Below are 144,179 nucleotides of genomic sequence, written 5' to 3' on the forward strand. Positions count from 1 at the left end.
TCTTCCTGAAAATTTCTGGATAGCAAGTCCTCTTAACGTCGGACACACACAGAATTTACCTGAAGTTCTTAAATATTTTATACAATCATATCCTGAAAAATACTGAACGTTAATAATATAATTTATCAAGTCACTATAGCTTTATACTGAATTTATGCGGAGGAATTACACTGTGTATTTGTTCACGGCTGTCAGTGCATTCGCACTGAGCGCTCGATCAGCTGTAGGTACGTGTGACGTAGGAAGTAATTGTTTGCGGTCAACAACTGCCTTGTGCGCCGCGCAGACTTGACTGTTGCTTTGAGTATGTGCCGCCGCCGGAACACGGCGCGGTATCCTTGTATTCTCTGCGTGTTTACATGTAACTGTTAGTCTCTCAAAAGTATGTCATTCCACAAAAATTTTAACGTTCGATATATGATGTACTCCCTTAGAGCGCCGAGATTTAAGAGTTTCTACTTCGACAGTGTTATCATGAATAATTTTGCGAACTCTATATGGACCGTTATAAAGCAGAAAAAATTTGCGACACAAGCCTTTTCCTTTGTGAGACAAACGGTGAGACTTAATTAACACCTTTTGACAAACTGACAAGATCTTTAAACGACTAGGACGTTTAGCTGATTTCTCTCTTCCAGCAGCCGTAGATGCAATATTTTGTAGAGCCAGATTCACAACTTCAGAATGCCGCAGTTTCCATGTAGGCGGAAAAGGAACGATTTCAGAAATGCGATTTGTCAGTGCTTTATTTTTTTAATATCAATATAGGCGGTAAAGAAGTTGAATCATTAGGGAGTTCATTCAGAATGTTTTGAAAAATATGAAGATACTGATCCCAAGTTCTCTGATTCTGATGACAATAAAGTCGACACAATTTATTCATTTCCTTCATCCATCTCTCTGAAGCGTTAGATTGAGGGTGAAAAAGTGAAATGAAAATTGGTTTAATCTTACGACGCCTTAGAGTACGAAGCCAAATTTTAGAACGAAACTGTGATCCATTATCTGATATAACTTTATCAACATGACCCACTTCTTTAAGAAAATGTTTGATGAAAGCATTAGATACTGAACGAGCTGTTGCTTTGCGTAAAGGTGTAAAACACACATATTTTGATGTCAATTCCACTGCTACCAAAATATACGCAAAACCATTAGTAGAACGAACCACTGGACCGAACAAATCGACTGCAGCCATGTCCTTTAATTTCGCTGGAATGATAGGAAACAACGGTGCTCTGTGAGAAATAGTTGGCGGCTTAGCCTTTTGACATAATTTGCATTTGGCAAGAACAGATCGAATACGTTTTTCCATATTACTGAAGTAGCAATTTTCTCGTAATTTATGAAAGCGTTTTCTGGGACCAAAGTGTGCATAACTGAAATGTGTGTACCAAATCAGTTTATTAACCCACTCTTCAGGAATGCAAACTAACCAAACAGAGTTGTCGACCGATTTTCGTTTAAAAAGAATATCTTTGCGAACTAAATAATACTGTCTAATCGCTACGCTTTCCTTTCTCCTCCACATCTCCTTATGTCCTTCCAGATTGGATACTTGTTTTGCTCCTTAGCGACGTCCTGGAGCGAAGACGAAATAAAATTCTCAAATGCAACACCTTGAATATACATCAAACAATAATTGTTTTCTTTGCAGTCCTCCTCAGCACTTTGTTTCAAACCCATCGGTGCACGTGATAAAGCATCAGCAATAATATTTGAAGAACCCTGTATGTAAGCAATACTAACGTCAAATTCCTGTAGATACAACGCCCATCGTGACAATCTTACATGAGTTAATTTTGTTGACATAAGAAATTCCAGAGCTCGATGATCGGTGTAAACCTCAGTATGTCTGCCATACAAAAATATGCGAAATTTTGTGAAAGCCCATACAACAGCCAAGGCTTAAAGTTCCATAATCGAATAATTCTTTTCTGATTTAGAGAGAACACGACTTCAGCATAATTACGAATAGCGTCTAGCTTCTCTGGATCAGGAAGAATACCTTCTGTAGAAATAATATGACCAAGAAATTTCACCTGAGAACGACCAAATTCAGATTTTTCCAAGTTCACTGTAATGCCAACTCTTGCAAAAATACGTAAAAATGAATCCAAAATTTTGTTATGCTCACTCCAAGAACGTTTAGCAATAAGAATATCGTCAACATATGAAGTAATAATGTCACGAAGATAAACAGGTAAAATTTCGTTTAAACTATGAATAAATGCTGTTGAAGGTACAGTAAGTCCAAACGGTAATTTCCGAAATCACTTTTGAGTAAAATAGTCATATACGGTTATTCTTTACCGACTCTCTAGATAGATGGATAGTTGAAGAGTTGTTTTAATAGATACAAAGAATAGTAAAAGAGGAGGCAGCAGTGCAGAAAACTAAAAGGGAAATAGCACCACTACAGCTCGGGGCCCTGTGCACGCTACGGCACATATTCACTTAGTGTAGCGAATCCCCTGAGGACTTTAATAGCCGCACATAATTTCTGGTTTGTGACTTAGTAGCCAATTTGGTGGCAGTGCGTACATAAATTGATCTAACCATGAACATGGATGTATGTCATTCCTAGAATTGCGAAAGATCTTAAATTTCCGAACAGTTAAGAAGTGTTCATAGTCAAAGTTTTCTCCTCGTGGCGACAAAGACCTACCGCGTCTGTCCCTGTCCCAGTGTCGATTATTGTCAAGTTCGCGCACCTGGCGCTCTCTTGTTGCTTCTCGTAAATGAAATAAATTACTTTCTTCAAACCCCTCTGCTATCTGTGATTCTAAATTTCTTCTGCTGTCTTTTCCTACAATTTCGCTTTCAATTTGTTTGACTTGCTTTTGTAATGCCTCAAATTCCCTTTTAACGACCTATTTGTTCTTTCTGTTTATTTACGTCTTCCGTAAGTGTTGCGACTCGGGTTTCAGTATTGACACATTTAGTAGTTAACTGTTCATACTGTTGCGTTAGGTTATTTATTCTGTCATTTGTACGGATTCCTCGATTCTCTCAAATATTTCTTCCTTGTCGTGTGCACGTTGTAAATTTAACTCTGAAAATTTTTGTACTATCACGCGATCTCTTTCTTCCTGTTCTCTGTCCTGTTCCTCTTGTCTAATTTCTATTGAAATTAAACTATTATTGTGAGCATTCAAAATCGGTTGTACTTCTTCTCTAATTTCTTTCTTTGATTCATCTTTCGTATTTTTGAAACATGTCCCTATTCGTGAGTCTAATCGTGTTGTCAAAGTTTCCATCTTCGTTTTAATTCTTCCTATTTCTGTTTTAAATTCAGATCGTATCTGTGATCCCACTGTTTTTAATTCAGATCCCAATTTCATATTGCACTCATCAACTGCTCCATATCTTCTGTCGTTAATCTCGTATTCTGAAAATTTTTTGATTGTGAAAAATTTTGAACTGTTTCCGGACTATTTTCCCGACTTATTAAATTGTTTTCCACTTCATTATTCATCATCCTGTTCTCCTGTGTTGGCGAGTTCGCCATGTCAACAATTTCGTTATTCTGACTATTCATCATTTTTGCCTTTTTCGTCTATCGCGTAATCATTTACAAAATATACAAAACTCGTCCCTATACGAAAATTACACACAATGACACTTTATCACCAACAATATCATTCACACGAAATGCTTCCCTCAAACACGATTAACCAACAATTGAAATCTTCATAATTGCACAAAATTGTCAAACCAGTATACAAGACAACAAAAATTAAATTCTGCAAAAAAATACTATTAGAAGAATGACAATTACCAATTATACACATGCAATATAGACTACAATTACTAAACTACAAATTACTACAACAATCCTACTGTCTGCTATTTTTACAATCAGAAGAATTCCAAAGGACGATCCGAAGCAGTGGTCGCCACGTGCATGGGGGCATAATTATATAATGAATGCAAATACTTTTAAATTTTCAGTCGCTGTCTGTCCAATTACGAAGTCTCGTAAACGGTTGGCCCTGACTAGTATTTGTACGCAATCTGACTGCATAGGACAACAACAAAGAATGAAACGAAATTTCCGTTAACACAATTAATTAATTAAGTCCCCAGCAACTATAAAACCTAGGAAACAACAAAACACAAGTGTAGCTGTTCTGTGTGTGGAAGTGTGATTCAACGTACACATCTGGCACGGTTCTTCCTCAATAAGACCAGATATTTTAAACACCATTTATAATGAAGTAATTAAAAAAACCTGAAATACTATAATTGCACATAGAAACCAGAAATACAGTCTAATACAAGAACATGAGCCAGATGCTTTGTTGACTGAACCTGTGACCAAGAGGCATTATTGTTTAAGACATTGAAATAATAAAAAAAAGGAATTTTTTACCTTCATATATATTGACGAAAAGCACACTCTGATCATTACAGCATCCCCAATCCAACAATATCTGGTGTCTAGCCCATCAAAACAATATGAAAACATCTGAACAAGCACTCTCAATGGGAACTTCTCAACAACGACTCACCACTGCTACATCTCAACAAGCGCTCTCCACCACGGCTTCTCGATAAGCACTGCCAGTGGAGGCGGCTGAATAATACTCTTTGGCGCAATCTCTGGCGCTGTGGCTCAGTGTAGCCACCTTTCAGTGCCATTAACGGTACATGCACTGGTAAGAAAAATGTACAAGTGGAACGAAGACGAATAGGCAATATTTTTAAAAGACATAATACGATGTTAATCAGAATAGGGAATCATCCTAGCTATGATCTGGCCTGAAAATGAGGAAATCCGCTAGCGTAAGCGACTTTGATAGAAGGCAAATTTTTATGGACTGGCACCTGGGAATGAGCATTTAGGAAATGATGAACCTCGTCGACTCCTCATGTGATACTGTCCTGGGCACCTATAGCAAGTAGATGAAGGATGGTGAAAACACTAATAGGCTACAAGGTGTTGGCTATAGATACCTGACCACAGAACATGGATGCCAGAAACCTGCATTTTCTGTAAACCAAAATAGCTGACGATCTATGTCAGAGATGACTACAGAATAGGGTGCCAGTAATGTGACAACTATTTCGAAGTGAACTATTGTTGAACATGGGGCTCCACAGCAGACCCAATACTACTAGTTGGGTGGCCATAGGACCAGCGAGACTGGGCCATGCATCAATGGAAACAGAAGAGAGAAGATATTGTGTGAATTCATGGAAATATTAATGAAATGAATTATATGACCAGTGAATGTCTCCAGATGGTTATGTTGTAGTTGGTGTGATTGCCTTGGGACAAACTTCATTTAATTCATGTTTTCATCTTCCTTTTGTAGATACTGATAAGTTAACTATGTTGTTACCACATTCCACTTCCGCTGACAGCTCTTATCACACTGGATGTATTATTGACAAGCTTTTGGTAACATGGCGCAAGACATGCAGCTCTCAGGGGCGTCAAGTAACTGAGCACACAGTTTCCATTTTACACAGATACACTAGATTATTAAGGAAATTTGCCAATACTGAATTTTCCAAGAGCTCGCCATTGTAACAACATGTAGCTCAAAAGTATGAAAATATGTCAAAATCGTTCACAAAATGAGGAGAAAAGCAAAGAAACAACGCATGGATAAGTTTTTCCTTGATATCAGCATGACTGTGAATCAACCAACAGAAAAGGAAGACTCAAAAATCAACGTTATCATCTTTGATAATGATAGCAGCTGAAGAAATGAATTAAAACTTGTGTAACGGCCAGGACTTGAACCTGGGTTTTCTGTTTACTAGGCACATGAGGTATACAGTACACCAATGTAGCAGTGTAGATAACACACTTCTACCCACACCTTCAGCCCATTCAATGGGCTGAATGTGTCAACTGAAGTCTGGGTTAGGGATGGTGTTGGACTAGGGTATACCATGCAGCTGTGTTAGCGATACTGCATCGTCGATATAATGGTTAGCACATCTGCCTAGTTAACAGGAAACCCAGATTCAAGTGCAGCTGTGGCACAAATTTTAATTTATTTCTTCAACTTCTATCACTGTTAAAGATAAAGTTGAGGCTCATATGTCTCAAGGAAAATTTAATTCCATCAGATCATCATTATTATATCCACATGTAAGTATCAACTTTGTCCTGCAACAAATGTGCATTTTGCTAACGCTAAACAGATAAGCTGCTACTATGTTGGATGTAGTTAATCAGTTTAAATTAAATTTCTTATATACCAAAGAGTTCCCTGTGGTAAAATTAAGGTGGTTGGGAGTCCATTCTGGTAACCTTAATTAAAGAGCACTATAACTTCATAAGTTTCCTAGATCATATATTTGGCATTTCATACAGTGTATGTGAGACTGTGGATAAGGGTTCAGAACAGTTCGTGAATATGAGGTCAGACTTAATGCCCACACTGGGAGTTTCATTTCCAGTCACTGAATCACATTTCTTCATATCAGAAATACACTAACAACAATGAATTTACGAGTAGAAACGAGATTTAATTTAACTGATGTAAAAGAGAGAAAATGTATGACTTCCTGTCATCATCTATCAAAATCGGATTGTCAGTAAAGTGCATTGATAAATTAACTAATCCTAGCCATATTCTGATGTGCCTGTTGTAAGTTATTCAGGTTTATCTTAATGTTAGTTTGTCTGCACAGCTCCGAGGTGCAACTGCTCCAGTCTAAATACTGAACCAGTGACATCTTTAGATATTTTGACGTTTATGTGGGTCTTATACATTCCAAATCCTAGACTTGATGTTAGAATACTTACTTGGTAAGTAATTAATTCTCAAAGTTATGTGAGGGTATTAACCAGAGGAACAAAAGAAACCACAGATTGGTGAGCTCAAGAGATACTGGCAGGATATCAAAGTGAGCCAATCAACGAGATACAGACATTGAAAGTGAGACAAATTTTTGACATGTTGTCCCTGAGGACTCAATTCGAAATTTAAAAAAAATACTTGTTGTGGAAATGGGATCCAATACTTTTTAAAAACGTAGATCTGACCACAGTTTTATGGTTCCTCTTATGAAGACTTGCATGTGTGCTTCAATGACCTAATCTTATATGATAATATGGAATATACAATCTAAGGAGATTACAGTAGAAAAACGAAAGCAGAAACGTAACATTAACTGTTGAATGGAGGAAATGCGTAGATTAAATGCCAAATCCTGGCAACAATAAGTGGATGTTATGGTAATTAGTACAGGAAGGTGACAGAATTTTAACCAAAAGAGGGAAGTGTGAAACTTAGTAATACATGGTTCCTAGTTGTGAAGAGGTACTTTATACATAACCAGTCATCCTCGACAGTATTGACAACTGACAATTGTCAAATTGCATTTGAAATTTAGGAAAAAGTGATTTGTCACCTATGTAGTGAGGTGTGTGTGTGTCAAATATTAGACCCAATTAGTAATGAGCTACACTATGAATTGGACACACATCCAAGCTACAATCCCTCCTGAAGGTGTCATCCTCTGATGAGAACGAAACAGTAGCTTATTCAGTTACCATTCCATAATAGCCAAAGAATGTTAATAAGTCAAAAAGAGATCACAGCACGTAATTTAAGTGGTTGTAGTTATCGTTTGGCCATTTTACTAAATGGTAATGTTGTAGCAAGTAATAGACTATCCCACAAAAAATGAATTCATATGCTGATAACCTCATAATTACTGATTAACATCAACATAGTGATAACAAAAATATTTAAGCTTAATTTCCAATCATAAATGCTATTGTTCAAATATTTCAAAAATGGCTCTGAGCACTATGAGACTTAACATCTGTGGTGATCAGTCCCTTAGAACTTAGAACTACTTAAACCTAACTAACCTAAGGACATCACACACATTCATGCCCGAAGCAGGATTCGAACCTGCGACTGTAGCGGTCACGCGGTTCCAGACCGAAGCGCCTAGAACTGCACAGCCACACCGGCTGGCAAATATTTAAAATGAATGCAGATATTTAATAACAAAGAGATGTGATGGCACAGATGTCCTCAATAGTTCTGAATGAAGAAACTGAGAAAAAATTGTGAACTGTGAATTCAGTTGGAACCCAGTGTTATTTCTGCAAACACAAGTATTCCACACCATTAAAAGTCAAAGAACGCTCAGTAATTAATTCATGAATGGTATTATTATTTCTACTCTTTTATCTTCCTAAATAGAAATAATAATACCCTTAAACATAAGAATCAGACATAGATACCATTAAAACCAATGGCAATATCCAGAGATAAGGCAGGAATATTCTAGCTTAGTATAGCTGTGAGTACATGTTGTATGATGCCCATTTATTTGCCAATTAGTAATACATGGGAAAGTGTTTCTGTTTGGTTAGTTCAGAAATGCAAACTGAACTCACAGAATATTTTTGGTCGTGAAAGCTGATTCTCTGTTATCTGAAGAAATACGAATTGTAAACATGAGTAAGAAACGGTCAAAATGTCAGACTCAGATTCTTGTGAACACTCTTGAGTCGAGTGGCCCTTGTGACAAACATCAAGGGCTTTGTTGAAAACAAGAGAATTGATATTGTCACATTTAGAGAAAAGATTAATGAAATAAATTTGAAAGCAATATGTAGCACAACACTCAAGCTAGAACTCAGTCAGATAAGCAATGAAATAATGTTGTTCTGCCAGTAAGATACATGTTATGTGTCAGAACAAAAAATAGTAAAAAGAGTGCCAATTTTCAATGCACAAACTTTTGCATGCAAATTGTGGGAAGAACTGAGGCGCAAACATGTCACACTTAAAAAGAAACAAGATAATATTATGTCTAGCAAAGATAATAGATGCTAGAAAGTGTTGGCGGTTTGTACATGAAACATAAATCTTATGTAATGTACATTACAGTATGTGGAAGACATTTCAGGATGAACTAAAATACAGGCAAAGGAATTTATGTGATTCATAACATTAGAATTCCAGTTATTATTATAATTTTAGATAATTAAGCTGCAACTTTGAACTAGTAATTAATTTGTGTGAAGTATTACTTAAAAGCTATAAAATAGCAATTTAACATTCCAGAGAATCCTTTACAGTTTGAATTACCAACTCTTTAAGGTGTATTTTGCTTAGAGACATGTTCACACATGTAACTAAAGAGACATCGTTTTTCATGACATATTGCAGTTGCACCTAAGATACATGTGTGAGCATGTGTTTCGGTTGCATCATTGCAGTCGTGTCACTTTCTGCCATATTGATAGTACTAAGCGACACTGTTACCCTTCCACCACCTGTGAAAAGCACTGCACTACTGCTCAATGGTAGTAACATTTGGAAATACCAACATTCTGTCCTAGTTTTGTGGAATAATTGTTGCTGTGGTTGGTTCGATTCAAATGTTTTCATTTTCTCACTGAAAATATGTCGAAACTGTGGTCAAGTTTTCCAGAACTAATATGTGTGCTTGTGTGTGTGTGTGTGTGTGTGTGTGTGTGTGTGTGTGTGTGTGTGTGTGTGTGTGTGTGTGTTTTTGTCCTCCCATTCATACATAATACCTATAAAAATGATTATTCTGCAATCTGGAAAGATTTTTAAATGAATAATATATATATATATATATATATATATATATATATATATAGAACTAAAAATCAAGCCTTATGAAGAATTTGGATTGAGAGGCCAAGCACTATAGAAATTGTTAATTGTATGTGGTAAATAGTTCCTGAGACATGATGTGAGAGTTGCAAAAGCAGAAGTTAGAAGTATTCAAGAAGCCTACATTAACAAAGGTAATGATAGTTTTAAATCTTGGATGTGAGATGCACCTGCAGATGAGAATTCTTGGGTTATTTTTGCTCAAAGTGCAAAGCTTAAAATATCCAAAAAGAAACAAACAAAAGTACTTAGTTATAGGAAGATGCAGGTTTATTCTATATCAAGACGGTACTAAGACCAGCCAAACATTGAGAAACACGTATTCAGGAATACATGTAAATGAAAAATTCAACAGATTCATTACTATCTTCAAACTAAAATTTCAGGGGACGTTTCCTAAAATAGTAATTCCATTATTAAATCAGCTGGAAGAAACTGGTTAACAAAAGATATCAGAAAATCCTTCAAAACTCAAGTATCTCAGCTCTGTTAAAAATAATGAGGGTGACTCAGCCTTCTAAGAGTATTTCTCAGATACAGGACTCACAGGAAATTGCTGCAAGATACACAAAGAATCAAAGATGATAAGTGCATACGGAATTAAACAAAAAAAAAAAACAAAGAAATGTGGAATACAGTTAAACAAGAAACTTGTAGCATGAAACCAAAACATATAAATATATCCAAATAAAGAGGTTTAACATATAACCTGAAGGTCATGAGCAACCTTGCAAAGAATTACTTCAATAACATAGAAAGAGAACTAAGAAAAGCGTCTAAAACTACACCACACTGCTACAAATAACAATGTGTCAAACACAATGCTGCTATTATGCATCAGTAAAGAAGAAGTCAGTTGGATTGTTAACAAATTTAAGAGTAAAATGTCCACAAATCTGCAAGAGGTTAAATTGTGTCAGCTAAAAGAATATAAGAGCAGCATAAAGCAAGAAGAAGTTCTTCAGACCCACAAAAAATATGAAACAGAAAGTATATAGACTTACTTACCAGTTTCAGTACTGCCTTCTTTTTCAAAAAGAATTGAAACTGTTATGAGAATCAGCCATTTGTATTCTTTAAATAAGTGCCAACTTCTGTGTAAAGAGCAGTTTGGTTTTAGGGTTGGGAAGGTAAATTCTATTATTATTTATGGCATGGTGTTCTGCGATGAAAATGCTCAGGATATGCAGAAGTGTTCAAACTGCAAAGACATGGCATCAGAATAATGACCGAAAGTCACCAAAGAACCCACTGCATTGAATTATAAAACAAGTGGAGTATTTTGACAATTCCAAGTGGATACACATTTCGGATTACAATTCTGACACGGTAAAAGATTGAGTAATATGTAGAAAAGAGTTCCAAGCACGATCACCAAACCAGATTCAGTGGTTGCTTGTACCCAGATAAATATATTAAATTTAAGACTCTGACCACTATGTTTTGAGGTGCCTTGATTTGCATTGTACATTATGAGAGATACTGTGGCTGCACTCCACTCAAGCACCTTGGCTGAAGCATCTAGCTGAGACCATAGTGGATTTCGTCAAGCTCGAATTTTGTGTTTTTTTATATTATAATTACATAATAACTTACTATAAACTTAGTTCCACAACACTAGTACACTGAGGATCTCTCGAAAAGGTACAATATACTGATATTAAATGTCAGATAATGAATTACTGACATTTAAAGGTTTCAGGAGACGTATGATACAGGACATAGTTATGAATTCTAGGACATTAAAGTGGTGTAGTGGTTAACATCCTCAATTGTGGATGAGGAGGTTAAATTATTCTGATAGTTTTGGTGTGTCTTCTATCGCCTACAAAAAGTTTGTAATTCATCTTCACAGTTATGAGAACTTCTGAGACTTGTTGTCAGTAATATAAAAATTAAGTATGAAACATGGAAATGCAGGTGAATATTCAAAATATGTGTATTATCTGATAAAAAGAAACTACCACTCATCATCAGTAAAAAAAAAACATAAAAAAGAGTGACTCATGTGAGAAGGAATTAATTGGTGACTTTTTTCACTGTCACCTGCCTATAAAATTCAACATAAAATTTACAAGCTAGTTACAAACAAGAGCATCTTCAAATTAAGCACCTATGCAGACAAAATATATTCTGGTACCAGTGCAGGCATATTTCTGCTTGTGTTTCAGTTAATTTCAAGATTACTTTCCTGGCAGTGAAGTGTAATTTTTTGCAGAAATTAGAGCATAATTAGGTTGGGTTGTTTAGGAAAAGAGACCAAACTGAGGTCATCGGTCTCATCAGATTAGGGAAGGACGGGGAAGGAAGTCAGCCATGCCCTTTCAAAGGAACCATCCCGGCATTTGCCTGGAGCGATTTAGGGAAATCATGGAAAACCTAAATCAGGATGGCCGGACGCCGGACTGAACCGTCGTCCTCCCGAATGCGAGTCCAGTGTACTAACCACTGCGCCACCTCGCTCCGTTAGAGCATAATTCACGAAACTAGCTCACTTCTGCAGCATTCGTGTAACTTTTTAAGTACTTCTCGTACTGTACACCATTATGTAAATAAAGAATATAAAGTGAGCAGGATGTCACTTTCAAAGAAAGAAAATACAGCCATAGTTTCCAAATTTGTAATGCATGAACCAGCTGAACATAAAAGAGCGTCTGCTTCAATTCGTCTGCTGGAATCGCTGCTGCAGTCACGATTATACCTTGACAACAAAGATCTCTATCGTTACCTTCCTGAAAGCCAAAGCTCTTCGAAAGGAACGCAGCCACACTACCTTCCATGACGCATATATAAATAAAGGCTCATCTATGTTTTGCTAATGAATCAAGCATTATAATGAAATATCAAAAGATCTCAAAGACATAAAAAATTATGAAAATTTACAACCAGCTTTAAGGCATATTTATTAAAAAATAGTTTTACTCAGTCAAATGGTCTGTGGAATACAAAATTGTTATTACAAATAAGCAATCTGATTGACCAATGGCAGAGCATTCAAGAGGATTAAAACTATATGTAAGCAACATGATGTATATCTTATTTGTAAATTGCAACATTTAATGAAAATCTAGGGTGTATTATCAGAGGAATCTTGTGTTAAAAGATTACTGTGGTGTCAATCTGTAAACCTGTTTTTCATTATTTTTATCTTGTGTTCATTGGCTATAAATATTGTACTGGTACATATAATGGTTACATCCATATAAGGAAATTTGTCTATGAAGTGTACTGTCCCTCTACTGTAAAATATTTATCTCTTTTTGCTTTTTAAAATAAATCTTTACATGTTATATAGATGGATGTACTTGAGGGAAAAGTATAAGCTAGAGCAAAAAATGGAAAAAAATTAATTTTTGTTATTTTTGCCTAGATAAGTAAAATTCTTTTGCAGTTATTCACACATAAACAGCGTTTATCCTTCATTAGTCATAACATGTATTAAAAATAATAATCAGATTTCACATGTAATGTTCTTCACATTGATGTGTTTAACATTTTATATTATTTAATATGTCTATCCACATGGCGACGCTATAGAATCAATGAATAAATAAATCAACAGATAAAATATACACAAGCCTTGGTTTGCCATAGTAGACATCAATTTCGTCTTCATGTATAATTTCTTTTGCAAGTGTCTTCGTTGTTGTCAAAGGTAGCTCTTAATGCCACTGCAGCAAGCCATGGCCTGTGTCGCTATTGTGTGTGTGTGTGTGTGTGTGTGTGTGTGTGTGTGTGTGTGTGTGTGTGTGTTTGTGTGCAAACATGGTTTTAAAGTGTTGTTGAAGCCTCATGTTATTTCTCAGTTGATGCTGTACTGCATAAATTTTTATATCAGTGTTATGTTGATCCAATAAACAAAAGAACTACATGGAAATGGTATGAGTCATGTTTCACATAGTTAAAAAAATTAAAAATTGAGTTATTGTAACCATATACGTGAACAGTAACTAAATGTGGTAATAACTGCAAATTGTGACGTATCATGTATACCAAACAAAATAAGCTAATAATTACAAAAGATATTTCACATTATAAATTATAATTCCACATTATAAACTACAAAATCACTAAAACAAGTACAGTATTAAACTGAGTATAAATAAATTCAGTGATGAGGTAGCCTATAGTATTCAATATCAAATATTACATGCATGTGTGTCATTCCTAAATTAAAATGGAGAAATGTTAACGTAAAGAAATACATCAAGAGAGTAAAAAGACTTTAATGTAGAATAACGTTGTTGCAAATAGTGACGTGTGGAAAAAGCAGCACACGGCGCCACACCCGCGTCAAATGTCATGCCACTTGCTTGGGCGACGCTTTAGTTGCATGCGGTAATCCGCGGCGGCTGTGGCAAGACACAAGTGTAAAAGAAGATCTTTGATCTATCTAGGTTCTTGCGGCGGAATCATGTCTTTGGATTTGTATACATAAAAAAGATGCGTCTGCTGAGTTTACCTAGATGTTTTATGTAAATGGCGTGCTTTGTGTAGTGTGGCGGGAGAGTGTCATATTGTCCTAATGAATTTAGTACATCTACATACATCAACATCACATTCCGCCCCCAGTTTCTAAGAACACCAGATTTATTGAAAAGAGAAAAAAATGTCTCTGTCAGTTAAAGAATTGTCATCTTTACTAAGGTAGCATAATTATACATAACGGGCTATAATTTTACCATATCGTGAATTATCTAGTAAGTTTTGTTTCCTTTGACAGCATTCTTAGCGAGGATAATGTTGATAACCAGACACTGGAAACACTATCTGCCCAAATGCATCAGTGCTTTTCTAAACAGGACTTCTACAAGGGTATGTTACGTTACTCCAGCGGTTACACCTGACGACTGTATTTATATCATCAATAGATAGAATTTGTTCATTATATTTATTCACTTGTCTCCGTTTATTTTACAGTACTTTACTGAGGATATTTAATTAGATATTGTATCTGTGGTCAATAGAATATCAAGATCTTCAATTTTTTAATCTTTTGGAAAATATATATGTACATTTATTGGCGTTTAGTTTAAGCGTATAATAGGCATTTCGGCGTGCGTTTCGACAATACATGTAATTTTTAACAAATTGAACATGAATATTTATCCTCTTAATATCTGAACATTAATTAACCAGTGTCAGAGGCGTTTACCATGGATATCTTTTTTATATACCTACATTTTGTTGATAGATATCAGTTGGAATATTTTCAATTAACCCTGGAAGTAGAATCAGTTATAGAATTTTATCTTTTCATTTATAGTGGGATGTGCAATTATATTGCTACTGCAGCAAGCAGATCTTTTACCCAAACCGACACAGCGAATGGCTGCTATTTGTCTTCTACATGAACTGTATAGAGGAGAAGGGATGTCAACCAATCCTTTTGCTGCAGTGTTTGTGCACTTGTTGGTAAGCATGACATTTTTCTTTTGAATTTCTTGTACTGCTAGTATTAACTTGCCTTGCTATACCCAACACTCTTGATTATTAACTTCTCATGGCTGGGATTCACAGTCATACAATATTTCTTAAGACATCATAGTCGCCGTTGACTGTATGAAATATTTACTATTACAGTTGCAACTTCTGCCTCAGGGCCACTTTCAAGTAACACTGCAAAAGTTACATTCTTTCAGAATATGAGACTATCTGACATTAGTACATGTCGTCGTCAAAATGCAGTCTTTTGACTGCGAGGGTCCAACAAGATCCGATGACTACGACACAATGTTACCATCGTTCTAATGATCTATCACAAATAAAAACTCAGGTGCACTGACAACATGTGGAGCTAAGTCTGTAGGCGTGAAAATACATGCTCAGTGCACCTGAGCTTTTACTTGTGATAGATTATTAGAATGATGGTAACACTGACAATACGGCACATATTTAACAGCATTTTAAGATGTAATAAGTGTCGTACTCATCGGATCTTGTGGGACTCTCACAGTCAGAAGGCTGTATTTTGTCGACGACATGTACTCATGTCAGATAGTCTTATATTCCGACAGAATGTAACTTTTGCAGTGTTACTTGAAAATGGCCCTAAGGCCGAAGTTGCTATCGTAATAATAAATATTTCATATAGTCAACCACGGCTATGATGTCTTTTAAAAAACTCTTAATTATATTTTCTGTGTATTAAAATGATTCTGGCGTCACGCTGTGTGACTGTATACCTTGGATTTGGTGATGCTCTCTGTTTCCATGGTTTTAGTTAGAAATGGCAGCATTACAAAAGCATCCGATTCCACCCATCTGCTTTGACCCATGACATCGTCACTATGGCAGAAATGCTACTTTCAGCTTATACAAAATAGCGTCACTACATAAAAATGCCAGTGAACACCGACACAAGTAAAATGACATAGTAACGTCTCACTCAAAAAATAAAATGAAACTAACAGGACAACCATGGAAAGTTGGGTGTTGAGGGTGGGGACAAGCTAAATATATAACAATAAAAAAACACTGCACCATCTCAAAACAATATCAAAAAAAATTTGAATTGCAGGTATTGAATTACACTAGTAAAACTACAGGAATTGGACATTTCCCGTGATTTATATAGCTCAACCACAGATAACGATGTCGAAAACCAACACCTGCTACCCCAGAAAGGGGAACTTGACATTTACATTGATCTAGATAGAGCTATTGATACCAAAAAACAAACAGCTACAACTCCGAAAAGTGGAACCAAAATCAGCAACTCAGAAACCCAAATACCCCATATCACTACATCAATTAAAACAAAACCAGCCTACCATAAATATATGACACACAAAACACAAGAATTACCAAAAATGTGCAGAAACTATATGACAGACATCATGTCATCATCCATCTCAAAACATAGTGATACACTCATGAACTTTACTATCGTATCCGTAATTAACAAGAAAAGCAATAACAAAATTAAGCTTTTTTCTGCATAACAAACTAATCAGATCTAACAAAAATGCCATACACATAAACAATGAATAAAACAAAAACAAAAAAGAACTCTAATAACTGACTAAAAACAGTTCCACAAACCACCATTGTCGCACCAACTATCTAAACTCAAAACCATGTTAGCACGATAACAACAATAACTCAAATGAACCCAGTACCACACCTTAAACTCAGCATGTCTACATCCTCCATCAGAGGGCACATCAAATATAACACATCTGCACTCTCTGTTGATACATTTGTTCTTTTGCTGTTCATTTCCATGTATGTACTTTATTTTTGTTGGTATGTGTGTGCATTAGTATAACAAAATATTTCAAGTGTGCTACCTCCAACCATGATTGCTTTGCTTAATCACTTTACTGAATACTGAAGCTAAAAACAATAGATTATGGCCCCAGGCTACCCAGACCGCCTAGTAAATGCAGTTTGTTAAAAATTTACAAAACAGAAAATAACTAAGATAAGCAATCTGTTTGAAGACGTAATTATGGCATTAAATTCATTACTGCTCATAGAAAACGTGTCAGGAAGAGAGAACTACAATAAGAGACAATTTGCAATGAAAATGTATCTTCAACATAGAAAAGCCATGGGAATGTACCTTGGGTGAAACAACAGATAAGTTGGAAGTGAGCAATGGTAGAGCCAAAATAATAATTGCATTTGATTCAGCAATTTACGTGCACCTGCAGAACACAACCACTGTCGAAGACACCTGGAACGGATTAAAACAGGTAGTGTATATGAAGACTGAGGACTTTACAGGAAAATTGGTTTGTTGACTACACTCCTCACAAATTGACTGGAGAACTGTACACGAGAATAAATATTCAAAATAATTTCCATTTGTAATAAATTAAATACTTTGAATTTTGAAGGGAAACATGAGTGTGTAGGGTGCATTTTATTGTCAGGATTATTGGATGACTACAAACCAATGATTATGAGCTGAGAGACTACCAGTAATTGGAAACTCTATTAAAACTAAATTATTGTACCCCTCAGGGGCTCAGCATTCATTTGCTGAGTACGGGCTTGGTGACCCCGGGGTTCCTGAGCTTGGGACTGGTAAGCCCCACCATTCCTCTGTCACCATAAGCCCTGGCATACTTCAACGACCACCGTGCAGTGCAGCGGTGGAATGTTGTGTTTCAGAGAACGGGGTTCTTGACTTCACCGCCTGGACTGCGAGGAAGGTACCCACCTCTATAAAAAAAAACCTCAACCTCAAGGTGTGCTACGTGCTGATGAGGTGAATGGCTGTTGAGGTGAAACATTCTTTAGCGAGCAACCTCTGGGGCACCTGCCGCACACCAGTTGAATCAGGCATGCAGGGCTCTGCTTGGGTCGACGGTAGTTTCCCTAGCGTCTTGTGGGATTCTTATGGAACGGTCTCATGAAACTCCAATCCTGACAGGATGGGTGTACCATTAGGCAACACCTACACCCACTCCTCAAAGAGAGCTCGGTTGGTCAGTCCTCTCGAAAAGAAGTCTCTGAGTAATAGTAACAGGGCATTAGTGTGCCATAACACTTTTATTGTAATCAGGCGAAAAGGGGGAAGCTTTGAGAAGATATCCCCTTTCTATATTAACAAGGCATTGGAAGGTGTTGGTGGGTCTCTGAAAAGTGTCAAACGACTATGTAATGGAACGCTTTTGGTGGAAACTGCTAATTCCACCCAAATATCTAAGCTGCTGGGATGTAAGGCCTTAGGTGACTACCCAATTGAGGCTGAATTGCATAACACCCTTAACTATAGTAAGGGCGTGGTTACCTGCTCCGATATAATGGAGATGGACCCCGTGGAGTTGCGTGAAGAGTGGAAGAATGTGGGTGTCAAAGAGGTGCAGAATTGTACGTATGAGGAGAGTCAGTGGCAAATTGGAAAAATTGGCAATGTTTATTCTAACGTTTAGTACTCTCAAATTACTGGAATATATCCTTGCCGGCTATATCTGCCTTAAGGTTCGCCCGTTTGTTCCTAACCCCATGCGCTGCTAAAAATGTCAAAGGTTTGGCCATACCAGTATGGGATGGAATGGGAAGGCTACATGTGGCGATTGTGGAGGCTCCGCTCACAAGTCAGGGACTTCTTGTACACTTCCGCCGAAATGTGTTAACTGCTCTGGGGATCACCCAGTGTGGAGCAGAAATTGTAAGGTTTACAACGAGGAAAAGAAAATTCAAGAGTTGAAAGTACAGAGACGCATACCCTATGGTGAAGCTAAAAAGGCTTACAAAGCCGTGCAACCATTGGGTTTTGCAACTTCTTTTGCATCAGCCCTTAAAACACCAATAGCTAAGTGTGATGCCTTCACACAAACTCAGGCCACAGATTCAAGTACGATCACATGCACTTGTCCTGTACCTGTGGGGGGAAATGCTCCACTTGCAACTGATGTCGCTCGGAAGCCGTCAGCAGTAGACCTACCACCTAAGCCACATACTACTCCCCAACTTCAGAAGCCACCTAAGCCATCCCAGCAACCCAGGCAGCCTCCTCCTGTTGTCAGTAAAGAAAAACGTTTGTCCACAAGTAGTTCTAAGTCCAAGAAAGCGGTAGGTAAGCCTTCGGATCGACGAGCGCTCTCCCTTTCTAATGGCGACTATGCTCTTGAAGATATGGACTTCCAATCAGAAGAACTAGAGAACACGGAACCAGCTAACGTTCCCCCTGACCTCCTCGGTAAATCACCGCCTATGAGGAAGAAAGGAAAGAACCATCATCGCTAACCAATGGCTTCCGTAGGGACTTCTGTGTTGCAGTGGAATTTGAATGGATATCACTCGCATTTGGAAGAATTGCAGCTGCTGGTCCAGGATAAACCATTCTGCATCTGCTTACAAGAAACGCATTTTAAAGTCACAGACACACCTACATTACGGGGCTACCACATATACGGGAAAGACGATACTACAGTAGGCAGGGCTAAAGGTGGAGTGGCTATTTTTCTTGATGACAGATACCACTCCTCTGCTGTCCCCCTTGCCAAGACCATCCAAGCAATTGCTGTGAAAGTATTCTCACCGTTTACTATCACAGTGTGTTCTTTTGTACCTACCCCCCCCCCCCCCCCCCCCCGGACACTTTGGATGCAGACGCACTGGCAGATTTCTTCCAGGCACTCCCTTGCCCATTCCTTCTTGTGGTAGACTTCAATGCCCACAACGTGCTGTGGGGCTCAGCTACTACTTGCTCCAGGTAGGCTGATCGAGCGACTCGTCCATTATGAGGATATCTGCCTTTTGAATGCGGATCAAATGACTCACTTTTTCACAGCTACAGGGTCGTTTTCAGCTATTGATCTTTTTTGTTCCTCAGCTATTGCAGATTCAGTTCAGTGGGAAGGGGCTCCGCATGTACATTCTAGTGACTACTTCCCAGTGTGGATTCATCTGCCGCCTAGGACAGTGACCAGCAGGAAACCACAGCTGGATGATACAAAGGGCAAATTGGTTACAGTACAGTCGACAGGCTATTTTTGAATGAAAGGATTGTGCACAAGAATCGGTGGCCCATATCGCTCATGAGATCCAAAGGGCTGCCGCAGAGCCCGTCCCCAGGTCTAGTAACCACCTCGGACGATGGCCTGTACCATGGTGGAATGACGACTGTCGATTGGCAATCGGGGCCAGATGGACAGCTCTTCGGAACTTCAAACGATGTCCAACTACAGACAGTCTTCATGTCTGTGAGAGCACGTGCAAGGCGAGTGATCAAAGAACGGAAGAGGGCTTCCTGGAGGGAATTCACAACTTCTATTAACCGGTCCACTTCCGTGGCGCACGTTTGGGAATCAATAAGACGGATTTCAGGCAAGGTTAGTCCCCATCCCCTTACGGCCTTGTCAAATAATGGGGTCTTGGGGGGCACGCCGGAAGAGATGACTCACGTTTTCGCTGAACACTTCTTTACTCTTACTAAGTCTTCCAGACAAGCTCCTGCTGTTCAGGTATTCCATCGGACTGCAGAAATGAGGAAGCTCAATTTTTTTCTCACGTAATGAAGAAGTCTACAACCTTCCATTCTCCATGTGGGAACTGGAATCAGCTTTATCTGCAGCCAAAGACACTGCTCCAGGACCTGATGTGATCCATTATACCATGCATCGTCATCTGTGCCCTGAAGCAAAAGGTCAGCTCCTCTCTTGTTTCAATCAGACTTGGTTTGATGACTTGGAAGGAGGCAATCTTAATTCCATTCTGGAAACCAGGTAAGGACCAGAGCGCCCCTAACAGTTATTGGAGTCGCCCTTACTAGTTGTATGGGTAAGACTCTTGAATGCATGGTCAACTGCCGCCTTGTCTGGGTGCTCAAATCCTGAGGTTACCTGAGCCGCTCCCAGTGCGGTTTCAGGCACTACCCTTCCACTCTTGACAACTTAATTCTGCTGGAGACGGCAATACAGACAGGAGTCCTTCTTATGCCGAAACCATTTAGTTTGTGTGTTTTTTGACCTCGCAAAAGCATATGACACTACTTGGAGGTACAACATCTCTCTCCAACTTCACGAATGGGAACTACCTGGACGCCTGCCACTTCTGATCCAATCCTTTCTCGAGGGCAGGCGTTTTCATTATCGCATTGGAGATGTCATAGCTAATTGCTATGTTCAGGAGAATGGTGTGCCCCAGGGCAGTGTCCTCAGTGTTACATTATTTGCCATCGCTATCAATGTCATTTCCTCTGCAGTCAGGAGCCCTGTCAAGTGCTCTTTGTTTGTGGATGACTTTGCAATCTTCTACTCTTCCTCTGATCTTATGATGATGACGAGGCAGATACAACTGACCATTAGGATGCAGGGAACGGCCCAGACAACTGGTTTTCGGGTCTCACCTGAGAAGACTGTGTGTGTCAATTTTAATCGTGCTTGTCGGCGTTTTAACCAACCAGCTTACAATGGGGGACTGTATTTTACTTTCTCCAGAGACAGTGCCCTTTTTGGGTTTATTATTTGACTCAAAATTAACATGGCTTCGACACCTAAAAGACCTACGAACAAATGCCTTCCGGTTGTTGAAAGTTTTAAAATACCGTGGTGGAAAAACATGGGGAGCTGACAGGTCCCGCCTCCTACAGTTTTATAGGGCATTTGTTCGATCACACTTAGACTATAGCAGCATGGTCTATGGATCGGCCCGTCCTTCCTATCTGCAGATGTTAGATGCTGTCCATCGTGCGGGCATTCAGATATCGAATGGAGCCTTTTGGACCAGCCCAGTCCAGAGTCTGTGTGCAGAGGCTGGTGAACCACCACTCTGGATTCGGCGCTGGTGCTGAAGATCTCTGTGTCACCCCAGTTGTTGGCATTTAGTTCAGTGATCCAACCCGCCTTCGAACAACTGTTCAGGAATCGGCCCCAAGCGACCCAGCCATTTGGTATACATGCTACGGCCCGCCTCAAGGATCGGGATCTCTCGGGCATGAAAATTCACACCCAGGGATGGAACCCACTGCCGCCTTGGTGTCTTCGGAGGCCCAAAGTGATTTTAAGCTTGACGCAGTACCTGAAAAATTGTACTCCAGATATGGTTTTTACAACTTTGTTTTCATCTATTTTAAGTATGTACCGTAGTTTTATCGTTATTTATACAGATGGATCCCAGCAGGGGAATGCTCTCAGTTGTTCTGTGGTTTTCCCTGAAAGGGTTTTTAAAGTGCGTCTTCCAGAACAATTTACAAATTTTGATGCGGAGTTATATGGCATTCTAATGGCACTGGAGAGGGTTCACAGACAGCACCGTACGAGTTTTCTTGTCTGTTCTGACTCTCTTAGTGCACTGAAAGCGCTTCACCAAATGTATCCGGTAGACCCGCTGTTTCAGCTCATCCATGACTGCTTCCAGCAGCTCTAACGCCGTGACAAGAAGGTGATCTTTTGCTGGGTACCTGGCCATGTTGGGATACAGAGTAACGACATGGATGATAAAGCTGCCAAGGAAGCATGTTGGGATGGTGCTGTCCATCAATGTCCCATCCCATTGCACGCCATTATCTCATTTTCTGACAGATGCATCATGCGTCAGTGGGAGACTGAATGGTTGCAGGTGTCGGACAACAAACTGTGGTCACTCAAACCGACCACAAAAGCTTGGCGAACTTCGTGTCAGCCTCGCCGCTGGAAGGAGGTTTTGCTTACCAGACTGCACATCGGGCATACCCCTTCCACACATACCTTCCTCCTCCAGGGGGGAGGATCCACCTTTCTGTGAAGTTTGTGGTGTGCCGCTTTCAGTTTAGTGTATTGTGGCTACGTGTGTCCTGTATACTGATAATAGGGCAGCCCTTGATCTCGCCGGAGATCTGCCCACTGTCCTTGCAGATACCGATACCAGTGTTAACAGAGTGCTGAAATTTTGTTAACTATCAGACCTCATCTCTAAACTGGTGGGGAAGGGCAGCAGACTTTAGTAAATTATAAACTGCTGTGCGTGTGGGGACAGCCTTCGTCCCCACCCATGAGATTTCATGTTGATTTTTCGTCAAGGCAGTAATGAGCATGATGTCTCCAGTGCCCCCTCAACCCAACTCATCATCATCAGCACTAAATTAATGTAAGAAGTGATGTACGAAAAAAATTGCCACTCTATTCTTTGTGACACAGCCCTTAAAATGAACAAGAAGGATAACAAAAACTTTGTGCATGATTGCTCCAAGCGGCTGACATGCTATAATTGCAATACGGATGGTCATATTGCAAGAAACTGTTGCAGCAAAACCAAGGGAAGTAACAGTCTATTGAAAGGGACATCAGAGTGCAAGACATTCTTCACGACAGCAGGTAAAGCCACAAGTGATGACCAGAATATTGACTGGTGCTTCAGCATATGTCTGAACTCCCATGTGAGAGGAATTCATGTGGATCAATGCTAACTTTACAAGTCATAGTGGCAAATAATGAGAATTTAACTATTGAAAGAAATGGTGACACACACACACACACACACACACACACACACACACACACTGATGTGGTAGGAAAAAAAGAAAGTAACATTTGTTACTAACAGTGTGATGAGGAGACTCAGTATAACTGTCAGGAATTTGAAGAATTGCATTTTTGTCGTCAGCTGTGCAAATTTATTATTTATTTTCTACCAGTTTCAGTCATTGTGACAATTTTCACAGGAAGAAAAAAAAAATCTGTATATTAGATGAATGTGCAGTTCAGCTTTTGTTTGTATAAAGTGAAAACTAACAGTCACAAAATGTTTACAGGACCATATTCAGTAGGCCATAGTTTAAATATCTGCTGGGAATTGTCTTCACTATGATTAAACAGAACTATCATTAAGGTGATAACACAAGGACTGTGAAGATGGTCGCTACAATGGAAAACAATAGAAAATAAATAATTATGTACAGATGATGGGAACCTACAATTCTTCAAAGTAATGTATGTTCTTTATGCGCTATAGTTGATTACGAATATACTTTTTGTACATAAGATAGTGGGAAAGAGACATTCCATCACCTTTGATAAATGAGGTTGTCACAATTATGATAAGCAAAAGACTCTATTTGTGACTGCGATGCTTGATAATGGCATGCTGAATTGGAACAACCAGGATAATTGTTTAGTTAAAGCCAAACCTGAATTAAGTGACACAATGTTGGGCATTGGAGATTAGGTTATTTAAGCCCCGACAGAATGGAAGCTTTGCAGTAAGTGTGACCAGTGGCATTAATTGTGGGGGAGCTATTGATTCTGTACATGTTAGGTGCTTGGAAAGTAAAAAGACAAAATTACTTTTCCAACATTGTCAGTCAGAGCAAATGGTATCCTTCAAATAATACATTCTGACTTCAGGTTACCTTCCATTAGGATTGTGGGTGCACTCGGTGACATCTGATTTATAAATTATAGAGCACAGCAATCAGTCATCCTTTTTTGCAGGTTTTATTTGGCATAGCCAGATTTCGGCTAGTGCCTAGCCATTATCACTGCGCTACTTTATGGTCTCAGTGCACGTAGTTCCCTGTTGTTCAGGCGTCAGTCACAGTTCTTTGAATACTACTTTGAATATTCAAAGGACTGTGACTGACACCCAAATAACAAGGAACTTACATGAATTGAGACTGTAAAGTAGTGCATTCATAATAGCTAGGTACTAGCCGAAATCTGGATTTGCCAAATAAAACCTGCAAAAAAGGACACTGACTGCTGTGCTCTATAATTTATAAAACATTCTGACTTGTGCAGATTGATGCACACAAGATCAGTTGGAGGTGCTAGATATTTCTTGGCACTGTTATATGATTATCTAAGGAAGATCTTTTTGTACACACTGACGAAATCAAGTACCAGAAACGATTGGAAATTTCAAGAAGCTAGTGGACGATGAAAACATTAGTATGATTAGTGCCTTGTACACAGACAATGGGAAGGAGTAACAGAAAAGTATAACAGGACATTGGTAGAAAAAGGCAAATGCTTATTATTATGGGAAGGAGTAACAGAAAAGTATAACAGGACATCGGTAGAAAAAGGCAGATGCTTATTATTTGATGCTGGCTTGCCAAAAGCATGCTGGGGGAAGGGAGGACGGGGCTGTATCTACAGATATTTACTTCATTAATAGATCAGCTTCAAAATCTTTAAAAGACATGAAACCAGAAAAAGCATTCACCGGAAAAAAATCAAATATTCAGCATTTAAGAATATTTGGCGCAAGACCTTTCATCTACCTATTTAAGCAAGCAGGCATAAATGGGATAAGAACAACATAGAATGCATACATGTAGGATATTGTGAACAGAGTGAGGCATAACAGTTATTCCAACCCAAACAGTTAGTAAAGATGAGAGATTTAATATTTAAAGAAAATACTGTTCAGAAGAATGATGATATAATAGTGTGTACAAAGTATCAGGAGCCAGACATTATTTCCAAAATTAATCAAGATGAATCGGAAATAGTTCATCCTAAGCCTATTACTGATGAGAATAAGACGTATATTACCCAATCAAAGGAGCTCAGAAGACTCAAATGCAAATAAAAATTCTGCATCCTCACAGCTAAGTCAAACACTCGGAAGAGAGTCAAAAATTCCAAAACCAATAAGGATTAATGATTATGTGACCTATATAATATTGTGTATTTAAACCGGGAACCTAGAAACGACGGAGAGCCTTTGTCCCGGTGTAGCCCCCAGTGGTTCACAACCCCACAACAGGCCACAGCAGTCCACACAGAACCCAAGAACCCAAGGTTATTGTGTGGTTTGGCCCCCAGTGGTGACACAGAACCCAAGGTTATTGTGTGGTTTGGCCCCCAGTGGTGATATGTCATCATATTTGTTAATGATGGTTATCATTCCTCACCTCTCTTCCTACACGTCCCAGTTGGGCAGAATTTATTCAAATGACAAATAATGAATAAGGATAACAATTATTATTCATGTCAACAACAAATAAAAATATTTATTTGATCATTCATTTTTGTAAGTAAAACTATTTGTCAACTGTGAATAAAAGGGGTTACAAATAATAGATGAATACGAATGCCAAAGACATTGATTGCTCTTTGTCACTTATAAAACACATGTACTATCTGTTGCTTTGTTTTCAGAACAACATTTTTTTACAGATATCTTCAGAAAGTTTATTTGATTTTGGGAGATTTTCCATTATAGCATATTTAAAAAATATATGTTTTATGCATAGAGATTAGCAGTGTGTTTTCTCTTGAAAATTGTTATTGTTTCAGGGTAATGAATAAGACTTTTAAGGGGGGGGGGGGGGGAGAGAGAGAGAGAGAGAGAGAGAGAGAGAGAGAGAGAGAGAGAGAGAGTGAGTGTTAGCAGGGGGGGGGGGGGGGGCTGTTAGGAAATCATCAAATCCTCTCTAATTTTTGGCAAATAGCTTCCTTGTGGTTCCATATCAGCTTCGTCCTGCATATCCCATTCCAGATTAAAAAATAAGTCTCCTTATTGTATCACAGTTTGAAGTGAAACTAGTCCTCCATTGTCTTTAGAATTTCTTTGTCAGTTATAAATCTGTATATAACTGTAAGCCTCCCTTCATTATGAACAGCAATACAGGCTAACTGTTGGGTTTTTAAATGGTGTCGATGCCCGCTGCAATAGTAACTGTTGCAATAGTTGAATGATTACCATTTGGTGTAGAAAGGCAAAAAAAGTTTTCAAAACATCTGTTGACAATTCCTCAGTGGTAAATTGCCAGCATGCTGCAATATTATAAGCTCTTTCATGTGTTCAAACTCATTGTCTCTTACAAAATTTTTCAATCCCAAAGTTCTGTGTAACTGCAAAGACATGTCATATCAAAAAATATTCCATTTTGTAATGCAAAGCTAACTCAAAGTTGATCCTAGAAGACATTATTTATAATGGCTTTGAATGTCTAGCATCATTCCACAAAGAATTATATTTTTGTGTGAACTTGTGATTCACTTCAGCTAATGCCATTTAAGAGACTTCAATATCTTTTCATGTTGGTACCAACCACAGAGTCCTTGCTATGTTCACTAATTTTCTAGCAGTACAAACATGAACTGCATTCTCATCTTTGTGTAATTATGCGGAGTGCTTAGGGGGAGACAAAGAAGGAGGTGCCGGCAAGTGCAGAGTCAGCTGAATTGGATCGTGTTGGTGGTTTAACTGCTAAAGCCATATGCCTATGAGTTACATTTCTCACTCCATAAAGCTTTGCTGAACTGAAGACTGGTCTGAGCACTGCAGTGCGTTGGTTTATTGGAAGTTGTATGCCTTTGCCTTCCTCTGACATTTGAACCAACTTATGAGCCCATTGTAGAGGACCTGTAGTTTAATGTGTACTCAGAAATATGGTGCAGTGACTTCTCCTCTTCATCCCATTGTTAGAGGTGAAAGGAACAATGGGTGACAGAAAAAATCCTAGAACCAGTTGGGGTCCGAACCTCAGACCTTTGGCTGTGTAGTCTGGAACTAACCCACTTCTTTTCTTTTTTAATTAACTCACTGAAGCACCAAAGTACATTCATTATTAAAATTTGTATCAGACAGAAACTGTGCTGAGGCAAAGGAACAAACATGGATTATATGGACACTGTTCTCTTTGAGTACTAACCAAAGAAAAGGCTGTGGTATATTTCATTGTAAAGTTCCAAATGATAAATAACAAATAATTATTTTTATTTGCAGGGAGGAACAATCCCTTTATCTGCAAATATTTTCTTTTTGTGTTATCTAATTATTCGAATAATGCACAGTATCTTACATTTCATTGCTGCGATACTGCATGTGCTGTAAAAATATGTTGATACATTTCCAGTATCTGCCATCTAGTGATGTACTAGGTACCCACACTCTCGACAACCTTGTCATACAGACCTTCCAACCAATTTTCCTTTGTAGAAACTTTATTGCACACAATGTACTTTGGGATTTTGCCATCATGTTTCCTCAGGACTAAGGTGTTGGTAACCTTATAGAAAGAGAAATATGTTTTCTGAACATGGAGCAGGGCATGCACTTCATCAGTGCTATTGGGTTGTTACACAACATGAATTTCTCCACATGCTCTCGAGCCCTTACCAACACTGCTTGCTGGGATATCGTACAAGATTTGCATTCTACTGACTGCTTCCTGGTCTGGTTGTACCTTGTAGATTGAGCAGTGCCTGAAAGGAAGGCACAAAAAACCTTTCAATCAGCTAAGTGCCAAAGTAAAGAAAGCAAAAAGAGATAGTGGCAGGAATTCCTTAGCTCTAGAAATTGTTCTATGATGTCATCGTTAGTATGGGAGACCATCAAGGGGAATTCTGGCTGAGATTGAAAGTGTCTGTTTACTGGTGTAATCAGCAGTATGCTCAGGAGATGTAGTCCAGGCAGTGGTAAACCATTTTACAGAATTGATCATTACCACTAGTGTGTGAATCCAGGCTTTTATCATCTTTTTTATTATGAGGAGCATTTGGAACATTCTTTCTAACAATAAGGAACTTGGCAACTACCTCTTCTCAATGTAGAAGTTGGATTCAGCATTGTCCGTGGCACAAGACATACCATCTGTGTACAAGATGGTGCATTATTAGGTGTTGCAGCGTCTTAAAAGAAATGCAGGAGGAGATCCTTTCATGTCATGTTCAACCACATGTGGCAAATCTGACATAGTATTGCCTTCATAGGATCTTTGAGAAAGAGCTTGGAGCATTTGGTGAACAGTTGTCATGTCTGGGTTCTCAGGGCCAAGTAACTACTTAATCTCTCCCGTAGTGGATTCTGGAATTGTCATGCAACCATTGATAACTGTCCCCACTGAAGGCAACTGTACATCTTGTGCTAGATGAGCAACATCTCAAAGGAGTCTTCTTTTGACCATGAGAAAGCTTACACTTACAACATTCTCACACAGTTACATCAGTGGTGTTTCTGGAGATGAGTGCTCATCTTTTTACAGCCTTTCCAGTTACAGCACTATTTCAGATATCAATTTGGGAAAGTCCTATCAGACTAGCTTGAGTAGGAGAAATATTTTCCCTAAGGCGGTATGTTATCACCCTGTTTGCTGTTCCTGTTAACAGGCACAAACTGGGTGGGGTTCCTGCGCCTCTTATATAAAACTGTCTTGGTTCCTGCATCTAAGAGAATTAAAAACAAGAGCTATCAAAGCTTTTGATACTGGGAAGCATTTGAATGGGAAGAACTGGGGTGCAGTCAGATCTTGCTTGTTGCAATTGTATAAGAGCTTTTTGTGTTCTCAGTTATATTATGGTTGCATGGTCTATTGGTCAGCATGACCAATGTACCTGAAAACCCTGGTCTTCATAAAGTGGGCAGTCATTATCCAATTGCTCAAGGTATATGGCTAAACAAGCATTGAAGGTCCAGTCATTTTTGTTAACAGTGGCTAACATCCATGCAAATGTGGAACAGATATACAAAAATTGCCCACGAGAACAAAACCATCCAGTACACAAGCCAAACAGCACTTGACAGGTCTAAGTGAGTCTCTGACAAACATACAGGGGCATGTTTGGAGCAAAACACTGTTCTGATTGTTGATGAAGCCCAGCATAATTTTAGGTCATAGGATTGCAACAAATTGATCTATCAAGATTTGTGTTTATGAACCAATTTTTTGCCATTTTTGAATGAGCACCTTGATTTTAACCTAGTATACCCTGATGGGCACAAACAGGAGGATGCTACAGGTTATTCTAGTGTTTCTCCTGACCATGTTCTCAAAATCTCATGTCTACCCAGTAAGTTCAATGTATTTAATGTTGAACTCTATGCGATTCTGGAAGCTGCGGATCAGATGTGATATGATAAGAGGCTGAAATTCCTGATCTGCTCCAATTCACTTGGTCCTCTGCAGACTGCCCAGCAAATGTTCCCAGCAGATAAGACAGTCCATGATATCCAGGACACCCTTCTCGAATTGTAAAGACAGGGTAAGAATGGTTCATTGTGGTGGGCACCAGAACATGGGTGAATGAACAGCATAAGGCTCATTCTCCATCTCTTGGGCAAGGACACCTTCCTGGGTGTGTTTTCCACCATGCCCTATGCAGTGTCGCTATCTGTCTAGACAATGACCATGAACTTCTTTGCAACTGATATCCAGCATGGTAGCCAGTCCGTTTGTGATGGGGCCGCCATGTACCCTGTTGGTTGTAGCCCCCTGACCTCACAGGGATCGCTCTGCTGATGCATGCGCCGTTAACTCCCCACGTATGCCAAGGGGTAGATGCCCATCGCCCTGGGGCATCGGTACTCCCAGCAATGGCCATCCTGCCAGATGACCTTTGCTGCAGCTGGGTGGCACCCATTGGGAGGGCCCCTGGTTGGAGTGGGTGGCATCAGGGCACATGACACGCAATGAAGAATAGTCCATCATCTCTTGCTGGTGGTGAACCACCAGCAATCTCTATGTGTTCACGAGCTCAATTCAACGCACAGAAGTATGATCCCCAATCGTTTCCTCCCTACCCCCACCATGGGAGGAATGTCAGGCTAAGGATGGCAGTGGATCTTTATTCACCCTGATACTTCGTATGTTGAGAGCTGATGGAGAATTTTTCTTGACGATGACACCTCAGTTTTTTGTTGAACATTTAGATGACAAGTTTAGGGAGGTGGAGGGATTGTCTGAAATGAGATCTGGGTCAGTCTTGACAAAACAGCATCCTCTGCCCAGTCACGGACTTGACTCGCTTGTAACAAGTTGGGGATGTTTCTGTAACCATCATGCCCCATAAGAGCATAAATGTGGTCCAGGGTATCATATTTCACAGGGACCTTATTTTGCAGTCTGATGATGAGCTGCGCGCCAATTTAGAGTGGCAAGGTGTACATTTTGTCAGGCATGTCCACCGGGGTCCGAGGGATAATAAGGTTGACACTGGTGCCTTCATCTTGGCCTTCGAGGGTAATACATTGCCCGAGAAGATCAAGGTGATGGTCTACTGCTGTGATGTAAAGCCCTGTATCCCTCCCTTGATATGGTGCTTTAAGTGCTGGAAGTTCGGCCATATGTCTTCCCACTGTACTTCCAGTGTCACATGTCGAAATTGCGGACACTCATCACATCCCAATACTCCATGTGCCCCACCTCCCATCTGTGTCAACTGCGGAGAGCACTGTTCGCCTTGCTCGCCAGACTGCAGGATTCTCCAGAAAGAAAGGAAAATCATGGAGTTCAAGGCCCTGGACTGACTTACCTACACTTGAGGCTAAGAGAAAATTTGACCACCTACTTCCTGTACATATGACATCGTCTTATGCCGCCGCTACAACAGTTGTGGAACCATCAGCTCTGCCAACCCCAGTCACCTCTCACAGCAGGAAGACTACATCTGCCCCTTTGATGGTGGGGGCATTTCCCTCCCTGTTGCTCCCGCACCACCTACTTCGGGAGCAACAAACCCCCCCCCCCCCCCTCCCACAACCATCGGGGATGCCCATCCCCACTTCTAAGCCGGTGAAGCGTAAGTCTTCATTGGCTTCTCTCTCTAAGAAGGGTCCCCGGGTTACTCCCTTCCCAGGTTTCTGCTAGTGGAAAAAAAGACACCCACCAGTGGCTGAAGAGCTCAAAAGCAGCTGTTCGTAGGGCATCGCGATCATCCTCAGTCCCAGAGACTGAGCGAGTGAAGTCCTCCCAATGAGGGTAACCCAAGGAGCAGCAAGAGAAATCCAGAAAGAAGACCCCTAAGACCAAGGAAATTGCGGTGGCACCCACCCCACCACTACCCACAAGCTCTGCGTCTGAGGATGGGCTGGAGATTCTGGCATCCCTCGGATACAATGGATATAGACTACTCAGGCAATAAGTAGGTGGCAGCAGGTGACCCTGAGATGTGAACTGCCTGTTGAATGTTCCATGCCTTCTCAGTCTCATGATGATGTCATCCTCCAGTGGAATTGCAGTTTTTTCCACCATCTGGCTGAACTACGGCAACTGTTAAGCTTTACACCTGCTATCTGCATTGCCCTCCAGGAAACCTGGTTCCCGGCAGTGTGGACCCCTGCCCTCCACAGCTATAAGGGATATTACAGGAACCGTGGTGACTATAATCAAGTGTCAGGTGGAGTTTGTGTTTATGTCCTAAACTCAGTCTGTAGTGAACCTGTGCCCCTTCAAACCCCTCTTGAATCTGTGGCAGTCAGAATAAGGACGACACAGGAAATAACTGTCTGCAGTGTATATCTTCCTCCAGATGGTGCAGTACCCCTTAATGTATTAGCCGCATTGATTCATCAACTCCCTAAACCTTTACTTTTGGGAGATTTTAACGCCCATAACTCCTTGTGGCGTGGCACTGTGCTTACTGGCTGAGGCAGATATGTCAAAACTTTACTGTCTCAGTTCAACCTTTACCTCTTAAATACTGGGGTAGCCTCACATTTCAGTGTGGCTCGTGGTAGTTACTCGGCCATTGATTTATCAGTTTGCAGCCCAGAACTTTCCCATCTATCCACTGGAGAGCACATGACGACCTGTGTGGTAGTGACCACTTCCCCCATCCTCCTGTCACTGCCCCAGTGTCAGGTCCGTGGATGTCTGCCCAGATGGGCTTTAAACAAGGCGGTCTGGGAAACTTTCACCTCTGCTGTCACTGTTGAATCTCCCCCACACGGTGACATCGATGTGATGGTTGAGTGGGTGACTACAACAATTGTTTCTGCAGCAGAAAGTGCGATCCCATGCTCTTTAGGGTGCCCAAGGCGTAAGGCAGTCCCTTGGTGGTCGCCGGAACTCATTGAAGCAATTAAGGAGCGTCAGTGGCATAAGTAGCACCCTTCCCTGGAGAAGAGCATTGCTCTAGTTTGGATCTTCTCTATCTCCTCTGCCAGTTCTATCTGGTAAGAATTGCATACTAGCGAGCCATATTAAAGTATTGGCCGACCGATGGTTTTGTAAGCTACCTCCTTTGTTGATGGACTAAATTTCCTGAGGCTTCTTGCAATGAACCTCAGTCTGGCATATGCCTTTCTTGCGATTAGTTTTATATGGTCATTCCACTTTAAACCACTCTCTATGCATACTCCTAGATGTTTTATGGAAGAGACTGCTTCCATTGGTTGATCTGCAATCGTGTAATCATAAAGTAATGGGTCTTTCTTTCTATGTATACAGAATGTATTACATTTGTTTATGTTGAGGCTAAATTACCTCTCCCTGCACCAAGCACTGAACCTTGGCAGGTCTTGTGGTGAACCCGAAGTCTTCCACTGTGAAGACTGCACTTTGGTTTCAGGATCATATCCATATACCCATGATTCGTGACCTGTAATTACCATATTTAACAAATGTGGGTCATTTTTAGTTTGATTAATCAGTTCTTGGCACACTTCAAGTCAGTATTGTCTCTGGTCACTTGACAAAACTTTTGGAATGAATTTTGTGGACACTAGATGCATGCTCAGATCGTCAGTTAAAATTGACAGAACAGCATAGAAACTTAAATTAAGTTCATTAGCCATCTCCCTAATTGTAAGTCTACGATCAGAGCACACTAAGTCACGAAATTTCACATTTTCATTCGTTTTTGAAGTGGAAGGTTGGCTGGACCGTGGTACATCTTCAAGTAATTCGCGGCCATTTTTAAATCTATTGAACCAGACAAAAGCATTTGACTGGCTCATACAGTAATCTCCAAAAGCTGTTTTTAATAGTTCGTAAGCCTCAGAAGCTGATTTCCTGGTTTTAAAACAAAATTTTACACAATCTCGTTGTTCCGTTTCTCGCCCATTTTCACGCAGACAGAATCCGGCAACAAACCCTAAAAGACCCGCACACAGCCAGCTGCCACAACTAACTGAATAAAGGAAATGCAGTTTCCTGTCAGAGAACATTCACTCCACACCCTCCATGTTCATGCTAGTAAGCAGTAGCGGATCCATTCTTAAAACTTTCCAGTCACACCTCATATATGCATAGCGCTGCCACCTGTTGGAACTCCATGACACTATAGGAACTGAAGCAGGAATGATGTCCCACAACCTTCAACTGAAATTGTCCGAGAAAAAAAGTGTTGCGTTACTTATTGAACGCTCCTCATACATATATTCCACTGAGAGGGAAGACAGTCAATGCCTTCATGGAAAAATGTTTACAGAAGCCTCTAAAACTGTGATTGAACCCAGACATCACCTCTTCATCCAAAGCAAATAAATGGTCATGAATGTATTTCTTCAAGGCTCCAAAAATATGAAAATCTCACTGGGAGGGACTGGGACTGTACAGAGTAGGTGTAGTGCTTGCTAGCAAAATATCTGCAGCACAGTCAAACAACTTTGGCAATGTGTGTGTGTATGGGGGGGGGGGGGGGGTATTTTATTGTCATGTTCTTTTGATTATACTACAGAGATTTTGCTAGGAATTCCTTACACATGCTCCATACAGTCGTGATATTTCCCCATGTGATATCCATATTTTCGGAGCCTTGAAGAAAGACATTAGTAGTCACTGACATTGATTTGATTCAAATGAAGAGTTGCTCATCTGGGTAAAATCCCAGTTCCATAGGCAACCAAAAACATTTTCCATGGAGGCATTGACCTTGGGTAAATGTATTAACAATTGTGGCAATTACTTTAACATAATAAACAGTTTACTTACTTTCTCTCCATGTGTCTTTATTTTCATTTGACTGCCTCTTATACATTTTGCAGCTCTGGAAAAAGAAGAAAATAGTCAGCTTGTGGTTCCATCTTACCAGTATGCTTCAGTAACAAAAAGGAAAAACAAACCACTTTCTCAGTATTTGATACAAACATAGATAGAAGTGTTTATGACAGCATGTACTGCAAATGGTGAAATATTCTGAATTAGTTACTGTGGGTAGTGCGGTGACAAGGCTTGTCGGCAAGTGTATGTAAATTGATGATCAGATATATATAAATTGTTGATCCAGATATTGATTTAATTGTGAATGTGAGGACAGATCCATACTCATCAAATATGAGAGGCTCTAACAAACAGACATGCTCATAAGAAAGTAAGATATCTTGCTAAGCTTTAGAACAAAGTCCTCCTTGAGAGTGATCTCCGTGCCTTCCTGCCTCACTCGCCCACATTGGGCTCATTGGGACTGGATTGCTGAGAGACAACAACAGATGTGTGTAGCTTCTCCTATTTGGTGAATAGTGCTCAAGCTTCAGTTGCGTAGTTATACATATTTCTGAATTTTTCTTCTAGAAAGTCCTTGCACACATGGAACTGTTTACATGGCATAGTCAGTGTCTTTCTTTTTCCCTAGCATCCCCCAGATGAAGTCAGCAAACTCACAACTAGGAAACTTGAATATGCTGGACAGTTACCACGACTTCTTCAAGTAGAGAAGAACTTCTTGATGCATCTGATCACGAATCCCACAAAAGAGGTTAGTAAGAAATGTGCTTCTGCCATGAGAGAAATTTACATAACTGCAAGTCTCACTAAATGTCTTTTTTGCTTACAGGTATTGAAAAAGACTCCAAACCAAATATTAAACAGTGATCTGGCAAATACACATCCTAATGTAGATATCACTGGCATTCAGCTGGCACTTGCTGAGCGGCAGTCTGAGTTGCCTCTTACTTGTAGAAGTGGGATTCCTGTAATTCTCCCTGATGGTGATAATAGGTCAGAGCCAAGAATGGGCCTGATGAGGTAAACAGCTGTTTTTCTTCATGTGAGGAGTACATACTTCAGTGTAGGAGACAGATCTATGTTGTGCTAGTGAAGTACACAGGAAAAAAACTAAAATTTCATAAATATTACACTAATAATTTGATCACAAATGGAGAGACTGAAAGCAGTTGAAACTTGGTTACAATTGTCAGATGAGGGACAAAATGAGAGGTACTAGGAAAAGACAGATTAATGATATCTGAAGATATTGAACAGTAATGTATTTAGCTGTGGAGGGGCAGTAGATAGGGTAAACTGTAGAAGTGAAAGTGTGGTACACATTTTGTGCACAGAAAGAAAAATGATGACTGTCATAAATTACAGATAAATGAGGTGATAATCAAAATAGGGGGAGAGGGGGGGGTAAGGTATTTTAGCAATTTTTATAGAGATGAAGATATGTCAGAATACTGTGTAAAATTATTGGAGGAGCTATGTCATATTTGTAAATCTATGCACAGTTTGTTTATCTGAAAAGTTTTCTTTATTTATGAAATCACTTATGGATCCATTGGTCATGCCTCCTATTCTTTCCCTTTGTTTGTTTGTTTGTTTGTGTGTGTGTGTGTGTGTGTGTGTGTGTGTGTGTGTGTGTGTGTGTGTGTGTGTGTGTGTGTGTGTGTGTGTGTGTGTGTATCCTTTTAAAGAGCACGGCCAATTTCCTTCCCCACCCAAACTTGAACTCCATCTCTAATGATCTCATTGTCAACAAGACATTAAATCCTAATCTTCCTTCCTTCTTCCCTTCACACACAGCACTGTCAAATATGGAACTTGAATATGGCGTTGAAGCAAGTCCCAGAACTGAGCAAACATCAATCTTTCAGTAACATGGCTTCACCTAGCATTTATTCAAATTTCCATTTGGAGCAAGCACCTACCAATGCTAGATGAATGCAGTACTGCCGTACGTTAATTGAATACACCTGTTAACTTTTCCTAAGAATAGCTAGAATTTTGATAAGAGTTGAAGAGATTCTTCAAAGAGAAAGTCAGTTGCTTATCTGATGCAGTTATCTTGACATATAGTCAAAATACAATGTTGTGGTTGATGTTAATGGGCAGGGTAATTCAGTAGAGACCTGTGACCAACTACACTGCCTGACATTTGTTAAGAACAATGGTATTGCATTGTGCTTTTTTAAAAGGGAGTATTGGAACATAAAAATGACCATTAGAATATCTAGACAATATGACAATTTTGTATACAGTCTATGAACTCTTGCTGGAGCACTGATTGGGGAGGGGGGAGATACAGTGAAGAAAGTTCCATTCTCTACAAAGAGTGCTGTAGGCAGAGATTCAAGGTTCACACTGAAGTTAAAAGTCTGACCAAAGTGCAGTTCATTCCATTCACATTATGCCTTCACTCTCCAGTGTGTTATTAACATGGGAAATGCTGTGGGGGCAATAGTTGTTACTTATGAAAATTATGTCAGAGCTTGTTGCACAGCATAAATGATTGACATGTGCCTTTAATATAGTAGGAAAATGCCATTCCCCTGTGAATGCTATAAGCTATGATGATCTCACAATGATCATGATGCTTTTCATGTTCTAAAGTATTGTCATCTTCCAAATTTGCCATGGTAAGATGTTAGACATTTTAGCTATACCAATAAGTAAGGGAAGGAAGAAATTTTACTGACTAACATTTTCTCAACTTCAAGCTCATTAACCATTGCGCACTATCACAAACTAGGCAAATAGAAGATTGCCATTGGCCATCACAGCAGCTACATGAAGTGATTTAGAGAAAACAGTATACTGCCTAGTGGTTAAAAATGCTTTTTACATTAAACTGCCATTGACATGAGAACCCTTAGCATGATTCTCTCCCAGTTGCCCCAGTCATGATGTTCAGTACACCATGCTTTCTAATCTGGAAAAGCAGTGGCGACAGAAAGTCAGTAGATTCCACCCAGTGACTGAAGTGGTTTCCAGGTAACAGTGGGTTCCTGAGACACAAGAAAGTCTACACCAATTTGTACAGGGACAGTAAACCCATTTCCATGCAGTTAGACTCTCTCTTCCATCCCAGTACACTTTGACAGAAATAATTTTCTCTGAAAATAGCTCTCTTAAGCTGAGAATACACTTTTTTTTTGTCATTTCGTTGCAAATTTCAGCCATTTAAAGTTAATCACTTTATCTTCAGTGACCATTATGACTTTCATAATGCCTTGTAGTCATCATCAAACAGAATTAACTGATGGCAACATTATGAAAAGGATAAATTGCTTCTCACCATATAAAGGAGGCTTTGAGTCACAGACAGGCCTGACAAAAAGACTGTTGTATGATTGAGCTTTTGACCAAAAGGTGTTCTTCTAAAGTAGAAAACACACACACACACACACACACACACACACACACACACACACACACACACAAAAAATCAGAATTCATACATACATTACCACTGTCGTGCTGAGGTGGCCAGAGTTAGTGTATTGTGTGTGTGTGTGTGTGTGTGTGTGTGTGTGTGTGTGTGTGTGTAGAAAAATGTGCTTGGGGGGAAGGGGGGGGGGGGGGGGCGGGACCAAGCCGGAGTCTTGCATGTGGGGTGGGTGGCAAATACCTGTGGCAGGACTGACTACTCAAAAGTCTAAATGAGTGGAAGTCAGGATGCCAAAGATGGGTCACTTAATTTGAGAAAGTTATTCTGGGGCCCCTCTCCTGGGAATGTACTACAATTGTATCCCTAACCAGTGAGTCGACACATGACTCTTTGCACTTAGCATTGGAACACAGAAAATGTCAATCCCAGGTAAGTTACTGTAGTGGAAGTGACCACTCCCAGTAGGACTGTCTGTTTCATTTATGATAATTAAAAGTGTATGCCCCCTTGGGTGCCACTTGAACTTGAGACTCAAAATATTCCAACAAGCACATTTTCACATGTTCATAGATTAAGCCATATAGTTCTACTTCTGGATTTAACTGCTGCAAGAAGCAACAGACATTAATTAGCCCCTGCATAAGCCAACAGAGAAGCAGCTTGCTGGGTATCCCCTGAGTGTCCAGGGACAATGAAATGCTGTTCTACATGGGCAGTGTGGATGGCCTATGGTTCTGCTTTCCTGATGAATGCTGGGAACGGCAGTAGCGACACCCTTTTCCGTGGAGTTGATGCAAGACAATCAATTGGAAACCTCAGGTGATATTGTTGAGGCCAACATTGATCCCTGCACCTGTTCCATGTTTTGCAAAAGCAATAGTGCTTGGATAATCACGTTTTAGTGGCTGTGAACATACTAAAACAGAAATCTAATGTAAGCAAACCAGTTACGTGGGAAAAAACATAGAAGTGCTAGTACATGGGGTGCAGCATTTGAGTTCAGCTGAAGTGGTCCGCAGAAGAACTTACACTCGGGAAGACAACAAACAATAGGTTTACTAATATTAACATAAATCCACTCTTCTCCATCCTGGAGCATTAATGAACCAGAATACAAAATAGCGTAGCAGTCAAAGTAACTGCCTCAGTTTAACACTTTTGTAGAATTAACATAGGCTAGACAATTCGCCTAGAGCATCTAGTTCACTAAATAGCTGATGAAGTCTATGTCTTAAGGACAATGAGGTGAGATGATCTCTGAACACAATCACACTAACATTCCAAGGTACCAAAACCTTGGACGCCGAGTGTTGAGAGGCCAAGTCTCAGCTTGGAGAAGACGAAGATTGCTGGTGGCTCCAGCTGCTTGATATGACATATGTGATGGCTTAAGTGCTGGCTGGCAGATGAATTCATCACAGATTGTTTTGGCCACGTGATATGAGGAAACAAATGTCCCCGTGTTAGCTGCACCTCTTAGGGATGATGCTGCTTTTAAGTGCCAGCAGTGTGAATGCCCTGAGTCACAGTGGCAGTGTCCTAAATTGTCCTCAATAACATGCCTGGTGTTGTTTTTCTTATAATAAGGATATGGTTGTTTGGGCTTGTTCTTGTCCCTGTGCTCTCATATTTAGGCAACCTTTGGCATTGTATTGTTATCTTGGTGCGTTTTTTGTCTAGATATAGCAGCCACCCCTCCCCCTCCCCATCCCCACTTATTACCCACCCTCAAGGAGAGATAGCAACACATATAGGCGTCATTGCTACTGATGTCAGAAGATTGTGGCAAACCCAGTCTACTGCTGTCAACATCTGGAACAGGGGCATTGGCTGCTAAAGACAAGTCAGCTGGGAGACGGAGTCTGTGATTCTTGAGGCTGCTGGACCCTGAAGATGTTGCCACCAGTGGTGGTGGCTGCCATTCCTGGGTGCTGGATGTACCAGATCGTGAACAAAAATAATGTAGAAATCTTGGGTGCATTGGATTGAGGCAGTTGTGGCTCTTGCTTTGATCTGTCAGTTGGATCTTGGCCTTGGCTCTGCCAAGCAGGCAGGTGACATGAGTGAGCAGCCAGTGTTGGTGGCCCTTTTAGAACACCACTGCACATATGTCATCCTGAGGAGAATAGCAATGGTTGGGAGGCTATCAGGGTGGGGGTGAATGATTGGAGGGATGAACAATGAAGAACTGTGGTTGTTGCAGTCCTGTCCTGTGGTGTGGAGCAATAGCAAGCAGGAAATGAGGTAAGCTTGTCATCGAGACCATGATGTTGGTGCCACTTTGATTTTAAAAGTGTGGACAAACCTTTCCGGCAGGCAGTTGGAAGTGAGACAAAACCGTGTTGTATGGGCCAGTTGGGTGCTGTTTTCTTCACAAAAGCAGCAAAATCCTGCTGATGTGAATTGTGTCCCATTGTCCGAAACTGTGGTTTCTGGTAGAATGTCAACGGAAAAAGTGCATACTAAGGCTCGTATGGTTTTTGCCGATGAAATTGATTGCTTATGATAAACATAGGGAAATTTGACCAGGATCAACCTAGAGGAACCCAGGCAAAATACAGATGAAACTGGGACCAAGGGGTGTTGCTTTAGGCCATGGGAAAGATTGATGTGCTGGGGGTGCCTACTTGCTCTGGCATGCCTGGCAAGCCACAATAAACCATGAAACATTGTTGAGCCAGTCTTCCCATGATGACACTCCCCCAATGATCCTGATGGAGCAGCGTCAGTATCCAATGTAGGGGAGCTCTTGGTATGATGACCCTGGTGTGACCATTGTCCCCATGCAACAGGACGACACCACTGAGAATTCATAATTCATGCCAATGGTGCCAGTATGCCTGAATCTTGGTGTGTTGGATGATTTTGCAATCCTCTGGCCACCCATGTTTCTTGAACTCGATTATGTCACTGAGGATGGGATCCTCTGGTGTCTGTGAGGTTATGGTTTGGGGTTTATAAGCAAACGTGTGATGGCAGCCTGTGACTCAGAGTTCATATGGAAGCAGACCTTCCCCTGGGAGATGGGATAATGTGTCTGTGTATGCTTGCTACGTTGTTGAGTGGCAATGGATATTGTAGCAGTATCCAGAGACGAACAATGCCCAACAATGCAGGCACTGTGAGATGTTGGTAAGTACATCTCTGTGAGAGTTAAAGAATGTCAGAAGTGGCTTATGATCTGTTAAAAGATGAAAATGCTGTCCATACACAATCACGAAAATTTTTGAGAGCCAAGATGGTGATGACCAAAGCCTCTTTCTCTAATTGAGTGTAATTGTGTTGTGAAGGTGTCAGAGCTTTTGAGGCAAATGCAATCGGCATTCCACCCCATTGATTTTGTGGGAAATAATGTCCCCAAGGCCATAGTCCAACACATCTGCTATGACAGTTGGTAACTTCCTGGGGTCTTAACCATAAGTCATGAGGCACGTTTGCTTGAGGAGTGCCTGCTTAGTCTTGAAAAGCCTTATCGTGAGTGCTAATGCCACTTAAGATTTTTGCAAAGCAGCTGATGGAATAGTTTGGCAATCATCACTGAATGGGGATTTTCAGTAGTAGTTCAGCTGGCACAACACTGTTTTTAGTTGTCAGGTATCCCTTGAAACTGTCACCGAGCGAAGTGGCGCAGTGGTTAGACACTGGACTCGCATTCGGGAGGACGACGGTTCAATCCCGCGTCCGGCCATCCTGATTTAGGTTTTCCGTGATTTCCCTAAATCGCTCCAGGCAAATGCCGGGATGGTTCTTTTCAAAGGGCACAGCCAACTTCTTTCCCCATCCTTCCCTAATACGATGAGACCGATGACCTCGCTGTCTGGTCTCTTTCCCCAAAACAACCCAACCCAACCTTGAAACTGTCAGATTTTGTATTTTTGTACATTGTGTGTATCCCTAAAGCACCGAAAAATGCCCTACATATTCAGCTTATGGTAAAAAATAGCGTTTGTCTTTGTTACACTTCGAGTTGGTTGTTGGAGAACACTGAATAAGGCTTCTGAATTTTCTGTAAGGTTCTTCATGTTTCTACCAGTGAGTCGGATATTGTCAAGATAATCAGCTGTATTCAGAACTCCTTGCATCAAGCGTTCCAAGTGTTGTTGAAATATTGTCGGCATGCTGACGATGCCAGAGGGTAGGTGTTTGTAATGGAAAAGACCAGATTGGGCATTAATGACTGAGATGCGCTTGGAAGTGTCTTCCAAAGACCAGGCATAACACCAATGACTGATAAGGTACAACAGTGATACTAATTTCACCAGTGTCTGTTCAGTTGTGTAAATCAGTGCTAATTTGTTGCTCCGTGCTACTGTCGTGATTGGTTGCTGTTTTTTGTATACTGTTTACCTATCATAAGTGCACCCTTAATTATCAGTTTTAAATCTTCAAAATTTCAAGTGGTAAACAAGTGGTTGTACTACTCTCATGAGCACTGTCCACATCCACTAACACTAGTATACAACTTTTGATGGTTTTAGGGCTGTGTGTGTAGAACCCCCATTTATTTTGCACATAGCTTTCTTATGGTGGAACTTGCTTAACTCATAGTTTGTGTGTTTATTCATTCCCATACTCTTGTTTGCTAACTTACAGATTTTTAAAAATCTGAAAAAATTACTTTTTGTCTGGTACATATTTTGTGCGTTCAGTAATGGTTTAACAGTCAAAACTGTCAGCAACACAAGTAAAAGAAGCAGAGTGTTTCACATTTACCTGTATGTTATGTCAGTACACTGCTTATATTTTTTTTCTCTTTGAGTCTTCTTGTTGCTTCTTTTGCTATCCATTGGCCAGTGTCAACAGGAAATACTGCTGACTGTTTTCATTACTCCTATTTATTTGATGTGACATCTGTAGCTAATATTGGTGTGTAATCTTTGATATTTTCTTCTTAAGCACTTATTCATTTCTCTCATTCTCCATGACCCATTTCTGCTCTTTCTGTATCCAGTGAAGTATTGTACACTCCTGGAAATGGAAAAAAGAACACATTGACACCGGTGTGTCAGACCCACCATACTTGCTCCGGACACTGCGAGAGGGCTGTACAAGCAATGATCACACGCACGGCACAGCGGACACACCAGGAACCGCGGTGTTGGCCGTCGAATGGCGCTAGCTGCGCAGCATTTGTGCACCGCCGCCGTCAGTGTCAGCCAGTTTGCCGTGGCATACGGAGCTCCATCGCAGTCTTTAACACTGGTAACATGCCGCGACAGCGTGGACGTGAACCGTATGTGCAGTTGACGGACTTTGAGCGAGGGCGTATAGTGGGCATGCGGGAGGCCGGGTGGACGTACCGCCGAATTGCTCAACACGTGGGGCGTGAGGTCTCCACAGTACATCGATGTTGTCGCCAGTGGTCGGCGGAAGGTGCACGTGCCCGTCGACCTGGGACCGGACCGCAGCGACTCACGGATGCACGCCAAGACCGTAGGAACCTACGCAGTGCCGTAGGGGACCGCACCGCCACTTCCCAGCAAATTAGGGACACTGTTGCTCCTGGGGTATCGGCGAGGACCATTCGCAACCGTCTCCATGAAGCTGGGCTACGGTCCCGCACACCGTTAGGCCGTCTTCCGCTCACGCCCCAACATCGTGCAGCCCGCCTCCAGTGGTGTCGCGACAGGCGTGAATGGAGGGACGAATGGAGACGTGTCGTCTTCAGCGATGAGAGTCGCTTCTGCCTTGGTGCCAATGATGGTCGTATGCGTGTTTGGCGCCGTGCAGACGAGCGCCACAATCAGGACTGCATACGACCGAGGCACACAGGGCCAACACCCGGCATCATGGTGTGGGGAGCGATCTCCTACACTGGCCGTACACCACTGGTGATCGTCGAGGGGACACTGAATAGTGCACGGTACATCCAAACCGTCATCGAACCCATCGTTCTACCATTCCTAGACCGGCAAGGGAACTTGCTGTTCCAACAGGACAATGCACGTCCGCATGTATCCCGTGCCACCCAACGTGCTCTAGAAGGTGTAAGTCAACTACCCTGGCCAGCAAGATCTCCGGATCTGTCCCCCATTGAGCATGTTTGGGACTGGATGAAGCGTCGTCTCACGCGGTCTGCACGTCCAGCACGAACGCTGGTCCAACTGAGGCGCCAGGTGGAAATGGCATGGCAAGCCGTTCCACAGGACTACATCCAGCATCTCTACGTTCGTCTCCATGGGAGAATAGCAGCCTGCATTGCTGCGAAAGGTGGATATACACTGTACTAGTGCCGACATTGTGCATGCTCTGTTGCCTGTGTCTATGTGCCTGTGGTTCTGTCAGTGTGATCATGTGATGTATCTGACCCCAGGAATGTGTCAATAAAGTTTCCCCTTCCTGGGACAATGAATTCACGGTGTTCTTATTTCAATTTCCAGGAGTGTAGTTTCAATAACTTCTTCAGTTCTTTGATTTCTTCCATCTGTTCTAGGCCAGCAAGGTGGCCGAAGACTTTCAGTAAAAAAAGCACATTCTGCCAGTGTGGCTTTGTCAAGGAGGACAGAGGAGTGGACAGAAATTCACGACATTCACTTGCCCTTGGTGTGGGAAACTGACCCTTCATATGGATGTATCAGCAATGATAAATAGCATGACAATGCAGAAGGCAATGGAAACCACTGCATTAAAGACACATAAGATGTACCTACATGCCATGTATCATATTATTGGAAAAGTATCATGGTGTATATCCATTGGCAGAAGATTATTGATTAGGGGACTGCTGAGGGGAAGGCGATTATGAGAATAGATGTAATAATGAATGAAAGAGTAACATTCTGTGAGCCGGGGTGTGGAATGTCAGAAGTTCAAATGTCATAGGGAAGCTAGAAAATCTGAAAAGTGAAGGCTCAGTCTAGGTTTAGTAGGAGTCAGGGAAATGAAGTGGAAAGAAGACAGAGATTTCTGGTCTGATGAATATAGGGTAATAGCAGCAACAGAAAATGCTGGGAGCAGGATTCATTATGAAAAGGATGTTGTTGTTGTGGTCTTCAGTCCTGAGACTGGTTTGATGCAGCTCTCCATGCTACTCTATCCTGTGCAAGCTTTTTCATCTCCCAGTACCTACTGCAACCTACATCCTTCTGAATCTGCTTAGTGTATTCATCTCTTGGTCTCCCTCTACGATTTTTACCCTCCACGCTGCCCTCCAATACTAAATTGGTGATCCCTTGATGCCTCAAAACATGTCCTACCAACCGATCCCTTCTTCTGGTCAAGTTGTGCCACAAACTTCTCTTCTCCCCAATCCTATTCAATACTTTCTCATTAGTTATGTGATCTACCCATCTAATCTTCAGCATTCTTCTGTAGCACCACATTTCGAAAGCTTCTATTCTCTTCTTGTCCAAACTATTTATCGTCCATGTTTCACTTGCATACATGGCTACACTCCATACGAATACTTTCAGAAATGACTTCCTGACACTTAAATCAATACTGGATGTTAACAAATTTCTCTTCTTCAGAAACGCTTTCCTTGCCATTGCCAGCCTACATTTTATATCCTCTCTACTTCGACCATCATCAGTTATTTTGCTCCCCAAATAGCAAAACTCCTTTACTACTTTAAGTGTCTCATTTCCTAATCTAATTCCCTCAGCATCGCCCGACTTAATTAGACTACATTCCATTATCCTTGTTTTGCTTTTGTTGATGTTCATCTTATAACCTCCTTTCAAGACACTGTCCATTCCATTCAACTGTTCTGCCAAGTCCTTTGCTGTCTCTGACAGAATTACAATGTCATCAGCGAACCTCAAAGTTTTTATTTCTTCTCCATGAATTTTAATACCTACCCCGAATTTTTCTTTTGTTTCCTTTACTGCTTGCTCAATATACAGATTGAACAACATCGGGGAGAGGCTACAACCCTGTCTTACTCCCTTCCCAACCACTGCTTCCCTTTCATGTCCCTCGACTCTTACAGCTGCCATCTGCTTTCTGTGCAAATTGTAAATAGCCTTTCGCTCCCTGTATTTTACTGCTGCCACCTTCAGAATTTGAAAGAGAGTATTCCAGTCAACATTGTCAAAAGCTTTCTCTAAGTCTACAAATGCTAGAAACGTAGGTTTGCCTTTCCTTAATCTTTCTTCTAAGATAAGTCGTAAGGTCAGTATTGCCTCACGCGTTCCAGTGTTTCTACGGAATCCAAACTGGTCTTCCCCGAGGTTGGCTTCTACTAGTTTTTCCATTCGTCTGTAAAGAATTCGTGTTAATATTTTGCAGCTGTGACTTATTAAGCTGATAGTTCGGTAATTTTCACATCTGTCAACACCTGCTTTCTTTGGGATTGGAATTATTATATTCTTCTTGAAGTCTGAGGGTATTTCGCCTGTTTCATACATCTTGCTCACCAGATGGTAGAGTTTTGTCAGGACTGGCTCTCCCACGGCCGTCAGTAGTTCCAATGGAATATTGTCTACTCCGGGGGCCTTGTTTCGACTCAGGTCTTTCAGTGCTCTGTCAAACTCTTCACGCAGTATCATATCTCCCATTTCATCTTCATCTACATCCTCTTCCATTTCCATAATATTGTCCTCAAGTACATCGCCCTTGTATAGACCCTCTATATACTCCTTCCACCTTTCTGCTTTCCCTTCTTTGCTTAGAACTGGGTTTCCATCTGAGCTCTTGATATTCATACAAGTCGTTCTCTTATCTCCAAAGGTCTCTTTAATTTTCCTGTAGGCGGTATCTATCTTACCCCTAGTGAGATAGGCCTCTACATCCTTACATTTGTCCTCTAGCCATCCCTGTTTAGCCATTTTGCACTTCCTGTCGATCTCATTTTTGAGACGTTTGTATTCCTTTTTGCCTGTTTCACTTACTGCATTTTTATATTTTCTCCTTTCATCAATTATATTCAATATTTCTTCTGTTACCCAAGGATTTCTACTAGCCCTCGTCTTTTTACCTACCTTTTTACCATTCCTGTCAATTGCTCCCTTATGCTCTCCCTGAATCTCTGTACAACCTCTGGTTCTTTCAGTTTATCCAGGTCCCATCTCCTTAAATTCCCACCTTTTTGCAGTTTCTTCAGTTTTAATCTACAGGTCATAACCAATAGATTGTGGTCAGAGTCCACATCTGCCCCTGGAAATGTCTTATAATTTATAACCTGGTTCCTAAATCTCTGTCTTACCATTATATAATCTATCTGATACCTTTTAGTATCTCCAGGGTTCTTCCATGTATACAACCTTCTTTCATGATTCTTAAACCAAGTGTTAGTTATGATTATGTTGTGCTCTGTGCAAAATTCTACCAGGCGGCTTCCTCTTTCATTTCTGTCCCCCAATCCGTATTCACCTACTATGTTTCCTTCTCTCCCTTTTCCTACACTCGAATTCCAGTCATCCGTGACTATTAAATTTTCGTCTCCCTTCACAATCTGAATAATTTCTTTTATTTCATCATACATTTCATCAATTTCTTCGTCATCTGCAGAGCTAGTTGGCATATAAACTTGTACTACTGTAGTAGGTGTGGGCTTCGTATCTATCTTGGCCACAATAATGCGTTCACTATGAAAAGGATGTAGGGCACAAAAGTGAACACTTCAGTGATATGGTTGTTCTCATTGGAATCAATAGGAAGCAAACCCTGACAACAGTAGTTTAAATGTGTATGCCAATATCACAAACAAAAGCCGAAAAATACAGAAAGTACATGAGTATACTGAACAAGGAATTCAGTTCCTAAAAGGAGATGAAAATCTGATAGTATTGTGGGACTGGAATGTGGTTGTAGGGGTTGGAGTAGAATATGGTCTGGGTAGCAGCAATGAGAGAGGAGAAAGACTTCTAGAGTTCTACAATAAATTTCAGCTGTTAATAGTGAATATTCTGTTCAACATTCGCAAGAGCAAGGGATATACTTAAAAAAGTCCCAGAGACCTAGTAAGATTCCAGCTGGATTTCATCATGGTGTGAGAGAGATTTTGAAATCAGATTATGGGTTGTGTAAGGCATACCAAGAACCTGAAATAGACTCGGATCACAATTTAGTAATATTAAAGAATAGACTGAAGTGTAAGAGAATCAGATAGGAGAATCATTATGGAAGGAAGTGGGATCTTGAAGAACTGAGGAAGGAAGAGATGTGTTTGAAGTTTGCTAAAGATGTGGGTGCTGCACTAAGGAATAACATTAGGCAGTTTTCAGTTGAAGAGGAGTAGACATCTCTAAAAAGAGCAATCACGGATATTGGAAAAACAAACATAGGTATTAGTATGGTAACTGCAAAGAAGTCTTGGGTAACAGCAAAAATACTCAGTTGATTGACAAAAGAAGGAAGTACAAAAAAATTTTAGGGAAAGACAGCAATACAGCAATATAAATCACTTAATGAATGAAATAAATAAGAAGTGCAGGGCAGCCCAGACGAAATGGCTGCAAGAAAAAAAGTGAAGAAGTAGAAATTATCACAGGAAGGACTCACCTGCATAGAGAAGTCAAAACGACCTTCAGTGAAATTAAAAGCAAGATGGCAACATTAAGGGTGCAGTGCGAATTCCACTGTTACATGCAGACAAGAGAGCGGATAGATCAAAAGCGCACATTGAAGATCTCTATGAGAGGGAGAACTTGTCTGATGACATGGGACAAGAAGAAATTGGAGTTGATATACAGAAGAATGTAAAAGAAAATTGAGGATCTGTTAGATGAGGACCAGTTTGTTTTTAGAAAAGGTAAAGGCATCAGAGAGACAGTCCACACGTTGTGCTTGAGACTGGAAGCAAGACTGAAAGAAACTCAAGACCTGTTCATAGAACTTGTCGACATGGAAAAAGCGTTAGGCAGTGAGAAATGCCACAATATGTTTGAAATTCTGAGAAGAATAGGACTAAGCTGTAGGGAAAGATGAGTAATATACAATACGTACAAGAATGAAAAAGGAAAAACAAGATAAAAGACAAGGATCAAAGTGTCCAGATTAAATGGTGGAAATAAAAGAAAGTTTCAATGGAGGGGGAGGGGGGGGGGGTTAAAATTCAGGGTGAAAGGATATTAATTATAAGATTCACTGATGTCGTTGCCATCCTCAATGAAGGCGAAGAAGAATTACAGGATTTGTTGAATGCAGTGAACAGCCTAATGAGACAGAAGATGGATTCAGAGTAAACTTAAGAAAGCTGACAGAAATGATCATGAAGTAGACAAAGTTAAGGAACCGTGTAAACAGAAGACTAGCACAGGCAAGAAGGACATTTCCAGCCAAGAGAAGTCTAGGCTGTAATTTAAAGAAGAAATTTCTGAGAATGTAAGTTTACAGCACAACACTGTATGGTAGTGAAACATGGACTACGGAAAATCTGGAACAGAAAAGAATCGAAGCATTTGAGATATGATGCTCCAGAAGAATATGGAGAATTGGGTGGACTGATAAGGAATAAGATGGTTCTTTGTAGAAGCGAAGAAAGCAACATACTTCTATGGAAAACACTGACAACAGGAAGGGACAGGGTGATAGTACATATGTTAGATATCAGGGAATAACTTCCACGATACTAGAAGGAGCTGTAGAGGGCAAAAACTGTAGAGGAAGACAGAGACTGGAATACATACAACAAATAATTGAGGATATAAGTTGCAAGTGCTACACTGAGACAAAGAGGTTGGGATGGGAGAGGAATTCATGGGGGTGCTTCTAACCAGCCAGAAGACAGAGTGAAGAAGAGGGAATAGAGGGGGGGGGGGGGGGGGAGAGAGAGAGAGAGAGAGAGAGCGAGCTTCATTCTCAACTTGCAATGTAGAGCTTCATTCTCAACTTGCAATGTAGTTGTTGTAGTCCTGTCTGTTTAATCCTAACTGTACATTCATCTAATTTCCTTACATTTTCCCTTCAGACATCATCCCCCTTCTCCAGCATGTTTCAGGTTTCTTCTGTTGGTACCTCGTTTCTTTCATATTAGCTTTCTATTTGGGAAACTGATTGTATTTAACAAGGTCTCATATTATTCTACATTTTTCTTGTGATGTTAAGATGTCGCCGTTTAAATTTGGAATACCTGTATTGTTATTCATCTTCTCTGTTTATCTAACTAAATAAAAATGAACTGTTCATACTAACTCTATCTAGAAGTGCTGGTTCTTTTAAAGTTATTATTTATTTTCAGTATGTATTCTGAGCAGAACATTGCAAAAAAGACAGCTGAAGCTCTCTTAACAGGCAACAATCCAGTTGTTGATCAGTACTACAAGCCAGAATTTCTTCGTTTAGCACCACCATTGCATAGTTGTGAAGATGAGGTGAGAATTTTTTTTTGTGATACTGAGGACATGTTGTTTTTAATATGACAGCCCTTTAATGATGTTCTGATATTCCATGAAGAATATTGTAATGTTTAGGAATATTTTCTACTTTTTTGACTGTTGAGTACTCATTTCCTACTGCATTGAAACATTTCTTTACTGGATAATTCTGCTGCTGTATCTCATCTTCTATTTGTTCCTTACATAAATTTAACACTACTATTATCATTAATTTTGTTATGAACTGCTTCCAGCTTGTGTGGCTAAATGTTACTGGTGTTTCGGAGCTTAAAGCAGCATATGATGTCACAATGTGTGTGTCAAACAGTGAAGGAGTAGAGGCAAAGCGTCTAATGGCAAAAGCATTCAAGGGCGCTTTAACGTTACAACAGCAGCAACATTTACTGACTGAACTAGATAATGATCCAAAACTTGTATACCATATAGGACTTACACCAAGTAAGGTAGGTTTCTTTTTTGTTTGTTTCCTGGATAAAAATTAGTTTCTTTTCTTGCCTTAATGGTACTATTGGCATTGCTTCCATTTACCTTATAACTGAACGGCTACAGAATGCCCATTATTTATTTCCATAGTTCCATTAATTGTTTTCCAATGTAGGCCAGCTATACTTTAAAAGCTTTTCCTCTGATTGGCGTAATGTATGTTGCTTACTGCTTTGCACTACTTTCATTTTTTAAACACGACATGTGGCGCTGCTTAGAATACCTTTAAGGTTTTCTGTGTCTGGCATAATGGTTTGTCAACTAACAGTGTACCACTCCAGTGACATATGACTGGTTTAAGTCAGGAATGGAAAGGGAAACACAAGGTAAGAAAGCTAACATATATTTGTGCCACAAACTATTTTGTAAAGTGACAGTAAAAAATCCTATAAGATTCCAAATAGTGTTAATTAGTTTAATGTCTGTATTACGATTAAAATAATAAGTTGCGAATCAACAAATAATAATATAAAACACTACTAAAAATCACACAAGTGTAGGTAATACAGATGTGAGATACAAAGATATTCTCAGTGCAGACAACAATGATTCAGCAAAACTGGCTATGCAAAACTCAGTGCATTCTCAAAAAGGACGACCAAGCACAGTACAAATGATATCACTGAGTGAACACAAAAATAAATTTGTCCGTTTTAGTATTTTAACACTCCCAAAAAATGGGGACTCAAATATACAATTCTGTTTGGAACTCTTCCCTTCCCCCTTTTTTTAGCCGACAGTAAGATGTCATTCATTGAGAATTCTTTGAACATCCTGTATGCTTCAGATTTTCAATCTCTTTCATTTGGTCTTAAATGTCACCTTTTGCATTGGCTTCATTAGGATGTCAGCTTGTTGATCATAGGATGGAACATATTTCAGTATAAAGTCATGCTATTTGTACTAGTGATATGCAAAATAAGGCACATCAATGTGCACTTCGTTTTTAGTAAGATTTCCTTTTCTCAAGTTTCAGTATTCAATTATTTCAAATAATGTTTAAATAATGTGTAGTTGATGCACCGAGTAGTTGATGGGCACATTAACAAGACTGAAAAACATTGCTAAGCGTTCAGATGAGGACTAGACTGGGAAGAAACAGTGGATTGTGAAGAGGTGGTTATGAATGTAGAGTGATGTGGTGAACATGGTATCAGAGGTGAAGATGGGTGTGGAAGAGGGGCTAACAGAGGTGGTGGTCAAAAGAATATTGGGATTGAAGCATGTGTTGTTAGACCAAAGTCCCATCTATGTAGTTTAAAGAAGCAGGTATTGGGAGAGGAGGATAGAGAGGACGTATATTGTGAAGCAGTCATTGAAGTTGGGTGTATTGTGCTGAGCAATGTGTTCTGCCTCTGGGTGATCAGTTCTGGTCCGGGGCACAGTTTGGCAGTGGTAGTTCGTTCCTGTGAATAGCTGGTTGGTGTTTATGTCCACATAAAAAGATGGGCGGCAGTGATAGCAGAAGTCGTATCTGCTATGCCTACTTTAATAAGTGGCTCTTCTCCCAATCAGATATGCCTGAAATAGGGTATGATGAATGGATGCATCGTAATGCCCTATCCACAATTATTCGCACCCATGCCAAAGTGGTGGTCCTCTCTACATCCAGTCTACAAAATATCCTGGTCCATCCTTATACTACACCTTCTCCCAACTCAAGCCACACGGATCACATGCAATTGGAAGACCCAGGTACAAGACATGTCTTATGCGCCCATTCTGCACATCCTATTCCAGTCTGGTCACAAGAGTTTCCTATTGTATCAGAGGCAGGGCCACTTATGAAACAAGTCATATCATACACCAGCTCTGCTGTAAATTTGCAGACACAGTTATGTGAATACGGGCATCAACCAGTTGTCCACTCAAGCGAATGTCCCCTGCAAACTGCAGCTGAGAACAGTGTTGCCCATTCAGTGGCAGAATGTGCTTATGAGCACAATGTGGGTAACTTCAAGACTTGCTCTTCAAGACTTGCTTCAGAAATTGTGCCATCTAGGTCCTCCTCCCTCCCCCCCCCCCCCCCCCCATGCCCAATTACCAGCCTCCCTGATTTACATAGTTGGGAATCATCCTAAAGCTGTATCTACACCTGCAAAACCAAGCAAGAGGTTTGATGCAGGATGGCTAATGTAGATATCAAACTGAGCTACTCTGCGCAACAATGAACGAATTCTGCACAGTGTTGGTGCATCAAAGGGGATGGTTTATTCATGCATAGCTCTATTTAGATAGTGTTTTTTCCCCTTTTTATTGAGAAGCTTGTGTGTGTGTGTGTGTGTGTGTGTGTGTGTGTGTGTGTGTGTGTGTGTGTCTTAAAGAACAGCCCCACAATCCTGATGGCCTCCACTAGCCCCTGTCATACCCTCACCTCCACCTCTGATCGCATGTTTCCATGTCATTCATTCTACACTCGTGCTTTACACTCCTGTTGGTATCTGTTGACTGTCTCTCCCCCCCCCCCCCCCCCCACACACCCCCCACCCCCGCCACCCCCCACACCCCTTGTAGTCCATTCTTGTGCTTCATTGTGTGCTAGATGCAACATCCCCTGCAGTGGCATATTCTTACCCTGAGCACTTGTTGCCTCTCTCTCCCAGCAGTAAGACACTCTGCTGTCTAACTTCCACCCCCCCTCCCCCCACCTCTCATCTCGTACAACAAACCACCCACAACTTGTCTGTAAGCTACATCTTACAAGTTTCATTCCATGTTGAATTTGGTGCAAATCAGCTCACATCTGAAGGTGATCTGCCGTTACTGCTACAAGGTTAATATCCTCCATGGTGAAATGAAGTGTAATCTTCTCAACATAGCTCTCTTGATACAGGAAAGCAAAACAGTATGCAAATTGTTCTGCCTGCAGGCCCATGAAGGTACTCAGTTATTTTAATCCGATACCAGATTCTCTCCATACTTCACTGAGTAGGAGGTCAGTTACACCAAAATATTTAGCAGCTATCAGACTGCCATCAATAACTACATCAGAATTAATTAATTATTTGTGCCCCAGTTAGGGAACATACATTGGTCTGCACTTGTTGTATGAAATCCAATTTTGCATGAAATTGGCAAGTGACACTTCTTTGCTGTATGTCTTTGGTTCATGTCTATGTCCCATACAAATTACATCCTCTAATGACAGGTCATTCTGAATTCAGTTTTTCCATTTCTTCAGTGCCCTAAAAAAATGATTTTATGTAGAACTGATTGCTGTTGGAATTGAAGTACGTGGTGCTGCATTTTCTACTTGGATCTCGAAAATTGACAATCCGTGCACTGTGCAGTTGGCTTCATTTTTTCCATTAGAGAAATTCTTTTCATCCTAGTAACATATGAGAATTTTATGTATATACACAAATAGTAATTCCCACATCTTCTCAAAAGACAACCGTACCGTATCAGACAATGGTGCAAGGTTATGAAGTAGTAGTAATGTCTATTTTCAACAAGATAGCAGCATTATTGTTTCTAGAGAGTAGTCCATATCAGAAGACAAGATTTTTGTAATTTTGGTACTTGGTGCCTCACAGATTCTTTGGGCACTGAAGAACAGTTTCATGCTCATCTTTTGTTTCCTTAGATAGTGGAATTCCAGTAGCTGTGCCTCTTTCTTTGTCTCTTACAGTTATCATGCCTTTATAGTTATATCATTACAATTTCCTGCTGTAATCCTTGTTATGCCACACAGAGTAAGACTTGCTGTAAATGTCACCCCTCAAGTAGTCACTGCTGATTGCTATGCTGTTTGCTTGCTAGGAGGAGCTTCGCATATTTTCACTTGATAGCTGGTGCTATATTCCTTTTAAAATTCTTAGAATACTCCAAGCCCTGTGCAATCAGGAGTCCTGTTAACAGTTAATGTCACAATCTGTGAGGCAGAACCTTGATGCAAGCACGGCCCCACTATAGAGGAACTTAATCTCTCAGTACCCATTAATTACCAAAGGTGGATGCACAGTGGAGTAAAGAAAGTATTATTGTTGTAACTGATGCATTTCATATAGACTGAAAAAACTCCCTGTTATTAGAAGAGACAACATCACCAAAGGACTTGCCACATTTCTTACACTGTGTGACAGTTTCAGCGGGCTAACTATCCATCCCCAGTGCATGCTAGCCAACAGTCAGGTGTGCTGTAAAGCATACTTATGACAAAACTTGCTCCGTGTGACCCGGACTTAAGTTCTACTATTATGCAACAAATTACTGTTGCTGGAGCTGCTGCTCCTGCAACTGTTGCAGCAGATGTTGGTGCTGCTAATGATGCTATAGCTCCTGCAGCTTCTGTTGAAGAGTTTCAGAATGTCCTTATCCATAGCACTGGATTTGTCTAGTTTACCGATCACCAAACTAATGTTGATGTTTAATGTGATATAAAATCACATAAACAGTGACAATCAAAATAATCAATCTAGCAAAGTCGTCTAAAGTGGAGATGCTGAGTCACAGATAGGTGCAACAAAAAGACTATCACAAATAAAGCTTTCATCAAAAATAGATCACACACACACACACACACACACGCACACACACATATAAGAACGCGCGCGCGCGCCCGCACAGGCACACGCAAACGCAACTCACACACATGTGTGTGAGCTGCGTTTGCGGGAGCGTGTGTGTCTGTCGTCTATTTTTGACAAAGGCCTTACAGGCTGGAAGCTTTATTTGTGACAGTCTTTCTGTTGTGCCCATCTGTGACTCAGGGCCTCCACTACATGGTGAGTGGCAACTTCCCTTTTTATAATATTGTTACATTCCATCCTGCATTTTCGATTTGTTTGAAAGTCATCTACAGCTTGGCTGAAACAAGTTCAAATGGAGGTCCATGTGAGGCCATAACACAAAGCCAAGAATCACAAGTAAAAACTATGCATATACAGTCACAAAAAGAAACAATAAGAATCAAAATCCGATACTGTAATCCTGTTTCAGATACACTATATGCACATGTGATCCAGTAGCTGGCAAAGAAACCTTTAACAGAGTTTTAGCTCAGCAGTGTCAGCCGCCTTTACATTAGCTGTTGGTCACAGGTCTTGCCCAGGTGACTTTCATCCTGTGTCATTGTCTTGCCAGCAGTTCACTTTGTGCCTCTCATAGTGCCTTTCTTAGTAATGGCGCCAAATGTGGTGTCATTGTTGACTATATTAGGCTTAAACTCCATGTAGTCAGGTGAGCATTGAGTGATTATTGTGGCTGGGACATAAAAATTGTCATGAAATACAGAAAGGTCTGCAGTAAATTGATGCATTTTGCAGGGACTGGCAGTGGAATCAAGCAGATTTAATTGAAACATGTAAGAAAAAGATAGATTGCTACTCCCTGTAAAGAAGAGAGACTGAGTTGCACATAGACACAGCAGCAAAGTAGACCACCGTGTGGCACACCATGTAGCTGAGCATAACATGCTTGAATCCAATTGCTGCTTCACAACCTGGACCACCTGTATCCTCCCCTCCATCACCAGTATTTCTGAACCGCGCAGATGGAAGTTATCCTTACAAATTATACCGGCCTCAGCTTACGGTAACCTGTTGTCCCCATACACTCTATGCAATAGTTTCTGTCCCCCCTGTCCTATCACTTCCTCTCTGTTCTTATCCCCTCACCCTCTTTGTGTGCCACCCTCTGCCTACACACTCGTTCATGTTTCCCTTCCCCACTACTCTCTTGCCCTCTCCCCCCTCCTCCCCTCCGCCCCCCCTCCCCCTACTCCTTCTGTTCTATGTGAAAGTTGCATTCTAGTCCGAGCTGCCAGAGGTGGCGATTGTGTGTGTGTGTGTGTGTGTGTGTGTGTGTGTGTGTGTGTGTGTGTGTGTGTGTGTGTGTGTTTCCTCTTCTGACAAAGGCTTTGGACAAAAGCTTATGTGTAAGTGTCCTTTCGTTGTGCCTGTCTGCAATTCAGTGTGTCATCCAGTGATAAGCAATCTATCTTTTCCTGATATCCCAACATCAAGTTAAAATTGTGAAATTTAATATAATGCACATAAGTAGAGAGAAACACCCATTTTTATTTGTTTACGCAATTGGCAACTGATCACATGCAAGTCACACAAGCATTAAATAATGAGAAATATGCATGTGCATCAGTTGTAAGTGGTATGATGACAAAAAATTTGATGTAGCATTCAAAACCATCCTTCAACTGATTCCCGAATAACATCTCATGGTTGGGGTTCACAGTCATGTAGAATTTTCAAAAGACCTTGTATTCACCATTGACTGTAGAAATTATTTATTTTGTGTATTGCAGTTTCAGCCTGAAGACCATTATTCATTATATACCACATGTGCATCAGGCCAAAATTGCAAAAATGAAAATAAATCATTTCTCCAGTCAGTGGAATTATGATGTCATTTAAAGAGATTCTTGAATATAGCACATCAGTCTGGGACCCATACCAGATACTATTAATTGAGGATATAGAGCAAGAAATGCGGCATTTTTCATTATTGGTTTATTTATTAAGGATGTAGTCATCATGTGGATGCTCATCCAACACACTGCCACTACACAATAGGCATTCTGCATCACAAACAGGTTTATTTTTTTTTAAATATCAGAGTGTGAAAAATTCAGGAAGAGTCAAGCAACAAAGTGTTTCCTTGCATATCATGAAACATCAAAGATTTTAGAAGCAGTATGGGGATTTAGTGAAAATCATTCTTTCTGCACACTACTACTGCCATGAACAGGTAAGGCTTCTAATTGCAGTTGCTAACTTGAAAAGTTATGACAGAGCCTATGTGTGAGCTCATTGTAACTAAATTGAGACCTCTTACAAAATTTATTCAGTCTATAATAATTCTTAAAAATAAATTTCTTCAACATATTGTAAAGTAGGAATCTAGAGGAGAAATTCAAAGCCATAAAAACACGCAGATGCCAACTATCCTGTGAAAGCCCACTTAGTGTTTCAAGAACCGGTAATAAGTGAGGAATCTATGAATATACTATGTTATTCTACATATTGCTCCCATAGAGACAACAAAGATGAGATTATGCTAATTACAGTAGCCACAGAGGTAATATGCTATCATTCTTGTTGTAGTCCATACACCAATGGACCAGCCAGAGGCACTACTATTTGGTGCAGTGAAAAACACCCTCAGCCATGCACTTTGCAGAGTGTGGATATAGATATATGAAAGAGAGAGGCAGCTATGTAAACATAGAGTTCAAGTGGCAAGTAATTTCTAACCAGAGAGGAAGGCTGCGGTGTGGAAGGAATGTAGAAGAGCTATATAAATGAAAGATACTTGAAGACAGTAGTTAATACAAAGTTGATGAAAATGAGGTTGATGAAGTGGTACAGTGAAAATAATTTGACAGAGCCCTGAAAGATGAAGTTGAAATGAGGCACCCAGAGTAGATGATATTCTCTAAGAATTATTAAGATCCTTGAGGAGACCAACTGTTACAAAAATGTTCCACCTGTATGTGCTATGTGATGTATGTCTTAGTATGAATGTAGTAATCTCAAATCAAAGAACGTAGGTGCTGAAAGATGTATTACCAAGGCATCAGCTTATTTACATTGTGGTTGCAAAGTATTAACAGGAATTATTTATGGAACGATGGAATGACCAGTAAAAGCTGACCTGGGGAAAGATAAGATTGGGTTCTAGAGAAATGTAAGAACATGCATTTCATTACTACCCTGGGACTTACCATAGAATATAGAGTGAAGGAAAACAAAACCATATTTATAGTATTTGTAGATTTAGAAAAAGCTTTTAACATTGGTGACTGGAATGCACTCATTGAAATTCTGAAGGTAGCAGGGGCAAAATACAGGGAGCAAAGTGTTACCTACAACTTGCTCAGAATCCAAACTGAAGTTGTAAAAGATGAAGGGTGTGAAAGAGCAGCAGTGGTTGAGAAGGAAGTGAGACAAAGTTGTAGTGTGTCCCCAGGGTTATTCAAACCAAATATTGAGTAAGCAGTAAAGGAAACCAAGGAGGAATTGGGAAAGAAATTATTAAAGTTCAGGGCGTAGAAATAAAAAATTGAGGTTTGCTGATGACAGTGTAATTCAGTGAGGGGCAGTAGCTGACTAGGAAAATCAGTTGAACAGAAAGGATTGCATCCTGATAAGACATTATAAAATAAGCATCAGCAAAAGTAAAAAAAAAAAAAGACTAAAGAAATTTAGTCAAATTAAATCAGGTGATGTTGAGAGAATTAGAGTTAGAGGGAACTAATTTAGGAAATTACGCACTAATGGTAATGGGTGAGTTTTGCTATTTGAACAAAAAATAACTGGCAGTGATGGAAGTAGAGGGAACATAAAATGCAAAGTGACAATAAGTGTTCTTGGAAAAAAGAAATTTAACATTTTATATGTTTTAAGTCCCCCCATGAACCATGGACCTCGCTGTTGGTGGGGAGACTTGTGTGCCCCAGCGATACAGATAGCTGTACTGTAGGTGCAACCACAATGGAGGGGTATCTGTTGAGAGGCCAGACAAACATGTGTTTCCTGAAGAGGAGCAGCAGCCTTTTCAGTAGTTGCAGGGGCAACAGTCTGGATGACTGACTGATCTGGTCTTGTAACACTAACCAAAATGGCCTTGCTGTGCTGGTACTGTGAACGGCTGAAAGCAAGGGGAAACTACAGCCGTAATTTTTCCCGAGGACATGCAGCTTTACTGTCTGGTTAAATGATGATGGCGTCCTCTTGGGTAAAATATTCCAGAGGTAAAATAGACCCCCATTCGGATCTCCGGGCGGGGACTACTCAAGAGGACGTCATTACCAGGCGAAAGAAAACTGATGTTCTACGGATCAGAGTGTGGAATGCAGATCCCTTAATCAGGGAGGTAGGTTAGAAAATTTAAAAAGGGAAATGGATAGGTTAAAGTTAGATATAGTGGGAATTAGTGTAGTTCAGTGGCAGGAGGAACAAGACTTTTGGTCAGGTGAATACAGGGTTATAAATACAAAATCAAATAGGGGTAATGCAGGAGTAGGTTTGAATAAAAAGTAGGAGTGCGGGTAAGCTACTGCAAACAGCATTATTGTGGCCAAGGTAGACACGAAGCCCACACCTACTACAGTAGTAAAAGTTTATATGCCAACTAGCTCTGCAGATGACAAAGAGATTGATGAAATGTAAGATGAGATAAAAGAAATTATTCAGATAGTGAAGGGAGATGAAAATGTAATAGTCATGGGTGACTGGAATTCGGTAGTAGGAAAAGGGAGAGAAGGAAACGTAGTAGGTAAATATGGATTGGGGGTAAGAAATGAAAGAGGATGCCACCTGGTAGAATTTTGCACAGAGCATAACTTAATCATAGCTAACACTTCGTTCAAGAATCATGAAAGAAAGTAGTATACATGGAAGAATCCTGGAGATACTAGAAGGTATCAGATAGATTGTATAATGACAAGACAGAGATTTAGGAACCAGATTTTAAATTGTAAGACATTTCCAGGGGCAGATGTGGACTCTGACCACAATCTATTGCTGATGAACTGTAGATTAAAATGGAAGAAACAGCAAAAAGGTGGGAATTCAAGGAGATGGGACCTGGATAAACTGACTAAACCAGAGATTGTACAGATTTTCAGGGAGAGCATAAGGGAACAATTAACAGGAATGGGGGAAATAAGTACAGTAGAAGAAAAATGGGTAGCTCTGAGGGATGAAGTAGTGAAGGCAGCAGAGGATCAAGTAGGTAAAAAGACGAGGGCTAGTAGAAATCCTTTGGCAACAGAAGAAATATTGAATTTAATAAATGAAAGGAGAACATATAAAAATGCAGTAAATGAAGCAGGCAAAAAGGAATACAAACGTCTGAAAAATGAGATCGACAGGAAGTGCAAAACAGCTAAGCAGGCATGGCTAGAGGACAAATGTAAGGAATATCAAGAGCTCAGATGGAAACCCAGTTCTAAGCAAAGAAGGGAAAACAGAAAGGTGGAAGGAGTATATAGCAGGCCTATACAAGGGCGATGTATTTGAGGACAATATTATGGAAATGGAAGAGGATGTAGATGAAGATGAAATGGGAGATACGATACTGTGTGAAGAGTTTGACAGAGCACTGAAGGACCTGAGTTAAACAAGGCCCTGGGAGTAGACAACATTCCATTAGAACTACTGACAGCGTTAGGAGAGCCAGTCCTGACAAAACTCTACCATCTGGTGAGCATGAGACGTGAAATACACTCAGACTTCAAGAAGAATATAATAATTCCAATCCCAGAGAAAGAAGGTGGTGACAGATGTGAAAATTACTGAACTGTCAGCTTAATATGTCACAGCTGCAAAATGCTAACGCGAATTATTTAGAGACGAATGGAAAACTGGTAGAAGTCGACCTCGGGGATGATCAGTTTGGATTCCGTAGAAATATTGGAACATGTGAGGCAATACTGACCCTAAGACTTATCTTAGAAAATAGATTAAGGAAAGGCAAACCTACATTTCTATCATTTGTAGACTTAGAGAAAGCTTTTGACAATGTTGACTGGAATACTCTCTTTCAAATTCTGAAGGTGGCAGGGGGAAAATACAGGGAGCGAAGGGTTATTTACAATTTGTACAGAAAGCAGATGGCAGCTGTAAGAGTCGAGGGACATGAAAGGGAAGCAGTGGTTGGGAGGGGAGTGAGACATGGTTGTAGCCTATTCCTCGATGTTATTCAATTTGTATATTGAGCAAGCAGTAAAGGAAACAAAAGAAAAATTCGGAGTAGGTATTAAAATTCATGGGGAAGAAATAAAAACTTTGAGGTTCGCCGATGACATTGTAATTCTGTCACAGAAAGCAAAGGACTTGGAAGAGCAGTTGAATGGAATGGACAGTGTCTTGAAAGGAGGACATAAGATGAACAACAACAAAAGCAAAACGAGGATAATGGAATGCAGTCGAATTAAGTTGGGTGATGCTGAGGGAATTAGATTAGGAGAAGTTTTGCTATTTGGGGAGCAAAATAACTGATGATGGTCGAAGTAGAGAGGATATAAAATGTAGACTGGCAATGGCAAGGAAAGTGTTTCTGAAGAAGAGAAATTTGTTAACATCGAGTATAGATTTAAGTGTCAGGAAGTCTTTTCTGAAAGTATTTGAATGGAGTATAGCCATGTATGGAAGTGAAACGTGGACGAAAAAAGTTTGTACAAGAAGAGAATAGAAGCTTTCAAAATGTGGTGCTACAGAAGAATGCTGGAGATTAGATGGTAGATCTCATAACTAATGAGAAGGTATTGAATAGAATTGGGGAGAAGAGGAGTTTGTCACACAATTTGACTAGAAGAAGGGATCAGTTGGTAGGACATGTTCTGAGGCATCAAGGGATTACCAATTTAGTATTGGAGGGAAGTGTGGATGGTAAAAATTGTAGAGGGAGGCCAAGAGATGAATACACTAAGCAGATTCAGAAGTATGTAGGTTGCAGTAGGTACTGGGAGATGAAGAAGCTTGGACAGGATAGAGTAGCATGGAGAGCTGCATCAAACCAGTCTCAGGACTGAAGGCCACAACAACATTTTAAGTCTGAGAAAACCTTTCATGTAAATATTTTTAGAGTATAGCCTTACATTGAATTGTGGACAATATACAGTTCAGACAAGAGGAAACTAGAAGCTTTTAAAATTTGATGCTACAGGATAATGTGGAAGATTAGATGGGCATGATGGATAGATAAAATAACTTATGAAGAGATGTGGAATTTAATAGGGGAAAAAAGAGCTGACACAACGTGACTAAAGAAAGGGGTAGCTTAATAGAATACATCTTGAGGCATCAAGGATTAGTTAATTCGGTAATGAAGGGAAGTGTTGGGAAAGAGTGGGGGAAGGTTAAACATTGTAGAGGGAGACTAAGACTTGGCTACAGTAGGCATGCTCGAATGAATGTCGCTTGCAAAAGCTATGCAGAGGTGATGATAATTGCACAGGAATTGCATCAAATCCATCTTCAGACTAAAGACCATAATAACATAATAAAAAAATTATAACCAACCAATTGTGGATTGTGTTGATAAGGGGGAGCCTACAGCCTCTAATAAATATGAAGTTAGGTTCAGTTTGGGTACACTAATCCATGATACCTCAACTATGTGCTGATTCTGAATAGAGTAAAAAGGTCACGCAAAGAGATAAAATGAAGTTTTTATGATGCTAATGGACATGGTTAGAAATATCATTGGTTGTATCTTGTTTTTATTTAATCTAGGGTGAGAGAGAGAGAGAGAGAGAGAGAGGGAGGGGGGTGGGGAGGGGGGGAGGGAGGAGGAGAGAGAGATGAAACTTCATATATTATGATTTAACCAAAATCTCTCATATCATTACATTAATGAGATATTTTATGTAATGGACAAGTTATATTTCTGAAAATTTTCTTATCATTCTATGATTCAAAGAAATGTTTTATCATACATATTTCTTAAGTTCTTGGAACCACATTACCCTGATATGGCAGACAGCAACAAAGAACTCCATGTGCTAGGTTTTCACTCATATTTAGTGAACTATGCGCTTTACATTTTGCGGGCTAGTCCTTAGTCTCTCTCATTTACCCTTCATTCCATGTTCTGTTGAGTGAAACTAACGTAGAGGTAGTTTGAAACAAAGGTTCAGGAATGTTTTCTCATCCTGAATGTTGTCTACAGCAGAGATACATTTAAAATTGATGGTCAACCAGGAGTTGAATCCAAATTCTTTTTGTAATGCCTAATGAACACAGTCTTGTGTGGTTGTTACAGTTATTAGAAACCTGAGATTAATTTGGTCTCAGCTAGCTGTAGGTTATCTAGCTGAATATATTATTCTCAAAATCGTGCTGCGTAGTCAACAAGTTGAAGGAATGTGTCTGTTCATTTCAGTAACTTGTTTAAAGTGCTGATGTGGCAACTAAACACAAATTTAAACCTCCTTTTATCAATTGAAGATGGGATTGGAGCATCTGCAAGTTTTGGTATTCCATGAAGAAAAGGGCAGTGGAGAGTGTTGTTCTTGTGTGTTAACCTCATAACATTTTTAACACGAATAATAAACTTTAAAGTTTCTATACTTCCTACAGTGCGTTCCTGATCAAAATTTTTGTGAACTGTTATCCATATTTTTAATTATTTACTAGTGTGTGTTACAAAAATCATTTTAATCTTCATAGTCCATCTTTTTAAATGTACAGTTGCAAATATTATTACGTTCTTTTATGCTGTTAAACATTTAGTTATTGTTAAAAACTATTTTTAAAGCATAATAATGGCAGAATTCACCTATTTATAGCTTGATATTTGTCCATGAATTGAGGAATTTTATTGCTGCTCTTTTATGCTCTTTTTTATACCTTTTATACCTATCACTGTATATAGTTATCAGTGTACTTTTGTTCAGGGCTGTATGCAATTGAATTACTGGACTAGTAAGAAATATTATGTTTTTTACTGTGTGATTCATACATAGATGATAATGACTGAATGGTAGTGATAAACTCTTGACATAGTTCCCACAAAGTGCCGGAACCAGAAATGGTGCAAAAAGCGTAAGAGCAAGAAGAGAATGGGAATTGCTGTTGTTTTTTGTAGCATTTGCCTAGTTCAATGTGTAATATATACAAAATGATTAAATCTGTGTATAATAATAATTAGCTGTGTCTCTGGATTTTTTACGTTTAATATTGCGTGGTTTCCTTGTTGCATACATTATAAGGATCAGGCTTGTGCACAATCTCAACTATCGTCATCCGTATAAACCAAAATGAATAAATATTAATTTGTCAGTAACACTGTTTATTTTTGCATTTTGCTACCATTATTCAGATGACATCATTTTGTCTGTCTGACCTCTTTAATTCATATTACTTAATCTACACTCCTGGAAATTGAAATAAGAACACCATGAATTCATTGTCCCAGGAAGGGGAAACTTTATTGACACATTCCTGGGGTCAGATACATCACATGATCACACTGACAGAACCACAGGCACATAGACACAGGCAACAGAGCATGCACAATGTCGGCACTAGTACAGTGTATATCCACCTTTCGCAGCAATGCAGGCTGCTATTCTCCCATGGAGACGATCGTAGAGATGCTGGATGTAGTCCTGTGGAACGGCTTGCCATGCCATTTCCACCTGGCGCCTCAGTTGGACCAGTGTTCGTGCTGGACGTGCAGACCGCGTGAGACGACGCTTCATCCAGTCCCAAACATGCTCAATGGGGGACAGATCCGGAGATCTTGCTGGCCAGGGTAGTTGACTTACACCTTCTAGAGCACGTTGGGTGGCACGGGATACATGCGGACGTGCATTGTCCTGTTGGAACAGCAAGTTCCCTTGCCGGTCTAGGAATGGTAGAACGATGGGTTCGATGACGGTTTGGATGTACCGTGCACTATTCAGTGTCCCCTCGACGATCACCAGTGGTGTACGGCCAGTGTAGGAGATCGCTCCGCACACCATGATGCCGGGTGTTGGCCCTGTGTGCCTCGGTCGTATGCAGTCCTGATTGTGGCGCTCACCTGCACGGCGCCAAACACGCATACGACCATCATTGGCACCAAGGCAGAAGCGACTCTCATCGCTGAAGACGACACGTCTCCATTCGTCCCTCCATTCACGCCTGTCGCGACACCACTGGAGGCGGGCTGGACGATGTTGGGGCGTGAGCGGAAGACGGCCTAACGGTGTGCGGGACCGCAGCCCAGCTTCATGGAGACGGTTGCGAATGGTCCTCGCCGATACCCCAGGAGCAACAGTGTCCCTAATTTGCTGGGAAGTGGCGGTGCGGTCCCCTACGGCACTGCGTAGGATCCTACGGTCTTGGCGTGCATCCGTGCGTCGCTGCGATCCGGTCCCAGGTCGACGGGCACGTGCACCTTCCGCCGGCCACTGGCGACAACGTTGATGTACTGTGGAGACCTCACGCCCCACGTGTTGAGCAATTCGGCGGTACGTCCACCCGGCCTCCCGCATGCCCACTATACGCCCTCGCTCAAAGTCCGTCAACTGCTCATACGGTTCAGGTCCACGCTGTCGCGGCATGCTACCAGTGTTAAAGACTGCGATGGAGCTCCGTATGCCACGGCAAACTGGCTGACACTGATGGCGGCGGTGCACAAATGCTGCGCAGCTAGCGCCATTCGACGGCCAACACCGCGGTTCCTGGAGTGTCCGCTGTGCCGTGCGTGTGATCATTGCTTGTACAGCCCTCTCGCAGTGTCCGGAGCAAGTATGGTGGGTCTGACACACCGGTGTCAATCTGTTCTTTTTTCCATTTCCAGGAGTGTATTATGCCATTTTGTTTAGTGATGTTCCTTATTTAATTCTATTGGCTCCTGTTCTTATTCCACCTTGAAACAGTTGAGTAGATGGAGAAAATTATACTGTGTTTCAAGAAATCCACTACTGCTAGCAGTTCTATCTAAAATAATTTGTTGTGCCAAAATGAAGGTGGCCATGGGCTGCAAATTCTGCCACAGTCTTTTAATTTTCACCAGAAATTTTACTTCTGATAGGTCAACAAGCGTAAAAGTGGTTCAGAGTTTAAGTCTTAATCTTACAAAAACTGATTGTATGCAATTTCAAACAATTAATAATAACAAGTTAGCACCAGACATTCATGGTCACACACAGAATGATACAGATTGCGTAAAATTCCTTGGGATCCAGTTAAATAACAAGTTAAAATGGAGTCAACACACAAATTTAACAAGCAGCTCAGTTCAGCATATTTTACTATTAGAAATATCTCTTGCTGTGTTGATTGCATGACAAGAGTGTTGGTTGATTTTGCATTTTTTCAATACGTGTTGTCTTCAGGAATTATCTTCTGTAGTAGCCAGCTAAAGCAAGCAGTAAGAATATTGATAACATACAGCTTACCGAACCCTAATTAATAATCTAGGAATGCTTGCATTTCCTAATACATTTACTCCCTAATGATTTTTGTTGCTGATAAAAAAATGATTTTCAGCTGAACAGTTGATTTACGCAATTACAATAGAAGACAAAGTAATTTCCATATAGGCTTTTTGTTCTTGTCTACCATTCAGAACGGAGTTATGTAGTCTGGTGGGAAGATATTCAGCAAGCTCCTGTCTAATATAAAACTGGAAAGTGGGAATCATTAACATTTCAGCACAGACTAAAAACATACTTCGTTAGCCAAAATATCTGAATATCTGTATTCAGGGACTGAGAAACTGTGTTTGCTACACAAAAGGTGTGTTCATGGTAGAACTGCATGACAATGAATAAGGTACTGGAAATTGTTCATAATATCTACAGATGGTGATAAATATTTTCTTCAGAAAATACTATTGAAATCAAGTAAATATTAAGCTACCAGTAGCATATAAACGGCAACTATCTAGTATAATTAAGAAGGCTGCCCCTTTTTCAAAGTAGTAGCTTTGTTTCCAGTTTACTTTATTAGATTTATCTGGCACAACCATGAATAGCACTAAGTAGTACGCAGTTAGGTTAGTGTTGATACAACATTCAGATTAAGTTTCTGTGACTTCCTTGATGTTTTTTCTGTTTTTCTCTCTCCCCTCACACACACACACACACACACACACACACACACACACACACACACACACGCTACCTCATATTCAGACATTCTTCTTTGAATTTGAAAGAGTTGTCAAGCAGGCATGATTTCAGTTAATTTCGTTATATGTTAAACAACAGAAAGTTGAGGATGGAGTAACAACAATATGAAAAGAACCAATTGCTACTCATGACAAAGAAGAGGCACTGAATCACAACATACACAATGAAAAAGACTGCTAAACATTTAAGTGTTTGGACTGGCCACAGTATCTGGCATCTGGGACCTGGGACATAGGATCTGCCACCAGACTATGACTCTGTCTGACACAAGCAGAAATCTGCTTGGGGGGTAAGGAGTCGGCAGGGGGCAAGAAGAGAGAAGGGTAGCAGGATAGGGGTGGGGGAATGTGCTGTGCTGCCTGTGGGAGTGTGCAGGGATGTGATGAGGACATGATGGGCTGCTAGGTGCAGAGTTGGGAAAGGTGAAGGAAAAGAGAGGAGAGAAGTAGAGAAGGGGAAAAGACTGATACGTGCATTGGTGGGTTAAGAGGCATGTGTAGTGCTGGAGTGGGAGTAGAGAAGAGGACAGTTAGGTGGAGGACAGGAATAGTGAAGGATGAGGCCAGGGGGGGTTACATGAATGAACGAAATGTTGGGAGAATTCCCACCTCCACATTTCAGAAAAGCTGGTGTTGGTAGGAAGAATCCAAATGGTGCAGGCTGTGAAGCAGTAATTGAAGTACATCGTGGTGGTCAGTATGTTTGTGAAGGTTCTGTGGGTGGCAGAATACCATTCCAGGAGATGTGGAGAGGATGTTCCTTATTTCAGGGCACGACAATAGGTAGTCAAAACCCTGATGGAAAATGTGATTCTGTTTCTCCAGTCCTGGTTAGTACTGAGTCATGAGAGGAATGCTTCTTTGTGGTCAGACAATGAGTACATGTGAGGTACCAGGTGACTGGAGGGGAAAGGTATGGGAGTTCTGTTTCTGGACAAGGCTGGGAGGGTAATTTCAGTCTGTGAAGGCCTCTGTGAGACCCTTGGCATACTTGGGAAAGATACCACAAGCTCTTGTTGCTGAGAAGGGTGTTCTTGGTATGGAATGGATGACAGCTGCACAAGTGGAGATATTTACTGGACTTTGTAGGTTTGATTTAGATGGAGGTACTGATATAGCCATTCTTGAGGTGGATGTCAACATCTAAGGAGGTGCTTATTGGGTTGTAGAGGACCAAGGGAAGTGAATGGAGCGAAGATGTTGAGGCTCTGGAGGAATGTAGGTTGGGTGTCCAGATCACGAAGATGTCATCAGTGAAGCTGAACCAACTGAGAGGTTTGAGATTTTGGGTAGTTAGGAAGGATTCATCTAGATGGTCTATGAATGGCATAGGATGGTGTCATGTGGGCGCCCATTTCTGTACCATGGATTTGTTTGTAGACACTGCCTTTAAAGCCACAGTCCAACAAAAGTAGGAGTCCTTTCCGAAGGCCATACTCTTCACCCCACTTCGAAATTCATTAATGCTGGGTGTATTAAATATCTCTCCTTCTCGTAAGTGGAAACAGTTTTCTGCCCTTTGAGCCTATCAGTCAGACTCAATCCAATATCGAAACTTGCTTGACTCAGTTCACTCCTCCATCCAAATATAATCCATCCAACTGTCACCAAATTACTCCCTGTTAACTTCCCCTCAAACCTTGTCTCACCATCATTCCCCAAATGGTTGAAATGGCTCTGAGCACTATGGGACTTAACAGCAGAGGTCATCAGTCCCCTAGAACTTAGAACTACTTAAACCTAACTAACCTAAGGACATCACACACATGCATGCCCGAGGCAGGATTCGAACCTGCGGCTGTAGCGGTCACATGGTTCCAGACTGAAGCGCCTAGAACTTCTCGGCCACTCCAGCCGGCATTCCCCAAATCTCTCAACATCAAAACCAATCTTACATCCACAGAAAGTACTGTAATATATCACCTAAAAACTGATCCTGGCTTTATAATCCTACCTGACAACAAAAGCTTCACCACTGTGCTTATGAACAGGAAGGATTACCAGGTGAAGGGACTCCACTAGCTGTCACATATATCCACCTACAAATCCAGTGCCATTCTTGAAATTCGGTAGGATCTCCAATCTGTCCTCAAGTCCTTAGGTTCATCTCAGAACCTTTTACCTGAGTTTACCTCTCTCCTCATCCCCACCACTCCTTGCAGCCCTACCTTCTACATACCACCCAACCAGGACACTCTATTGTGGCTGGTTACTTTTCTCCCACAGAGAGAACCTACACTTTTGTGAACCAACACCTGCAGCCTATTACCTCTAACATACCCTTCTATAGAAGAGATACAAACCATTTCCTCCACAGACACTCCACAGTTGCTGTCCTTTACCACCCAGTGCCCTGCTAGTCACTGTCAGTGACACTACATTCACAGTGCTCATGGCTGTGCCACTATTGAAAACTATTTTTCCCAATGCCCTTCTGACTCCAAACCTACAACCTCCTTCCTGGTCACCATGACCAACTATATCATCACTCACAATTATTTGGTCTTTGAAGGCATCATCTACAAACAAATCCATGGTACAGAAATGGGCACCCACATATTGTCCTATGCCAACGTTTTCATGACCCATCTAGAGGAATCCTTACTAACTGCCCAGAATCCTAAGTTCCTAACCTAGTTCAGATTCACTGATGTCTTCATGACGTGGACTGAAAATGAAGAAACCCCCTCCACATTCCTTCTGAACCTCGTTTTCTCCCCCATTCACTTCACCAGTCATCCTCAACCCAACAAGCCACCTTCCTCAATGTTGACATCCACATCAGTAGCACCATCCAGATAAAATATACTAACTGCTAACAATACCAACACTTAACACAGCTGCCATCCAGTCCATACCAAGAACTCCCTTCCATACATCCCAGCAACCCAATCTTGTCACCTCTGTAGTGATGAGCAGTCACTCTCCAAACATGTCAAGTGCCTCACCAATGCCTTCACAGACCAAATTTCTACTCCAAATCTTGTCCATAAACAGATCTCCTGTGCTGTGTCTCTCCAGTCACCTACCACCTCCCACCTTCCACACACCCACCATCCAACCACAAGAGAGCACTCATCTCATGACTTTGTACCACCCAGCACTGGAGCAACTGAATTACATTCTCTGCCAGGGTTTCAAATACATCTCACCTTGCTGTGGAATGAGGAATATCCTCACCATTCCTCTTATAATGGTGTCCCACAGCCCACCTAATCTACTCCAGACTCTTGTCCATCCTTACTGCCACTGCTCCCAATCCCTTGCCTCTTGGCTCACATCCCTACAATAGAACTAGATGGAAGACCTGTCTCTTACATCCTCCCACTACCACATACTCTAGTCCTGTCATAGGTGTCACCTACCCCATCAAAGGCAATGGTTCCTGTGAAAGCTACCATGTGATTTACAAACTAAGTTGCAACCATTATGCCGCTTCCTATGCGGGCTTGGTGACTAACAACCTGTGTATCCGCATGAATGTCCACCATCAAACTATGCCCAAGAGACAGCCGGGCCACCCAGTTGTTGAACATGCTGTCCAACACAATGTGCTTCATTTCAATTACTGCTTTACAGCCTATGCCATCAGGATCCTTCCTACCAACGCCAGCATTTCTGAATTGCGCCAGTGGCAACCCCTTGTGCTCAGCCTTTACTAAACCCTGCCTGGCACTTACCTATTCCTTTGTCTGCACTTCCTCCGGCACTACTCATGCCTTCTCTCTCACCAATGCACCTACTAATCTTTTTCCCTTCTCTACTTCTCTCCTATCTCTCCTCTCCTCTCACCCTCCCCTCCCGGGGCTGCCAGCACAGGCTCCCCACTCTGCACCAAGCAGCCCATCCTGTTCCCCACCACCACGTCTCTGCACACTTCCCTCGCCCCCAGCAGCACAGCATCTTCCCCCACCCTTACCCTGCTATCTCTCCCTCCCTTCTCTCACCACCCATACCTCCTCCTTATTCTCACCAGTCATCCCAACAGATTACCACTCACATCAGACACAGTCACAGTCACTGTCACTGTCCACAGTTGGGCCCTGGAGACAATGGCCATGTGTCTGTGAGTTGTGCTTGTGTTGTGTGTGTGTGTGTGTGTGTGTGTGTGTGTGTGTGTGTGTGTGTTTTCCATTTTGGAAGGAGGACTTTTTTGTCCAAATGCTTAAATGTTTAGCAGTCTATTTAATTGTGCTATTCTGCACTTCAACACCTCCTCTATGCGTTGAGTAGCTATCTATCCTTTTCATATTGTTATTATCTTTTAAATTCTTTATATCACTGTTTGTACGAATACTTCACAATTTTTTGTGTCACAGCGAGGTTGAATGATGCATAGTGTTAGCCTGTATATTATATTTTTGAAAACTACTGTTGTTTCCAAACTATAATTGATTGTTGACCAGAAGCTTGGCAACACAGTGAACATACTATGAGACTGTTCTCAGTACAATGTCCAACATCTGATCTACCTGTATACAAAGGTTCTATAGTGGACACAACATATTATTGGTACTACACAGTTCTGTGCAGCAAACATTCCTTCCTCAGTGAAGTTATCCCAGAAAATGATGCTGTAATACATTGATGTATGAAAATAGGAAACAAATGTCAACTTTTTGACATTTCTGTCTCTAAAATCTGCAGAAGTTCCAGAACTTACATTTAAGATGATGACTAACTTGACTTCCATTTCAGATTCTTAACAGTGTAAACATTTAATAGTTTCAGATATTCTGTTTCCTTTACTTACCCTCAGAAATTATTTATAATGATGTGGTCAGGCCTTGAACAGCACAGAATGGCATACATTGTGTTTTATCAAAGTTCAGTGGCAGTCCATTTGCAGATAACCTCTTGTTAATTTTCAAGAAAATGGTATTTAAATTTATAAGCATTAGAGCCACCCCTTTAAACTTGATAATAATACTTGAACCTTCAGCAGAGAGAAGTAGTTATACCTCTTGGAATTGGATACATACTGAAGAGCCAAAGAAATTGGTACATCTGCTTAATATCGTGTAAGGCCATTGTCACAGCATGACGTGGCATGGTATCGACTTATGTCTGCAGTAGTACTGGAGGGAATTGACACCATGAATCCTGCAGAAGTGTCCATAAATCTGTAAGAATACAAGGGGGTGGAGATCTCTTTGGAACAGCATGTTGCAAGGCAACCCAGATATCGCCAATAATGTTCATGTCTCGGGAGTTTGGTGACCAGTGGAAGTGTTTAAACTCGGAAGAGTGTTTTTGGAGCCACTCTGTAGCAGTTCTGGATGTGAGGGGTGTCACATTGTCCTGCTGGAATTGCCCAAATCCGTCACAATGGACAATGCACAGTGGATATGAATGGAGGCAGGTGATCAGACAGAATGCTTACGTACATGATGCCTGTCATAGTCATATCTAAATGTATCGGGGGTCCCATATCACTCCAAGTGCACATGCCACACCATTACAGAGCCTCCATCACCTTGAACAGTCCCCTGCTGACATGCAGGATCCATGGATTCATGAAGTTGTCTCCATATCCGTACACATCCATTCCCTGGATACAATTTGAAACGAGACTCGTCCAGGCAACATGTTTCCAGTCATCCACAGTCCAATGTCGGTGTTGGTGGGCCCAGGCGAGGCATAAAGCTTTGTATTGGGTAGTTATCAAGGGCACACATGTGGGCCTTCAGCTCCAAAAGCCCATATTGATGATGTATTGTTGAATGGTTTTCACACCGACACTTGTTGATGACCGAGTATTGAAATGTGCAGCGATTTGAGGAAGAGTTGCACATCTGCACTTTGAACGATTCTCTTCAGTCATCGTTGGTCCCATACTTGCAGGATCTTTTTTCGGCCACAGCAATGTCAGAGATTTGATGTTTTGCAGGATTCCTGATATTCATGGTACACTCATGAAATTGTCATACAGGAAAATCCCCACTTCATCGCTACCTCAGAGATGCTGTGTCCCATCGCTCATGAACCAACTATAACACTACATTCAAACACATTTAAATCTTGATAACCTGCCATTGTAGCAGCAGTGACCGATCGAACAACTGTGCCACACACTTGTTGTCTTATATACGCCAGTTTACATATCTCTGTATTTGAATACACGTGCCTGTACCAGTTTCTTTGGAACTTCAGTGTATGATGGAAAATCATTTACCTGTAACAAGAACAAGACCAGACATAATATTGACCCCTGTAGTACAGATGTAGTAATCTTACCCCTTTTTGAAGATGTTCTTTCATTGTGTGCAAACCCTCTGCATTCTGTTGGATATATAGAATGAAAATCAATATATTTTATTTGAACTTCACAGGAAGAAACGTCATGAGATCTACAGAACACGATAATGAGCATTAATCCATTCATTTGTGCATTATTTGTATCTCTTGTTGTGTAAAAAGTCCTACATACAAGAAGTTGTATGCTATCAGTGAACAGAGCGGAGGAAGAGGGGGCTCCATTGTTGTCAGTCTCTCACCAATTATTACCCTGAATTCCTGTACAGAATATTTGTCTCTCACTGTCTCAGCTTTAAAGGAAAATGATTTCTTTGTTTTATAATGTGTGCTGACAGTTCCCTTTTTTTTTTTTAATCTGTGTAAAATGTTACATCTAGCCTACTGGAGAAACCTTCCAAAATCACACTCAAATTGGGAAGTGGAACCAACTGTCAGCAGCCGAGGATCAAAGACACAGTGGTCCTTATTTCCCCAATTTGACACATTAAAACTTTGCAAAAATTTCAGTTTGCTACAATTATAGTAGTACAGTACCCTTATACTAGTTTATCCAAGTAGTTATTTGGAGATGAAGAAACTCGAACAAGATAGAATAGCATGGAGAGCTGAATCAAACCAGTCTTTGGAATGAAGACAGCAGCAACAACAACAACAACAACACCCTTATAGTGCAGAAAGTGTCATATTCTGTTTCTGATTGGTGTGCATGAGCCCATAAATGAAACATAAGTGGGCACATCTGCAAAATAAAGATTGAGTCATGGTGGATGTTTCATCATTTTATCGAATTTTGTGTCAAACCATTCCATAGCCTATTTCAAATGATAGCATTTACACCAACTCCATCATAATGGAAAGCTGCAGAAAATTTCATATTACATCAAGGATTTTCTAGAAAAATGCTCTGGTTTTGATGGGACAGTAGCATCATGAGACTATCTGACATAATGAAGCAGTATTGTCTGAATGTAACGTATTCTCACGCCGCTTACTTAGATTATAATAGTGGAGTGTGTGCTTTTGTTTTCTACAATATCATCAGGGTCATTCTAAAAGTAGAGAACTTTCATACCTCCAGTAGTTTTTATTCAAGATTAGGAAACAAAACTTAAATTACAATCTATTTTGATAGCTTGATTGTTTTTCTGTGTAATCACCATTCAAATTTAAACATTTTTCATAGCAGGTTATCAGCTTTTGTATGCTTTCCACATACTCAGTTGATATGAAGTCACCAAACCTGTCACTAACATTCTCTTTAAGTTCATTGTCATTTACATAGTGCTTTCCAAACAAAAAATTCTTTGAATTTTGGAAAAAGATAGTAATAGTCCAAGCTATAAGGCAGATGTTCAAAAACATCCCATTTAAGCTAACAAAAAAAAAAAAAAAAAAAAAAAAAATCTTTCATCAGTGTAGCAAAATGCAGATGAGCATTGTCGTGAAGTAGTGTAATACCATTAGAAAACAATCCATGCTATTCGTTTTGAACGGCGCAGTGTATATGGTAAAAGGTCTGGCAGTAGGCCGCTGTATTTGTGCTCTCTTGTCTAGGCATAAAGTCAGTGACTAGCAAGCACTTTCAGTCTCAAAATACTGTGGCCATAACCTTTTTGGTGCTCTCAATTTGGTTGGCATTTTGTTTTGTTGAGGATTGTGAATGATGACATTCCATTGACTGACAATATAGTTTTATTACGCAAAATCCAGATTTTGTCACCAGTAACAGTGTGGTCCAAAAACTGCTCTCCATCCTTGTTATACTGAGTGAGAAAAGTCAGCGCGGCTTTCATTCTTTTGTCTTGTATGTTGTTCTGTCAAAAAGTCGAGGAATCCACCTTGCACAAACTCTTCTACAATCCAGATCACCAATAAAAATTTGATAAAGAACTGATCAGGAAATTTCATGAAAGTACTAGCTTAATCCATTAAGAGTGAAATTTCTATCCTGTTGAATTTTCTTCCCTCAGTTCTTGGTTGGAGTTAGTCAGGTACAACTGATGAGCAGTTGTAACTGAATATTCATTCGTCTTCCATTAAACATGGAAATGAAATGAGTGTTTGGCGTCATTGGCCGGGAGGCCCCTTACAGGACAGGTCCAACCGCAGTGGTGCAGGTCTTATTACTTTCGGCGCCACATTGGGAGACCTGCGCGCTGGATGGGGATGAAATGATGATGAAGACAACACAACACCCAGTCCCAGAGCGGAGAAAATCCCCGATCCAGCCGGGAATCGAACCCGGGCCTCTTAGGATGGCAGTCCGTCACACGGACCATTCAGCCATCAGTGCGGATGCCATTAAACATGATACACCATTTTGGAACTGAAGCTTCATTTATCTCATTTCCATAAATTTCTGTGTCATGTCTGTAAGTTATGATAGAGCAAACTTCTTTTGCATTACAGTACGAGCCTCACACTTGGAAGGATTGTTAGTTTTGTTACACCTTTTAAAATCTCACAAATAAATAGTAAATAATACTTTGGGCATGCTGTGTTAGTGCCATGCCGGTATCAACATTTAGGGAAGTCAGTGACACATGGTGTGGGTGGGCAGAGAATTGTGCAACTCATCAGGTCAAAACATTCTTTATTTTTATGATTATGCTCATTATTTATTGCATGTGCTCTTAGTGACACATTGCAAAATCTTTATGAAGAGTTACTATTTTTCCTGAGATTGTTCTGCTGCAAAAGAAACAGTACATGAAAGCAAAGTATTATTTAGATTTTATGCTACATAGGCAGTGGGGGGGGGGGGGGGGGGAGGGGGCAAAAAAAAAAAAAAACATAGACAGTGCATTAATGGGAACATAGTCATACTTAAAAGTTGCTTTTATGTCAGTTAGTTTGGTAGTGAAACACTGGACTCCTTTGAGCAAGAAAAATGTAGTTTTTAGAATTGCAAACCTCACATGGTAAAAACGGAATCCTTATATGATTGCTTTGTCTATTAAGAACCTTTATTCTCAGGAATAGGTAGGTATCAACTTCAAATTTTTCACATTCTAAAGTCTATGGTCCCTTGACGGAGTAAAACATAGAAGCTTCTAAGTCAAAGCAATCAAAAAAATGGCTATTTAAGTCACATTTTGATACAAACTCACTCATCAATACCTGTAGGATACATTCTGTTGACCTATGCTCATGAAACTTGGCAAAAAGCTAGGTTTCACAGTACAGAATCTCAATATTGTTAAATTGTAATTGGGTCACAAAAATATCTTTTTGCTACTAGAACTTACAGTGTGTTTCTCATTGGTTACAAGTGTAATAGAAAAATATTACTTCATGCAAACATAAAATGTAAGGTGTAGTCATGTATTAGTAAGAGAATGAAAATATTTCCTCAAATCTTCTGTCTCTCTTTATACATAAACTTAAGTTCTTTTGCTTGCTTCTTTTTGTATGTCCGGGTGAGTCTCAAGAACCATTATAAAGATTTTGGTATGTCCTTGGAATTCCCAGGACCGATATGTTGCCAGTATCGGTATCGGTAACAGGCAAAAATTGTTAAGATCTTGATTGCTGGGCTGGATGAACTATCTATATACATAATTTTTTGTATGGAATCCTTAGTGTGCAAGACATACTCCCACTTGGCTACATTTTTATTCTGTTGTTGTTGTTGTTGTGGTCTTCAGTCCTGAGACTGGTTTGATGCAGCTCTCCATGCTACTCTATCCTGTGCAACCTACTGCAGCCCACATCCTTCTGAATCTGCTTAGTGTATTCATCTCTTGGTCTCCCTCTACGATTTTTACCCTCCACGCTGCCCTCCAATACTAAATTGGTGATCCCTCGATGTCTCAGAACGTGTCCTACCAACCGATCCCTTCTTCTAGTAAAGTTGTGCCACAAGCTCCTCTTCTCCCCAATTCTATTCAGTACCTCCTCATTAGTTATGTGATCTACCCATCTAATCTTCAGCATTCTTCTGTAGCACCACATTTCGAAAGCTTCTATTCTCTTCTTGTCTAAACTATTTATCATCCACGTTTCACTTCCATACATGGCTACACTCCATACAAATAATTTCAGAAACGGCTTTCTGACACTTAAATCTACACTCGATGTTAACAAATTTCTCTTCTTCAGAAACACTTTCCTTGCCATTGCCAGTCTACATTTTATATCTTCTCTACTTCGACCATCATCAGTTATTTTGCTCCCCAAATAGCAAAACTCCATTACTACTTTAAGTGTCTCATTTCCTAACCTAATTCCCTCAGCATCACCTGACTTAATTTGACTACATTCCATTATCCTCATTTTGCTTTTGTTGATGTTCATCTTCTACCCTCCTTTCAAGACACTGTCCATTCCGTTCAACTGCTCTTCCAAGTCCTTTGCTGTCTCTGACAGAATTACAATGTCATCGGCGAACCTCAAAGTTTTTATTTCTTCTCTCTGGATTGTAATACCTACTCCAAATTTTTCTTTTTTTGCCTTTACTGCTTGCTCAATATACAGATTGAATAACATCGGGGATAGGCTACAACCCTGTCTCACTCCTTTCCCAACCACTGCTTCCCTTTCATGCCCCTCGACTCTTATAACTGCCATCTGGTTTCTGTACAAATTGTAAATAGACTTTCGCTCCCTGTATTTTACCCCTGCCACCTTTAGAATTTGAAAGAGAGTATTCCAGTCAACATTGTCAAAAGCTTTCTCTAAGTCTACAAATGCTAGAAACGTAGGTTTGCCTTTTCTTAATCTTCCTTCTAAGATAAGTCGTAAGGTCAGTATTGCCTCACGTGTTCCAACATTTCTACGGAATCCAAACTGATCTTCCCCAAGGTCGGCTTCTACCAGTTTTTCCATTCGTCTCTAAATAATTCGCATTAGTATTTTGCAGCTGTGACTTATTAAACTGATAGTTTGGTAATTTTCACATCTGTCAACACCTGCTTTCTTTGGGATTGGAATTATTATATTCTTCTTGAAGTCTGAGGATATTTCACCTGTCTCATACATCTTGCTCACCAGATAGTAGAGTTTTGTCAGGACTGGCTCTCCCAAGGCCGTCAGTAGCTCTAATTGAATGTTGTCTACTCCTGGGGCCTTGTTTCGACTCAGGTCTTTCAGTGCTCTGTCAAACTCTTCACACAGTATCATATCCCCCATTTCATCTTCATCAACATCCTCTTCCATTTCCATAATATTGTCCTCAAGAACATCATCCTTGTGTAGACCCTCTGTATACTCCTTCCACCTTTCTGCTTTCCCTTCTTTGCTTAGAACCGGGTTTCCATCTGAGCTCTTGATATTCATACAAGTGGTTCTCTTTTCTCCAAAGGTCTCTTTAATTTTCCTGTAGGCAGTATCTATCTTACCCCTAGTGAGATAAGCCTCTACATCCTTACATTTGCCGTTTAGCCATCCCTGCTTAGCCATTTTGCACTTCCTGTCGATCTCATTTTTGAGACGTTTGTATTCCTTTTTGTCTGCTTCATTTACTGCATTTTTATATTTTCTCCTTTCATCAATTAAATTCAATATTTCTTCTGTTACCCAAGGATTTCTACTAGCCCTCATCTTTTTACCTACTTGATCCTCTGCTGCCTTCACTACTTCATCCCTCAGAGCTACCCATTTGTCTTCTACTGTATTTCTTTCCCCCATTTCTGTTAATTGTTCCCTCATGCTCTCCCTGAAACTCTGTACAACCTCTGGTTCTTTCAGTTTATCCAGGTCCCATCTCTTTAAATTCCCACCTTTTTGCAGTTTCTTAAGTTTTAATCTACAGTTCATAACCAATAGATTGTGGTCAGAGTCCACATCTGCCCCAGGTTCCTAAATCTCTGTCTTACCATTATATAATCTATCTGATACCTTTTAGTATCTCGAGGATTCTTCCATGTATACAACCTTCTTTTATGATTCTTGAACCAAGTGTTAGCTATGATTAAGTTATGCTCTGTGCATAATTCTACCAGGTGGCTTCCTCTTTCATTTCTTAACCCCAATCCATATTCACCTACTATGTTTCCTTCTCTCCCTTTTGCTACTGTCGAATTCCAGTCACCCATGACTATTACATTTTCATCTCCCTTCACTATCTGAATAATTTCTTTTATCTCATCATACATTTCATCAATTTCTTCGTCATCTGCAGAGCTAGTTGGAATATAAACTTGTACTACTGTAGTAGGTGTGGGCTTCATGTGTATCTTGGCCACTATAATACGTTCACTATGCTGTTTGTAGTAGCTTACCTGCACTCCAATTTTTTAATTCATTATTAAACCTACTCCTGCATTACCCCTATTTGATTTTGTATTTATAATCCTGTATTCACCTGACCAGAAGTCTTGTTCCTCCTGCCACTGAACTTCACTAATTCCCACTATATCTAACTTTAACCTATCCATTTCCCTTTTTAAATTTTCTAACCTACCTGCCCGATTAAGGGATCTGACATTCCAGGCTCCGATCCGTAGAATGCCAGTTTTCTTTCTCCTGATAACGACGTCCTCCTGAGTAGTCCCTGCCCAGAGATCCGAATGGGGGACTATTTTACGTCCGGAATATTTTACCCAAGAGGACGCCATCATCATTTAACCATACAGTAAAGCTGCATGCCCTCGGAAAAAATTACGGCTGTAGTTTCCCCTTGCTTTCAGCCGTTCGCAGTACCACAACAGCAAGGCCGTTTTGGTTAGTGTTACAAGGCCAGATCAGTCAATCATCCAGACTGTTGCCCGTGCAACTACTGAAAAGGCTGCTGCCCCTCTTCAGGAACCACACATTTGTCTGGCCTCTCAACAGATACCCCTCCATTGTGGTTGCACCTACGGTACGGCTATCTGTATCGTTGAGGCACGTAAGCCTCCCTACCAACGGCAAGGTCCGTGGTTCATGGTTATTCTAACTTTCTTATTTATGTATTACGTTTTTAATGTTATCTCAACAAATAAAAAATAAAAAATAAAAAAATTTCACACGGCAAGGCAATATGGTGATAAGCAGTGCATTCTAGGTATTGCTGTTTCTACCTACACTTTTCTTTGGAAAATGAATGTGGATATTTTGATGTATTACAACGTTTGTATACTTCTTTTCCTACTCTTATATTTCTTGCAGTATGTAGTACTTACCATATTAGCTTTGCCAAGAAGATGGTTTATATATTTGTCTTTGGCTATAAATAAATGCAACTGGTAACACTGCTGATTCTTTAATGCTGAAAATATCATCCAATGGATGGTCCTGCATAATCTCCCTTTCGTCATTATGTACTGGAGTGTGAGTAGGTTGACCCCCAGTCTAGTGTGAACCAATCATAATTAAAATGGAGTGTGCTCTCTTATAATATGACATTACATTGGCTTCCAGTGTGTTGTACCTAAGAGGCCTCTATTCTTCAGGATCCACTCCACTCACTCTGTCATTTGAAGTTGAATGCAGCTTGTCAAGCTGCTACAGATTTAGTTTTTACATGAGCATAACTATTTTACAGTGTTGATTAAATTGTATTAGGGGGGAGAGGACAGTGAAGTCCAGAGGAATCAGTAAGGGTAGATCAGATACATCAAAGTTCCATTTACTTTATGATCCTCGTAAAATATTTATTGTCATAACACTATTAATTAGTAATTTTTTTAAGTCCACAATGATTTTTAGTGATGAAGAATTAGCTGGCAGACTATGGAGGTTAGCTGTTTGAAACTCCCTCTGTTCATATTTAACCTGAGCAACTTAGAGACCGATTGCGATGGTATGAAAACTCGACCTCCATGAAAAAGCTTGCCATGCCCACCATTAGTCTACATCATCAGTGGAAATGGTGAGAGCAGAGTACAATGGAATGAAAAGACGGCAAAGAAGTGGAAATAAGTAAGGTGAGGAGGAGGGATGAGGACGATTGGAACGAAGGCAAGCACATGTTGATATTTAGATCAAAGTGATTATGGTAAGGAAAGATGTGCTGGAGGAGTAGTTCACACCTCTGCAGTTAAGGTGAGATGGGGTGGGGAGTTGAAATGGAGTGGGTATTGAAGCAGCTGTGGAAGTGTGATGCTTTAGCTTCTCCAGGCATAATTCATAACAAAACTTCACATGTGAATGGCTGGATGTCAGCATCCAAAGGGAACAATGCGAGTTGCGTGAAAGTTACGATGTTTGGCTATAAAGTAACAGGTCTATTGCTGTAAAACATTTTATATTTTAAAAACCTTCATATTATTTATTGTCATCCTCAGTAACTCCCCTCTTGTATTTGTACAATGCGTCATGCAAATTTTCCTTTGATGGAAACGTGCTGGAAGTCATCCTCTGTGAGCTCTTGTATGACATGGGCTACTTTTTCTTTTACTGCTTCAATGAACTGGAATCTTGTTCCTTTTAATGCAGGTTTGATCTTGGGGAACAGATAAGCACATGGTGCTGGGTCAGGCAAATAAGGTGATGGGCTAACACTGGGATGCTGTACTTTACTAGAAACCTCTTAAAAGACGATGCGGTATGAGCTGGTGCATTGTCTTGATGCAGAACCGATGTCGTGTTCTTCACAATTTGTGTCCTACTTTTTTATTATTTTCTCATGGAACTGAGTGAGAACCTCAATGCTGTAAAGTTACACACAATTTCATGAATATGTATTAAAAATAAATCGTCATTGCTTTGAATTATGATTTGGTCATTCAAGCTCCTTTTCTCTCTCCGATTGTATGGGTTGGTGCTTAGCTTGTGTATCATAAGTGAAAAAACAAGAATTGGGTCATGTTATCACTCTTTCCAAGAAATTAGGATCATTTTCAATGGTATTCAAAGTGTCTGTACAAAACGTTTTCACGGGCTGTTTTTTGTTCGGTCTTCAGAATTTTCAGCACCAGTTTTGCACACACTTTTCTCATATTAAATGGGTTATGTAAAATTTGCCTTACACATTCTTTGTCAATTCCTACAGTTTCAGCAATCAATTACATACATTGCCAGTGGTCAGGTCAAATCAGATTACTTGAACTAAACTCATCCCGAACAGGCCATGAAGGCCCACCGGTACCAACGAGCTGCCGCCGCTGGATGTTCATATGGAGATGTATGTGGTCAGCACACTATTCTCCCGGCCATATGTCAATTTCCGAGACCGGAGCCACTACTCTCAATCAAGTAGCTCCTCGGTTTGCCTCACAAGGGCTGAGTGCACCCCACTTGCCAACAGCGCTCGGCAGACCGGATGGTCACCCATCAAAGTGCTAGACCAACCTGACAGCGCTTAACTTCAGTGATCTGATGGGAACCAGTGTTGCCAATGCAGCAAGGCCGTTGATAATCAGATTAGGCCATTGATAATCAGATTAATTACATTTTTGATATTTTCATCCATTTTTGGTATTGAAGTGCGACCCAAGTGTGAGTAATTTTCAACAACCATCTTTGAAACACTTGACCACTCAAACTCATGTACATGATTAACAGCCTTCACCATATGTTTCTTTTAGTAATAGGTAGCTTTCAGCAGCAGTTTTTCCAAGTTTCATGTGAAACTTCATGACAGTTCATTGCTCTGTTACACTCCTCATTTTTCCAGCAGAATAAAATAACAGCACATCCACAAAACAAAGGCCACAGCCTTACTTATTTGTCTACAATCATCAGAGATGCCACATTTGGCTGAGAAATCGTCATGCTTCACATCTGTTAGTTGCTCATCTTTGGTGCATACGTACTTACTCTGTGACAACATCAGTTGTATTATTTTAAAGCCACACCTCGAATATAACACCTCTGATTTCTTTTCTTGCAAACTAATCCCACAAAAACTGGGGAATGTGTGTCACTTCTTCACATAATCTTCCTGCAGCCAAACACATTTTTCATAAAGTTAATGGCTTGATTCAGTGGCCACTGGAGATGCTTCTGTAGGAATCTTGTTTGGCCACCAGAAAATCACTTATGCAATAGCAGCATGACTAGTCAGTGTGCAACTGTAGAAAGTGTATTTCATCTTTGAAAACAGTCAAAAATCACTAAGATAGCTTTCAGAGGAGTAGGGAGCAAAAGAAATCTCTTCATACTTGTAGTCACAAACAAGCTGCAGCATTACATTTGCCCAATGCTCTGGTGCATTGTCTTGGTGAAGAACAACTAGTGCAGCCTTTTCTGTCCATTTTTCATGCAATGCTGGAAGTGGGTCATCAGAACATCTGTCACCATAGTGCCTTTGGAATGCTATGAGTAAGTATTATACCATTCTGTCCCAGAGCATGGCCACCATAACTTTTTCAACACTGGCACTTATCTGAAATTTTTTTAATGGCAGAGAGTGTGTGTGCTTCATTGAGCTGACTGACGCTTTGTTTCAGGATTGGCAAATGGCTTCCTTGTATCACCCATTCTCACAGTTGAGAAAAAGAAAGTCCCATTCATGTCTTTGTCACGTGTCAACATTACCTAGCAACATGCAACACGCACAGCCTTGTGGCCATCACTCACTCCCACCTGGAGGACACTTTCTACATTTTCTGGTCATCATACAGGATTGTGTGCACAGATCCGATGGACATTCCAACTTTGGGTGGAATGTGTTCCAAACTCATTTGATGAGCCTCCAAAACAACTTTCTCCATTTACTTGATCATGTTGTCAGACTGGGTGGTGCAAGGCCGAGACTGTCTTGGTTTGTAGACATGTCCATGAAATGATCACCACATGTCTCATTCAACTGGGGATGAATTTCAGTCAGTGTCACACCATGCAAATGGAGAAAAAGAATGGTTAAATGTTGCTCTTGTAATGAAAACATTGCCATTTCAAGTATCAAAAACAGTGTTCACTCTCGCCACTGCTGCTAATGTTCTGTGTGCCAAACAGTGCTGCCTTTTCTGTCGCACATCCACAATGAGTGTACTCACATTTTAAAACAAACAAACTACATGTTTCTGTCTGGTTTCAATCCTGCAAATAAATGCCAGAGGTGTTATAACATGAATGTGTCCTGTATTTCAAAGTGACCACAGACACCTGCATCTGACCATTAACATGTGAACTATTTCACTGACTACTGAAGTCATTGTTGTTGTGCACAGCATACTCAGTAACCAGCAGTAGTGTTTGTAGTTAGCCACAGTTTGGCACTGAACATTCAAGGAGGATGGACACCTGGTTAGTTGCCATGTACATCTACTGGGGTAGAATACAATATAAGGCCATGAAGACCAGATCTTGCAGCTAGTTCATCCATTTCAGTGGGTGCAAGACTGAGAGAAGAAATAGCTTAGAGAAGGACCAGGATTCTCCACCAGTAGGATGGATGATTTAGTATCACATGTTTTGGTAAATGCCATCAAATTATACAGGAGGTTGAAAGAGGCTCAATGAGAGACATGTATTGAAAATGAGAAAGAGATGCTCATAGAAAAAATGGAGGTTATAACAAAACCATTATAATTTTGGAGAAGGGGAAAGTAAAGGTGTTAACCTATAAAGTGCCATTGGGCAACTTTTGCCGAAGGGATAGTGGATAACTGGCAGATCATTGAAAATTTGTTTGATAGAGAAAAACTATTCTGGAACATTTTATAAGAACTATGTTAGTTTCATGATGAATGACAAAATAGTTTAGAGATTTCACAGTAATGGGTCTGGGTGCACTTGTTACTAGTTAATACCAGTTACATGTTCTGGCTTTCTTCAAACTGATACTGAACTGTTTGGATCAGCTGTATGTGAGTTCTCTTGTTTTCAGATAACCGTAACAAAACATAGGGTGCTTGCAGTTTCAGTATGGCCCACTTGAGCTATACGGAAAGTAACAAGCAACTATTTTTAAAATTGTTAATTTTTATTTTTTAGACAAACCTAGAACATCAACTTAATCCATACACTTTCTGTCACTTTTCAGCTTGGTTTCCATTTCTTTTCAAACTTGCAGAGAGATGGGAAGAATGTGTGCACATAATATTACAATAGAACTCCAGTCCAGCTTCCTTAAGGAAATGAACATGCTTAAACATCACATACCATTGACGTTGCATTTGTTCCTGAACAGAACTAAAAAGATGGTAGTCAGTGTGCCAAGACGTAGCTGTAGGGGCGATTTGGAAGAGTTTCCACCCCAATCTTCTAATCTTCTTCACAGTGAAACAAGCAGTGCGTGAACATGCATTATCCTGTGCAAGATTATCTGCTCAGGATGTTAATCATGTAGTGCATGATGGCGTTTTCAATAGTGTCTGGATGTAACAGGAAGTATTTGTGGTTTGTCCAGGTCCAAGGAAATCAATCAGAAATGTGACTATTTGGCTGATGACATTTTATTCACTTTCTTCTTAGATAGTCAACCCAGTTGATGAAATTCCATACTCTGGCACATAGTTTCAGGCGCTCAATGATGGAACTAGCTTTCATCGCATCACAATACTAAACAAAAAAATCCATGCCTTTATTTTGAAATCTCTGAAGAAGGTTGTGGGTGATGGTTCATCACTGAGGTGTGTGATTAATAAATGTGGGACCCACTGGGCACAAACTTGATAATCTAAGCTTTGAATCCTTTCTTGCACTGCAGTGTGTCCTGCTGCAAGTTATGCAGTGATTTCATTCTCTGTGACATTCCTGATTTCTCTAATGAGCTCATCAGTTTTCTCCTTGTTACTTTCTGTGGAGGCAGTTTGAGGGCGACCTACAAGGCTCATCTTGGAGACTGGTGTTTCCATCTTTGAAACATTTCACCCATCATGTAACACTGCTGACACCCATGCCAACATCTCTATACACACTGAAATCTGAGATGAATTTCCTCTCTCTAACAAGGAATTCAATGACCTCATGCTGTTGAAATGAAACATTGATGTTGATCATTTTGAAAGTCACATAATAGCCTGTGGTCACATAATAGATGCCAACGATGTGGCAGTATGGTGTAAATTTTGTAGTTTATGTTTCTGCAGTGTGTTTTGTACCTTATTGGACCTGGAATTGTAGCAGTGGGTTGCTTGTAACTATAAGTATGGTTTTCATAGTTTTAGCGGTAAGAAGATGAAAAGGTAGCATTGAAAAAGTGGATGCTTTCTATGTCCAGAAAGGTGGTGAGGTGATTGCTGTCGCTTTAAAGAAGAGTCAACTGTTTGAGAAATGGGACTTTGTTGGTAGAAACTTCATTATTCCACCCCCCGTTCCCCTCCCCTTTCAAGCAATAAGATTCTACGTAGCTAAATCTGTAAAAGGATATACTATTGTGCTATTGAAATGGAGCTGCACAACACCCCGAGCTATAGTGAAAACAGTACAAACAAGGATACAAAACTTACAAAGTGTGAACACATGTGAACAACTGAGCCTCACCATTGGTATTGTTACAAGTCAGCCACTATGCTTCTGTATAGACCTCTGCACCCTCCACCCCCACCCCCCTCTCTCCCCTAACCCCTTCCCCTGCCTGACCCAAAATTAAGAGTGAGCTAAAGGGATAAAATGTGCAGTCTTAGTGTAACAGCAAAATCTTAAATAAAAGTCAAAGCCCTAAAACTAATTTTTCAGAAAAATCCTATGGAGAATACAGTATATGAACAAGATCCCAAAGAGACAAAACCTCTCATGCGGAATATCAAAATTATTAGAGAGATTTTATTTTGGAATAAGTTATACCTCTGCCACTGACAATTAAACCTTACTCTTTTACAGGAAGGAACTAAGTATGCAGCCATAATAGCATTTCATCACTTACCTAGTAAATTAAAGTTGCTGGCAGAGATGATGAAAGATTTAAAAATAAGAATAGAAAGTGTCAGTATGTGGTTAGGTTCTACTATTTAATTTTGTTGTGGATGAAGATTATTTTTTTGAAAGAAAAGTGCCATTTAAATGCCCAGCATGTCGCCTTATTTCACAGAGAAAATGTATCTTGTTTGTAAGACTTATGATACATTCCACATCATAGTGATTTGCCATTAATATGATCCAATGATTCATACAAAAACTGAAACTAAACTAAACCAAACCAAACCAAAGAGAGGGCAAGCGTAGACCACCACCACTGTAAATATTAAAAAAAATACATAAAAAAGTTGAAGTATTATTTTAACAATCAAAAATGATCTGAGTTTTATATTTAATTACAATGAAGTATTTAGTCCAAGTGATACACCAGTGGCATTGAGTCTGTAATGATATCAATTCAAGAAACACTTGTTTAACCATAAAGCTTCTGAGCAGTAGAAAATGAGTATTTAGCTTTATGGACAAAAGGATCCTTTTTCCTAAATGCTGAACAGATCAAACAAGTGTTGGATACTAGGCTTGTGATCAGATAGCTTGAGTTTAAATTCTAATATTTCAGTCCTTATTTAGCTTCATGTAGTTTCCCTATAACATCCTCCTTCCTTACTAAAACTGAGACATCGGTCTTTCATTAATTTCCATTGGGAAAGAGCTTCTCCATTAAAGAACCTTCCACAATTTGTTAGTTTATTTACAGTGTCAGTTCTTCCCCTTGTTCCCAAAATAAAAATACACACATGAAAGGAGAAATATTGTCATTTGCATTGTGGAAAAAAGTACCAGAAAATAAATAATGCAGATTATGACATATGTGCATCTAGTCTACTGTGGAATACAGTGCAGACATTTGTCATTGTGTTTTTGAAGTATTACACTCCTAACCCTTCTGCATGTTTAGCGACTTACTGTTTTACAAATTGCATAACTTAAAAGTTAAATAATATAAATTCAACAATATTAGAGAAGGACACCATATAGCAGAGATGCTGAGTCGTGATAGGTGTGCGTGTATTAGACAAAGGCCTTCCTTCTCTAAAACTGTTACATTCCATCCTGGATTTTCCATTGTTTGATAATATAAATTCAGGAAATTGTCCCCAACAAGTTGAATGAATATTTGAATCACATCAAAAGTAACAATTAAAATTTTGTGCCAGGCCCAGGGCTTTGTGTAGATTTCCTGCTTTTTGCAAGCTGCTGTCTGTCCAAACACACCACCTGGCCTCACTCAAATTTCTAGTGTTGAATATCATTTTGCAACAAAACAAACAAGATTGTAGCAGCAAAGTACATACAGGATAATTATAATTATGTTCCACTTTCAAAAGACTGTTTAAGAAGAAAAAGAAAACTGCTCAAACTTATGTCAAATTTGAACAGAATATTATTGATGAAGGGGGGAATGTTATGAAAAACAAAATAAATATAACAAACATTTTATCATTATGAAATTCGAAAAGGCAGATTCTGTGGAAGTGCATTGTGATAGAGGGAAGGAAACACTTGATCTACACATCAATGAAAGATGTGGCCACAGCACTACATGATGGGGGCAGACGGTACGGTGCAAACATGCAGTTCATGGGGAACTGCCTGAACTTCAGACATACATGGGAGCACAGTGCTTAAAATTCTACAAAACATCCTGCATTGCTATCCATACAGAATTACCACTGTTTAGGAGTTGCTTCTTGCTGACCTGCCAGTAAGACAAACGTTTGTTCTAGAATTTGCTGCTTACATGGAACTGGACAATGAATGGCCGTGGAACATTCTGTGGACAGACAAAGCCAATTTCCATCTGTAAGGATATATCAATACACATAACTGCAGCGTATGGGCTACAGAAAACCCACACACACATCATCCAGTACTGCTACTTTCTGCAAAGATAACTGTGTGCGGGTTGACAGCATTGTTTATTGTAGGGGTGTACTTTTTCAAGGAGATGGGTCCTTGTGGGTCCTATTGCCTGTACACTCACTGGTTTTTATTTACAGCATTTTGAAACTAGAACTGTAATTATGATCACTGGGGAATGGGTTTTTATGTGTTAAAAATTTTAAATATTTCATTTTTATGCAGGAAAAAATGAAAATATGCATAAAGCTGCAAAAAGATTTTTTTCAGTATTACATAACTGTAAATACTTATGTTAAAAAAATAAATAAATAAATAAATGAATAAATCAGTCGGCAATCACAGTGTTGGTGTGATTGATTGAAACAACTCACATTTGCCGTGAACCACAAAATCTTTCTCAAAGTTCTCCATCACAAACTGATGTCAGTGTCTCGAAACAATGCATGATACTGGGAGAAAAACCTTTTAACAGCACATGATGATAATCTTGTATATCGAATGTCACTGGCACACTCATTTACAATTTCACCAATGTCTACTTTCCCTTCCAAAACACTGGCAATTTTACACATAGTATGAAGTCCATTGCACTTCATTAACTGTATCAGTTAACAAGCTGGTTGATTTTTCTAATTTTTTTGGTAGAGTGAAACAAATAACTCAGATTTGCCGATTTCTAAGGCAGTTCATTTTTTAGTGCACTGTCGTTGAGCGAGTTCTGAAGAAGTGTCATCCTTATTTAGTTCATCAATCAGTGAGTTAAATTTTTCTAAGATATTCGCATAATATATTGCTGCATCCACCTGTAAGCTAGCAAGGCAACATGTGTTGTAGACCTCACTCACTATGCAATATGTTTACAAACGAAGTTGATTGAAATTGTGTTCTCATAGCATGATAGTGCATGAGATTTTTATTCAATTTAAAAATTATAACAAATAAAAATGATAAATTGTTTGTTTTTAGGAAAATTAATTAAAATATTTGTTTATATAAAATATTACAAAAATGTGTATTTTTATGTGGAATAGAATTTCATATACAGTTGAAGTGTGCAGTTTCAGGACTTCCTGTCTTGGTTACAATTTTTTATCTATAAGCAAAAAATGATGTTTATTTGTATAAATGTCCATTCCATAATAATCACCATGTATTTATGAAATGTTCACAGTGACAGTTAGTTATAACCCTGTAGTTCAAAACCTGGTGAGCTTATCCCCATTTAATTTTTCTATGCATCCATATCACATCAGGAATATGGAAGAATGTCTTGATAAAATATGTCTCTGAGACATCTGTGATTTTCCCTGTTCTAAATATGTCTTTATCAGTAAGAAAACATGTGCAACAATTTCAGTTATTTGTTTTACTTCTAGCATGGCAGTTATTCTCAAGTTGTTATAAGTTTGATATTGTCACAGCATAAATATCAGAAATCTTTATACAGATAAACAGAAATGACTCTTAATATGACTTGCTTTGATGTATAGCAAATTAAATTCAGTCTTCAGTTGTGATTTGCCTCTGTGTTGATAGAAGATGAAGCAGGAAGGATAGAAGAAATGACAGTTACAGCTTAAATTTGCTCAGTGCCTTTTTTATTTTGAGGAATCAAAGTAATCACACCTTTAAAGTATACCTATTACTTGTGCAAGAAGTACAATTCCAGTATCACTTTATACTTGGGCTACTGATGTGAAGGACCCTTTTTGAATAATTAGAAATTATTGTGGCTCGGGTATCATCTGGTTGATTCTATTACCCTCCTGTACCAACTGATCAGATCTTTCAATCTGATATTATCATTGTTCAAGAAATCAATGTTGAAAATAAAAATTCAACAGCTGTATTAGAATAAATTATTACATTAAATAAATAAAATAGTAGTACACAGTTGTGTCTGCTTTTATTTGAAAACATTCAATTGTAGTAGATCTTGTTGTTCTTGTTTTTATTGTTAGAAACATAACACTGACAACTGAGCCTAGATGTATCAAAGGGATTTATTGGGCTCATTTATAAAACTTTTAAGAACCGATATTAAATAAGGAATCCAGGAATAGATTACAGCCACCTACTTATTACCACTGTCGGATGTGCAAAAACAATGTTAGCTTAATTACCACATGCAAAGAGGCATTTAGGTAATCATTCTTCCTTCACTCCATATGTGACTGGAACAGGAAGAAACCTAAATGCATATTAAAATGGAAAGCATCCTCCCTCAGTGCACTTCACAGTGATTTGCAGAGTGTGGCTGTAGATGTAGATATAGCCAGAAACATTCCGGAAGCCCAGAAACATCATGGCATCATGCTTCCAGTTGTCTCTGTTAATTATCTTGTTGCTACTGATGTTAAAATGAATGAATGGAATTGATATTGCTGAACCACATTGTATAAAATAATATAGTTCCCATTTTTATTATCATACAGATACAAAGAACAACATGGACTCACAGATACGAAAGGTTTTTATTGGGCACATTTATAAAAGACTAAATGTTAATGTGATTGCACTCGTAGTGTCATTTGATTACATGTCAAACCACTGTTTTATAATACCTGCAAACAGAATTTCTATTTAACTGTGAGTTCATGAGTATCTACTTACTCTTATGGATAAAAGTCCAACCTGTGTTGTAATTTCTCGCAATTTCTTCAAGTGTGTAGTGACTTCAGATTGAATGATTTTTTTCCCCACCCAATGAGATAACACGATTCTCTCTCTCTCTCTCTCTCTCTCTCTCTCTCTCACACACACACACACACACACACACACACACACACACACACACACACACACACACCTCATTAATCCCCTTTTGATTGTACTGAACTTTTCCTATGTATTTCATAGAATTCATTGGTAAATTACTGGTTAGTCCTGCATTTCCCATTACCTGCTATGCCTGTTTCGGGCTGATACAAATTAAAGTTAATTGTTCAGTATATTTGTTAGCAGTGCTGCAAAATACTCATAACAGGGCAAAAGGAAACTTGATGTTTTGGTGCTCAATCATATAAAAACAAAGTAATAAATTGTTTCATATTAAACTTCATGAAAAATATGAAATATGAAATAAAAATTTTATTGTACATGTAATGATACAAAATATAGGAAAACAGCATGCAGTTGTCCATGTTTTTAATTTGTATTGTTGCTTTTATTTCATAAACTATGAAAACTTTGTGTGTAACTGCCTTTTATCATAACAGCCAAAGCAAAGGGTACTCATACTGTAAAGGCTATATTTCCTCATTGTCTATGTCCATTCTGATTTGTTTTGTGTGACAGCATTCATTGAATATCTTCTATGTTGACAATTTTATGGTTTCAATTCTTCTATTACTCCTGGCATATTAGTCAGTCAATGGTTGTACTACTGTTTCATATTGTCCAACGGGCACAATATTTTGTCAGCTGACCTTCTGGGGATGCACAGCTAACTTATATCCCCTCTCCTCATTAGTCTCCATACACAGTTGACACCTGAGGGCACACATTGGTGGCCAAAGAGGCAACTGCATTGGCATTCATATTCGGCAACATCTGGCGGTTGTCCCAGCAGTGGTAACATGGATATAGGCAATCCATCCATTGTGTCCGCCAGCTCATTCTGTTTGTTTAGTGCATAGCGTCTTCTTAGTTAGACCTAGTGCTGGTTCCCAAACCTTATTGACAATGGAACATCACTAACTTGACCTCATATTTTAAGAAGGCTATGATTACACAATATGTATATGTCAACTCACACACGTATATGTTCAATATTATTTTAATAATTTTTCAATAAACATAAGCAGCTACTATGCCACTATTTAATGAAACATTAATTTCATTCTTTTAACCTTCATTTGTGAATCACAATATTAAATGTTCAAAACAAAGATATCTCTATCACAGGCAACTGCTAAAATATTGTCTGCAAGAAACAAACTTTGTTTAACTCGCTACACAAATTTCCCATTTGGCTGCATTAAAACTACTAGCAGAGGTGATAACGAGTGTCCATCTGCATATACTGTTGACATTATGGTGTAGCTTTGTGTCTTGTTACGGACAAACCACTCGACTGTGTAAACACCTTTCATTCCTTTTTTGGCAAGAGTTTGCCCAGATATAATTTATAAATTGAACCCACTTAAATTGCTATTGTACACATTCTGCCTGCTGACAATTTCCATTAGAGCTCTGTCGCCAGTGATAAACTCTTCATATGCAGTAAATATGGCTCTCTTGTTACCCAGCTTTTTAGTTGTAATAAGATCAGTTATTTCATGTGACACAATGCCATGTTTCTTCTCGAAAACATACACTTACACAGCAGATGCTTTAAACCTTTTTAGTCCCACCTCCATTGTGGCTTGAATGTCCCTCTGCTGTATATTAACCTTATGGATCATCATATTCTTACTATATGCATTATTAAATTTAGGTAGACAGATTGTGTTGACCTTTGAAAACTTCTGTTGTTGTGTATCCTGGTTTTCAATATGTTTACTCCAAAAGTCCAAGTCTCTTTTTTTGTTTAATAATTTAAAATTACTCTTGACAGTCCTGAAAGACAGATTTCCCTTATTTCCACGTTTCCAATAATATACTCCCCTGTTACAGACAGGGCCAAAGTGGTATTTGATGATATTACACCTTCAAAGCAGGCTTCACCCTCACTTATTTCCTCATTTTGACACCCTGCCCCATTATACATAAGCTGTTCGACAGATGTGACTGATGAAAGGACAGCCTCTGGTGAAGAAGCATCGAACATTAGTCCACTCTTTTGGCCTACATCTAGCATGTCTATCTGTGTCTCAAGATTGAAAGGTATAATAACAGCCCAAAAAAGCCACATAACAACTCAGTAAGGTGCCTAAGTTAGTCTATGCCAGTGTCCCCATTTGTTTTCAATTACATTATCATGAAAGTCCGTAATTTTCATTTGGTAAGGGTCATGGCCATTTGTTTGTAATGGAAATATCACCTAAATTCTCATTTACTTACTTCCAGTGGAAATACGAACAGTTTTACAAAAAGGCTGGAGAAGGTGTTTATTTATTAGTGCAGTTAGGAACAACTATCAATAAATATTGAGTTACTGATTTCAAACATTTATTTACCACTCTGATGCTGAGACTTCTTTCACTTCAGTACTACCATGTTCCAACATTCGAGTCAGTACTGATAGTATCAGCATGATAGGGTTTCATTGTTGGCTTTAGACACTGCATTGAAGGTGAGACAAGCTGGTAAGGGCTCATTCATTGTGGGTATAGTTGTCGTAGTTGTTGTTGTTGTTGTTGTTGTTGTCGGTGGTGGTGGTGATAGTGGTGGTGGTGTGGTTTTTGTTACTGAATTCAGAATAATACTAGATATAGGAACACTTAAAAGTTATGATTTCTTTCTTTTATTTTTTAGGAGAATGTGGACTGTGCTTTTACTGTCTAATGCAATTTGCAAAAGAATGGAAAATTAGCATCTTACCGATGATGAACTTGATTACTTTAGAACTTTATGTAGTTTCGTCATGTCTCTAGTTAGTAAATATCTGATTAAAAGATTTTCTGCATCATGTTCCAAAAAGTAATCTTGCTTGTTTTAATTTTCCAAGAAAATAAAGTTCTTGATTTATAAAATTAATTGAAATTTATATATGGACAAAGGAAACATTACACTGATAAAAGATATTCACATTAATCAATAATTATTGTCTGTACAGGAATGTTAATGTTGCATATAATTCAAGTAACATAAACCTAATGACTTTTCATAGCTTCCAGATCTGGTCGAAAGTAATCCATTAATAGCTATAGAAGTTCTACTAAAGCTGATGCAGTCAAGCCAAATCACAGAATATTTCAGTGTCCTTGTTAATATGGAAATGTCATTGCATTCGATGGAGGTTGTGAATAGGTGAGTACTTGAAAAATTGGTGTATTTCATTTTTGAAGTGGAAAGCATAACCACATTCTGGTTCTGATGATAAATGAATCAGTGGAAGTGTTGCTGTTTATGTATGGAGAATGCCTTCATGAGCCTAACAACACAGAAAAAATAGAGATTGTTGTGTTAACTTTCATATTGCCTTCTGTCATTATAGTGTGTGTCACCATGGCCTAAGAGGAACGTCTTTGACTGGTAATCAAAATGTCCTGAGTCTCCAGTTTGATTCCAGCCTCTGCTTAAATTGTTTAAAAGATCACCAACAATGGTGTCTGAAGGTTTACGGTATAAGAACTCACCCTCATTCTACATACAGTCTTGTCAGAGACTGTGTAGGAATTGGAAGAGATTCAGGCCACTGCATTGCCCTCGGGTTGGTAAACTGCCCCTAAAGACAGAAGAATCAGTAGTGATTGTTGGTGTGAGGCACAGAAGGCAGTAGAAACTGCTGCATTAAACGTGCATAATGAGTATATGTAGGACACATGGCTTGTAATTGTAAAACTATTATGATGATCTCTTCATCAGCAAAGGTTGTGGTTTAGTCCCCATTCAGATCTCTGGGAGAGGACTGCCAAGTGGAGGTAACCAAGAGAAAAAGATTGAATAACAAACAAAAGGGTGACATTCTAACAGTTGGAACATGGAATTACAGAAGTCTGAATGTGTTAGGGAAGCTATAAAATGTGAAAAAGGAAGTGCAGTGAGTCCAACTAGATATAGTGTGGATCAGTGAACTGAAATAGAAAGAAGATAAGATTTCTGGTCAGACAAATATTAATGTAAACAGTGCCAGTAAATGGTATGATGGAAGTGGGATTCATTCTGAATAGGAAGGTAGGGCAGAGAATGAGTTGATGTGAACAGTTCAGTGATAGAATTATTCTCATTAAAATTGACTGCAAATAAATGTCAACGACAACAGTTCACATATACATGCTGACACCACAACCAGAATGTGAAGATACAGAGGAAGTATGTGAGAATATTGAACAGGTAATTCAGTATGTAAAGCCAGATGAAGGTCCAATAAGCATGGGAGAGTGGAACGCTGTATTAGGGGAAGGAATAGAAGCTAGAAGTATGGGAGAATAAGGGTGTGGTACTAGGCATGAGGCAGAAGGAAAACCTATTGAGTTTGAATACATTTTAGTTAATAATTGATATCAGTATAATAGAGGGAAACATTCCACGCGAGAAAAATATATTTAAAAACAAAGATGATGTGACTTACCATACGAAAGCGCTGGCAGGTCGATAGAAACACAAACAGACACATACATACACACAAAATTCAAGCTTTCGCAACAAACTGTTGCCTCATCAGGATAGAGGGAAGGAGAGGGAAAGACGAAAGGAAGTGGGTTTTAAGGAGAGGGTAAGGAGTCATTCCAGTCCCGGGAGCGGAAAGACTTACCTTAGGGGGAAAAAAAGGATGGGTATACACTCGTGCACACACACACAAATCCATCCACACATATACAGACACAAGCAGACATATTTCAAATATGTCTGCTTGTGTCTGTATATGTGTGGGTGGATATGTGTGTGTGTGTGCGCGAGTGTATACCCGTCCTTTTTTCCCCCTAAGGTAAGTCTTTCCGCTCCCGGGATTGGAATGACTCCTTACCCTCTCCCTTAAAACCCACTTCCTTTCGTCTTTCCCTCTCCTTCCCTCTATCCTGATGAGGCAACAGTTTGTTGCGAAAGCTTGAATTTTGTATGTATGTATGTGTCTGTTTGTGTTTCTATCGACCTGCCAGCGCTTTCGTATGGTAAGTCACATCATCTTTGTTTTTAAATATATTAGTTAATAATTGTAAATACATTGTTCAAAAATCACAAGAGGAAGGTTATGGTGAGACTTATATTCTAAAGTTAGCAGGTATAGACTCAGATCACAATTTAGTGACAGTGAAGAAGTGGGATACTAAAGTACTGAGGAGTGATCATAGATGAAACTTCCTGCCAGATAAAATCTGTGTGCCAGACCAAGATTCAAAATTGGAACCTTTGCCTTTCGCAGGCAAGAGCTCTGAAGAAGGATATTGCGGAACCATGGCTTAGCCACAGCGGGGAGGGGGGGGGGGGGGGGGATGTTTTCAGAATGAAATTTTCATTCTGCAGCAGTGTGTGTGCTGATATGAAACTTCCCAGCAGATTAAAACTGTGTGCTGACAGAGACTCGACCCTGAAGAGTGAAAATTTCAGTGTGATATATGTATATGCTGTAGATATTGCAATAATGAATGCCAAAGTGGGCAGTTCAATTGAAGAGGAATGGGCATCACAAAAAAGAGTAATCACAGAAATTGGACAGGCTGATAGGCCTATAGGTGCAAACAAGGAAATTGCAAAGAAACTTGGGATATTGGAAAAAAAAATATTTCAGCCAGTCAATAAAAGTAAAAATTATCAAGAGAGACAGGAATACAAGTCACTTACGAATGAAATAAAAAGGAAGTGCTGGGAAGCTGGGGTAGAATGACTGCAGGAAAAGTACAAATCAAAAAAGAATTTGTGGTCAGAAGGACTGATTAAGCATAGAGAAAAGTCAAACAGCCCATGGTAAAATTAAAAGCGAAGGCATCAAAATTAAGAGTGCAAGAGGAATTCCACTGTTAAATGCAGAGGAGGGAGGGGATGGATATAAAAAGTACCGTATATACTCGAATCTAAGCCGCACTTTTTTCCGGTTTTTGTAATCCAAAAAACCGCCTGCGGCTTGGAATCGAGTGCAAAGCAAGCGGAAGTTCTGAAAAATGTTAGGTGCCGCCACAACTAACTTCTGCCGTCGAATATATGTAGCGCTACACAGGCATGCTTTGTAGGCACAAAGATAAATACTGGCGCCAAAACCTCTGCGTCAGTAAATAAATTTAAAAAAAAAGGTGGAAGACGAGCTTTTATTCTCCGCCATGAGTTTCCACCACTGCATTTTCATACATTATCCAACGAAGTAAATACAAATTCCGTATTGTTCATCTTCAAATGTAGCAGAATTTCAATGTACTACGAAAATCTGACTGGCAAGATGGTTTGGGATGTTTGTCAATATGGCCAACTCTACGTTCTGAATTTTGTCCTACCTGTGGGAAGAGATGGTTGCTAATAGGAACCTGAAGAAATGTGAATCACATGCAGTATTCTCTGCACCATAAGAAAGAATACGAATATAAACATTTTGCAACGTATTGTTTCATGTTTGCTGCTATCTCAATTAAATCCTGTCTGCCTAATAAACTACAAAACTAGAGTGAGACAACAGCAAACGTGGAAGAATATAAATATCGTGTCATGTTTATATTCGTATTATTCTTATGCCTAATAGTGATACAGTCAGAAATGAAGCACGGCAACTGACTAGATTTTTAAATCTAAGATGACTCTAATTTCTGTGCAGAATTTGATATACTAAAGAAGCGGCCGCAAAGATTTTCAAACGGAGAAAAATTTTTGCTAAACTCTTGTTCAGAACATCTTCTATCATACGCAGTTTATTATTTGGTTCTTGTTGATCATTATCAAAGAAAGCAGCAGTATAAATAACAACAAATAGCATTGTTTCGCTAATGAGACGATTCCTCTCTTTTTTTCCTTAATTGTAAGCGGCGATAGCGCACACAAAAGCAAGCCGTGCCGCGACAAACAATGCATGACACAGTACAGTAATGCATTTTCAGCTTAGAGTGACGTAAACACCTATAACAAAGAAAACGGCACTTATCAGATCAAAGCAAAATAAGCAATCGATTAAAAACCAGACGAAGCACGCGAAAAAGGAAGGGTACCCATATAAATACGGACGGAGCGCCTGACGCATAGCAATGGCTGCCTGGTAAAGCTTAACTGCTAAGCTTACGACTCGAACCAAACTACTGTAGCTGTATCGTCATTCATTCGACCTAAATTGTGTCTCTTATTACAATGGGCCAACTTTGTTTCGATTTGGAGGTGCGGCCTAAAACTTTTCTCTCCCCTTGAATTACGAGTCTCAAATTTTATGTGCGGCTTAGATTCGGGAAATTTTATTTTTTTTTCCTTTATTTCGAGTCTCATTTTTCGGGTGCGGCTTAGATTCGAGTAAATACGGTAAATTAAAGGCTTCTACAAGGGAGATAAACTATCTGGCAATATGCTAGAAGAAGAAATTGGAGTGTATGGGAGATATAGCTGATATAGTGATAGAGTCAGGCTTTAACAGAGCTTTGAAAGACTTGCAGATGAGGTAAAAGGCATAGATAAGATTTCCTTGGAGTTTCAAAATCATTGGGAAAAGTGGCAACTAAACTGCTGTCCAGGTTGGTTTGTAGAATCTGAGAGTCGAGAGACATACCACCAGACTTCTGAAAAAATATGATTCACTTAATTCTAAAAATAGCAAAGGCAGATAAGTGTGGAATTGTTGCACAATCAGCATAATAGTTCATACATCAAGTTGCTGACAAGAATAAAGTACAGATGGAAATGAAAGTTGAGGACCTGTTAGAAGATTATCAGTTTGGCCTTAGGAAAGGTAAAGACATAAGATGCAGTCTTGGCATTGTGCTTGATATTGGAAGCAAGGCTTAAGAAAAATCAAGACACATTCATAAAATTTGTTGGCATAAAAAAGCATTTGACAATATAAAATGGTGTAAGATGTTCAAAATTTTCAGGAAAACAGATGTAAGGTATAAGGAAAGATGGGTAATACACAATATGTACAAGAACCAAGTGGGGGAAAAGAATGGAAGATCAAGAATGAAGTGCTTGGATTATAAAAATTATAAAACAGGGATGTTGTCTTTTACCTCTACTGTTCAATTACACACTGAAGAAGCAATGGCAAAAATGAAATGCGTATGTGCAAAAATGAAAGATCAGGAATGAGATTAAAATTCTGGGTAAAACAATCTCATCAATAAGATTCCTAGTGACACTGATAGTCTTAGAGGAATTACAATAAACTGAAGACTGAGCGAGGGGGCGCAATGGTTAGCACCCTGAACTTGCATTTGGGAGGACGACAGTTCAAACTCACATCCAGCCATACTGATTTAGGTTTTCCATACGGCCGACTTCTTTCCCCATCATTCCTAATCCAAAGGGATCATTGACCTCACTGTTTGGTCCCCTCCCCCAAATCAATCAACCAACCAACCAATAAACTGAAGAAAGTTGAATGTAATGAGGAATAATACCATGGAATGGTGGAATTCTACTACCTTAGAAGCAAAATAACACATGACAGACAAAGCAGTAAGGACAAAACAGTTGACTTACACAGGCAAAGAGGTTATTCCTGCCAAAAGACAACTAGCATCAAACATAGATCTAAATTGGGAGAAGAAATTTCTGAGAATGTCCATTTGAAGCATAGCATTGCAGGGAAGTGAATCTTGGATTGTGAGGAACCAGAAAAGAAGAGAATTGAAACATTTGAGATGTGGTGCTATCGAATGATGATGTAAAATAGGTGTACTAAGACAGAAATCTGAAAGTTCACTTGAGAGTCAGTAAAGAAAGGAGTATGTGGATGATACTGAAAGGAGGAAGGGAGGAGATGGTAGGACTTGTGTTAAAACATAAGGGACAACTTTCATGGTGGTAGAGGGAGCTAAAGACAGTAAAGACTGTAGAGGTGGAGAGAGATTGGAATATACCCAACAGATAATAGAGGAAGTTGAAGTCATGGCCCGTTACATTAACCCGCTAGAAGATTGAAGATCAAAAAGAGAAAAGTAAAATTGATCTCTCTCTCTCTCTCTCTCTCTCTCTCTCTCTCTCTGTGTGTGTGTGTGTGTGTGTGTGTGTGTGTGTGTGTGTGTGTGTCTTATCTTGTGTGTGCTTGCACACTCTGAGGAAGAACAGCAGGTGTCGTGCAAAACCCAGCCCAGCATTAATTATATGTATGTGTCCACTGTTTGATCTATCGCCTAAAGAAGTATGTGTGTTAAAGAGTAAATTGCTGAGGGTGACTCTTGAAGATTGTTTTAGAGCACAACTTAATGTATACACGGTTATGAGGTTCGGCATGTGGACTTGCTAGTGGACACATGTAAACTCTACTCTTGGATAGTTGCTCATAGAACTTACCAACTGTTCATACTGAGAGAGCAGCTCTTTTGAGCTGAAGTTTGTTTCTTAAAACAATGCCTGTGAAGATTTGTGCTTCAGATGAAAGAATATATACATACAAGGTGCCCCTCATGAGAGTCATCAGGCACGTTTACTCTGGTGTTTCAGAACATATTTGTAATTCCTTTTTGCAAAGTGTAGCTGGAGTCAGCTGAAACAAATACTGCTTATCATGTCTTTCATGCAACAGTCAGTATTGATGGAAAGTGTTGATTTGTTTTCTGTTACAAACAAAATTGTGTTCAAAGTGCAATTTTACATGCACATCTGATAGAGCAGTCCAAATTAGTGCAGCATTCATTTTATCAATATGTATTAACAGGAGCTGTGAAACCAAATAATAACCAGTACCACAGGAACTATTGGGCAGCACTACTGCATGGCAGTAGCAGTCAGCTTCGACCAGGGCAGTGCTTTCACCACAGGAGTACTGGTAATTCTTCTTGTTAACATATAGGGTGAGCCATGAGGTTTTCCCACGGTTGCTGGAGGTTATTCCTTAGGTTATTTGGAACAAAAAATGTAAATACAGTAATGTTATCAAATCCATGATTAAGGAGCTACAACAGAGTTCCAAAACGTGCCACGGTATATGGAGCATGACATTTGTGTTCACAAGACACACAATCAGTCTTAGGTAGACAAGTGCAGCGAGTGGTACGTTTGCATAACAATCATGCTGTTGATACTGCAGTCACTGTTTACTGTTATTGTGTCCTGTGTACAGTACACTTTGCAATGCCATACAAGTTTCCATCGCAGGAGTACGGAGAGATGGTGTACATTTTGGGCTTCTGTGATGGTTATGCAGAAGCTGCTGTTGCTGAATATGACTGTAGGTATCCTAATCATAGGATTCCAAGTCCCAAAACATTGAGTGGAACATATTGAACGTTGCTAGAAACTGGTACTTTTCCCAGTATTTGTATTCACTCCGAAAGATATTGTGACGTTCAAGAAGAAGAAGAAACCCTTAATTCAGTAGACCGCAGTCCTTGTTCAAGTACAAGATGCCTGGTTACCTGATTGAATGTTTCACAATCTAAGGTATGTAGGATTCTTCATGAGAATGGACTGTATCCTTTTCATGTGCAGGAAGCTCACCATTTAGAGCCACATGATTGTGATAGCCGTTTGCACTTTTGTAACTGGTTAAATGCAAATCAGCAGCTCTGTCGCTTCATAATGTTCAGTGATGAGGCAACCTTTACAAGAGGTGGCATCAACAAAATGCATAACATGCATGTCTGGGCAGATGAAAATCCCCATACCACAGTAGTATCTCAATTTCAACGCAGATTCAGTGTCAATGTCTGGTGTGGTGTTGTGTGTGACCAGTTCTTGGGCCAGTTATTGTCCCGGGAAATTTAAATGGTCAGATGTACGGTAACTTTCTACGAGAAGATTTACTGCAGCTTCTTGAAGATGTTCCTTTGGAAACAAGACGCCACATGTGTGTCCAACAATGCGGGGCACCTGCACACTTCCACCATGTGGTAACAGCTTATCTTAATCAGCAATTCCCACATCAATGGATAGGTCATGGGGGGCCTATCAACTGGCCTGTCAGATCCCCAGATTTAACACCCCTAGGTTACTGCATCTGGGGGTGGATGAAAGACATTGTGTATAAAGTTAAGGTGGAAACATGAGAAGAATTCATACAACGCATTTTTGTTGCCGCAACGTCAATAAGGAACAAGCATGTGAAATTATGAAATGCTACTCACGTAGTTCACTCCTGTGTGAATCTTTGCCGTCGAATGCAGGGAGGAAATTTTGAACACTTTCTTTAAGTCCTCTCTGAATGCAGAAGACTGCTACAAAATTGTGTAAATTAATTATTATGTGCATTTTTGATAGTGAAATCCTAGAGTAAAAGTTTTTTTCTGCCTTTTTCCTGAGTTTTTCGATTACTGTAGTTCCTTAATTATGGATCTGATCCCATTACTTTATTTACATTTTTTGTCCCACATAACCTAAGAAATACCCTCCAGAAACTGGAGGAAACCTCATGACACACCCTGTATACTGATAAAATTAATATCGCACTAGACTGATTTGGGGCCGCTCTATTGACTTTGCACATAAAACTCCACTTTAACAATCATTTTGTTTGAAATGGGGGAAAAAAAACAATGCTTTCCATCGTCATTGAATGTCACATGAAAACTGTGATGAACAGTATCTGTTTGGGCTGACTCCAACTACACAATGCAAAAACGAAATTACAAATATCTGCTGAAACATGAGACGAAATGCACCTGATGATTCTTAGAAGGGATATCACATTTTAGGGTTCCCATTCCTATTTATATGGAGCACAGGAAGTGACTGCTTAAACCCCCCTGTGTGCACCTGAATTAGTGTAATATTGCCTTTGTGGACCCTTTGGTAGTGATATGTAGGGGGCAAAGTGTACTTCTGGATTCTTCACTAATACTGGTTCTTAAAAGTTTGTAAGTAGGCTTTCACTGGGTAGCTATTGTCCCTTTTTAGTCCTATTCAGTATGGGTCCCACACACTTGAGCAAGATGGGATGCATGAATGTTTTGTGTGTAGTGTTTCTTGTAGCCTGGCAGTGTTTCCCCAGTATTCTACCAATGAATCATAGTTTGATACTTGCCTTAACTATGATTGACCCCTTAGTGGTCATTCCAGTTGACATCCCCACAAATTGTTACACCCAGGTATTTGCATGAGTTGACTGCCTTCAGTTGTGACTCATTGATACTGTAATCATAAGATATTACTTTTCCATATTTCATGAAGTGCACAGTTTTTCATTTCTGAACATTTAAAATAAGTTGCCAGTCTCTGAACCACTTTGAAATCATATTTGTGCAGCTTTTTTTAGACAGTGCTTCATTATAGATAACTGAATCATTTGCAAAAGAGCTGAAGTTAATATTAATAATTGCTCTTCACTTAATTCCCTTGTCCTGTAAAAAATTTCAATCATTACACTGGCAGCAGATGTATATTTGTGTGAATTGGTGTTGAAAACTCATCATAAGAGAATTTGTAGGTTGAGTTGATGCTAATTTACCCATTGAGGTGCAGGCTAGTTCAGTCATGATCAAAATGCTGTGATCATTACATGAAGAGAAAAAACCTTGCTTCGTTGGTAATGTTTCTCCACACATATCAAGTGAAATAATCAGTGGAGCAATGTGTAGCAGGAAGGTGGATAGATTAGATGAGATAATTTGATAGTTAAATAATATTAAACTGAAAGACAGCAATCAGATAAATAGAGGGAAATGTACACTACAGTCAGAGTACAGCACATTGGGCATTACAGGCTGCCATTGAGTCCTGCATAACTGCACTAGTGTGCATAAGAAAGGTGAGAAGGAAAATGTAGAGACAGATCGAACAAATGGTGTGTGTGTGTGTGTGTGTGTGTGTGTGTGTGTGAGAGAGAGAGAGAGAGAGAGAGAGAGAGAGAGAGAGAGAGAGAGAGAGAGAGAATACAAGGCAACAACAACAACAACAAAGTATGGACAACACTCCCACTCAACCACACCCTTCGTAGCTATCAGAAATTTCTTACCTGCAACTTGGCCTCGCCCCTTTTTCTTAGGTGCCTTCCCAATGACACAGACTTCTTGACAGATAAAGAAAACAGCCATTCACAAATATAAGACAGACCTTGATCTAATCACCCTCCCTGTGCCTGCCACTTTCATGATGAAACACAATGGCTCCCTGGCAGTCTGATTCTTCCACCTACAAGTGCTGTCTTAGTGTTCCCATATCAGAAGTCTATATAATCTCCAATCCTGACTCAAATCCTTAGGTCTATCCCAGAACCTGTTCTCTAAATCCACCTGCCTCCTCATGCCAACTAATTCACACACACTAACCTCATATATTTTTCCCTGTGCTACTATGGAAATAATCTCACCTCCTGTGGACCAACACATCCATCCTGTTGCCTGTAGCCTAGCTTCTTATGTCTAAGACAGAAACCACTTCCTTCATCATCGGTCAACAATTCCCACTCCATTACCATGACGATTCCTTTTCGTCACTGTTGATATCACCTCCCTGTATATACCAACATTTCCCGTACCCATGGCACTGTAGCTGTTGAATGATATCTCTCTCAATGTCCAACTGCTTCCAGACCCACCACCTTATTTCTCATGCAACTACTGATAAACTATGTTACTTGTCCCTTGGGAGGAAGACACATAAACAAATCCATGACATGGCCATGGGCACTCACAAGGCACCATCCTACACTAATCTTTTATTGGTTATCTAGAGAAAACACCTTATCTGATTCATATTAATTGATGATATCTTTATGAACTGAACTCAGGGCCAAGACAGTATCCTCATTCATCTACACCTTGTCTCCAATCTATGTCACCTCTTGCTACCTTCCTGGACATTATTCTCCACATCTCCTATGTCTCCATAAAAACCACTGCCCATATTAACTGACTATAAACAGTTCCTCCTTTTTGAAGGCTACCATCCGTTCCACATTAGAAAGCCACTACCATACAGTTAAGACACTCATTGATAGTACATCAGCAGTGATGAGCAACCCTTTGCCCATTATGCAGGAAATCTTACTAAGGCCTTCACAGAAAGCCCTTATTCTCAAAAACTATTTTACCAACAGATTTCCCATGGCATATTCACATGTGTTGTTAATCCTCCAACCTCTCTCATGAACCATCTGAAAAGGAGCAGTGTCCACATTATCCAGTATCACCCCAGATTGAAAAAGCTTTACTATATCATTCACCAGAGCATCAGCTACTTATCATCTTATCCATAAATGAAGAACATACTACCTACAATCCTTCCCAAAACTTCTAGTGATACTCCACTGCTTACCCTGTCTACAAAATGTCCTGAACCATCCTAATGCTACATCTTCTTCCAGCACATTACCACATGAATCATAACCCTGTGGAAGATGCAATTGCGTGACCTGTCCTATGCATGTGCCAAGCACATCCTTTTCCAGTCCTGTCACAGTCATAGCCTATCCTCGAAGGCAAGGTCACCTTGGAACCAGTTATATTACATACCAGCTCTGCTGTAACTTTTGCAAGCCATTTCTATAGGCATGACCACCAACTAGCTGTCCACCTGAATGATGGTGCCAAACTGTGGCAGAGTTGACCACCTGGTAGTAAAACATTTTCAACTTCAGTGGCTGCTTCACCACACATACAATCTGAATCCATCGCTCCCCCACCCTCCTCCCTCCCAATACCAGCTTCTGCGAACTATGTAGATGGGAATCGTCCTTGTAAAATAATCATGTATCTGCCAATCCCCTAGCTTCATTCTTCACTATCCCCTGGCCCCCACCTATCCTCAACTTAGTCCAGACAGCATCCACTCTACTGTTTCTACACTCACGCTGTCCCCTATTCAGTTTCCATGTTCCTCTGTTTTCTTTCCCCTTCCCAGTGAGCTACTCTACATCATTGTGCAGCACACACAACTTACCTGGTCTGTCTTCCTATCATTAGTGCTTGCTGTCTTTGCCCCCCCTCCCCCCCCCCCCCCCCCAGCTGTCAGCAACCCTTCCCTCCAACACCTCTTCCTGCTCCCCAACTCCTTTCTCCCCTCACCCACTCTCACCAATGCCAGCTGTCAGTAACCCTTCCCTCCAACACCTCTTCCTGCTCCCCAACTCCTTTCTCCCCTCGCCCACTCTCACCAATGCAGTACCTTACCCAATTAAACTACATTGCAATACAACATAGCCAGTCAAAACAATGTAGCCACATAGGTGTGTGTGTGTGTGTGTGTGTGTGTGTGTGTGTGTGTGTGTGTGTGTGTGTGTGTGTGAAGGAAGATTCATCCGAAATCTTAGCAACATTCTCAGTCCAGTTTATGTGTTTGTCTATCACTCAAAGCTTCAACTATATTGTTAGTTGTCACCTTTCATCCTTTTATTAGTTTCAGTGTTTGGCAGTAAGAAATTGTCGAGAAAAATTTCTGTGTATTACACATGTCTAGTGCACAACATCTAAGTTTGGTATATGCTTTACATACTATGTCTTCCTCTGTAGCTGGGTAATCATCATGTCTGACTGCTATGTGGAGGACCCAAATTCAGTTCACAATATTGTCAGAGACTTTTCTAGATGGGAGGATTGGATAGGGTGTACTCAGTTTCTTGATGCCAATTGAGGAGCTACTTGAGTGAGAAGTAGCAGCTCCACGTTCTGAGAGCTAACTGGCCATGAGACCAGTGTGCTGAACTCATTCGCCAACTGCATGTGAATGACACCGTTGACAGATGATGATATGGTGGCTAGAAGCTACTGAATGGTCCGTTAGGGTCAGTGCATGGAGCTATAGTTTACATATTCTATTGAAGCAGAAGTCTGCCACAAATATATAGGGGATGATCAAAAAGTTTCGGTTCAGTGGCTGTGTATTCCAAAATCTGTACGCCAGTCAGGCAAAATCTCCATGAGCATTGAGGCAATCATCCCACTCGTGCACCAGGTTGAGGACACCCTTTTCGTAAATCACTGTGTCTTGCTGTGTGAAGAAGTCCATAAGTTCCTGTGCACATCGTCGTCTAACAGGAAATGTCAACTCTTCAAGGCCTTTTTTAAGGGACCAAAGGTGCCCTAATCGCATAGGACGTATGCTCGAGTATCTCCCACTGAAGTTGTTGTAAATTCTGGTTGGCGTCCCAGATCGACCAGCGTCGTGTTTTGCACTGCGGCCATCCTAATACTTAGCGTACCATTCGACAAAGGTGGTTTTCGTCAGACGCACTGCCCCATACAAAGTTGGTCTCACAAGGTTGAATGCACCCCATTCCAGTCCTTTCACAAAAGAAAAATGGCTGGCAGTACCGGTAATCAAACCTGGGTGCTCCGCATCCCAGGTAGACATGTTGACGTCTCAGCTATGGAGGTGGCCTTTTTCGTAGTCAGTGCCTGATATTTTGTGGCACTTAAATTTTTTTTTTTTTTCATTCACCTTAGGGCATTCAGAATTAAAGTGTCATACACAACTTCTTTTTTCTAACGGTCATTTTTCCATAATACATCAAATGTGAAACTTACTTGAGTATTCAGCCAGGTGGCATCATCAGATGATACAGGGAAAGCTTAAAATCACACACATTAAATACCAAAGTCAAGATACTGTGTTCAAATTTTTATGGTGGTATGGTGGTATATGACTACATGTATAAAGGTCATGTTGTATGTATTAATATAAAATTTTTCTATTGCTCTTTGTAGACGTTGTAGTAGATAAAGGTTGTTGCATGTTCCTGCTGCTCCCTTAGTGGTAGTAGACTCATAAGATTTGTTATGGAACTGTGAAACAGAATTGCTGGTCAATGTTTGCCTCTAGGAGGCATAATTGCAATACTGGCAAAGGGCACACTTGAAAGTACATATGTTCTCCTTGCTTTCAGGACTAATCGTTCCTTCCCTCAGGGAGCAGAGAGCAATAGGTTGCAGGAGTTCAAAAAAGAAGGGCAGGGCATTCAGAACCTAGGATGGGAGGGACTTGACCAAGCAAGGATCTGTTAGTTCCAAAAGTTAGGATAGTGCATGTATGCTGATATGTGTCTATCAACAGTACTGCAGTTTCACCTTCTGAAGGTAATACAGGCCAGCAATTCTGTCTCCCGTGACTGAAGTTTCCATTTAATAACACGTGTTCTGCATTGCAAGCGATGGATTAAGACACAAAAAACATGCCATTACAGGTATTGTATATTGATGTAGAGTGTGATGAAATTGTTTTTGTGTCTGCCTGTTAGTTAGAATAAGATATCTTCCCTGTCCTATGTCTAGCATAGAATCCTTTTAATATCATGATAAGTGACTTTTATTCTCACTTGTCTTTTTGTATGCAGTCTAAGAATTTTTTATCAGTGTAGCGGATGTCTGTTCTTTTTTCCTTTATTTTCTCAAAAGTATTAGTTGGGAGCACTAGCTGCATGCTCTCCCGCTGTAGTTTCACAAAGCCTGTATTGCTTAGTTTGTGTGTGGTCAGTAATGGTATAATGGTACATACATAGTGCAGTATATCTGTAGCTATACTAATATAAAAGGGAAACATTGTTTCAAAAAATCTTGAAAAGTTATTGACAGAATTACTTCGGATTCCTCCATAATACTGTAATTAACATTTGACAGACATATAAAAGGTATAATGTATGCAAGCTTTTGGAGCCAGTGGCTCCTTCTTCTGACAGAAATGTTGAAAGGGAAGGAAGAGGGGTGAAGGAAAAGGACTGGTGAGGTTTAGGAAAAGGGGTAGTGTTCGGAAAAGTCACCCAGAACCCCAGGCGGGGGGAGACTTACTGGACGGGATGAGAAGGAAAGACTGATTGTTGGGGACTGCGCCGGATGAGATTTGAAAATATGAGAGCTTAAAGGTGGAAGATAGGTTAATATGCAAGACCGAGATCACTTCTATCACATCACGCATGAGTTAATAAGAGTGAAGATCTAAGTGAATTGTATGTGACAGAAGTGGGAGGACGGGTACAGTGAAAACAGCCAACCGGAAAATGACAGATGTAGAAAACTGAAATGGAGTGAAGAAAGGAATAGTTTCCATGAAGAAATGTTTGGACTGATGAAATTAATGTAAATTCAGGTCAGGTGTGGCAAGAACCAAAGACATGTTGCTGTGCCAGTTCCCACCTGCGGAGTTCTGAGAAACTGAAACTGGTGTCGAGGGGAAGAATTTGGATGGCAAATGTGGTGAAAACAGGCACTGAGTTCATGACTGTGATGTAGCGCTTACTCTGCAACAGGATATTGTGTCTTGCCAGTATACACCCTGTGTCTGTGTCCATTCATCCTAACTGACAACTTGGTCATGCCGACATAAAAGGCAAAACAGTGCTTACGTAATAGATGGTGTAGATGTTGTTTTACATGTGGCTCTCCCTTTGATAGTATATGTTTTGCCAGGTGCAGGGCTGATATATGTGAGTAGGTGGGTGCATAGGGCAAGTTTTACAGTGGGGACAATAACAGGGGTAGGAACCATAGGGTAGGGAGGTGGGTGCAGAAGGAGCATAGAGTTTGAGAATGATGTTGCAGAGATCGGGAGGGTGATAAAAAGCTATTCTAGTTGTGGTGGGCATAATCTCAGGCAGAATGAACCTCATTTCAGAGCACAATTTTGGGAAGTCATGGTTTTATCGGAGTACGTGATCAATACATTCAAGACCAGAATAATACTGAACAACAAGCGGTGTACTCCTGAGCTGTTTTTTGGAGGGATCAACAGTACCAGAATTGGGTGTGATAGCCTGTTAAATCTGCTTCTGAACTAGGCTGGTGAGGTAATTATGTCCAATGAAGGCTGAAGTGATAATGGTGGAGTATTGCTGTAAAGAGTCTGCATCTGAAGACCTATGTTTGCTTCAAATACCAAGACTGCTTGGGAAGGAGCATTTGACATGGAAAGAATGGCAACTGTTAAAATATAAGTACTGTTGTTTGTTAGTAGGTTTAGTGTGAACAGCAGTGTGTAGCTGGCGTTTGGTGAGGATGATATCGGCATCAAGGAAAGAAGCATGGAATTTGGAATAGGACCATGTGAAATTTAATTGGGAGAATGTATTTAGAGATTCCAACTTGATCCACCACCACTACCTCAAAATCATCCCTTACAAACCTTCCAAAAATTCCTCATACCCATCATTGCTTCGCAACTCTTCCTCAGGTCCCCGCAAAGTGATGCTGACTTGTCCTCTGCAGAACTTGAAACTCTTCATTTCCTAAAAGCTGATAACCCCACAATGGAGCTACTACTGTGATACTTGACTGCCAGGAGTGTTAGGGAAGGTCTATGCCAGCTGTCGGACACCTCTACGTACAGCATCTACCATCAAGAACCTATTCCTGTGATTCAAATCCACCTGCAGTCCCTCCTTATAAACTCATGCCCCTCATAAGGACTAACAACTCAAGCCATAGCACTTCTTACCCCATCCAGACCATGAATCTCCACTTTTTACTGTCTTTCTAAGATCCACAAACCCAATCATCCTAGCCATCCCATAGTTGCTGGCTTTAAAGCCCCCATCGAACATATGTCTACCTTAGTTGATCAACATCTCCCATAGTACAAAGACTTCCCTCCTATGTTAAAGACACCAACCATTTCCTAGATGTCTTAAATCTGTCCTCCTCCAACTCCCACCACATACCTTGCTTGTCACCAGTGGTGCCACCTTCCTCTATACCGACCTCGCCTATTTACATGGTCTGTCTACTGTGGAACATTTTCCCAATCAGCGCCAACTTGATTTCAAACCTATGACATCCTTCCTGCTCACCTTAATCAACTTTATGCCTACCAACCAACAACTACTTCACCTTTGAGGGGCAGACATGCAAACAGATAAGAAGTCATGGGAATCAGGGTGGCTCCTTCCTATGCCAACCTTCTCGTGGGTCGCTTGGAGGGGGCCTTCCTGGGATCCATAAGCCTTCAGCCTCTGGGTTGTATTGATGACATCTTTGCCATATGGACTCACATTGAGGCTGAGCGGTTACAATTTCTGGAATCTCTAAAGACATTATCCCAATTAAATTTTACATGATTCTATTCCAAATCACATGCTACTTTTTTATGTTGATCTCATCCTCACTGAATGCTGGCAACACACTGGTGTTTACATTAAACCTACTAACAAACAACAGTACTTACATTTAGACAGTTGCCATTCTTTCCATTTCAAATGTTCTCTCCCATACAGCCTTGACATTTGAGGCAAACTTATTTGTTCAGATGTAGACTCTTTATAGCAATACATCACCATTCTCACCTCAGCCTTCACTTGACATCATTGTTCCATCACCCTAGTTCAAAAGCAGATTTCTCAGGCCATCGCATGCAATCCTGGTACTGTTGATCCCTCCAAAAAACAACTCAGAAGAACACCCAGGTTAATTCTGTCCGAAAATTTGTCCACCACACCTAGAACAGCTTTTCGTTGCCCTCTCAATCTCTGCGATATCCTTGTCAGACCCTGTGCTCCTTCTGCACTCATCTCCATACACTATGGCTCCTACCCCTGTGACTGTCCCCACTACAAGACTTGCCCTTTGCACTCTCCTACCCACCTATACCAGCCCTGTACCTGGCAAAACATATATTATAAAAGGGAGAACCACATGTGAAATGAAACATTTCATATACTAGCTGTTATGTAAACACTGTTCAGGCTTTTACACCAGAATAATTACCACCAAGTTGTCAGTTAGGATGAATGAGCATAGACCAGGTGGTATACTGGCAACACACAATACCCTGTTGCAGCACTTGCATTGCAACATGACAGTCATGATCTCAGTGCCTGTTTTCACCTGGATTCTTTCCCCAGACACCAGCTTCAGTTTCTCAGAACTCTGCAGTTTCTTCACAGTAACTATTCCTTTCTTCACTCTGTTTTATTTATCTACATCTTTCATTTTCTGACGTGTCTGTTTTTCACCATCCCCCTCCTATCTCGTGTCACATCATGCAGGTCTTAGCTGTAACCTCTGTCTTTCATATAACCCTATCTTCCACCTTTAAGCTCTCAGATTTTCAGCTCTCATCTAGTGCAGTCCCCAACAATCTGTCTTTCCTTTTCATCCCGTCCGGTGAGCCTCCCCCGACCTGGGGTTCTGGGTGACTTTTTCGAACACTACTCCTTTTTCTAAACCAAACCAGTGTTTTTTCCTTCACCTCACTTCTTCCCCCTTCAACCCTTCTGCCACAAGAAGGAGCCAAAAGCATGCACACATTATACCTCTTAAATGTGCATTCTCTTGCCGCCACTTGGTGAGTAGATTTTTTTTATCTATCCACTTGGATTATATTTTGAAAAATTGTTTATTTTTGTAGATATATCTAATAAACATGTGGATGGACATAGGCACTATATTTTTTTAAACAACCATATATAGGTCTTCCTCTAAAACCGACAGTGAGAAAGAAAATATGTGGTTTTGTTTTCTTTCTTGCAGTGTGCTTTAACTACAAAAGCTTAAACCAAAGGGTTAAATTGATTGGGATAATTGGTGTATGGGGTATGAGAGGGGCCTCTCCAGCTGCTGGATCTGTGAGGATAGTAGCTTCAGTGACATTGTTTCACATAATATTCAAATGGGTAACATTATAAAGTTCCGGATGGTTCAGATTGTGTAGTAATATTCTAAGCATAAACCAGTAAGCTGTGAATACAAATTTCCTAATATACAGGTTTTCTGTTAAAACAGACTGTGAAGAAGAAAACAAAACAGCACATTGTTGTGTACACAATTTTTGTTTAAAATTATATGTACAGAGAAACAGTGTATTTGGAAGAAACGATTTGTCTAATGGTCTAAAAGCCCTACTGTTGTAGTTAAAACTGACTGCAAGAATGAAAACAAAACTGCACATTTTCACAGCACAGCGTTTTTTTTCTCACAGTCAGTTTCAACAGAAAACCTGTATAGTACTGTTTAAAAGAGTGTAGCCGATGTCTGTCTGAATGTTTATTAGAGCACCTTATAAAAATATCTTGTAAAAATTTGAGGTAAATTGGATCATAAACTTTTCAACATCTTTTTCGTTCATATTCTATATGCTTTATTGTAATTTCAAATTATATACCTTCGAAGTTGGCGAAGTGGCAAAGAGGAGCAAAATTTGCGCCCTGGCACAGTTCCCAAGGATACTACATATCAGGACATATATCCAGTTCCCATAATTGCATAGCATTGTCAGTTTTGCTTGTATGATATAAAAATGGATGTATATACATGTGCTCCACGTCTCTTCCTAAAGCACTGGATTGATTGCAACCAAACTTGGTACACATGTCATACATTGTGTGGAAAGAAGCACTCTGGGGGTAAGAACTACATACCCCCCATTTGGGTAGATGGATAGTTAAAAATCAGGTGACTTAGGAGTTGGACAGAGAGAGGGGGAGGGGGGGGGGGGAGATAGACAGAGTGGTAGGGGAGTACGGGGAAGTGTAGAAGGCAGACAGAAGATGAAAGGGCAGGTCAAAAATGGAGAGGGTGTGAGGTGGCCGGCAGAATAGGTGTAGGTTAGGAGGCAGATGGAAGAGGGATTGGTTGTGAGGATGCAAGTGGAAGAGGGAGGGGTTATGAGGAGGCAGGTGGAAGAGGGACAGGTTTTGAGGAGACAAATGGAAGAGGTATGGGGCATGATGAAGCAAGTGGAAGAAGGGAGAGAGAGATAGAAGTGGGAAGGTGGCTTAGGGACGATATTTTCATTGTTGTGGATTATTTTGATTAAATTGTAGCATCCATTTACATCATAGATTAATTGACTTGATATACATTAAAAGTATGAAGTGCAATTGCCTCTTATCTGTGCTATTCAGTATGTCAGCCAGATTGCAAGAACAAGCACCAGAGCGAGTCATTATTTTTATCAATATGTTTTGGGTCCAGAGATCATGCGACACAGTTGGATACTATAGATATATTTAATATCCTCTCTCAAGTTGTGTGATGTAAAACAGCAGAGTTTTAGACATACTGGTGTATGTGTCCAGTGTAATGTAACGTGTGTGTACTGCTATGTAATGTGATGTCTGTGTACCGCAATGTAATGAGACATATGCATATGTGGGTGAAGCCACGGGTAAACAGTTTGTATATTATAAAAATATATGCATGTACGTTCCATATCTCCAGCCAGAGTTGGTAAACAGATCATTTACTATCTGGAAAGAAGCACTGTGTAAGAACTATCTACCTTCCATAGGAGTGGGTATGGGTGTGAAAACAGGATAACATAAAAGCATAACTCAGGAATGTCTGGAGCAATTTCAAAAAAGTTTTGTATGTACGTGATCATTAATTGTATGAAAATACTTTGTGGGTAATATACCCATAACTGCCACTCCTAGGGGTAGGGTTGAGAAGTGTGTATGTGGAGGGGAAGGGGGTGGGGGTGCAGTAACAGGGCAGTGAAATATCAGCTCATATCGGTATGCCTGAAGCAGTTTCAACCAAACTGGGCACACATTTCACATGCAACCTGTGAAAAAATTACTGTGACAGTAAGAACTCATTAGCTCCCCTTAGTGTGAGGGTGAAAAGTGCAGTTTGTCTCTTATTTGTGTTGTTCAGTATGTCAACCCAGTCACAAGAATGAGTACTGCAGTAATCCAGTAAGTTTGTCAACTTGTTTTGGGATCGAAGATCATGCCATATGTCTGAATATCACAGATAAAATTACTATCCTCTCTGGATTTGAATGGTGCAAAACAGCAGAGACTCTGATGCATATGTTTGTAATATATGTGGCATACATGTACGTGGGTGAAGCTGCAGATAAAAAGCTAGTATAATATACAATATGATAAACCCTGAATGATACAAACTTTCATTTGTTTTTCCACCGTCGTCTTGACTATAGATGTATTTATCATAAATCAACTCTATTTCATTGTGTGTTGACATTACACTTACTATGTGTTCAGCTTTTGTCTCTTAGGGGTAAATTTTTATTTACATGAATCTCAATTCAGTGTAGCCATGTAATCTTTCAATGAAAAATTAAAAGCTTGTTTTATCAACATTAGAAATAATAAGAGAAGACCAGTTTTTCATAATATAATAAGACTGTTCTAAAACTTCAATGTAAATGTGATAACAAGTTGATGGCCTCCTGTGTTCTGTTTAGAACAACTAAAGGTAAAACTATATCTATTTCTGTAATAAATACTTCCCAGATTTTTTGCCACACAAGATCATAGTATACCAATATTGTAATATTAGGGTATATATGAGTATAAAAAGAAGATTGTTTGCGTCGCCAAACTTGAATGACTAAACAATAAATACGAAATACTGAAAAGTTGGTTCTCTCAACATTGGCACTCTTTGTCATTTTTTATGTTCATTTATTTCTGAAAGCTGATGAATATCTGCATTTCTTTCAAACATAATTATCTTACAGAAACTAGCCATTTTTTCTCCACTGAAGTCCACTGAATTACTTCTTACTTGGAATTACTTCTTACTTGAATGCATACAATTTGGACAACCATATTACCTTATCTTTTAACCATATTATCATGTTCACGTAGGAAATTGTTAGTTGCGTATAAAATGAATTAAAATACTAATTAACTTGGTAAAATTAGTGAAGCAGTGAACATTATTGTTACTGTTATTTGATAAGCAGTACTGGTTGTAAATGTTACAAAGATACAAACATGTCTTTAAAAATTAGTTATCTGCACTATAATAATTAGTCAAGACAAAGAGACAAACCAAAAATATATTTAAAGATTTATCTGAAAGATCTTTCTGATGTCCTAAGAGTGTTTGAATGATTAGGCTGCAAGAAGAAATTATTTCAGAATTTTGAGAAGACAGAATGGATGGTCACTGTGGCTAATACTGTATTTACATTCCGAAGGTGAAACTCTAGTACTGCTGATACACAAATTAAAAAGCTAAGCCTAGATTTAGGAACTACTAGTTCCTTCCTCAGGGAGGAAAGAGCAATAGGTTTTGGAAATTCTGGAAGGAAAGGCAGGTCACCTAAACCCTAGGGACAGAGAATGAGGAAAGACAAACATGAAGAGAGAGGTATTAGATAGAATAGGAGGTCAAAGGTGATAAAGTGGTAAGTGCTGTGCCAGATGAAGTCCAGACCAAGTGAGAGGTAAAGATAGATTAAAAGGAAGAGAAATGGGAAGGGAATGAGAAGTGCCATTAAGAACTAAGTGGAAAGTGGAAAAGTTTATACTGGACATCAAGGATGGTGGAGGAATGTGTTGTTAACAATTTGAATAGTTCTTATTGTCACTAGTAACAGTGCACGCTTGTACTATGGCCTATTGCATAATTTAGCCACAATCATATATGTTTATCATGTCTTTCATAATGATCTAGCAAATTATGTAACATTTGTTTGGAATAGCAGCAATTTTTCTCTGACCTTTTACAAAATGAGAGCATTTTATTCCTCAAGAAAGATCATCCCTGAGGAAAGAAAGACAAAATAATGTTTACAGTTGTATAAGAAAATACAAGCAGATCTGCATTGAACTGAAATATAGTATTGTTTATTATCTTTGTAAAATGTGCTAACATTGTTTGCTGTGAAGTATAATGATTTGGTTTGTATCCTTAGGTTGACAACCACTGTTGATCTTCCAACAGAATTCGTACATCTGTACATCTCAAACTGCATATCAACATGTGAAACCATTAAAGATCGTTACATGCAAAATCGTCTGGTCCGCCTTGTTTGTGTATTTTTACAGTCACTAATAAGGAATAAAATCATTAATGTGCAGGTCAGTATCTACAGTACAGCTAACTAAAGATGTATTTATTTCAAACGTATTTCTGAATTTTAAATTTAAACTCTCCCCATTGTAATACAGTAGTTGCCACTCAATAGACTGCAACAGCAGAGAGAATCCTACCTATGACTTGTAATGTAATGAGTGAGGGGCCTAATAATTTTCTTACTGGTTGCTCTAATCTAACATGTTTCACATACTGCAATGAACAAATATTGTTTTTGTAATCTTACTTTAGTGTCAAGAGCGATTCTTAGTCTTAGAATGTACACTTAGCAAAAGATGGGTATAGATACCACTTTTTCTTCTTTTAAAAAAGAAAGGTGCGGGGGGGGGGGGGGGGGGGGGCAGCAGCTGACACAATACTTTTAAAGTTGCTGCATATTTTGGTAACACTTGTTCCGCCATACATGTTCAACTGGAAAAAATATTGATTTAAAATAAATCCAATATCTTTGGCAGTGTGCTGTAACACACAGAGTAGCAATCATCTACAATCTTTTTGATATGTTTCTTGTGCCATGTGCCACTTACTGGTGTATTTTTCTCAAACAGTACTTTCAAATTCACTTGCATATGCAGTTTGTTTATAACATCAAAATGTGATATACACCACTTTACAGATACTATAGAACAAACAAATAATTTTCATAACTGAATTTACCTTACCTCTATATCCAGCTGTAACCCTCCAGTCAGTGTGTGTATGTGTGTGTGTGTGGGGGGGGGGGGGGGGTGAACAAAAGCATGAACAGCAAGCTGCTCTAGAAGTATCAAAAACACTCAGTAAGTGACAGCACATGTCAAAGGCATTGGTAGCTTCATGTAGAATCTGCACTTACTGTCACTGGTGCTCGAAAGCAATTAACCTTCTATTTATTAGAGTTAGTTTGGTATGATGTGAATTCGTGACACATGACATTAAGGGGTGAAAGTAATTCAGACAAAGGGGAAAGCAGTTTTAGAGCACTGTCAAACTGAAAAATTTGAATTGAGTTTTATGGTAATTTCCCAGGATTCTCTCTGCAAAACCTCTAAAGTCTTTTCACAGAGCTGAAACTTCCTCCTGTGTACATACTTCACTGTTCATCTCACTGGTGGAAAGAGAGGTTGGAACAACTCTTTCATTCAGTGACATTATTAATTATTTGTCTAACTCCAGTCTGTAAAGTACTTCTCCGAGGAGTCGGAAGAGTATATGGCACTGGCCAAGAAGGGCCAGGAAACAGTTCATATTAATTTGCGACACAACATAACACAATACAACAATCACTTTGCAGTAACTACAAAGTCTGTCTTAGATAACTGAGGTTGGTAACAACTGGGCGCAAAATGTGAGCGGGCTGAAGTTGACTGATTTCTACCAATCAAGAACTAGTGAGCCCGTTTTCAAATCTTTGTGAACAGGCTATGATTGTAGTTAATTAATAGACAACACACTGTTGCCAATGTATGAAGAAGAAATTTTTAAATATAATGGTCATTTTATAATGTTTTATTTCATTTCAGTATGTTTCTTAACTACTGCTTAACTAACTCTTCCAGATAGTCTGGGCCAAAAATGTTACAGTATCTCACAGTGTTTTATATGATTCTGGTGTGAACCGCATAGCTTTCTTTATTGGTTGCAACTTGATGTCCTATTGTATTTACATCAAACACAACAGATAAATTGAACTTAAATTGGGAAATAGTCTGAAACGATCTTTAGAAATTAAATTTCACCAAACAAAACAAAATCTTTTACATTAAAGTAGTATGTCTATGTAAATAATTTCCCTTTGAAACATTGTGTAAAGGTACTATCTAGCCATAGAGTCTAAAGTTGGGTTTCTACCTGTCTCATTTCCATATGCATACCCCAGCACCTACTGTTTCCATATGCCAAGACCATTTTTCCTAATTTCAAATTTTTTTTTTTTTTTCCAAATGAGGAAAATTATATTTGAAAACTTATTGGTGCCGTCTATATACATGAAAATGTACATTCAAAAATAACTTAAAATCTAATGTTTGTTTTGCATTTATTGCAGTAATAAAAAATAGTAAAAGTTTATGACCATTATTTTGAAGTCAAAGTACTTTGAAAATATTGACAATTTCACTGTAAAGTTATTCTCTGGAAGCTCATACAAAGTTTGTGGAATAAGCTGTATTACTGTAATTACTGTAATGAATTTTAGTCAATGGCAAAAATAATTTTTCAGAAGCTGGAATGAGATTGCCACCACTTCCAAAATTATGTACTTTTTGACATTTTTATGAAGCATGTAATTTTATTTCATGTATGCACAATTGTCTGGATGGTAGCATATAGAAGAATTGGAAGTTTGTCATACCTGAAACATTTATTCACATGATACCCACAATTTTTTGTAATGTTTTCTCCCTAGATTTCTGTCATGATACTCACTCCTCTAATTCCAAAAGTGGGGGTTTCTTGTCATGCAAAACTATGTGACTGAATAGTTAGGCAAAACTTGCTTGCACAGAGAAACTTGGTGAATTTCACTTTCTGGCACTGTTGGTGTGGTGACAGCTGATGGGCAGTTGTAGCAGAAAGTTAAGTGGCTTTTAACTTTTCTGATGTGTCATCACACCCAGTTATTCAGAGTCTGAGTTACGCATTTTAAAATGCAAGCCAGGTAGTGATGTGTGTACAGTGTGTTAACTGTAAGACGGCAGAGTTGTGAGGGGAGTGCGGGGAGAGGAGGAAGCAAGCATTGGCTGGCGAGGGGAGGGAAGTGGACCCTTTTTGGGGGGGGGGGGGGGGGGGGGAGACAAGGCACGCCTACCAGTTGCAGTGCTGGCACTACAATTTGCGCGTCATGCTTACACGAAAGCAGCGAAAGGCTTCTTCTAATTGTAGGCCTACCGGTAGAGGTTGTTGGGGACTCCCGAGATGGGCCAGCAACTGCCTCTTCACTCATTTTGATAATGTTTAGCAGAACTGCACAATAAAAACACGTAGAACAGTACAACACAAAACAATAACGAAGCAGATGACAATGGCTACCTTGTACAACACAGTCAGCTACGTAATGTTGGCAGCAGTCGAAACTGCGTGCCTAGCGAAGCCTCCCGACGTTTACCAACTTCTACCGATTCAGGACTAGGGAGAGGTCTGCCATCTAAAAGTTTACTCACTGTATGCATGTAGAGTCCCAGCTTAACTATCAGATGCTGACATTAAGACATAATTTAATGTGTTCTTATGGTATGCTGTATTGATTACTCAGCCATTTTATTTATAACTGCATTATTATAACAAAATTTTAAATTATTTTCAGGAATTGTTTATTGAAGTACAGGCCTTCTGTATTGAATTTAGCCGCATCAGAGAAGCTGCTGCACTGTTTCGCCTCTTGAAACAGTTAGAATCTGGAGAAGCTGGTGTTGTCACACCTGGACCTACCAAGAATAAGACTGAACCTTAAACAGTTGTAGTTCCCCTAGTGTATATGTATTCATATAAAGTACTTTATGTGTGCTGTGCCGTGTTAAGAAGATGTGTTCAGCATTCTTTTTTCTGCATCTCCTACAACACTGTCATTTTACAGACTGTGTTTGTGCATTTTTTACAAAATATAAAAGCTAATAAATTGATATACACCTTTATGTGTAAAGAGATTTTATTCTTGTTGATTGCAGCTTTAGCTTGCTACCTTATAACTGTGCAACATGTTTGGGCTCATAACGGTTGTGAAGTCAGTCAGAATCCAACTTTATAGATATCTTTCACATGTCCCTCTATTACACCATCATTTATATTCTGCAAACCACTGTTTTTCTGTACCTGTCACTTCAACAGTGAATGCTACTGTTAGAAGAGGTACTATAGTGTGGCCTTCTTTAGCAAAACAATTTAAAAATCAGTATTTTGACTAGTATTTTATTGCAGTTTATATATTGGCAGACATAATGTAAGACTAATACCTTTTTGCATCAGTTCAGTGAATAAGACTTTGCTTTGAAATTCACTTAACAATGTCATAATTATCTCAAGCTCAGTTTGATTTCGTTCAGTTTTTGATTATCGGAATTGCTATGGCTTTGTTTGGATTTGTGATTAAGCACACTTCACTGCTTGTGTAGAAACTGTTGAACAAAGTTTATGAAGCATGGCTGGCAGATCTTCTCCATCTCTAACAACCTTCCTTGGTACTTGTTTAAATTGGATTATACAATAATCTTCAGTTTTGCCATTACTCTACCATATTTCCAGCCTCTGAGCTGTATATTTGATGTTGGCTGCTCAGATAAACAGCATCCCTTTTTAATACTCCTACACCCATAGTCATTGACACTACAGGGGCCTTATGGTTACTGATTCCCTATTCTGTGTTACCTGCGCCTTGTCTGTAGCCCTCCTATCCAACCCACCAGGGACTGCTTCTTACCTCAGATGCAGTTGCACTCAGGCTTTACCTCCTGGAGATGACAGTGGCCACATGTTCTCCAAAAATCCTCTGTCCCACAAAAGTATCAGTCCTTTGCAGGGGCCTTTTGCAATATTCCTGAATTCAGTCATGCTGGGCTTGTTAAAGAACTTCTCTTCTTCACCTTGTCCCTGAAATGGAAACACTTATTAACCACTAACCTTACCAAACAAATGCAGTCCAAAACCAATATCGAACATCTATCGGTGATCCACCCCCAAACTGTTTTCCTGAATTTCCTAACCTCGAACTCTCCTCACCAACATTTGCCAAATCCCCCTACTCAGAAACCAATCTCCCACCTGCAGAGCAAACCACCCTCCATTACCTAAAACTTATCCAGACCTTATAATACCACCTGCTGACAAAGGCTCCAATACTGTGTTTATGAGCTGCAGGGATTACCTGGTGGAAAGACTCCGCCAGTTGTGTGAAATTTCCATCTACAAGCCTGGCCACAGTGACCCCCTTCCAGAAATCCAGCAGGGTTTCCAGTCTCTCCTCAAATCCCTACGTCCATTCCAGAACATCTCCACCAAGTCTCTCTCTCTCTCTCTCTCTCTCTCTCTCTCTCTCTCTCTCTCTCTCTCTCTCTCTCTCCCCCCCCCTCTCTCCCCCTCTCCCTCCCCCTCTCTCCCTCCCCCTCCCCCTCTCTCCCTCTCCCTCCCCCCCTCCCCCACCCCCACCCCCACCCTCCCTCCTCCTCCATTCCCACTCTCCCCTCATCCCCACCACTCCCCACATTCCTACCTTCTACATTCTACATGCTTCCTAAAGTACATAAATCCAAGATTCATTCTGAAATTTCCACTGCTCATCACAGGCTGCTCTTGCTCCCACCCCCTTCCTTGCTAGTAAGTTTGCAGTCTGTCTGTCTGTGCTACTTCAGGCTTACAACTATCATTGGTGTCAAACCTGAGCTACAACTTTGAGCCCACTGTATCCAGTACTCTCAGTAGCTACCAGCAGAGCTCCTTTACAAACTGTAACAAGTGTACACTGGACTGACTTCCTTCTTGATCTGATAGCTACTCCCCTGAGACTTCTATTAATCAGTTACTGTTGGAGATCACATTGAGCAGTACGCCCAACCTCTGCATTTGTCTAGGTCTTTTAGGAGCAACAAATGAAGTGTCATGTTGGTTTCAATATATTTTAAGCAATAGCCAAAATGTAGTGAGTATGTCGTCATCATCGTCCCACGCATACATCACAGTTGAAGCCCAGAACAGCAGCCTGTAGACTGTGGCCAACACAGCCTCTAACTGTTCACAAACAGCAGCCAATTCCCTCTGTACCTGCACACAAGACGCATGGTGCTTTTCCATCCATCATTACCCCTTTCCACTCCGGTGTCGAGTGGTGCTCAACCTTGTGAATTTTGTTTTCTGCCCTGATGTTGAGCCTCATTTGACACGATTTGCCATGGCTCTCACACGATCAGTTCTCAATTCTGACAGTACTAGGCCTCAATAGTGCTTAGCACTGCCATCGAGTGGAACCTGTGTTAACTCAGTGTCAAACTGTAGCAGTTGCATTGTAAGGAATGTTGTGATTATTACATTCAAGTTAGCGCACATGCAATGGCTATTTGTCTCATTCAGTTCTTTCGGAGGAACAGAGTTTACAGCTTTTAGATGAATCTATAAGTGACAATGATAGAATGATTTTGATGATGAGAGTGGTTCATTTCTAAACAATTCTAGTGAAGTTGACAATGAAAACTGTGGAAATGTGCATTTTTCTTATGATTCATCTGAAGATTTGTGGCGAATGCAGAACAAAAATGACTGACTTTACAGAGTTCCCTTTTGACGAAACAAAATGTGGTTGTATCAATGAAGTTGATAATGTTCCATCATCGCCACTTGGTTTCTTTCAGTAATTTTTACAGACAGCCTATTCCAACAAATAGTAGACCAAACAAAGAGGTACGCTACAATAAAAATACATAAATTGACACCATTTCCACAACATTCAGTGTGGTGGGACAGGGAAAATGTTACCAAGAATGTCAAATCAAACACATTTCAGCTGTCCCAATTCCAAACTGTGGACTACCAGTTTCAGCGATTTACTACTGCATCTTCAGGCCCCCTGACCGACGTGTAGGAAGATTCCCACCTCATTTCCAATCAAAATAGGGTCCATAATTCAAAGACTGGTATTTGTAAATTTTTGCTTGATACAGCGATCACTTCAACCATCCTCTACTGGTCGACGGAATATGTTGAAATGATCGCTGTATCAAGCAGAAATCTGCAGATACCAGATGAATGCTGACCCTTATTTTGATCAGAACCAAGATTGGAATCTCCTTACAGATCAGTTGGGAGCCTGAAGATAGCACAGTATATTGGTGAAACTGGTTGCCCAATAAAATAACCGTTTGGAAATTAATAGCTAGAAAGTGTTTTATTTGGTATTGTGTACTGAACAGCCGAGTTCCACAACCATCTTTGACAAGATCAGCATTCACATACTAAATGTTACCCAGGAAGAAATGAAATACTTCCATGGTGTGCTACTGAGTATGGAATTACAAAAGTGTAAGAACTTGCAGGATTATTTTTTTTTTTTTTTTTTTTTTTTTTTTTTTTTTTTTTTTTTTTTTTTTTCAAGAGAATGGTTACAATCATCTGACTTCTTATCAGATTGTTTTACTCACAGACAATTTATGCAATTTGCCAAGTAATTCATGCTTCTAACCCAGTGAGTGTTACACATGTCTGCACTCAGATTCTGTCACTCTGAGTAAAGTGAAGAATGTGTCGTATTACTTGCCTTGCAAGTTTCTTGAAATTTATCAACAATATGGGTATTTAGCTGCTGATGAATCTACAGTATCATTCAAGAGTCATGTGTTATTCAAAATGTACAATCCTCAAAAGCCAACAAAATGGGGACTCAGAGTTTATGTGATTTCGGATTCATCAAATGGTTATATTTGTAGTTTGTTTTGGTGCTGTAACAACAGAGTCATTGATTTGTCCAGACTTGAATTTTTATGAGAGAGGTAGTTCCTCAATTGCTGGCTGATATCAGAAATGTTACAGGGTAATCAGAGTATCATTTTTATACTAACCGTTCCTATACAGGTGTTGCATTAGCTGAGGAACTGTTGAAACAGAATGTGCATCTCACAGGAATGATCCAGGCCAATTGCAAAAGTCTTTTAGCTGCAATCAAGAAAGGAGCTCTGCATCTGAAGAAGCATGAAATAAAATGCCTCTGCAATAACAAAAAGATGGTTCTGGCATGGCATGATAAACAACTGTTCTCTTGCTTTCTACAAAAGCAAATAACTCAGTGTCACTTATAGAAAGGAGAAACAGCAAAGAAAGGGAAGGGAAGAAATAACGAAACCAAGTGTGATTATTGATTATACTTTGAAAGTGGGCAGAGTTGATAAATCTGACCACTTTATTTCCAGTTATGGTTTTCTACTGAAAAGTCTGAAGTGGTGGCAAAAACAGTATTTCAAGTTGTTGGAGGTAGGACTTGTAAACAGTTATTTGCTATACAAGAATCACTGCGACAAAAATCACATACAAAACTGTCTCACAAAGTTTTCCATGCAAGTGTTATAAGAGACTTAGGTAGTGAAGAAAGAAATCCAGGGCAGAAACGAGGACATCATTCAACTTCTGATAATGAGGAATGCTTGAATGGACAGTTGCACATTATCAATAAGCTTGCTGGGAACAAGCATAAAGATTGTACAAAGTGTTCAGACAGGAAAAAAGAAAAATGGCAGGCGTCAAACTGTGTATTACTGCGAAACACGCACACAAAACCCAGTTCTCCAGCCTGATGAGTGTTTCAAAAAATTTCATACATTGAAAACCTTTGTACCGAAAGTTTTTGGGAATATATTTGAATGAAAGGGCACTTTTTGTTTTAATGTATACCCTGCTTGTTGGTCAGCGACCTCGTTGTTTTCACAAAGAGATTCTCTGTGGCGTGGTTGCCACCCAGGTGGCAGTGATTTAAATAAGAGTGCACAGAGTCACCATGTGACTGCCTTACTCTGTAAAGATAAGGTTAAAAGTAACTGATAGGTGAGATTGAAAAGTTCTTGCAAATTTTGAGGAAAAGTTGCTCTCACCGGAAAAAGTAAGGAATTTTATACAAATGTGTCAGAAACATCTAGTTTACCAGCAAAGTATATAAATATGATATAATAACAGTGCTGTAGATTTTACAATGTAAGTGCTAAATAGTGATATATTTAGTTGTAGTTGTCAATTACTCTAAATTTTTTAAATGACCTTGACCTGCTCCATTGTACCCTACAACACATGGTAGGGGGAGACCATTTTCATGGCTTATAAATTTAACAGATGTACTTATCTTGGTGTAAGCAACCTCTCTTCAGAGTTTGTGCATGTGTATCAGACTCCCATTTTATAACTAATGTAAACAAAAAAGTTCTAAACTGACCAGTTGGAGGTGGATTTAAGAACTATAGCAAGACATCTACAATAGGAAATCTGAAAATTATCTTTCTTTCTTTTTAAGATTTGCAATGTTCAGATTACGCAACTAGGCTGCTACTTCCTCACAATGCTACTCTGCAAAATGCAAAGTGCAGAATACTAAAATGATGCATGCAGTCTGTTAGATAGCAATGAACACTAACAAAAACTGAACATGAGCTACAGAAGAACAGGGTTAAAGAACACTGCTTAACTGAGTTGCAGATGGGATAATTCAAATATTGATTAATTAGTAACTTCAACATATGTTGGGGATTTTCTCTGCCTGAGGATGGGGTGTTTGTGTTGTCCTGATCATTTCATCATCATCATCATCATCATCATTCGTGACAGGGGCTAGATTGGACTGTGTAAAAAATTGGACTGTGTAAGAATTGGGACTTTGTAAGGGCGCTGATGACCGCACAGTTGAACGCCCCATAGACCAAACATCATCACATCATCTTCAGCATACGCGCCCAAACTGCTCACCACTATTACCTACTCAAAATGTCTGTGCAACTAGCCATCTCAGAACAGTTGGTAAATACTGAGATATTTAATTGCATTTGTGAATTAGTTCTGCAATATAGTCAGTTTTTTAGGGCAAGGTGATTAAATTTGTAGCTTGTTTAAAGAAATTAACAGAAATTTGCTGTATGGAAGAGGTTATACGGTAATATGCTGTATGATAGAACTCAATGATAAAATGCCGTACAGAGGAGGAGGTAAAGAATGCTGGAGGATAACGAGGGATATGAAAACTGTCATAAATTTCTTTCACATATCAGTACTTTATAGTCAGACCACCATCTTGTGAAGTTGCAAGTGAGGAAATTTAAATAATTTTGTCAAGATGTCATCACCAAAGAGAACAATGTTTGAACCAGTAAAGTCACAAAATAGTGGAATTCGTATATGAGCAATGACCTGCACCTGTTGCTAAAAGTTTTCATAAGTCTCAAAGTACATCGGATGCAGTAGTCTATACAATAGGAACAGAGTTTCTAGGAAGAAGGAAAAGATCCTTCTTCCAATTTATTTGCTTAAAATATAATTTAATTGAGGCAGTACTCTATTTAGCTAGTGTTTATATCTTCTTGTTGCAGACGAGTGTTGTGCAAAAATTGTTTTTATTTATTTATTTATTTATTATATTTGGTTTCAAGCAGAGCCCATTTCACCAGATATGTGCAAAACCCTGGTTCACATTTTACCAGTTACATAGAACTTTGCATCTCCAGAATGTAATCTTACTTTTGGGGAGAAGCACTAATCCATAGAAGATAATTCTCATGACAGAGGAGAGACATGTAACACTGTTTTGTTTCTGAAACATAAATTGACCATTCATTACTATGTAGCACACTGGTGAACTGACTTATAGAAGAAAAATAATACAGGTATTAAGTTCAGAAAATATTATGGTAACAGGTAATCTGGCATTCTAAACAACCCTGTAGTATGCAATTTTGTCATATGATGACATGGTTGGAGACCGTGGCTGTTATTTGAAGACAAATGTTGATGGTGTTGAGACAGCAACCAGCCACAAATTTATTTTCAGTTTCTTTATTCAAAAGGTACTGTTACTGGTTTCGAATCATTATGATTCATCTTCAGACGGTTTTCATGCTTTCATCAGAACGTGTGGTTCATTTGTTTACAGATTAATTGTCATGAAATGTCGGTTTGGAGTGTTTGTTTTCATAGTTTTCGTCCAACAGATATGAATACATTCCCACTGCATTCTTATCGTTGCACACGTAAATTTTTCTCACTGAACACTTTAGATTTGTCACAGAATAGATTTCTAATATGCACCACATGTTAGAAAGGAACTGCAAATAAGTTTGTGGCTGGTTGCTGTCTCAACACCATAAACTGTGTAGTAGTCTTTATCCACAGGGCATCCTTGTGATATATCATCTTGACGCAGAATGGCTTGGCTGTCAAAGAATGTTATGAAGCTTGCCTTTTAAGAACCATAATTTGTTTGTGCTGAAGTTCTTTAACTGTTCCTTCCTCTAGTTGACATTGTACTTTGTATCTGGATTATATGCCAAATAACTTTCATTATATAGTGCTTGTCTCCAAATATTAGATGCACAAACTTTGCAAGTACGATTTGAAAAATGTTATCCAGGATTAATTTCAGCACTTTGGAAGGTTGTTTTTGGCCTCACGATAAAGGCCATGTTTCTGTGCTATGCTAGTAAGTGTGCTCCTTAGCCAAGGTACTAAGATAAAATGGGAGAACTGTTACTTCCAGTGAGAGTGGGACAAGTCCACTGCCAGATAAATGTTTAACACATTCACATTGTCACTGAGAATTGTGTTCCTGACCATGGAGTGGTGTGTTTATTCATGCTTTATTTCATTTGGTGATGCTGCTTCTGCTGTTTCTCGCCATGGGGCTGTGCTCATATCAAATGCCGTAGGCTACTACTTCAATACATTGCCCTTTTATTTTGAAAGTGGTGTTAGTCCATTTTTAAAGATGAGATATTCAGTGAAATAAAAAGTTTGCGTTAAATTAAACACAAATTATGTGATACCTCATTCGTTCAGAAAGCTGTCCCATTGAAGGGACACACAAAATTGTATTGACAACTGTTTTTTGCCTCTGGCTTGTAGGTAATACATTATATATTAGCGCACTGCTGGTGGCATTATAGGGAGACAATGAAGTCTGGACAACGGTCCACTCAATTTCATTTACTGTTCATGAAGAATCATGTTAAGGACAGCAAGGCCATGTCTGCAACTCATGGTCTAGTGACTAGTGTTGCCTCTGGATCATGGGGTCCCAGGTTCGCATCCCAGCCGGGTCAGGGATTTTATCCATCCAGGGACTGAGTGTTTGTGTTGCCCTCATCATCATTCGGGTAGTGGTGAGACTAGTAATGAAAAGATTGGAAACTGTATGGGTGTTGATGACCACGATGTTGAGTCTACCCCCCCCCCCCCCCCCCCCCCCCAACCAACATCATCATAGCACATCCACAGACTATTTTTAGTCTTACACCACTTTGAAAATAAATGGTTCAATGTAAGTAACCCCTAAATTTTTCTCAGTACAATTGATTAATACTGTGCTTAAGGGAGTTCTGCCAGGTTGTCTCCATTTTGTGCACAGTATCTCAACGACTGACCCAGTCATCTTCTTCAGATGCTGTGAGTTTTGCTGGTATGTGTAATCGCTACCTGGGGAGTCACATTATTGGTCCAAGGGTATTAGTATTCAAAACCACCAGTGCGAAGTGTTGCCAGAGATAGTGTTAATGAATGGACATTTTAATGGAATGTCAAAACCAGTTGTATTTTAGCATGTTTGCAGGTACCACATTTTACGGACTATACGACGCTATGGACTATAAGATGCACCTTAATATTTAAACATTTTTTTAAATATCATTTTTATTATTAGACTGCAGACCTAATTTCTTAGTTTGTAAAATCAAACTCATCTTTAAAATCCCTGCAAATCATCATCTGAACTTTCTTCTGCTTCTGCTTCTTCTTCTTCTTCCTCTTCAGTGTCATTGTTGTACTCTTCACATATAAAATGGTCTTCACTGCCATCAAGAGCATTACTTATACCACACTCCTTTTAAGATTTAACAGTAATGTTTTCTCTCACTCTGGGCAATGACTGTTTTATCCACTGACACGCTTGTTTGATTGTAGGTCGTTTTAAAGCTCTATCGGTGTGAATTTATGTTGGGCTTCAACCATCATCCATTTGCTCCATTTCTCTCTCATATACTCTTTAAATGGTTTATTTGTTGATTCATGAAGAGGTTGCAATTGTGAAGTAAGTCCTCCCAGGTTAACAGCAGGCTCTGTATTTCCCTGTCTCAGTTTCTCTTTCACAGATTTTTTCAAGTGACTGTTAAAATGATCTAGCACAAGCAGAGAAATCCTCTTCAATAAAGCACCATTCCCTCTCTTACACTCTGTTAATCTATAATTTCATACCAGCCTCATCCAACCAACCCTTGTCATGTACGTGTACAAAAACACTAGATGGTATTTCAGAAGATTTTGACATTGTTTTGCACTTGAAACTGATCACTGGAGTAAGTTTAGTATCATCAACACAACATATAAGGATAACAGTATAGTGCATTTTTTCATGTCCACTTGTTTTTGTATTTGCAGTTTTAGCACCTTTCACGGCAGCAGTTCTGTTACTAGGCACATCAAATGTCAGAGGAGTTCCATCCATATTCACTATTTGGCTTAGTTCCATACTATTTTTCTTTTGAAGTTGAGTAATAAAGTGATGGAAAGATAATATTTTCTCTTCATAATCTTGTGGCATTTTCTGAGATATTTTGGTTTTGGTTCACATGCTAAGTCTGTGACGTTTCATAAACCTGTAGCACCAACCAACTCCACCCTTAAAGTCTGTTAAGTTCCACTGTAGCGCTAGCTTACAAGTGTGTATTTGAATCATTTTTGTATTAATTCCAATCCCATTTTGACGGTGTCCTTGAATCCATTTCAATATGTCATCTTCTAGTTTTGGTCATTTTGAATTCAGTCTGAAGTATTACGTGCCATTTAGCCAAATGACATTTCACCTTCCTTCTTCCTTGTGTAGTATAAGGAAAGGTGATTGTGACAGAATAATATTCAGTAGGGAGTAAGTCACAGAACATAATACTGTGCGAATGTGTTTGATTTCATATGTGCAAGACATTAAACAGGATGAGAAAAGGTGTGACAGCTTCACCTGCTGTGGGTGGGGCCTCTTTCGTTTTGGCATTGTGGCTTGGTAATGGCTTTACTCTCAAGAAGCACCCACACTCTCCAAGAATGAAAACAAGAGACATGATGGTTTTGTACAAAGAAAATATACTTGTATTCTGATCTTGGATGTCATGTAGAGCCTCCGAGACGTATGTCGTATGAAAAGTTGTGTTCTACTCTAATTCATGAGTCATTCTAATGATCTGTACATCCACTCAAGGAAATACGTGTTTTTAAAAGGGAAATAGTGAACATGCTTTTTCGTTATATGAGTAGAAATTATCTTCTTTTGCTCCAATAACAGCTGCAGAACATGAATAAGTCAAGCCTTTCCTCGGCCACTCACAGGATTTCAGCTGCACTGATTAGCAGGACCTGTACTTCGAGAGAATCAACTATAGTGTCTGGATTTTTAAAAAAAGTAAATATGTCAGTTATTACATTGGGACATTAGGTGACATATCTCGAGAAGTGTTCTGACTCAGCTTCAATTACAAAGAGTGAGCCAGCAGCTGCAAGCTACATAAAACCCTAAACCAACAAGAAAAACACTTCAAGCGGCTCCCATTGTTCAAGACATGGAGCACTGGAGCAAAGGGAAGAAAATGAAGAACTAAAAATTTACAAAATTTTTTAATTCAATGAGTGATAAATTATGGCATTTCTAAGAGCAACAAGGATAAAACAAAAGGAGAAACTACAAGTGAATGGACATAATTATATTGTCTAAACTCAGTAACAATCTGTTATGAAGAAAGCAAAATAAAATATCAGAACATTTCATGAAGCTGAAGACAAACCACACTGATACAGTTGTAAGACAAGTATTACGGCAGCTTCAATTAAATTTATGTGTCAAGTAAACAATGTCAACACATGAATAAAAGACTGTTTTAACTACAACAGAGTAACTTCTCGGCGGGTTTGGAGGTGAAGAATTTCTCGGTGGATTCAGAGAAGAAAGTTTCAAATCCTGACATCACCGGGGGGCACAGTAGTTCCTGACCAGCGCTGCATGGGTGCTGCTGTACAACGCAATGCAGTCCACCTATCACTGTGTTTGAGACATTGGCTGCACTGGGCAGTGTAAATCATCGTGTCACATCCCCACGTACATGCTTTTGAATCGCCTACGGGACAAGAGAGTTCATTTCATTAGAAAACACAAGCTGTTCCAAAAATAAAGAAATACGCTTTGAAAACCTTATTTTTATTTAGGCAGTGACACATTGCTTCAGTGTTATCATGTTTAAGAAAACTGTGCAATATCCATTTATTAGCGTAACGGAGGGTATACATTAGATGATATATGCATTGTATGCCTGTCATTACAAGAAAACTAGCCGCAGAGGCTCCAGAATGGTTTCAAGGTTTATTACAAAAAAAGTGTGATGAAATGAATTCTAATTTTAAGAAATTATCTGATAACGTAGATTCTAATACTAAGGAACTATCTGACAAAGTAGAGTCTAAAAGTAATGAGTTGTCTGTCAAGGTAGAAAATGTGAAAGAAGAATTAAAATTGGAGATAACAGAGCACATCAGACTGGAAATGGAGGCTAAATTAACTAACATTGCAAATACTTTGACCCAGTTGCCTGAGGAGTTGAAGGATGAGATCAATAACCAATTTAGTTCATGAGGGAGTAAAAGAGCAGTTCAGAGTATTAGATGGTAAAATTAACAAAGTAGGTCAGTTTGACATTAGAGAGTTCAGCTAGGTTAAAGAGCAAATCTCAGAGGCAAAAGAACGTACAACTGTTTTATAAGAATGAAAAGAATTTTGAGAAATAGATAACACACCTGATACACTGCCCAATTTGGGGGAAAGAGTACATAAATTTGTAAATTGTACCATATAAGAGGAAGCAGAATCACGTAATGCTAACACTCTTTCTAAGGAAGGTGCTGAAGAACACAAAAAAGAAATAATGAGATTACTTCATCTCTGAGTAATTACTACAATCTACATCCCTCTGAATCTGCTTACTTTATTCGTATCTTGGTCTCCCAGTACAATTTTTATCTTCCACACTTCCATCCAGTAGTAAACTGGTGATGCCTTGATGCCTCAGAATGTGTCCTATCAACCGATCTCTTCTTTTAGTCAGGTTGTGCCATAAATTTCTCTTTTCCCCAATTGTATTCAGTACCTCCTCATTAGTTACATGATCTTCCCATCAAATCTTCAGCATTATTCTATAGCACCAAATTTCAAAAGCTCCTATTTTCTTCTTGTCGAAATTGTTTATCATCCATGCTTCACTTCCAAACATGGCTACACCCCGTACAAATACTTTCAGAAAGGACTTCCTGACACTTTAATCTGTACTCGGTGTTAAAATATCTCTTCTTCAGAAATGCTTTTCTTGCCATTGCCAGTCTGCATTTTATATCGTTCCTACTTCGACTATCATCAGTTATTTTGCTTCCCAAATAGCAAACCTCATTCACTACTTTAATTGTCTCATTTCCCGATCTAATTCCCTCGGCATCATCTGATTTAATTTGTCTGCATCTCAAGCGGGATGGTGCAGTGGTTAGCACACTGGACTCGCATTTCGGAGGACGACGGTTCAATCCTGCGTCCAGCCATCATGATTTAGGTTTTCTGTGATTTCCCTAAATCGCTCCAGGCAAATGCCGGGATGGTTCCTTTGAACAGCCGACTTCCTTCCTCGTCCTTCCCTAATCTGATGTGACCAATTACCTCGCTGTCTGGTCTCCTCCCCCACAACAACCCAACCCTTCTGCATTTCAGTATCCTCATTTTGCTTTTGTTGATGGTCTTCTTATATCCTTTCAAGACACTGTCCATTGCATTCTTCCAGGTCCTTTGCTGTCTCTGACAGATGTACAATGTCATCGGCGAATCTCAAAGTCTTTATTTCTTCTCCATGGATTTTAATTCCTACTCTGAATTTTTCTTTTGTTTCCTTTACTGCTTGTTCAATATAGAGATTGAATAACATGGGGGATAGGCTGCTACCCTGTCTCACTCCCTTCCCAACCACTGCTTCCTTTTCATGGCCCTCGACTCTTATAACTGCCATCTGGTTTCTGCACAAATTGTAAATAGCGTTTCACTCCCTGTATTTTACCCCTGCCACCTTCAGAATTTGAAAGAGAGTATTCCAGTCAACATTGTCAAAAGCTTTCTCTAAGTCTACAAATGTAAAAATGTAGATTTGCCTTTCCTTAATCTATCTTCTAAGATAAGTTATAGGATCAGTATTGCCTTGTGTTCCTACATTTCTCCAGAATCTAAACTGATCTTTTCCGAGGTCTCCTTCTAAAGTTTTTCCATTCTGATGTAATGGATTCATGGTACTATTTTGCAGCCGTGACTTATTAAGCTGATAGTTCAGTAATTTTTACACCTGTTAGCACCTACTTTCTTTGGAATTGGGATTATTATATTCTTTTTGAAATCTGAGGGTATTTCACCTGTCTCATACATCTTCCTCACTAGATGGAAGAGTTTTGTCATGGCTGGCTCTCCCAAGGCTATCAGTAGCTCTGACAGAATGTTGTCTACCCTGGGGCCTTGTTTCGATGTAAGTATTTCAGTGCTTTGTCAAATTCTTCTCACAGTATTATATTTCCCTTCTCATATTTCTCTTCATCCTCTTCCATTTCCATAATATTGCTCTCAAGTATATCTCCCTTGTATAGACCCTCTATACACTCCTTCCATCTTTCTGCTTTCCCTTCTTTGCTTAGGACTGGTTTTCCATCTGAGATCTTGATATTCATACAGGTGGTTGGTTCTCTTTTCTCCTAAGGCCTCTTTAATTTTCCTGTAGGCAGTATCTATCTTACCCCTAGTGATATATGTTTCTGCATACTTACATTTGTCCTCTAGCCACTCCTGCTTAGCCATTTTGCACTTCCTGTCAATCTCATTTTTTTAGATGTTTGTATTCCTTTTCGCCTGCTGCATTTATTATTTTTCTTCTATTTTCTCCTTTCATCGATTAAATTAAAAATCTCTTGTGTTACCCAAGGATTACCCTTATCTTTTTACCTACTTGATCCAAAGCTACCCATTCTTCTTCTACTGTATTTTTTATCCATTCTTGTCAATCATTCCCTAATGCTCCCTCTGAAACCCTCTACAACCTCTGGTTCTTTCAGTTTATCCAGTCCCATCTCCTTAAAGTCCTGCCTTTTTTCAGTTTCTTCAGCCTTAATCTGCAGTTCATAGCCAATAAATTGTGGTCAGAGTCCACATCTGTTCCTGGAAATATCTTACAATTTAAAATCTGGTTCCTATATCTCTGTCTAAGCGTTATATAATCAATTTGAAACCGTCTGGTGTCTCCAGGTCTCTTCCACATATACAACCTTCTCTCATGACTCTTAACCCAAGTGTCAGTTATTAATGAATTATGCTTCGTGCAAAATTCTACCAAGCGGCTTCCTCTTTCTTTCCTTTCCCCCAGTCCACATTGACCTACTACCTTTCATTCACTTCCTTTTGCTACTATCAAATTCCAGTCTCACATAAATATTAAATTTTCTGCTTCCTTAACTATCTGAATAATTTGTTTTATCTCTTCATACATTTCCTCAATCTCCTCCTCATCTGCGGAGGCATATAAACTTGTACTACTGTGGTGGTGTGGGCTTCGTGTCTATCTTGGCTACAATAATGAGTTCACTATGCTGTTCACAGTAGCTTACCTGCGTTCCTACTTTTTACTCATTATTAAACCTACTCCTGCATTACCCCTATTTGATTTTGTGTTTATTACCTGCATTCATCTGACCAGAAGTCCTGTTCCTCCCGTTACTGAACTTCACTTATTCCCACTATATCTAGCTTTAACCTATTGAGAGTACTAAGCAGGAAATCCTTAAAAATGCAGACATAAATAACAGTGGCTTATTGAGTAGTTTATTAGAGAAGTTACAATTGGGAAGAAATATGAATTTATCAAAGGAATTTCCGAAATTCAAACCTGATGATGAAGTTAACCCCACCTATTTTTTGAGAGTATTTTCTAGATCTTTACCAAAAACCTCGGAGGACCAGAAAAAGATAGATTTTGCCTTGAGTTATTTGACAGTTGATGCAGCAGAATGGGTTACTGCTCATTCTGAGGATTTTAAGCAGAAATTTAGGTCTACTAGCACACAAGAGAAATTGACATTAGAGTTATTACACCTAAAATATGACATTAACTCTTGGGGATGTTTTTAGAAGTATACAGAATGGCACCTAATTGTTCTAAATATTTAGATATGCCAACAGAGAAGTCCCATTTAGTCAAAATATTGGTACGAAGGTTACCATATTATGTATGAAAGGAAGTGTGGTATAAAGGCTGGACAACAGTTAATGGTTTGTTAAGTTTTGTTTAGGGATTAGATACACTGAACAAAGAAAGGAATGAACATATGCCAGAATATAAAAGGGGAAGTAATAGCATGGATAATAAATGATTACCAAACAAGTTCATCAAGAACAAAATACCATTCTTTGCCAAGTATGAAGAGAAAACAAAAACAGGCATACGCCTACGAGGGGGTGGGGTGAAACATTTCCTACACTCAACACAATAAAGAGTGTCAAAACACCAATATACCTTCACAAGTATTTTTGCCTTATTTTTGTAGTGAGAACAACAGAACATGGAGAAATCAAAGAGGAACAGAGAATACAGTGATTGAAACGCATTACCTTATAATAGTTATGAAAAACAGAGAACATACTGGAACAGCTGTTAGGGATATACATAGAAAAGGTAGTTTCCTTTATCCATAAGATACCTACAAGGAAATGGTTATTAGAAGAGAAAGACAGTAATGGATTGTTTATAAGGTTATCTTCAAGATGTGGGTAAATCACAACATCTATAAACGGCTAATGCTCCACAATTTATTATACATAATTTTAAGAAATTCTTGGCTTGGGAAATGGTAAGACACATAACTATATGCAGATATAGTCCACAAACTAGTCCTTCTGAAGGTGTTATGAAGGAATTAGGATGTCTGTGTAAAATGTATTGTTCTACGAGGCACACTACCCTCGCACAACTAGTGCCAAAATTTCATGTAACCCTTCATGAATTCCATATATGCCAACAGGATTAGCTCCTCTGGAAATTATGAATGAAACCTTTATAGGAGAACCCTTGTTAAAATTAGTTACGTGGATGAATTCACTGGCAATTCTCTTGAAAAAGTTGCAGGAGAAGGTTCAAGAGAATCTGATTACACAGGTGCAAAAATGAGTTACAACTTTTAATGATGAGGCTGTTGTGCCGAGCTTTCAAGTAAATTATTTGGTATTAGTATGTGATTTTCATCATAGCTTATATTTAAAGAAGGAAATAAGCAATTTTTTTCAACATTACAGTATAGCTTATAAAGTTCAGAATATACCACATCCAAAAGCAGTGTATCTAACAGACCCTGATAGAGGGCGAGATAAAGGATTATACAATGTAGATATGAGTAAAAGATTTAAGGCCCCAGGAGAGCTCACACCCTTTGCAAATTTGGTGGATCGATGACCACTGGCCGTCCAAGTGAAATTTTTTCCATATTTCTATTGCCATCAAGTCCTCGAATGAAGCACTAGTGTAATGATTGAATTCATGACATCCAGCCGTATATGACATTTTTGTTTATTTGGAGAGATGCTGAAACTGGTAGCCTTCAAAATAAAATAACATCTTAAGTTACACGGCTGTTGGTGAATTTTATTGACATTGACAGTTACCTAACCAGTTCATAATGGATCAATAGAGATATTTCTATTTTAGTTTTCTTGGGGTCAATTTCTGTCTTTTTTGACTGTTCTATTATCTTTTATTAATATTATACCTTCTACTACCACTTTTTCCAGAAATATAACTATGAAAAATATGACCCCAAAACCTGTATGCGTAGCATCTAGTGTTTATTCAATAATAATTGCATCGGTATATTTACGAAGAAAGCCATGAATTTTGTTAATAAACTTACCTATAAATTAACGTTTAAAGGAAAATTTTGAAGATGTATGATGTACACACAGTACACAAAATGCCAAGAATAATAATGATTTTAACTCTATTATCATGTGATAGTAATAAAAAGTGGAAGAAGTTCTTAGCATGATGACACTTGCAGAGAAATGCTTTAACTCATGAGGTCTTTGCATAAGCTAAATATTCTGGAATTTAGAATAAGAAGTTATTGGTTTTGTACATTTTTTAAACATAAAGAATGAAGAATAGAATGTTGGGTTAGAATTTGACTTTTTAAGGGGGGGTTAATCATGGGTAGTGATATCACTTCTATTGAGGTGATCTATTGACGATGACTTTCTCGAATATACTTGCCTATTTCATTGTATTTCATAGGAGTTCATTAGGAGCAATTTTCAGAGTGTCTATGATGATGAAACCATGGCAAGTTCATTCTGTAGGGGTTGTTGGACAACTTCCACCAGCGTTACAGTGAGGTACCTTAGCAGATGGGATCCCTGTGGTCGGGGTTGGTAAGGGCATCCATCTATGGGGTACTGTCTTCTTTCCTTCTTTGATCCTAAAGTACAGGTCTCTCTATTTCCTTTTCTTAATCCTGCATTAGGAGTACCAAATCTATGTTCCCCCTGTCCATATTCAAAGTTTCTATTGCGGAATCTCTTCTTTTTACAGTCTATGTAGTGTAATTTGCAATCTAAAACAGCAAGATTGCATTGTTGGGTATTTCATATATGACGATGACAATAGACTAACAGAATTTTTTTAAGGGTTAAGTAAGTGACATATGTTAGTCATGCCACATGTTGTAGGGGAGAAGAGTCCAGATAGGAGATGAGAGGCAAGACCAACTGATGGCGTGCTAACATGTGTAGCCGAATAAGAAGCAAGATCTTAACAGTTAAGAGAAGCAGAAGGTTTAATAACTAGTATTCAACAAGGAGTAGGTCCATGAGGAATGAATTTTAACCACAGGAGACAAAGTGCCAACATTATCCTAGTGTCTTCTCAAGAAATACCTGGAATAAAATCCTTTGTATTATCTAAATCTATTACTATAGGAATATAAAGGATAAGCTGTATGTATCAGATGGTGTATGTGTTATAAATAAGAGTAAGGAAGAAAAAGTTAGAAGAGAGGAGTTAGGATATTTAGAGTGTCAGCAATCAGGTAATGTCAGCAGAAAGCAATTATGAGAGAAACTTATCTTTTAGAGTGAGAAAAGATGGTGAAAGGGGGCTAGTAACAGTGTTTACTGATGAAGTTAAGATGGGGCATATCCAAATAGCAGATGAGTTGTAGGAGAAGAAAAGGGTAGGTGAATCTGTAGGAGGAATGGCCTGTACCTTGGTCAGTTGAATCTGTGGGAGGAATGACTTGTGCCATTTAATATAGATAGGAGAGAGAGGTAAGGCTAGATGGACCCACAGAAGGGATGTTCCATACCTTGGTCAGGTGAATCTGTTGAGAGAATAACCTGAGCCCTCCCACATCTATAATGGTATAGAGGTTTGACACAGTGACTACCCTAGAAGGTGTGTAAGTGCCGTGAATACAGAAGTACGAAACTATATAACAAATGTTGGTCATGATATGAAAGTTTTCTCCACTAGTTCTATAAGCAAATAGACTTACCTGATAGTATATGGCTGGAGCAGGAATGTTCCACACTCATTGACTAGAGTCTGTACTCAGATTTGAGTCTGGAAACCGAATAGTACGCATACGTCGACAAGCAACTCCTCAGGCAATAATAATGTGAGAAAGAGTAAAAGATAACTAACTAGGTAAATATACAAAAAGTAAACATGAAACTCTCGAGTATACTGGCTTGATGGCAATGCAATGTTAAACAAATTAATGAATATAAAGGGTGACAATTATTGAACTATATGAAAAAATTATAAATTAATTACAAACTATGATGTTCACACACTTTATTCAACATGGAAATAACACTACAGATATTCGGATTTAGGTTATGACTGTTCAATATGCCTGCCATCATTGGCAATGATGTGACACAGATAGATAGTGAAATTCTGCATGACGTGGTGAAGTGTTGGAACATCGATGTATCAACAGCAGCAAAAGAAGAAGCAACCATCTTATCTCCTCAGTCACCAGATGCCACAACAGTGCCTCCACACACCATAACAGCAGTTCCATCAATTCCTGTAGTAGCAGCCTCATCTACGGTATCATCACAAGGAGGGAAGAGTAGGCATACAACAGTAGATGTGCTACCACTCCAAGTGAACAATTTTTTAGTAAAAGGCAACAAGAGGCAGAAATCCAAAAGATAGACCCTGAAAAAGGTTTGAAAACTAATCACCATAGTGTTCAGTGTGTAAGCAACAAGAGCATGGATCTTAAAATATGTTACCTTTACGTTCAAGGACTGAAAGATAAAGAACTTATCATTAATGAGTTTGGTCTTGATAATCAGTTTGATATTTTTTGTCTGAGTGAACACTGGGCTAATGAGAATGAACTTGCAGTTGCCAAATTTGACAATTTTAGTATAGTAAATAGCTACTGTAGGAAAGAGCACATTAGAGGTGGTGTGGCAATTTATTCCAACCAGTCACTCAATTGTACAATAACCAAACTAGACCTAAATTCCTTGTGTGATGAACAGCACTTTGAAGTTACGGGTATAATCATTAATAGTCATAAGCTAATAGTAGTATCCATGTACAGATCACCAAAGGGAAGCATTAACATATTTTTAGAAAAAAATGGACATGCTATTGAGTGAATTAAGTAATATTAAATGGCTACACTATGATATTGCAATAGGAGGTGATTTGAATGCTGATTTTGATGTTACTAAATGTAAGGGTAGTGTTGCATATCTGGAAAACTTACTAAGACAATACAATTTACATCATGTTAATAACAGGCCCACAAGAAACAAAGCATGTTTAGATAACATCTTTGTAAACTTCAAGACCACAGAAAACAGATGCGAAGTTGTAGTGTTGCCATTCACTGACCATGACTCCGTATCTCTAAATTATGCAAGTAAAATTCCCCTCAATAGGAGCAATGCAAACAGACCTGTCCCAACAGTTGTGATTACTAGACCTGTAACTGAGGATAAAATTAACACATTTCGTAATTCCCCTGCTGACAGAGACTGGTTTGGCCATTGTAGTGTCGATGGGCATTACACATCAAGTAATGACCTGCCAGCCAAAATAATATTTGATAGATTTTTTAATGCATTCTTGACCCTACTTAACCGTAGTATTCACATAAAGAAAATCAAAATAATGGACAGCAGCCACAAATCCAGATCTCAAAACAGACAAAATATATGGTACACTAAACAGCTGACAGATCTAAAGACACAAGTTTTGTTACTGTACAACATATTCAATAGTATGAAGTCTGACTGTGCCAAATCAGCCTATGTGGAATGCAGGAATGAATACAAAAAAGCCATCCTGCAAGCCACAAAAACCTACAATGCCAACAGCATACATAATTCCACCAATAAATGCAAAACCACTTGGAAAGTAATTAACAGTGCTGCCACAGATACTAAAAAAGACAAAATTAATATCCCACCACAAACACTCAATGAGTTTTTTATTAATTCAATGAAAGAAATAGGAGATGCAATTATCAAACCAGACATTAGTCCATCAGAGTTACTCTCCCAAAATTGGGGTAGACAGTCACTAAATACAAGCATGCTAACCTTCTCCGAAGTATCACCTAGATATGTACAAGAGGTCATAAAACAACTGAAATCATCTGATAGCTTAGATATATGTGGCATATCATGCAACCTGCTAAAAAAAGTGTGTGATTGCATTCCGTACCCTTTAACCCATTGCATAAACAAGTGCATACTTGAGGGATATTTTCCTGATGAGTTAAAACTGTCTAGGATCATCCCAGTATACAAAAAGGGAGATAAAGACTCTCCATCTAGTTACAGGCCTATTTCAATAGTACCCGCATTCTCCAAGGTAATAGAATGCATCATGTACCAACAATTATCATCTCACTTTGAGAATCTAGGAATAATTAATGCTGCACAATACGGGTTTAGGAAGAATCTGTCGACCATTGATGCAATCAACACGGTAGTCAGTTACATCCTCAAAGTTTTTGAGATCAAAGGCTTTGCTCAGGTCTCATTCTGTGACCTAAGCAAGGCCTTCGACTGTGTTGAGCACACACCACTACTAGAGAAACTAGAATTTTACGGCATCAAAGGAAACAGTCTCAGACTATTAAAAGCTTATCTTAACAACCGTAAACAAGTAGTTTGTGTTGGTAAGGAAATGTCAAACATAGAAAATGTTAAAGTAGGTGTGCCTCAGGGATCTGTACTGGGGCCCTTCCTGTTTCTGATAATGATCAATGACCTCCCCTCATTTATTAGATCCACCACTGTATTGTATGCAGATGATACGACTTTTCTTCATAGCAGTAACAATCTTAATGATCTTAAAACCTGTGCTGAAAATACACTCACTCATGCAGCATATTGGTTCAGAGCAAATGGTTTCCTGCTAAATGAAAATAAAACTCAGCAGATAATCTTCACTCTAAGAGACAAGCCACTATCTGATGACCCTAGTTCTGTTAAATTCCTGGGAGTTTATTTAGACGGAAAGTTATCCTGGGGGCAACATGTAAACTATATTAGTAGTAAGCTATCTAGAGTAATTTATTTATTAAAACAACTCAGAAATTGTGTACCTGAAACATACATCAGATCATCTTATTTTGCATTTTTCCAAAGTATAATATCCTATGGCATTATCTTGTGGGGTAACTGTAGTCATATACATGACATCCTATTATTGCAGAAGAAAGCCATTAGGATAATTACAAATTCTTCACATAAGGCTCACTGCAAACCCTTATTTACTAAACAAAAAATTATGACAGTAATAAACCTCTATATATATACAATGTCTTAATCTTTACGAAGAAGAACCTACAAGATGTGAAACGTAGAGAAAATGTACATTGTTACAACATAAGAAGCATCAAACACATATACACGCCTTACCACAGACTATCAAAATCAATAAATAGCTGTGAAGTCGCAGGGCACAAACTATTTAATAAGCTGCCACATGCTATACAGGATCTTCCTGAACATACATTCAAAGAAAGACTGCATGAATGGTTTATTGCCCACCCGTTCTATGATATCAATGAATTCTTCAACTGTAAAATGCAGTAATCCAACAGATGACCCACTGTACATTTATTGTAATATAAGCTAAAATATTTCAGTAAATACCTTATCACACTATATTATAAATTGTAACTTCATTTGACGTTGTCAATTGATGTAATGGCCTAAAGACAATAAAATCTTTATTATTATTATTATTATTATTATGTCAATAACCTCCTGAATGGCTGTTTTCAGCTCAGCCACGGCTTTGGGGTTATTGCTCTACACCTTGTCTTTAATAGAGCCCCACAAAAAGGAGTTGCATGTGTTCAGATTCGGAGAATATGGCGGCCAATTGGGGCCCATGCCAGTGGCCTCTGGATACACCAGAGCCAGAATGCTGTCACCAAAGTGCACCTCTAGGACATCGAACACACTCCTGCTTCGATGGAGTTGAGCTCTGTCTTGTATGAACCACATCTTGTTGAAATCGGGATCAGTTTTGATAATGCGGATGAAATCATCTTCTAAAATCTTCATGTACCATTTGGTAGTCACCGTGTCATCAATGAATATTGCACTGATTATTCCGTGACTGGGCATTGCACCCCCCACAGTCACCCATTGAGAGTAAAGAGACTTCTTGATAGCGAAATGTAGATTCTCAGGCCCCCAAATGCACCAATTTTGCTTATTGATGAACCCACCCAACTGAAAGTGAGTAACAACAACAA

The 144,179-nt window shown here is 39.5% G+C and overlaps 1 protein-coding gene across 1 annotated transcript; it reads left to right on the forward strand.

Moving 5' to 3' along the window:
- Window positions 1–14,040: 14,040 nt before the first annotated feature.
- Window positions 14,041–121,255, forward strand: LOC124798134 (CCR4-NOT transcription complex subunit 11). Its single transcript, XM_047261403.1, has 10 exons — window positions 14,041–14,279; window positions 14,356–14,447; window positions 14,899–15,047; window positions 35,312–35,434; window positions 35,513–35,703; window positions 50,187–50,319; window positions 50,577–50,786; window positions 95,036–95,175; window positions 117,463–117,628; window positions 120,928–121,255. The coding sequence occupies exons 1-10, from the start codon at window positions 14,242–14,244 to the stop codon at window positions 121,072–121,074; spliced, it is 1,389 nt and encodes a 462-aa protein (XP_047117359.1). The 5' UTR covers window positions 14,041–14,241; the 3' UTR covers window positions 121,075–121,255.
- Window positions 121,256–144,179: the final 22,924 nt, after the last annotated feature.

This window comes from Schistocerca piceifrons, chromosome 5 (assembly GCF_021461385.2).
Source record: "Schistocerca piceifrons isolate TAMUIC-IGC-003096 chromosome 5, iqSchPice1.1, whole genome shotgun sequence".
Classification (NCBI taxonomy): domain Eukaryota; kingdom Metazoa; phylum Arthropoda; class Insecta; order Orthoptera; family Acrididae; genus Schistocerca; species Schistocerca piceifrons.

Coding starts and splice junctions, on each gene's coding strand:
- LOC124798134 (XM_047261403.1), top strand. CDS start 14,242: ATGTCTCTGTCAGTTAAAGAATTGTCATCTTTACTAAG. Junction 50,320..50,576: donor TGCATAGTTGTGAAGATGAG/GTGAGAATTTTT, acceptor AACTGCTTCCAG/CTTGTGTGGCTAAATGTTAC. Junction 117,629..120,927: donor ATAAAATCATTAATGTGCAG/GTCAGTATCTAC, acceptor AATTATTTTCAG/GAATTGTTTATTGAAGTACA.